The sequence below is a fragment of the Molothrus aeneus genome, chromosome Z, assembly GCF_037042795.1.
Source record: "Molothrus aeneus isolate 106 chromosome Z, BPBGC_Maene_1.0, whole genome shotgun sequence".
Taxonomy (NCBI): domain Eukaryota; kingdom Metazoa; phylum Chordata; class Aves; order Passeriformes; family Icteridae; genus Molothrus; species Molothrus aeneus.
The window spans coordinates 16,257,566-16,401,744 of NC_089680.1; the positions used below are offsets into that span (position 1 = coordinate 16,257,566).

Genomic DNA, 144,179 nt, shown 5'->3' on the forward strand with positions numbered 1-144,179 from the left:
CCTGTATATCTGATGTCACAATGAAGAATGCCCTGCTCCAAAATACAAAAATTATAATCTTAGGGAGTTTGCTTTTTTGCTGGTTTTTGGCAACACTCATAGAACTTGTGCTCCCTATCCTTTCCCAGATTTGATGACCTTCTTCAAATTTGCTCCAGCACCTTAAAATCTTTCTTGTAGTGAGGGGTCAAAAACTGAATACAGAATTCAAGATACACCACTGCCAAGTACAGGGAAAGGATCCCTTCCTAGTCATGCTTGACACACTATTCCTGATATTCGCATTAACAATGGCAACATAAAAAACACAACTCAGCTTCTATGCTAATTAAAAGCTGTAAATGTTTTTCTTATCTTGCTTTTCTAATTGCTGTAGATTTTGCACACCTTCTTAATAAGTACATGGCATCAGCAGCAGTACCAGGCTGCTGGACAAAAGGAAAGAGAAAACCTCCACAGCTCCAAAATTAGTAGAGCCTCCAGAGCTCCAAAATCAAGACCTTGACAGTAACATATGGCAAAGACTGTAAAAGTACTGTGAATAAACACTAAATGGTGATTTTAAATTTCACCTTGAAAGTTTTTTAGTTGAAAGAGCAAGCTAGTTTTTTACTTCCTGGTGACTCCTCCTGGATAAATTTTAAAAGACAGGCTAGATGTGTGGCTGAGGTTTACTGTGCTTAAACAAGCTTACATTATTCAAACAGGTGGTGTTATAAGGTGTATTAGGAACCCACAGTTTAGCAACAAATTTTCATTTTTCCTTTTTGGTCACAACTCCCAGCAAAATATTGATGCTGATCTTAATAAAACACTTGATTCTCTTGCTCCAAAATGCATTTCTGTAACAAACTGATAAATTTCTGAGAAGTGAAAGCGTCACTGTATGTGCTTTTTATTTTTAAGTATAAAAGGGGAAAAAAAAATCTAATATTCACATGACTAATCAAATTCACTCTGAAATGTAAAGAGTTCATAAAATTAATGTTTCCAATGATATTTGTATTTATCATTGTACTGGTTTTGTCCAGGATGAAATTTAATTTCTACACAGAGGCCTTTTGGGTGCTATGCTCTGGGTTCATGGCTAGAACACTGTTGGTAGCACACCTGTGTTTTGTTTATTGCTGAACATGCTTGTGCAGTAGGAAGGCTTTCTCTCCTCTCCCTTCTCCCCTGTGAGCAGCCTTAGCGTGGAGGGTACATAGCCAAAACAGCTGACCAGATCTGGCTAATACATTATCTCCTAACATTTCACATCTTGCTCAGCAATGAAAGTTCAGGGAGACAAGGAAGGAGGGATCTTTGTGGTTCTGGTATTTGTCTTCCCAAACAACCAGTATGCTTTTGTCCTGTTTCTCTGGGAGCAACATCTTCTGGAGAGTGGCAGACACTTCTCATTTTCCTTTCCATGATGCTTTTACTTTTCTTACTAAAATGTTGTTGCCTCTACCTATGAGTCTTCTCACATTCTTTCTTTTTTGTCCAGATTCTGCAAATGTGAGTGAAGAGCTAGGAGGTTGTTTGCTGGGACAACCCACTAAACTCTCTCTATGATTTTACATGATTTTTTGCACTATGCATTCACTTTAATATTTCCTCTCTACTGCTTACCTTCTCTGATTAATGTATTCACTGGAAAATCTTTGCTTTTTTGCCTTCTTTCACCCTTCCCCTTATATATTTCCCTGTAGAAAAATGTGTTTGATCATTTTAAAAATACAAGGATAATTCAATGAGACAAATGAAACAACTATGCGTGTCTCTGATGACACACAAATTTAAGATTCTTAAACAGAATTATAAGATGTTTCATTTTCATAGAACTATAGAATGTGCTGAGTTGCAAGACCCATCAGAATCATCGAGTACAAATCCTGGCCCTGCACAGGACCCCACAAAAGTCACACCATGTGACTGAGAGCATTGTCCAAATGCTCCTTGAACCCTGTCAAGCTTGGTGCTGTGACCACATCCCTGGGGAGCTTGTCCCAGTGCACAAACACCTTCTAGGTGACAAACCATCTCCTGATGTCCAACCTAAACTTCCACTGACTCAGTTTCAGGCACTTTCCTTGAGTCCTGCCCCTGATGAGTATTCTGAGGGTGGGAGAAGGCATATGTTTAAGGTCTGAGAAATATTTAAGAATATCCATATGGATATCCCTTCACAATCCTATAAAAAAGCACAAGGACTTACCTTTGAACCTAATTCAAAATTTCCAAAAATATCAGCTGATTTTAAGGTGGATTATTTCATGATGGCAACATAATAAAAATGAAGAATATTTTAAGAGACATTGCAGAAGTATCCCACAGGCTTTTACACAAAAATTTTCCTGTTGCAAAAAGAATTTCTTGAAAATGAAGCACATTCATTTTGTTTCATTGCAAATAAATGAATGAAGTACTTGTGGAAAACTGAAATCATAATACGGAGACCCCTAAAAGTTCTATGGACTAAGAAATTGATTAAAATTTAAACCATGTGACTTCCCCTTGAGCATTTCAATTATGATGAGAAGAATCGAGATTTTTCAGTAAGCAACATGATGAAAAATCACCAGTGTGGGCATCCATAGAAAACCAGCACATTTTCTGTACATGCTTGAGTATGTGACAAAACCCTCATATTGTTCCACACAGCAGTGCTGAAGCACACACAGCATGATGCATGCCCCTTTATTCACCAGTATATAAAATAAAAAAAGAAAGAAAGAACAAAATAAATTTTTTTAAAGGGGGTGGTGGGTGTTACTCAAAGCAGTAAGACAGAGTAGACATCCTAGAATCAATGCAAATACCATTGAGAGAGAACTGCAGATTTACAGAGTAAATGAGAATTAAGTAAGAATGAAAAATTTTGTTGATAGTATGCATAAGAGAATGATGTATGAGGACAGGGAAAAAATCTATTTAAGGGCAACCTTGGTACAGAACTAAACAAATATATATGTTTGCTGGGGCAATCCACTACACTCACTCTATCATTTTACATGATTTTTCACACTATCCATTCACTACACAAAAATAAAAAGGGAGAAGGAAGTTCCTAATTGTCAGAAAATGAGGCTTGACAGTAACATTTGAAAGCATTAATAACGTGAACTTGGGAAAAGGGAAAGGATGTCATGACATTTCCCTTTTTGCTTGGCAAGGAAAAAATGCATTAATAGATTTTGCAAAAAAGTTATATCAGAAGGCAGGTTGATGGAGCAATTTTTGCAATAAGATATATGAGTCTTCCCACAAGAACAAGAAATGTAATTTAAAAAATTATTCTTAGAGGTTAGTATAAAATGATTTTGTAATATAACACTATAAGGCTGGACAATTTTAAAATAATTGTGAATAGCCAATTTATTCAACATTCATAAGACCAGGCAGTCAAGTCAAGAAATACAGTGAAGAATGTGGTGAATCAATTACAAACTTCATTGGCACATTCTCTTAACTACCAAACTCGTAAGTTTGGTATGACATCTTTTTTTTAAGCATAAAAAGTCACTTGGCATGTGGCATTAACACCAATGCTGGTTTACAAAAATAATGAAAATTGAAATACTTCTAATAGCCAGTTAAAGAAGAAAACAGCATCTGCTGACTTCAGATAAACAGAGCACTTGCTCTGCTACTGTTTACCCAGCTACAGCAATCTAAATTCTATGGCTCCTTTCTTTTGATATCTTCTGAATTTTTCACCAGATATATTAGTAATATCAAATTATAACTTCTTTTATGAGAAAGAACTACATTTTCAATATAAAAAAAATAATTTTCTAAAACAGCTAAAAATGCATTGAAGATATCTGTAAACTTAGGGGAAAAAAAAGAAAGAAAATAGATATAGTCTAAAGAGCATGGTTGAAACAAGGAAAATATTAATGTAATTTTTTAAGTGTCAAGAAAAACAATAAAGTAACCTTGTGAAATTTATGCATCTATTACATAAGTCAGGCTACTTCCTATATGACATTAAAGCTGTGGTAATAATCTCATGGTACTCCTCTGTCTTTTTCCCATCACATGATAATTTCTGCAGATCTCTCCATGTAATTGGTGTGGAAGGGAGAAAGAGTAGGGGATAGCTCACATTTCTGAAAACAAATCTCACCTCTCAGGCTGAATCAACAAGTTTCAGAAACCTCACAGAAGAAAAGTTACTAAGAATGGTGTTTCAAGCATTCTAATGAAAGTTGTCTTCATTGAGACTGAGACACTACAGGAGTGAGAAAACACAGAGGACACCCATTTGTGGGACAGCGAGGTCTGTAAGATAATTTGGCCAGAAATCAGTCACAGAGTACTTACACTATGAGTTACAGTCACTACAAGCCCAAGTAGTACACGTAATCCACAGGATATTTACAGTTTATGAATCTGAAGACATTGCCCCATAGGAATGGAGGAGACAGTCATAGGAGATGTGCAAGCTGGAGGCAAAGTGAAACTATTCACTACAAAATGAGCAGCTTTTTGAACAGTGTAGAACTATTCAAAAAGTTGCATGCAGTATAATGATTACGATACTGTAAATTCACATTGACTTCATATTTTTGTCATTTTATATAAGGATTCTGGAAGTAGAAGAAAGATCTACAGTGCACTTGACAGTCTTTTCCACAGTGCTGGAAGTTTCATCTAGATACCTTAAACTTATTTATTATGCCAAATAATCCCTTTCAATCAATTTCATTGCTACAGTGCACTCACTGCTGCAGTCTCCTCCCTTCAATTCTACTCAAACACCTGATTAAAAAGAAGAATAATGTGAACATAAAATTCATGCTATTTTCTTTAACCAAACTGATCTGGACAGACACTAAAACGCTGGCAACTTTCTACCCTAAGGCTTGGTACTGCAAAAGAAATTAATGTATATGAGTGTATGTAATTTCCTGAAAATTTCTAGCATGACTTCAAAAGTCAAAGCAGATAATGGGAACACTTTTCACTTGGCAAAATGCCACTGATTTCTAAGGCAAGACTTATATGGAATCAATCACTCCAATGCTGCATATCTTCCCTTCTAATAAACCTTTCTACATCTAATGCATGACAAGGTTTTATATTAAAGTGCTAGATATTACAGTAATCTTCAGAAGGACTACAACTTGGGAGCAAAATCTTTGTATTCTAAAGTATACTTATGAAACACAATTCCTAATAATTTGATCAAAATCTCTCTAAAGTGGTTGTGAAATGGGACTAATAGAAAGGTATAACACATATTTTTGTTGGCCTCTAGGCCATAACACCAATCCCCAGAATAAGGCAAAGAGTGATACATGTAGCATTTGTGCTGGACAAACCGCTTTCAGCAGCTGCATGCCAATCCTGGGCGTGCACCTTTTCTCCAGCCAGGCAAGGAAAGGACATGAAATGTCAGTGAACCAAGGTGCTCTCCACAGCTTGCCCTACTAACGGTGCAGTTTGCAGAACCACAGCAAGCAGGGCTAAATAAAAGAATTTAAGATTACTGGAATGGGTGAGAGCTGTGCTTTGTGAATGTGGGAATTTGTGTGGGAACAGGTAGACAGCTTCTCCCAGGGTTTAGAATAAGATCAAGGTATACAGTAAGAGTAGGGAGAAGGGCCTGGAGGCTGCTACCTGTCTCCCACATTTGACAGCATCTGTCAGCTCCAGCTACTCCAGCCTCCTCTTTGTTCATACAACTTGTGCCAAAAATATGTCACATTAAGAATCTCAACCAGACCAGAAAGCAAGCCTCCCTTGCACTTAGCTGCCATTTCCTCAGCACCCTGCTGTCAGACAGAAGACCTATGAGTAGGTAGCTTGCTTGTCACCACAAAAACCTTCCAGATACACCACTTGTCTGACTATCTGCCCTTACAGACGGCCTCTATGGCCCCCATGCACCCTACAAACTAGGAGCAGTTTGCATCTGGCTGAGTTGGAAATGGCCTTGCACTCACCTTCAGACTCCTCACTCCATGTCTATATGTGTGACACGGCTACAATAGGTAATTTCCTACTCACATTACAAAAGACAGAAGAACAATACTAAGCCATGGCAGTTTCTACCAACAGGTGTAATTGCTGTGCTTTCTATGTACAAGTTCAGCCTCTCTAAAATGAAAATGAAAATTTCTTTCCCACAAACAGAGGACCACAGAAATTCAGAAAAAATTACCTTCCTGCTTCCCACGGTGTAGTACTTCTTTATATATTGATTTTTTGTGTCTTGAAGTGACACAAATGAGGAGCAGCTAAATCTCCTGGGCTAGAAATCTTTCTAAAACTTCAGAAAGCCAAGCTCATACAAGTTTGGAAGCATACTTTTTTTATAGACCACTGGTAAGTGATAAATTAATAAAAGTCTTTCATGCTGAACTTAGAGCTACATGGACTAGAGTAGACAGCATATGGTCTTTTTTACACTAAAAAGACAATCTCTATTGACTATGAAATGCTATACTTAGTTTACCATCCCTCTCAAACCAAAAAAGTCCTACAGTCTCTATTGTCCCTGCATTACAGAATTTCTGCAAGCCAGTCAGTCCTTGCTTTTTGCCAACAGATGCTGAAACTTTACCTACAGATAAAGCTAAATTCTAATTCATTGTCTGTACATTGCTTTTTGCCACAGTTGCTGTATCTGGATGTAGGCTTCCAGAATGCTCCTTTTGGTCAGAATGAAGGCAAAAAGTAGGTTCTTAAATACAAATGTATTTTAAAGCTGCATAATACATAAATAATAAAATATTAAGGGTGAAATGTAGAATGAGACATGATGAAAAGGTAAAACAAGGAAAAATCATACTTGATAAAGATGTTTTATAAGAAGTAACCTTGACTGCAATAGTAAACACAATTTCAAATTATACAATACTAGCCTAGTCTTCCTTAATCTGTTGATTTTGTTCTGTTATTGTTTGGTTTAGTTTCCATTAGGGAGGAAGAAGTGCATAACCCGCACAAAAATTCCAGTACCTTTGAAATAAAAAGCTTCTTGAGGTATTCTGATACCGTCTGAAAACCCTTCAGACGTCGAAGAATAGACCTGTTTATATACTGTAACATTAACAGAGAGGGAAGAGAAGTCACAATACTTTTTGAAATTAAAAGGTATTCCTGGCTGAAGACATACATTTCTGATACTTTTCAGAACTCCTCTCTCATGTAACATGCAACTATTCTCTCTCTAAATTTACAGTCACATACAACAACAACTGACCAAAAAAGAAGTGAAAACTTTGAAGCTTAAGATCCATGCAGCAATATAAATTAAAACCTTTCCAAAATTCTCAAGTCTACAATCATGCCTCTCAGACAAGAGAAGACTACTCATTTAATTTAGAAACACCTAGATAAATCTGTTGTGTAACATTTTGGACTTTGTCTTTCCTAAAGCCTCAAGCCTTTTTCTCCATTCACACCATTTATCCTGAAAATACCTTATATTGCCTCCTAGAAATTTAGAAAATTAAATAGAAGAAAAATGCCATGAAACTGGAAGGCCTTAAGAAAACCTGGGCCTTGCACTTTAGATTGTAGTAAGACATTGAACCATATTTCAAAGTGCATTTACATCAGTGTTTCCTTCCAATCAGTTGACCCTTGATACTGTACAAATAATTAAAGACTTAAATTTATTTTTTTAATGCTGAAAATACAATAATAATCACCATTGTCCTTTAAATAATCTATATGTTTTGATTAAATTAAAAATCCTAATGGAAAACTTGTCCAGAAATGTTTATCTCTCTCCAAAATAAGTAACGGAATGATCAATGAATTCTCAGTCAGTGTTTATGTCTTGGGTTTTCTTTGTTTCTGATATTTGTGTCTATATGGTTTTCAAATAAAATATAGAAATATATTATAAAGAATTCACTGGGAGCTTTTGAGGAAGCCAGATATGAAAGCTGTTGAAATTAGTAATTGCACAGAGCACAAGGAATGGACTGCAATTCCCAGAAGATTGCATGTAAAATGCAATACTTAAGTATTACAAACATGGCTGACAGGTTTTTTTCCAGAGTTCATTCCTATTCCAATATTACACAGGTGCCACTTACAACTGTTACTCTGATAGTTCACAGCAGCACTTCCCATGTGTATCTGCTACATTGATTTTAAATGGATCAGAAAATGTCAGGAGCCAACAACTGTAATCTACAATGGATAACCTGCAACTTCTCCACACCTGGTTGCTAATGAGGCAAGGCTGTAGTTTAGTGAACACTTATTTTGGAGGAAATGCTTTACTAAACCCCTTTGTGATAGTAGAAACAGTCAAACAGAGAATTTACCAGAATTAAAACACCCCAAAAAAATTTAATCCACATGAATTCCCTGAGGGAACCGAAAGCAATATGAAGAATAAATTATGCTAACACAACACTAGAAAAAGAAACTACTGTCAAACTCTGACAAAGATACCTTACTGGTGACTTCAGAGATTTCATCTGAAACTTTTCCTACCTTAACTTGCCATTCTATATTTAAAACTATTTTACTTATTAACCTGAGCTTCTCAGAGCTACTCTTATTTCTGATTTGATTTTAAACATAGTTTCTGAGGGGAGGGGAGGGGAAACAGAAATCTGGAACAGAATCCTGAAGTCTTTTCTCAATTATTCTGAAACTGAAAGTGCTAAGTATTTTGGCTTAATAAAATATATTCTTCAGCTAGTCCAAAGGGGGAAAGGAACCATGGGACATCTTCTGAGCAGAAACTTTTCTATAGGAAGACTATCTAATATATACAAAGTGTACTTATAGCATAAAAGCAGATATATATTTTTTATCCATATCAAGGTGTCATCAAAGATCACTTTAATGCAATTAAAATACTATTGCTTTCTTTATACTTTCATTCCTGAATCATGAGGTACCATGATATGCCAACGTGTTCTTTAACAGACAGCTTCCTTAGCTATAGACAAAGTAAAGCTGGCAATACAGACCTCTTTAAAATGTAAAAACAAAACCATACTTAATTTTTTTCTTTTCTTTTTTTAAATAACAGCTTAATCTCCTTGAGTTGCCTGTTTTTATCAAGTGTTGCCAGTAGTAGTTCCTGAAGTGGCCAGTATGTGACCACTGAACTCACCTTCTCTGAATGCCCTCAGAGCAAACAGATGACCTGGCATACTTCTCTGGGGCCAGGGCAGCACCACAGACCTGGGATCAACTTACTTGCAAATATTTATCTTGACAAAAAGTTGTTTAGATTCCACAGGTGAAATATTATTATTGAATATATTATTGAAATATATTATTGAAATCAACAAACATTGAATAAGAATGAAACACTGAATAATATTTTATTAATTTAGAGCCCTACAGTATAAGAAATTGGTTTTTGCAAATGAATTATTTTATGTCATTACCTAATACACAGGCTCAAAGGGTGACTGTGCTACAAATTGTCTGAACATATGTAACAAATGAAAAAAAATGCAATGTTGTATATGTAAATTTGAACTCAAATATTGCTCTTGTATAGACTAAAACTGATTTTCAGTTCTCTAAGATTATATTCTTCTTTATAGATCTATTCACCAGGATTTGACAGCTAATTTAATTATTTTATAAATGTCACTGTTGATTTTAGGAAAAGATTAGAAGTATTAATGAAAAATAGAAACTCTGAACATAGCCAAGGCAATATGTTTAAGACACAATTGCATTTTAGATACAAAAAGCATCTTTACTAAGATTTTGCTGAACCTTGAGTAGTTATGTTGCAGCTGCCAAGAAAACAGAAAGTTCCAGGGAGTAGCAAGAGACAGTAATGATCCTTTCATATTAATGACAGCCAGCAGATAATGAAAACACCATGCAAATGGCCTATTTACACTGAGCAGTACCAGAGCTGTTAATGGACCAGTGAAGTGAAGAAGAGAGCAAGCTGCAGTAGAGAATGTAGTCACAGCTGGAATCAGCCCAAGTAGCAGATTCAGCTATTGAAAAGAGAGGAGACTCTTCCTGAATTGCTCAATGTATAATAGTTACTCTAGAAGTACAGAACTGGAGTTATGCTGAGTTACAGTTCTATTTATGAGGACCAGTTCAATTGAGGTCTCAAAATCAGGAGAAAAACCCTTATTTCCCAACCTCCTCCCATCCATTATGAAGCAGGTGCTAATCTGTGCAGAAAGTGACACCAAAAAAGCATGAACATTGTTAGTAATTGCTGACTTCTCACTGAGAGTTGCTGAAGTACCCATTTGCCATCTGCTGTCTACTTGCTGTCTACTGGGGGCTCACATTCCCAAGGTCACAAAGAGGCTGCCACACCTGGTAAAACCAGAGGACTACCATGCACTCCTACTTTTCCACACAGGCCAAATTAGGTTGCAACAAGGAGTTTGCAAAGTATGAAAAGGGGCTTCACATCCTTCAGAAAGATGTTGAAGGGATCAGAATCATGGCTAGTGTTCTCCTCTACACCCCTAGCTGGAGACTGGGGACCTGGAAAGATGAATGGGTCAAGAGAATGGTTGACTGCATGGCTGGTGCCATGCTTGGGGTTTTGGCTTCTATGATCTGGGATGCACCCTCGAAAAACAGCTGACAGTCAATGCGGCTCACCTGACTGCCTGAGATGAGCATGTTCTAGGAAGGAAACTGGCTGGACTTCTTGGCAGAGCTTTAAACCATACTCAGCAAAGTATGATATTTCCAAGTGTCAGAGAAGAACAAGGAAACAACAGCACTTCCAGGAAACAGCAAGGAAATACCCATAAATCATCAGCAAGGAATTAGGGAAGGATTCTCCCAAAAAGTGAAGAGATCTCCAGCTCATAAAGGGCTATATGGATGTAGGTCAGAAAATAAATTCCAAGGAGAGTGTACTCCCGTCTCTGGTATATGAGAAGGGAAATCTGGAGAAGGATGTAATACTCAAAAAGCTCTTTGCTTCAAACTTCTCCCACCACCAGACATCCTATGTCTCTTAAGTCCCCAGATTCCCCATCTAGGTGGGATGGGGGAGTGAGTTCTCTCCTACTGTCAATGAAAAGCAGGCTTGAGATCACTTGAAGCTGAATAATCACAAGTTTACAGGACCTGATGACATGCATCTGGGGTCCTGAGTGGTGATGCTGTTGGCAAGCGCTTCTCCATCCTATTTGAAGAGTCGTAGTGACCAGGTGAAATCTCCAATACTTGGAAAAAAGGAAAAATCACTCCTATTTTTAAAAAGGGGAGAAAAGAAGACACAGAGAACTGCAGACTAGGGAGTCATACTTCTATGACTGGGGAGTCTCACTTCTGTGACTGGGAAGATCATGAGGCAAATCATCCAAGAAAATATTTTAAGGCACATAAAAGACAAGGAAGTGATCTGAGGCAGCCAGCACAGGGACTGCAGGTAGCAGAGAGGAGTTGGATGAGCTGGGCTGACCCTCCACACTCCACACCCGCTACCTGAAGTTAAGATGATAACCCTTCTACTTCTGGCCCCATCTGAACCAAGGCCCCACAGTAATGTGGGAGATATGGAATTAAACAGTCCCAGAAACTGCATCCCTTTTTTTCTATAACCACAACACTAAGGGCAAATTTGGCCTGACCAAATTGGTGGCCTTTTGTGATGAGCAACTGCAATGGTTGACAGGCAAAGGCTGATCAATGTCACCTATCTAGACTTCTGTATGACTTTTGACACTGTTCCACACAACATCCTTAACTCCAAAATGAAGACCAATTGTCTTCTAATTGGACATGGATTTGAAGGGTGGACTGCTTGGTAGGTAAGAATTTGCTGGACAGACACATCCAGGGAGTTGAAGTCAGTGTCTGGGTGGAGCTGATGACTAGCAATGTTCCTCCGGGCTCTGTGCTCTTCAATATCTGTCTCAATTACACAAACAGCGAGGTCAAGTTCTCCCTCAGCAAGTTTGCAGATGAAACAAAGCTGAGTGGAATTGTTGACACACCTGAAGAATGAGACACCATCCAGAAGGACCAGGACAATCCTGAGAAGTGTGCCAATAAGAACCTCATGAGATTCAACAGGGCCAAGTGCAAGGTGATGCACCTGCATTGTATTTGCAGGGAAGGCCGATGAAGGCAGGCATGATGCATCTGACTCCATGTTCTCTTCTAGAAGGCTAATTTGTTACCTTATAATACTATATTATACTAAAAAATACTATATTATACTATACTAAAGAATACAGAAAAGATACTTACGGAATGCTAAAAAGATAATAATGAAAACTTGTGACTCTTTCCAGAGTCTCAACACAGCTTGGACATAATTGGCCAATGAGTCAAAACAACTCACACCAGAGTCCAATGAGGCAATCACCTTTGGCTAAACAATCTCCAAACACATTCCACACAGGAGAAGCAAATGAGATAAAAATTGTTTTCCTTTTTCTCTGAGGCCTCTGAGCTTCCCAGAAGAAAAATCCTAGGCGAAGGAATTTTTTCAGAGAATGTGAATGCTGCACACCTGGGTCAGGGTAATCCCAGATGTGAGCACAGAAGGAGAAGTTGTTGAGAGCAATCCTGATGATGACTTGGGAGTTGTTGTGAATGAAATGCTGGACATGAGTAAATAGTGTGAACTCTGCCTAGAAAAAACATCTGTGTCTTGAGCTGCATCAAAACCATAATGTCCAACAAGTTGGAGGAGGTGATTTTCTCCCTCTGCCCTGTCCTTGTGAGACCCTACATGGAGTGCTCTGGGATTTTCAGCACAACAAAGATGTGGACCTGTTGGGAGAGCCATAAACACAAGCAAAGGGTCATCTTCTATGATGACAGGCTGAGACAGCTGGGTTTGTGCAGCCTGGAGAACAGAAGACTTTGGTGAGATCTTATCGCAAATTTACACTACCTTAACAGGACTTAAAAAAAGAGGGAAAGCTATTTTTTATGCAATCTGATGGTTTTAGGTCAAATGAGGACCCATTTTAAAATTTATATTAGAATTAAATTAAACATTAGAAGAAATTCTTTACTCAGAATGTGATCAGTCACTGGAACAGAGAAATTGTGGATGCCCATCCATGAAAGTGTCCAGTGCCAGGTTGGGTAGAGCTTTAAGTAACCAGGTCAAGTGGAAATTGTCACTACCCATGGCAGGGAGAAGTGGAACTAGGTGACCTACAAGGTCTTTTCCAACCCAAGCCATCTATGATTCTATTAAATCTTCCACAAAACAGGACCTAGAGCCTACCATGTCAATTGGAATGTCCCTTCCAATTCAAATCAATATGTGATTCCATCATAATTGGATTGAAAGGTGTCTAAAGTCAAGTTGGAGAATACTATTTGGAACCCCTGTGTTTGCATTTTCCATGACTTAATTGTTACAGTTTTTTTATTTTTAGGAACGTGTTAACCTGAACTTAAAGATTGCTGGTGATTGAGAATTTGTGGTTTTTAAGTAATCCCATGGTTACTTTTATGGAAAAACAGACCTTTTGTTTCTAGCTCAGATATGTGAATTCAAGTTTTAGTCTTCTGCCTTATGTTTGCCTGCTTCATTAGAAAACCCTGCTTCTAGACAGTGATCTTGCATTTGTAAATATTGACAAGCAAATGGACTTGTGAACAATGCTGTTCAATGAACTTAAAAATGTGTGGATTTTATTAATGCTAATTTTTTGTTTCTGCCTCCAAATTATTTTTAGCACTCTTATCTGTGAACAGCAAAAAATTTTTGAATACGATTAGCAGCAATGCTAAGGACTAATATGACTTCTCTATTAATGTAGTTTCTGTTATTTATCCAATACTGCTGATGGTAGAATTTGCACTGGCACTTTTGTTTTGTTAACTGTGTTTGCATCCCTAGTGTTTTGTAGTTGCATCTCCATTCTATAAACACAGCCTTTGTGATTTGCTTTCCTATAATTTTCAGTGGATCATATTAGACTATAAGAGAATTCTAGAAATAGAATTTCAACCAATATCAGAACAGATGTCTTACAGAAGTTTATTACATCAATATCAATAGTTAATGAAGTAAATTTATAATTTCAATAAAAGAAAGTTTGGTAAGATATTTTCACATAGCCTAATTTCTCTGAGACCATTTTGGCACTATTTTTTCCTATTTCAATTTCTTAATAATAATAAAAAAATGTGTTCTATTATTCTGCTTCAGATCAATGCCAATTTTTCTAAGTTTTTTAAACTTACCCCTGGATCAGAACTTGCTAAAAATCTGCATTAACACCTAGAGACCATTTTGAGTGGGTTACATTTTGATAGTAATATAACTGCAGAAGACTGTAAGTGGAAATAACACACCCACTAATTAAATTTTTTTTCTTTTAAAAGATTGAATGCTAGAATGTTGAAAAGAAAACATCTGAAGTTCTTTTTCTAAATGGAAGCCTGAGGAGCATACCCTTCATTGCTTTGTGTTTTAAATATAGCTACTTAAGTGACATTCTACTGCACAAAACTGAAAATAGATCACCCATAACAAAAAACAAAGATGTAAATATTGTCTCACCTAACTGCACTCATAAATTTAGGACCATTTAAAATCTATAATTTAAGTCTAATTTGAGTCTCCATTCTCAAAGTCACAAGTTTTTAGATTAAAAAGTTTGCTTTATTAAACAAAATACATGTAAAACTAGGTTTCTGAAACTCTACTCTATATACACTTAAATAATTGTATATAAACACATAATTAAATAGCAAGCAAAATAATGTTTTACCAGCAAACTCATTCTTACACTACTTGGAAAATTCCAACAAATGTCCACAAAATCCTGTGATCTGAAACCATTAACACAAGACCTGTATCATCATTTTGCTGATAGTATTAGCTTACACTGCTTAGTGCCTTAAAATCTTACTTAGTACACTACTATACTATAAGACTGCTTACCACAGAAATTTCAATCACATTGGTACTTGAATTTGCAAACAGGTTAGAACTTAATATGCTTGAATAAAAAGAGAAGTGCTACAGTTTCTGTATGTAAAGTTGTTGAAACTTATCTAAACTGAAAATTCCAAGAACAACTTTCTTGCAGAACAGAATATAAATGCAAACCAAGGGTGTGTTCTCATTTGAATATTAAAATACTTAAATGTGTATTTGGTCTTAAGAAAACAATAGATCACATTCATTTTCTAAATCAGTCTATCCCCTTTTATAAAAACAAATCTCTTCCTAAGATCACATTTTGTGTTTCACTGTTTCAGCTACAAGATACAATGTCTTCACTTTTCAGCTATGCCTGTGTATACTTAATTATAGTGAATATTTACTTTCAGCAGGTCTACATGCAAATTAGTGGCTGTTGTGGGAAAGTTGAAAACAAACATGTTGACTTAAAATGTGAAACAGCATCTTATGAAGGTTCTACTGCTCCTAGTTTTATCTGTAGTTACTTGAAAAGACTACAGAAACAAGTAAATAATTCAATATGATTTTGATGTCATTCTGGCCATCTATATTTTCATGTGTTTACTGTTCAGATGGATAAAAAGAGTTATTCAGATATTCAGTAGAGATCTAGGGATTTTTAATCTTCAGAGCTGGAGACTGAGCATTACTTTTGTAGTGTAGGAAGGAGTAGACTCTGCAAAAAGAGAAAAAAGAAATAAATATCAGACTTCAGCTATGTAATCCAGCACAAATAAATGAAGTCCTTAGCTAGAAACAGCTGGGTTTGGTCTTGTTTCAGAGGTACTCTACAAATGATCTCTGTGCTGGTTCATATTTTATGGAAGATATTCCTTCTACAGTCTGTTTTTCAGAAGAGCTGTTGGCATTATCTATAGCACAAAAGTTCTGAAGCAGGAAATACAAAAGTTATTAATGATCCAAACTCTTCATAAAAAGCAGGGAAGTAAGTTCTGTCTAGGAAGGAAGAAAACGGTATCCCTGAGCTTCTTCGCCCCAGAAGAACATAAACCTGGCCTGTGCTCAAGAGGGTCAAGGCAGGTTTCAGGCAGCCTGTCATATCTCCACGTTTCCTAAGACTGTAGATACAACTCCATCACTACATATTTTATGGCTGCCTCTAAAGCCAAATTATGACCAAAGTTTTTTCCTCCATTTTTTTCTTCTCTCCATTTTAACCATGTTGTTACTGTTATCAGAATCCAGCACTTTTATAGCAGACTTCAATTTAGAAATAGACAGAATGAATATTCATATGCATAACTTCTAGAAGTTAAGGAACAGAAGTCTGGAATGAGAACATGAAAAGTATTATGAAGTCACACCTTTTCTTTATATTTCTCTTTTAACAGGTTTTGTAGGATCACTATACAGACCACTTAAATTAAATGCAAGGAATGAAAATCTACTGTAAGATTCATTCCACAAAAAGTCCTTTCTACACACAAACTATTAATGGAATTAAAATGAGCCTATGGGGAAGTCTGTATCACAGGAAACTTTCCCCTTTTTCCCTAACAAATCTTATTAAAGAATGCTCAAGAGAACAAGGATTTCTCAATGATGGTAAATATAAAACAGAACAGCAACATGAAGAAATATGTACAGTTGCAGATGCAACTTTACATATCAGATGTAATAAAGATAAAAGCAGGTATTTTACTATAATTGTACAGTGGTTAAATAGATAGTATCTTGAAGTAGATAATATTGTCAAATAATATTCTACCAATACAATGAGGCTTTCATATATACTATCCTTTATGAGGAGAAGAAGCACTTCTTAAGGAATTCAAAATCACTAATATTAATCCCAAGAGAAGTAAGTAAATCTAGTGAATGAGAATATTCTTTGTGTACACCATAAATCAGTTGAGGTTAAGGAATATACTGATGCAATTAATTTTGTATACATTTGTTCAATATCAAGGGTCTTAATTAAGGTCCAAACTTTTAGAAAAGCAGATTTGGCATTTCACTATTAGTCTCATTTAATACCATAAAAGACAACTGGAGTTTAAGGGTGTATTGCTTGTCCTCTTAAAATGAATTGTCACAATATATGTCTGCATTTACATTCACATTATTAATACTGTAAAAGACCACTAGAGTTTAAGGGTGCATTGCTTGTCCTCTTAAAAATGAACGGTCACAATATATGTCTGCATTTGCAGAAAGCTTACTGCATATTTACACATACCCCTTTCCCTTAGGTCTTCAATGTATGCCTTCATAAACTCTTTCTCAACTTGCTCACGTTCACGTTCATTTTCTATAATTTCTTCGGTGTCTTCACATACAATTGTTTCAACCGGACTGTCCTTGAGACTTACAAATCTAGACAGAGATTAACACACAAATGTATGTACAGGCAGCTGAACGTCACTGGCCATCATGAATGACAGTTTAGAAATTGCTACCAGAGCCAGAAGCAGAAATGTAAAAAACATTACCTCAATTTTGCACTATGGCATAGTTAGGATACATCTACTATAGAAATACAGATTTCAAATGGAACTTTCTCTGCAATCCACTTTCCGTATAAAAACAATCAGATTTATCTTTTTTCCATCTATCTACATAAATCATTCTTTGTAATAACAGGTTTAGTTCTTTATTACGGAGGTTCTGACTGACTACACTGTAGTTTCCCCATCTATTAATGAACAATATGAATTTAATCCTAACAATATTGCCTAGCAATCTGGAATTTTGCCAGAATCTTTTAGCTGCAATATGCGGCTCCATTTCTTGGTTATTGCATTCCTCGTCTTTTACAATACATGACAGGACATGCATTACTTTGTAATTGAAAATATTGTAAAGGTACACTTTGCATGTGAAAAACTAAGTGGTTACATAAACAACTTATATCATGTGCAAATAAGTGCATATCATTCTGAAAATCTCTGATTTTTACTCCAAGAAGGAAAAAAAAACAAAGTTATTGCTTTCAGAAGAACACATGTTCCAACAAATTGTATGGCTTTCTAAAATTCTAATGAATTGCTGTAAATTTGTGATCAGCTGACTAGTTTGGCCCAGGTACTCACCAAACACCTCTCTCTGCCCCTCTCTTCAACTAGGCAGAATAGCAAATAAAGGGAGAATAGCAAATAAAAAATTTGTAGATAAGCTTAATGAGAAAAATAAAACCAATGCATAGAAGAAAAGGAAAGCAAATAAAAAAAAATAACTCTCTACTTTTCAATAGGTAATGTCTAGCCACTTCCTGGGAAGCAGAGACTCAGTATATCTAGCTGGTTTCTTTGGAAGACAAAAACTTCAACAACACATGATCCACCACCCCTCTCCTTTCCTTCAGCTTTATATGCTGAGCATGACACCATGTGGTATGAAACATCCCACTGGCCAATTGGAGTCAACTGTTCTGGCTGGTGTCCCCAGCTGTCCTGGCTGTGTCCCCTCCCAGCCTCCAGCTCACCTTCAGCCTACAGTGCTTCCTTAGGGGACAGTTGGAGAGACAGACTTGTGATGTGCCACCACTGTTCAGCAACTGCTAAAAACACTGATGTGTTTGTTATCAGCACCTTTCTAGCTACCAGTGCAGGGAATAGCTCTAAGAGAGGAAAGGTAATTCCATACACAGCTAACTCCACTCTGAGCCAGATCCAGTATACAGTCAGAAACGGTTCCATAATCAAAAACATAAACATTTCCTGCAGAAATGCAACTGCAGACTACAATTTAGGTCTTTTAGTCCTATCCTGCATGCACCAATAAGATGGTATTTTACAGCAAGGAACTACTAAACCCATGTGACCTTATCTAACATTTTCCTAGCCATATCTCCCTCTCCCAGCAAGATGCTTTTGTCACTTATCAGCAGCTAGATTCCAGGCTACTGGTCCCACTCTGATGCATGGTTTTGCAGCTCCAGAGTTAGAGCTGCTAGGAGCCAGTGTACCCAGGAATAGCTCTTTAGACACAGAGATGCACAATGTGGGTAACTGGTAGATGAAAGTCATGAAACTGCAGGTCCTCTGTAATTTTCAATCTTTTTAGTGCCTCCTTTACCACTCTGATATAAATTGGGTCAGAATTTGTAGAAACATGCTGCTGAAAGCATTTCTTCTGGGTGTATCTTACCTTCTCGTCTTAAGAATATTTTCTTTTCTTTCTCGCTTTTACTTACTTTAAACCTCTGGTTGACTCACAGATGGCTGTGGGTATCTCAACCAGGTCATCCCCACTGACAACTAGCAAACTGAGTTTTGGCATATTGACAAGAGCTCGTGGAAGATAAGTCAACTTGTTTTTCTGTAGGAGAAGTGTCTGCAATTCATCTAACCTGTAAAGATGTCAAAGACAGAGATGATGTAAAATATTTATTTCAAATAGGAACATCCAGCCAAGATAGTAATACTGACTTGATCTTGCGTATAATAGGAGCAATTGCATGCAACATCTTTTCTTAAAAAGTCATTCAGACACTACTTTCACAAAATTTCATCAACTTTAATGGAAATATCCAGTACTGGGTCAGCACTATAGCGTTAATAGCATACCTCTGACAAGTACTCAGAAGCATGCTTAGGATAAAAGGTTACAAAATTTACTGTGTTTTCATACAGAAAATGTGGACAGAACATGATATAAAGCCTCCCCATGTTCATCCTGCAACTAATGAAAAATACAGGCCAGCAGGTCACACTTTTGCCCAAATGCTGGTTTCTATGAATTAGGTATGTCTGTGGTAGGCAGTACATCTCCATGTACTGTTTTTCAGCAGTAATTAATACTGTGGGGAGCAGGAGAAAGACCAGCTCCTCGTCAAAAGACTCTTGCAAGTTGTCCCAATGAAATCAATTTAATGACAGTGTTTTGTGGAGGAACTTTTGTTTTATTTCCCCTGGCTTTTCCTAATGCAATAGAAATTTTGTGTCTGTGTCTTTATTCTTTATATTAGGTAGAAGACAAAGAGCATAGCAAATTGATGAAACAAATTTGTCTTATTTGACTGGAAGGGTCCATTCTTAAAACACTGTTGGCAGGCTATGCTTATCAGGCCCATGCGGTTTGTTTGAATTCAGGTAAAAATATTAAGTAAGGCTTCAGTTTACTGTCAACTCATCTTTATTAATCATAGATTGTTGTAATGGTATTGCAGACAATGATAATTCACAGAGGTTCTTTGACATCACAGGCATTGAAATCATGAGAGTATTAGTTTACTGATGCAGGGTTTGTCCTGACATTTTTTAGTCTTCTGAATGCACATGAGCCCAAAGTCAAGCAAAGAAGATCTCATTTTTTATTGACTGATTATGATATTTTAGCATCAAATCTGACAACTCAGTACAAAATGGAGAAGAAAAAATGTAGAAAGGGAATAATTTGAAGCTAAGGGAATATAGGTTACAGGGGAAAAAAAGGTCTATAAGTTGAGAGGGTATCCTTCCTTAAAAGAAAAATATCCTCTTAGGAACTCTTTGAAGTTAGTTAAATCTCTGCTCAGATCCCTTGGGAAAAAACAGCAAGCTTATGTTGTTTGTTGAGAATTACTAACACAAGTTAAGACCAGTGCTGCTGTCAGAATAATCTGTGATTACACCATGTCCCAGAAAAGTCTTTTTGCCCAGCAAAAAAGGTCTTGTGAAAGTTAGGAGTGAATGAGTTTTCTGTGAAGTTTATTCTGCCTTAGGAATTTCTTCTCCCAGATAAATAAATAATCTTGAATATTTTTTTAATAACTTTAGGTAATATGCCTGGGTTTTTTTCACTTAAGGCTAGGTAAAGTTTCATAAACCAAGTTGCTGCAGCATTCTAGAGTGAGTAGTTAAGCTCAGGGATAAGAAATGTGGTTTCTCAGCTAGCAAGTCCCATTAAAGGGATCAGAAGGATTTTTTAAAAACTAGTTCAAAGTGGTTATCTAAACTGGGAGAATGAGTATATGTGCATACATTTGTATTTCCTTCAGAGTAGAAGGGGAGGATTATCAATATGGTTTTTGAATTTTACCAATATTTTTCTTCTTTACTAACAGAGTTTATCAGGCTCTTTGAGTAACTTAAATACTTTAGTTCACCTTCTCCTCCCCATCTACCCTCCTGAGAGTTACTGCTGCCAATTCCATATGGTGAATTCCCTGTGCTGGAACTGGAGCAGAGTATATGTGGTGAACTTCCGAAAAAAACAATGTCTAGACAAAATGACAAATTATTATGAAAGCAGCAAAAAATATGTTTTGTTAACTGACTGTCATCAACGAGGTAGTAAAATTAGCTTTTGTTCTCAGACCCAGTCCATCAATAACAGAAATATTTGTATGCAAAAATACTTGATGTGTATTCCAAATGTGACTTTCTATCAACAGTGTCCCTTGGAAGCTTTTTACTTTCTAAATTCACTTAAGAATTCCTATACCTGTCATTGAATTAAAACATAAACTACCTGTCTATGTCTTCCGGGAGATCTTTCAGGCTGTTGCTGCTAATATCCAACCACTGCAAATTAGACATCCGGAGTACACAAATTGGAATAGAATGGAACTTGTTTGCCGACACATCCACGTATGTGAGCTGTTTCAGGTTACTTAGCTAGAAAGAAGTGGTGCTTTATTTTAGTTACTTTTTGCAAATACAAGAAGACATTTCATTCATCAACCATTTTTATTCCTCTAAAAGCACTTAGAAAGATAAGAATTCTTTTTTTTTTTACTCAGCCATTTTCCAGCCTTGTCTCCTAGTCATCATTTTATAAAAAAAGTAATTCAGAAATCCCTACTCTCCCAAATTGTTCATCAACTTTCCAACAGCATCAGAAGACTGGATGAAATTTTTATTCTTTAAAACCCTACAGGTTTAGATGACAGGTCTGGAACCAGAAAATTAGTTGGTTCTGAGGTAATAAAAGACAATTTTTATAACTAATAGGTTACCATTCTCAAAATCAAAGATGTGATAACCCCTATCAAAATGACAAAGATTTCCTTCACTATAACTCTACTGTGCACTGTGTATTACTTGCACATGATTAGAAAATGAAACTATCAATTTAAGCCAACAGATAATTAGGTCCAATATTTTTCAAAGATCTGTAAAAACACATCTTCCATACTGCAAACTAAATATATAACAAAGTACAATAGATATTTTATTGAAATAATTTTCAAAAGAATTCTATTTTTATGTAGTAAACACTAAATGCAATGAAGATTAAGTACAAATGTAAAATATACCTGTTAAAGAAATTAATATGTTGAATAGAGTTCTATGTGTAGTGAATCAATCATGCACTCTACCGATGTTCATAAAACCATGCAGCTAGCTAAAGTGAATGTCAAAGGAATATAAAAGTTAACAGAAAAAGTATTATAGAATAGAAATTGTATTTCTGAGGTTCTAATCATCAGTCACCATCACAATCAAACTCTACAGATCATGATACAGAAAAAAAAGTAGCAAAAAAATGCCCTTGGCCTTTACCTGAGAGTACCTTAAAATATAGAAAAAAACCCTCTAACCAAACACATTTATCACTTCCAAGGCAAGCAGAACACATGCAAAAGATAAAATATGAACAAATGATAAAGTAATAAAGTACATTATGAATCCTTGACTATTATTTTTTAATTATTAAGAATTAAGACCTGGAGGTTTTTTAATATTATCTATCCCAGCTCCTTGTTATTGCAATACTGCTAGACTTTTATCTTAATTTAACCCTTGCTATTTAAAATCTTCATATTCACAACATAGTGTTGTGACATAGCTAGTTTCTTTAGCGACTTTTTGATGGAGGCTTTTTGCGTTTTGTTTTTTTCTTTTGTAGGGTTGGGGTTTTTTGTTGTTGTTGGGGTTTTTTTGTGGGATGTAGGTTTCTTGTTTGGTTTGGGATTTTTTAGGTGTTATTTGCTTGCTGTTTTTTTTTTTCTAGTTATAGCCTCATAAGCGCTGAATCTTATCATCTTGAGAAATATTTTCAGGAAGGTTTACTGAAGCTATTCTATTACACAGGACTACACAATGAAGTTGATCTTTCAAAAACATAATAGAGGTTCAGAGTTCCTGAAGTAAAAGGCATAATTTCAAAATCTCCCCCCCTCACTGTCTTAAAACAGTCCTGGTGAGTCATTACCATGGATATGTCTCACCACAGATTCAGAGCAGGCAAACACATTTTATTGTGACACTTTTTACTTTCCAACCATTTTGTCATTTTGGGGACTGACTAAGAACAATGAACATTCCATCATATCCTGTAAATTTTCCAGATACTGAATCTATTTTCCAGAAAAACAGAAAGCACAACAACTCTTCTCAAATGTAGCAACAGGACAGCATGGAAAACAACTGGCACCATCTTTATACTGAAAAAACTTTGTGATTTTAAATTATTCCCACAATTTCAAATCCCAAGCAAATATTTAAAGTTTTTCTAAACTCAGAATAACTTACTAAAACTCCTGATACATGTATTTCAACAAACTCTCCTCCCAAAAATTTTGCAAGTACAGAACTAAAATAATATCCCACAAGCTTAAATACCACCCAAAATAGTCTCAAACCACCCCCAAAGAAGAAAAGCCACAACTTCTAAATACAGAGTAGCAGATCCATATTAAAATATACTTTCTTTACTGTTCACTCAAGTTCCTAAACACTTTACTTTTACATAGTCACCCATCACACTGGAACAACTTGGTAACATTAAGATTAGATGGTAAATTTATATTTCTTCAACAAGTCTTCCCTGAAATTTCTTTATTGAATTAAATATTACAAGCTATCTTAATATAGCAGTATTACTTTTTTAAGAAATATCGTTGTTTCTTTCATTTTTCAAATAATATGGTATATAGATTGGTTTAATACTTTAATACTTGGTTAGATTAAAATATGCATTTTCAGTGGTTTGTATTCCCATAAAAATGTACAAACAAAACACAAGGCCGTCTACTCAATCAATACAAATTTTAGCTCAGCATGCCACAGAACACTTGGAGCCAAGTTATATTGTGTATGCTGCAAGCCCTCAGTACTTGTACTTTTAGGGTAATATTTAACAAAGCTGTCCATTTTATAGAGTATGTTGAAACGTAATGGAGTTTTTAATTTAATATCTTCATGATATGTTACTAACAAATGCATTTGATAGATGATGCATTGGAAATTATGGTAGCTGTGTATTATATTTTCTGAAGAAAACACTCTGTATTTTATTTCTTCTTAAAGGAGTGATGGATTTTTGCACCTTTTGCAACATTTCATTTTCAAACAAGCGTGGGTTCTATATAATTTTTAAGTTATCATTCATTTCTGTTTGACATTGATTTTTACTATTTTCCTTTATGATGCAACTTTGAATCAATCACTATATAGACTTTATGCAAGTTCAATTTTTTAAAAATAGCCATATTTAATAGTCTAGCTACCTGGACAGACTTATTGTGGTACTTATGTTTAATCATTCCTGTTACTTTTCTTTGACAAACTGCAGCATTTATCTTCATTATTTTGCTCATAGAATTATTCCAGATAACATTGTAGAGGTCCACCGCTTCTTTTTCTCTCTGGCAGTTAAACCTCCAGTTGAAAGAAGAGGACAACATGTCCTGAACTGAACTATTATTTGATTAATGGGTGTGGTTTTATTTTTCTTCTGCTTTTTTGCTGTGAAAGGGATTTGCAAATAAGGTTGCATGCTTATTTACCATGAATTGCCTACTACTTAGCATTAACACATTAAAAGGCGCAACATTTTGTTAAAATACCATAATTTCCAGTGACATGTAAATAACAGAAACTGCAACCCATCAAAGTCAATACATGATAAGATATGCAAAGGAATGTCTATCCATGCATTACAAATGTGCTTTTGCCCAGAAATTTCAGAAGAGACATCAGATAAAATTTGTACCACTTCAGTAGTGTAGGCTATCGCATATATTGTTTCCCATAGATTGACACTCATTATTAACCTGCTGAACACAGTAGGATATATATGAAAAAGAAACACCCTAGGAGCAAACTGCATAGTCATCCACTTAGATATGGTGACTTCAAACCAAGTGCCTATCTTTTCTTTCATTGAGCTGTAAGTGTAAACTCTTCTCTAATCTCACTGGCATTCATGGATAAAAGCAGCAATTGCAGAAACTTAGTACAAGAATCTTTAGAGGCAGAATATATCTTTCAAGAAGATATAGTTGTATATTTATAGCCCAGTTCACCATCAGACTGCTAAACTGGACTCTTAAACCTGATAAGGCAAAGGCATTCAACAGTCAATCCAATGGCTTAGAAACAGAGTACTAATGTCATGTGTCCTGGGACAAAACCCTCTGAAGCCCAAAAATACATGAAATCAAACAGCACTTCATTTAGTTGTATCTTGTGCAATGCCTTAAAGATCACAGTTGTCTGTCTCGAACACTGTTAAGGAGAAGGACTTTGCCAGGGGATGAGATAAGCACAGAACAGAGTGACAGGATGACACTAACTCCAGGCCTGGTGGAGGTGAGATCAGTGACAGCATGGCGCTGACTCTAGGACTGGTGGAGGTGAGATTAGGGTACTACATCCTGGACAATGCATCCAGAAAAAATTCTCACTGCAGTAAACTCTGCAAAGAAGCAACTGCTCATATGCTTATCACCAGTCAGACAAAGCTCACCCCAAGCTGTGGTATGGATAGCATCCATAATCACCAAAGCCCCCCTGAAAAGACCTCTGTGGATACCTGGAATTTGGACAGTAAATTAAGCCACCACTTCAGGAGCTTGAGATAAGATTAAGGTGGTGCTATTGTCTTAGTGTTATCTCATGGGGTAGGTTAACAAAACTTGGGGTGAAGAATCTATCACTGATAATGACAAAAAAGAATGCAGAATTTATGGGCTCAAGGAAAGCCAACTCAGCAACTGTGCTGAAATTATGTCCATCTAGATAAAAGGTAATTCCTGCAGGGGAAGATCATGAGCACCAACTCACAGCCCACCGATCCAAGAAACACAACTCAAAAGAAGAGAAAAACTAAGGACATGGACTTTACTATCATTGCAAGTGAGGTAATCACATGACCAATAGAATAAGATAACAGTGTAGCCAATAAGCATTAATTCCTTTGTTTGCTAAATTGTATAAGTAGTGTATAAGAGTTTTGAAAGACATCAAGAACCACACTACCAAGAATCCCAGGGTGGTTAAGGACCAGTGGGATGCTGCTGGATTCATGGGTGGAAAATATCTTCTATTTTATATCTCTCCCCTCTGCCTTTTCTACTTTTTTCTTTCTACCTCACACTGATTCTTAAATAAAATCTGTGCTGTTAACTTCAGCATATGGTGTTGTTTGCACCTTAATTAGAGCAGAGGCATTTCTCACTGATTGGATCTTGGTAAGCTATACCCAAGAAATGTAAGTGAAAGACAACCTTCACTGTGATGGCATCATTCTGATTTTGCAGTGCTAAAATCCTAAACATTTTGTAGAGTTAATCCACCAACAGACACTGTTATCCTTATACCAAACAATTTACTTGGAAGCTTAACATTGTCCCCTTTCATTGTTCATCATTTGTCATCCAAACAGCTAAAGTTTAGTGTCTAATAACGTAAATATATAATATAATATTTTATATAGCTACAATAATCTCAGTATTAGAAGTTCATAGAAAGGGACTTTGCTTGTTATTAAAGCAGGTTTTTTGTATGTACAAATCTTTCATTAGCTCTACAAAAAAATGAGGAAATCATTTTTATTCAATATTTACAAAATACATGCAATACATGCAACACATAAAATGTTCACAAAAGTATCAGGTATCAATCATTCACAGGTGATTGAAGAATTACATACTAATAAGGACAGGAATATCATCATACAATTAAAATCCTTAAGAATGTGAATTATGTATTTAAGTCTAAATATAGGAGTTGTTCTAAGCCAACAGAAGAGTCACATGTATGAAATTAAGTACCCAATTAAGGATTTCCTGGGCTAAAGCCAAAATATGTCTTTTGTCCCAAAAAATAAAATTACATTGATTACTTATGTTAAATTTTCATAGCTTTGATGCTGCAGCTACACACTCTGCATATATTATTTGCTATCATAAGCTTTGCCATCATGAAGTCATGTCATATTCAAATTTCCAAAACTTGTAAATTAAGGACACACTTTATAAGGGAAAACTAGGCTCTACCAAAGGTCAATTAAAGATTTTACATTGACTTAAATAGGTCCAGTCGCTCGCTTTGGGAGTGTACTCTTCACATGTTTCAATTAAAAACCATTAAAAGAGGAAGAACAGCAATGTCAGTAGCATATAGACATTAAGTAACCTATCCAGCATATTTGGAGACAAAGTGCCTTTGAACCTATCAAAAGACTCTGTAAAGAGATATTCTGTTCCTTCACCAAGAAATTATCAATATTGTTTACTCTTACAACAGAATAGAGACAAAGCCAAAAACATTTTTTCATTTCTGCTTCAAGGTGCATAGCAATGGTATTCAAAAGAAATACTATTCAGACGGAACCATCTTATTTATGATTTAAGCATGTACAACGATTCTGGTTTGCCATGACAACACAATGCATCTTGTGAAGTTACCCTTCTCGTTCAAAAAACTGAGTATGCCCATTTGAGCTCATTCAAACTCATTCTAAAACCCAAAATAAATCACTATTTTCCAAAATGGGATGTAGGAAAAACATCCAAGATGTGGAAATTTTATTCTGAAGCAGCTTAAAAAATATATTATAAACAAAGATGACAGCTCAAAGAATTATAATACATCGACTATTTCATTTTACATTGGCAAAATAGTAACCATTCACTTCAAAAGAAAAGATTCTCAAGGATGTTTGAAGAGGTAATATCAGCACAAGAGAACCAAGTAATGATGCAATATTGACAGATGCAAAATAAATAATTAGGCAAACTGTGGGAGAAGACAATAGAAATAAAAGGATGTGGTTCTGTAGTTCTAATTTGTTACAATCACCCTATTTAGATGATTGATGATGAAATTATTTCACCATATATATACTGGGGCTGGGCAACGACAACAATCTGTGTTCTACACCAGATCAAGCAGAGATAGCCTGATAAGCTTGGAAAAAAGACTTTCATGAAATGTCAGGCAGAAATCAGCTTAGTAAATTGAGTGGAAGACATAATGTTATGGCCAAAAAGATACTTCTACCTCAGCAGCAGAGGTCAGAAGATTTACAATTTGTGAGCCACCTTTATGATACCAAGAATAAGCATCTCTGTGGTTTTTTTGCCTTGCAAACAGAAATGGTGGAAATTTTTTATGTCATGGCACAGAGTAACTTCACCAAAATGCACAAGATTCTTGCCATTTTTGGCGCTGAGAACTACAGCAGTTGTGAACAATTGCCTACCAGCAGGAGAACCCTGCAACTTGGACCTGGATTTGTCTTCTTGAAGCAGGAGTTTCATAAAGAATATCCCCATATTTGTGAAATTCACAATGGAGATAAGACTACTTTGCACACTGTGACATATCCCATCTGGAATTAGACCATGTCTAGTGCAGCATATTGTTGCAAAATATCCACTATAAAAGTTATTTTTCTTGTAACTTCACAGACTACGTGTGTATGACACTGATAGTATACAAACCTACAACTGAGGACACTGTCAACAATTCAACAAAACAGGCCACTGCTTTGTGGCTTGACAGGATTACAGCAAATTTTCTCTTCCTCTTCTTCCTTCCTTTCTTATAGCACTACTAGACACTCATGGGTTTTTTATTTACTTTCCTTCAGGTAGTGACAAAGCTAACAGGAAAAATTTTGACTATATCTCTTCCCAAAGGATTCTATTCTCCCTCTTTGAGAACAGTATTTCTAGGAAGTTTTATGTTGTGCTTTGACATAAAAATGCAAAACCAAACTGAAAATAAAGCTAATATTAGTAAAATAATCAGATATGCAAGAGGTCTTTTCCTGACTTGGATAAGAAAGCTAAGGAATGGCACATATGTTGTGTGTACAGTGAGCAAGATTTTGTACAAATAGATATCTGGCTACTTTCTAAGAACTTGTTGGTGCAATTAAGAGCATGAAGTTTTGAATTCTTACAGTTCTTGGTACTTCATTGCTATTTTGCACTACTCCATCCAGTCTGTGACTGAGTAGCCTTAGGGCATCCATTGAATTATGTTGTTCTTATTAGGTGTCTGATAAATATAAAAATGAATACTTATTCATATACATACCTTAGAAAGCTTGCAATGAAGCTGGACTTTCAAGATGCATTTTAGAGGTAGAATTCCCCTAATGTGAAATTTAGAGAGATGTGACACAGGTTCTGGAGAGCAGTACTCTAGCAATACTACTCAGCCATGTAATCTTTGGTAAGGATGGTTACATAGCAAGCCTACAAACATCAGCTGCTTTTCACTGGAAAGTCTGGAACTTATCTCTTTCTTGGGATTTTTGGTTGGTTGTTTGATTGGTTGATTGGGTTTTTTTTCTATTATACACTAATGAAGCATTTGCTGAAATGGTGTATAAGAAAAAATTGCACCTGCCTGCATAGAATATATCTGGCCAGGTCTTCAGTGTAGCCAAGATGCTCTTGTATTTCTGGAAGCTGCTAAGTCTAAATTATATCAAGACCTCTTCCACTGGCTCAGAGTACCTCAGGTAGGCATGAATGCAGCTGAAGGCTTGTTCCATAAGCCCCTTGGATTGCTAAATATTTTCCTGTGTCTCTTAAAAAACAAGAAATAAATGGCTAACAAAATCAGTCATCTGGCCTGTCCCAGCATAGCTGTTCAGAAGACAAATTGTGTAGAATCCAGTTTCATGGTACTGAAACAGTATAAGCTCAGATACATTTTATCCTTTTATTTCTATGCCCTATATCAATGTAAGCAGCTTACAAACAGATGTTTTACTACTCAATTCCCTCTAGATTGCATCCAAGCTACTTATCTTTGTTTAGCTACATATTGCTGCTAGAGGCATATACAGCCCCAGTAATTTTTTAATAATAAAACAAAAAACTTTGACATATTTGTATATATCATGTGCAATATCAGATAATATTTTCTGTGACCATGACATTTTACAAATACCTATATAATGCTTTGAGCATATAAAAACATGAATATAACAAAAAAAAAGGTATGACTGCTGAGCAAATACATAGGAGTAACATTTATTATTAACAGCATGCATCTGAAGCTGTCAAGATTTTCACAACTGCAAATAAAACCTAATACTGAGCTCAAGCTAATGCAAGAACATTTCTTAAACTGACTGAAACCTGGGAAAAGGTGGAAAAATGAAAAAAGTAACTCTATGAAACTCTTGCACTCACTATGCATTAGTGGTGAAAAGAGCAAATAAATCATTGGATATATATGTAATGTGATATACAATAATTCATCCCAAATTACTTCCCACTGATTAAAACAACACTACACAAAACCCACCGTAATTCCTAATTTTTCCTCTAGGTAAATTATGGGATTTTGAGATGAACAATAGATAATAACAGAATAAAAATATTTGTTATTTTCTTTAATTTTTTGGTTTGCAGTAGTTCTGAAAGACCTAAATCAAGATTAGGAAAAGCCATAAAGGTTAGAACAATTGAGTGAGAAATTGGTAATTCATGATGTATTTTTCTTTGACAATGTTCCTCACAAGAGCAACATAACCAAAAATCATTGCACCTCTCAATAAAATGAAACCTTTACACAATGTTGAAGATTGCAATGCAAGGTGTTTTCCATTACCATCTGTATGGCAGATTACCTTTGTCAAGTGGGCAGTTTGCTTTATCTCTCTCTCTGAATGACCACATTCACACCTCCCTGGGGAGGGGACATTGCTGATAACAGACTAGTGTATGTCACTGCATGACTGATAAGAACTATAACATCCCATTGTGAGATGCTCTGCCCAGAGGGAGGAGCCAAGCATTGCTGCCCAGATATAATCCAGAAGATTTTGACACACTGGCACGGCTTTCTCCATGGGATTCCCCAGAGGAACAGCAGCTGTCTCTTCTTCCAGAGGAAGAATACATCCTTCTCTGCAGATTCCCCTTGCTCCAACAGAACCACACCTGATACTTCAGGAGGACTGCAGCCACATTTCCAATTGGACTGCCATCAACACCCTGACCCACAGGGTGTCAGGTTGGGTTCTGACTCTGTCAGTGTTGCTCTAGTGTACTGCATTGTTTACTTTATTTTTTTTCTTTTTCCTATTAAAGAACTGTTATTTCCTGCTCCCATATTTTTGCCTGAGAGCCCCTTAATTTAAAATTTATACCAATTCAGAGGGGTGAGGAGGGTTTACATTCTCCATTTCAGGGGAGGCTCCTGCCTTCCTTAACAGACTCCTGTCTTTCCAAACCAAGACACACAATTAGATTCTAGAATTTGCAACAACACGTTTTTAAATTACTTTGCAGAATTCTGAGGAAAATGACATTTACACAAATAATGAAAATCTCTATTTCTATGTCACAGTTCAAAGAAGCACAGTTCAACCTCAGAATATAGCACAAACACCTCACCAGTATTCTTGTAAAATAATACTGCTTATTGAGATTTCAAATGTCATAACATCTAAGAGTTTAATTTTTTGTAAAGCAGATCTGCAATTTAGGGTTTATTACTCTACTAATATCATTATTACCAGAGCACAAAAAACTGGAAGTAAATCTCTGTGATGCAAAGCTCTAAAAAACACACAGTAAGAGTTCTCTGTTGTGCTGATTTGATACAATTAATAGTCACCACAAGCAAATGGAAATAATGGAACACAAACACAGTGGCAGGAAGTCACTTACCAAGGTGAAAAAGTACATTGCAGAAAGTATGACACAGGTTTCCTGATTTCTAGTCTTGAGATGCTGAGGACCACTCCAGGTATGTAATATAAATATATCAAGTATAGCAAGACTTTAATTATGGCAATGAAATTAATTGAGATTTAAGATTACCTATAATTTTAGAACCTTCTCATTTCTTCCCTTTTTTTGAAAAATGTAGTTAAACATTCTATAGTTCTGAAGCAGCAGATTAGGTCCTCTAATCTCAATTTTTTTTTTGTTGCCTCTAACCACTATTTCAAAGAGCATTTTATATCTAAGAATAAAAAATATTTCAGCTATATTAAAGACAGTTTGAAGTAGCCTGGCCTCTCCTTAAACCAACTCTCTTCAATGAAAGGAGTCTATTCAAAGAGAAACCATAAGGGCAGAAAAGAACAGTAAGTCATTAAATGGTGATGCCTACATGTGATCCAGAGACTTGTAGCCCCTCTGCTACCACTGTCAGACCCTTCAGATATAATTTTCAACTGATCAAGTCTGTATTTCAAGATAAAATGAAATAATAGCCTCAAGACTACATGGCAGCCAGCATATGACATAGCTGAAGCTAGGAGTCAGCAGCAGCTAGCCCTCAGCAGGAATCTGTGGTGCATACAGACCCAGTGATGTAGCCATATAATCGGGCATTGTGTAACCAGACACAGTCAAGGGAAGTCCTGTCACATAGTCATACACATTCTTCATACAAACTCTACACACAGGCAGGCACTGGTTACTTTTACCCCACATCCGCACTGCACGAGTAAACTGGCACTTGGAATCTCAAATTTTGAGTCACAGAATTTGGCAAACCAAGACTATCAGTATCACCTTGGATTAATCCAGAAAGAAACACTTTGATGTGGCTACAGAAATAACAGGTGATGGGGAATCCAGTAGAACACATATCAATTAAAATGGATAGGAAAAACATAGGTTGATTTTGCAAAGTAAAAGATAAGAGAAGTCTGGAAATTTTATTCTTACAAAGCTGTATTTTAACCTTTCCATGACCTCTATAACATTTGATTTTATCATTCATAAAATTTCACATCTCCTTCTAAACTCCATCAGTAGTAAATGGCTCTATGACAAGTAAAAATAATTAATTAGATGGATAGTCTAAAAAGCTAGTGAAGAAATGTCTCCATTTTTTGTATTTGTTACAAGTTTTCCAGTCTTTCATTTCTTAACCTGAGTTCATCCTGCTTTGTAATACAGTTAAGAATGACAGAAGTCCAGGCTTGTGAGTTGACATCTCAGGATGCCAAAAGCAGGAATCACTGGGACATATCCTTCTTTGAATTCACAAATTCAACATCTCTTCCACTTTATATTGAGTATAATTCTATGCTGCTCTTTTATCCAGGACTAGAAAGGCAGAGATCTTACCAAGTTTTATATGAGATAAAAAAATTGTGGCATGATGTCTACTTTCAAGTGATCAGGCTATCTCTGTCTTCATATCTTTCACATTGATCAATGATGATGAATAAAAATGACAGTCAGCCTTATCAGGTGCTTTTTACAGCTGTGAAGAGTTGATCAATCATATAACTACCAGTAATTAGTTAACAACTGATAGAAATATCTTCAGTAATAAATTAAATACATTAATTTCAATTATACTCTCCAACTTTATTCTTCTTAAGGAATAAATAATACCACTCATCATCTGTACTTTATGGAAAAAGCATGCTTTTCTCTCCCTCCAACTCTAACTCTGTTTTGATTCCCATCAATCCAGGTATGTTGGCACCAGAAACCTTTTTCTGCAAGACAAAACATGCAAGTCCGGTAGTGCTATGTATTTGTTCTGCTCTCTGCTTCTATTCAGTAGCTGTATAAAATCTGCCTCAGATTATCTCACAGACGAATGGAGGATATATTATTAGAATTTTGAAAGCCTATTTTGCTTTCAAAGAGATTTGGAGCTGTTTTGAGAGAAAGCAGGGCTGGAACAGTACCAAATACTCTTTCCTACCACTGAATTCTTTTACAGTTATATTCATGCTTTTTGTAATAATACAGCCATGTTTTAATGCTCACATTTTGCCCCTTTGGTCATTGTTAAGTCTTCCCTTATGCTGTAAAACTACTTGTCTGTCATTCCCTATTACAAAAACGTTTTAGACTGTGAAAGGTGATACTACTTTTACTGAACTAATGTGAAAGGTAAAGGAAAGGTCACTGGCACCACAGCATCGAGGTAAGCACGGGTCAGCTCTCCAGTGAAGTGGACTGTTATTATTAGCTGCTGACTTATTCTGATAGTGAAGTGGTTTTAAAATGATGCCATATAAATTAGAAGGCTTTGGAAGCACAGTGTCAAGAGGGGGATCAACTGGCACATTTTCCCATGCTTAACTTCATAATCCTATTTCCTAACATAGATCTGTGTCCTTCTTTAGCCCCTCAACTATTAAAACATTTATGACAACTCCTGCAGCAGTAAGGCCTCTGAGAATCTCTTCTGACACCTAACACCTTTGCACCTGCTTTTTTTGGGTTTCACACCCCTCCTGTTAATGTTTGATATTGCATCTTATACAAGTTCCATAACACAGCTGTTGTTTTGCACGGATTGACACTTTGACCACCTGCATTGGAAAACAACTCATCATGAGCTTTAAGCAAATTCAAAGAGAATATAAGCCCTGAGCAAAGAAGGACAAGATCAAATTCTGCCTAATGGAGATGCAACTAAGCCAAGCAATTGGAAAACGCCTTCTGATACTGAAAAGTGTATGTACAGAAATGATGGCCCCATTACAGTCAATTGGACTCTTCCTAGTGATTTAAAATGAAAAATTTACCAGAAGCTGGCTTCCCAGTTCCAAGTTAATCCCATAATTACAGTACTTCTCTCTGTTTTGTGGTCCTGAAAAACCTTCACAAATAAAATTTCATTTTTAGCAAAACTTACAACCATTTTTAACAAATATGATATGGGGCTCCTTTGCAACCTATAAAAAATCTTACAGACATAAAGATTCAACAAATTCTTTATAGTCCCATTTAATAAGACAGGAAGGACCTGTGGGTGAATTCTTCCAGTGCCTTACTGGATGCTGAAACCACTGGGAAGCTAATGTCCTGTACATTTGATTACATTTTTTATTTATAATTGTCACATGCATTAAAAAAAATAGCAATGAAACAAGACAGGTTTGGAAGCATATGGATTTGAAGAATAATGTACTGGTAAAGCAACCTAACATTTTACATTTCTATCGAGGTGGCTGGTCTCCCACCTACCAGGTAATGACTTTGAGATGTGTCAGTCACTGATCATAAAAACAGGTAATATGGAAATGCCCAGTGGGGACTTATTTTGAAGTGTCCACACATGCATAGAGCTTGTGCCTCTGTTTTTCCTGCTAAATGTATGGCTTTGATGAAGAGGACTGGGCAGACAACAAACAGAGGACAAAAGAGACTGAAAGTTTTCCAGTTATTGAACCACAGTTTTAAAATACCAATTGGAATTTTATTAATGTGTAAAAAGTTATTTATGTCTGTTCTGGATACCATTGTGTTTGAAAATCATAGGTGACTAATGTTAGAGCCTAATAAATCCCTGATGATGTCAAGGGGTTTTTTAGGGTCACACCTGTTAGCATTATTAAACGATTGAAGAGACAACTATTTATAATTATATTTTTCAGGTAAGCAAAGAAGAGAAATAGCACCAGTTATAACTCCTGTGACCATAGAAAGCCTTTCCAGAGGGAATGTATTCCTGGACCCATAGGTCATCAATGCAAGTAAACTAATTGGTGACCTAAAGATAAGAAGCAACCTGGGCTGCAGTTATCATACACTAATGGAATTCACAGTCCTGAGGGATATGAGTCAGTTGAAGAGCAAAGTCAGGACCCTGAGCTTTAGGAAAGCAAATTTCCAGCTCTTCAAGGGCTTAATAAATCGCAATCCCTTGGAAAACTTATGTCAGGGGCAAGGGTGAAAAACAGAGCTGGTAGATATTTAAGGATACTTCCATAGTGCACAAGATCTTTCTATGCCCAGGCGTAAATGATCAGACAAGGATGACAGGGGTCTAGAATGGCTAATCAGGGAACTGCTGGTAAAACTAAGGGAAAGAAGCAAATACATAGCAGAAGCAGGGAAGGTAGCCTGAGAAGACAATAGGAATATAGTCCATTTGTACAGGGATGGGGTGAGGAAGGCCAAGGTGAAGCTATAAGTGGATCTCTGCATCCACTTGGATGTGGAGCTCCATGAGCTGCAAAGGCACAGCTGCCTCCCCATGGTCTGCACCATGGGCTGCAGCAAAACCTCTCTTCTGGCACCTGGAGCACCTCCTCCCCTTTCTTCTGCACTGATCTTGGTGTCTGGAGAGTTTTCCTCTTGCATGTCCTTACCCCACTCTTCTCTGGTTACAACTACATCTGCACAATAACTTTTATTTCATTATTAAATATAACAGAAGCATTGTCACTATTTCTGACTGACCCAGCCTTGGCACTGGCTCTCCCGGATTTGGAGGAAGCTTCTAGCAGCTTCTGCTAGAAGCCACCCCTGTAGCACCACACTACCAAAACCTGACCATGCAAACCCAATACACTATGCTAAAGCATGCAGAAGACAGGGAGATGATTCAGGACAGCCAGCAGATCTTCACCAGGGAAATGTTCTGCCTGCTCAGCCTAGTGGCCTTCTACAGTGGAATGACTCCATTAACAGGTAAGGAAAGGGTCATCCGTATGGATTTCTGTAAAGCTTTTGACATGGTTCCCCACAACATACTTCTTGCTAAGATGGAGAAAGTGTGATTTGATGGCTGGAGAGGTCAGTGAATAGGGAACTGGCTGGGTGGTGTCATCCCCAGAATACTTGTCAATGTCTCAATATCTGGATGGGAGTTGGTGAGAAGTGGTGTGCCTCAGGGGTCTGTATTGGAACAGTGCTATTAAGTATCTTCCTCAATGATATAAGCCATGGGATCAAATGGACCCTCAACAAATTTGCAGATGACACCCAGCTGAGTGGTGCAGTTGACCTGTTTGGATGATTGATGTGATGTGATATGATGTGATGTGATGTGATGTGATGTCACCCAGAAATATGCAATGTCATCCAGAGGGACCTGGACTTGCTCAGGAACCAGGTCCACATGAGCAGCTTGAGATTTAATAAGATCTAGTACAAGGAGCTGCACCTGGGTTAGGACAATCCCAGCACCAGCACAGGCTGGGGAGCAGAGCAGCCCTGCCCAGAAGGACTTGGGGGTGCTGGTGGGTGAGAGGCTGGACATGACCCAGCCATGGGCACTCCCAGCCCAGAGAGCCAAACGTGTCCTGGGCTGCATCCAAAGCAGCGTGGGCAGCAGGGGAGGGAGGGGATTCTGCCCCTCTGCTCTGCTCTGGTGAGAGCCCACCTGGAACCCTGCATCCAGCTCTGGGGTCCCAGCACAGGGAGGACATGGAACTGTTGGGGTAGATCCAGAAGAAAACAAGAGAAATTATCAGAGTAATGGAAAACCTTCTCTGTGAGGACAGGCTGAGACAGCTGGCATTGTTTAACCTGGAAAAGAGAAGGTTTCAGGGAAGATCTCATTGTGACCTTTCAGTTCTTAAAGTGGGCTTCCAGTAAAGATTGAGACAGTTTTTAGTAGGAACTATTGTGATAGGACAAGGAGTAATGATTTTAAACTAAAAGAGTCTACAAATAGACGATATAAAGAGGCATTTTTAACAATGAGGGTGGTGAAACACTGGTAGAGCACCCCAGAGAGGTGGTAGGTATCCTATTCCTGGAAACATTCTAGGGCCCCAGATTGGATGGGGCCCTAGAAACATGTTCTAGTTAAAGATGTTCCTGACCTTGGCAGGGGGTTGCACCAGATGATCTTTACAGATCCTTTCAAACCCAAACTATTCTATGTGTCTATGTTCTATGATTTTGAAAGGTCTTCATGTCTGTGCTTGCTTATAATAGGACTGAACTGAAACTGTGCATCAGAAATACAAAACAAGATTTAATTTGATCTTTTGAAAACACAGTGTGTTAAAGCAACCATGAAGCATAGCATTTTAATTTCTCAGAATTTCAAAGATCAGTATATACAGGATTGACATGAAGATGTAGGTATTCATAGGTACTCACTCTGCTTGACAAATTATTCATATGCTTTAACAGTCTCTAATTTCTTCATTTTGTGCTACTCAGATGATACAGAAAAAATTCTGGTCTCTTACTGGGACTCCTCAGATGTAGTATTGAACACTGCTGAAGGCACAATGATGTTGAAAAAAAATTAAATTTGTTTTCTGTATCAGAACATCAGCACAAGCATTTCTGTCTTGCTCCTGGTACTGTGGAATGGCTTGCCTGTCCTGTGACTGACAGTATGTGCTGTACCAGATGGTACGGATGGAGGAAATTAGAACTTCTTAACATTCCCTCTCTTCTCATTGAAGTTCCTTTGGGTCACATAGCTGCTGTTGGCTGCAGCAACACTATTGGCAGGAAAAAAGGAATCCACAACAGAGCTGTCTTTTTGAAATATCCTGCACAGGAAACTCTAATTGTGTGGTTCAGTAAATAATTGTAGAAAGCAATACTTTCTGAAGAAAGCACACCTGAAAATAAGGTCAGAGCAGTTTTTCTACAAACTTTAATAATAAAATATATTATTTATAATACCGAGCTTTTTCCTGAAGAAGAATTTTATTGCATAACCTGTATGATGATAATAGTGTGAGGAACACTATCCAATAGTTAAAATACAAATACTATCATCATACTAATGATTAAATTCACATGCAAAATAGACAAGAAATTTGGAAATAAATCTATCCATCTCCTTCTCCCTGTAACTACTAATACATAGTTTATAGTATAATGACACTGTGGTGAGAGAGGGATTGGATAAGGTACTAGGCATGCCTCTCCTGAGCATCTTAGCTAGAAGAGCAAAGTCCTCTCCACCTAAGAATCTTATAAGGTATGTGTCATGTCAGGGAGGATTGTGCCTTAGGCCTCATAGTGTACCTTCCTCTGCTAAACTTGGCTACTGAGGTCTGTTTCTGTCGGGTTCGGCTGTCTGTCTCTGCCCCGACACGGGTAGTGTGGTTCTTGGGTGGCACGCGTTTTAAAGGATGAGTCTGGACTCTTCAGCTTTTCGGTCTTCAGGTTGTTTATTATTTCTTATCTACAAAATTTTCTGTCTGCCCAACAGAGGTCTGATCTGCAAGCAGTCACAGGCACTCTCTGACCACCCACGGGGCGGTCATGTCTTTTTATACTAATATCTACGTACATAATATTTACCTTTATTTCCCAATGCTTTTCACCCATGTTGGCAAGTGCACCTTCACCATAAACCAATCCCCAAATGCCAACATCACCACAGGAGATGGAGGACAAGAAGAAGGAAGAAGAAGGACAAGACACGCCCTGATCCCTCCATCTTGTCTCCATAACCCCCCTGTACCCAAAAACCTTAAAATCTATATTTCACTTTCTAAATGTGTCTATTTTACACCTTTTACTCTAAAGTGATTCTCTTGTCCTCAAACTCTTGTTATTTCTGTGGATGGATCAAAATCAAGCCACCAGACACTCTTGGCAACATTCCAGGATTTTCGAGACCCCCCAAGGGTTCTCCTGGCATCTCTGGACATTGGGAACAGTGTGCTGAGATCCCACATGTTTCAAGCTGACTACATAAACATAATGTCATGTAGGTTGACCTTTCTTATGTACACTTATATTTTATTTCAATTTATATTTTCACTCATGTCCGGAGGAAGATATTGCTTATTTGCAAGTGCAGCTAATATAGACTTGAACTCCACTGCAGATCCCTAAGCTTTCTCTGCCAAGTTTTACTTCTTGTTATACTAATCAAATATTGATTTTAACGAATATCTAAAATGTTAGACATAATATCTAAATATTTAATTAGATAATACCTAATAAATATCTAAATCTAAAAATGTTAGACATCCAACAACAGAACAAATTTTAAAAAATTGAAAGCTAGACATTGAAACAGATTGCTGTTCCTTGGACATAATATGGAATGGTATGAAGTCCTAATCCTTGAGAAAGTAAAAGATGAGAGTACACATCCCCAGTTTTTTTCATGTAGCATCAGATTACCTCATTTTAAGATTTAGTGAGATGACTTACAGAGTGTTGAAAGTGGCCTTTACAGGCAGAGAAAGAGCTTTTTGCTAGAAATGAACAGACAAATGAGCAATCTGCTTTCCTCCTGATACTGTTGCAGAAGGAATGTCCCTCAAGGAGCAGCTCCAAAGCACAGTTCCAAATAGAAATAGTCCAGGCACTTGGACATGTGTGTTTCTTATAGGCTGATACAGCCACTTCATGAGGTGCATTTGGACAAGAATAATGTCATGGTTTTGGATGGGATGTCTCTCTGGCCATTACTCTATGCAAAAAAAAAAAACCCTTAAATAATTTCTACTGGGCTGCAGTTGGCCTTAATTACTTCTCACTAAGTTTTACACTGAAGAATACTGATGCCATTCTCACACACTCCTTTAATCTTCCCAGAAGAAACTTTTAAGGACTTGAAAGTCAAATAAAAATTTAACTTCCTAAGAGAGGATAAACAGGAAACATATTTATCAACCTTCTATGTTATTTTTTCTATTGGTTGCCAAGTTTTCTCTTTCTTCCTAGTTTGTAAAGAGAAGTCATTCTCCTACTAAAACAGAGCTTGCACATATTTGCTTTATTATAATCTCCAATTCCTAGTACTGACTCCACATGAGAGACACAGCCAACCCTTATGAGCATTTCACTGGATTAATGGATGTTAGCAACAATTCTATTGGACAATAAATTATATAATCTAACTTGTGGTCATTAATACTTGTATTGCTTGTCCATGGCAATGTGCTGGCAGTGTGGGGAGTTCAGGGGAAGATGCTCTGCAGAAAGACACCAGAGGCTACCCTAAATGGATACCAACAATTCCAGATGGCTCCAATGGACTGAGCACAAGACACAGCAAAGCTCCTCAGCAAAGTGTGTGGTGGTGCCACTCTAAAAACTAATTTAAGAAAGAGGGAAAGATCCACCAGAGAAAGGGACAAAATAAAAAGAGTAAGAAAGAACAGAGGAAATACCAAGTCAAAGAAGGAGGAAGCGGAGGTGCTGCATGGTGGAGTAGATCCCCACACTACAGTTCATGGAAGACTCATCCTGCTGCAGATGGATATTCCTGAAAAAAGCTCAGCCCATGGGGACTCCCATGACATGGGGATCCCCATGACAAGGGGAGAACAAAAGTGTGAGGATGAAGGAGAAGCAGCTATAAACCACTCTGTTCTGGCTGTAACTTTCCTTGCCACCCTGCACTACTCAGGGACAGAATAGGAATCTGAAATTAAGTTGACCTTGGGAGAGAGGGGAAGATTTTTTTTTTATTGTCTTTGTGTCTTACTACTGAAATATATGTTGACAAATATTAAATGAATCTTCCCAAAGTACAGTCTGTTTTGCCTACAAAAGTAAATGAGAAACAATCTCCCTGTCTTATATCTTGAACCATGAGTTTTCTCAAAATATTTCCTCCCAATGTCATGCTGAAGAGGGGGATGAAGTGATCAGACAGGTAGGCATTTGGCTATTCAAAGCTAGCCCAGCACTATTTTTCTGTTTTCCCTTTTTAGACTGTTAAGACTAATTCAATATTTTAATTTATTAAACAGTTACTTGCTAATCACTGTTTGTCTGAGAGTCAACATTAGACACCTATTATGTCAGCAAGGATTCTAATGCATTTGTTCTGCATAATATGAGCCATAGTAAGTATGCTAAAGGCCAAACACTTAGCAGCACGTCACATCATTCAACAAAAGTGTTCCTTTAATTGTATGTTCAGCTTCCAAAGCTGCCCTTGAAATTTTGATTCTGAGAAACAGAGTTTATAATCTAAATCAGAAGAGCTTGTGTAGCCTACCTCCCAGATCACTACAAATATAAATTGAGTTTCGGCCTCCAGAGAAACACAATAAATAATGCCAATATTTTTCTTCTTGACCTTTTGTACCATACTAACATGATGTTGCTTGCAGTTTTTACTATTATATACGGTTATTTGCACAACTCCAACTTTTTTTCCCTGAGTTTTAAGTGAACGATTAGGCCATAACCTACACTCACTTTTGTGGCTTTCAATTTCATTGAATAGGAGACTTTATGAAAGAAACAATATTTTAGAGCTCTCCAAAAGAAACATCAGTCTCTCAGACTCAGCCCTGAAAAGACTTACATGCACAGGTAGGTTTCCATGCAAAGGCTACCCATAATGCATAAACATGGGTAAATCCTTCCACTACAAGACCTATGTAAGCAGCTGGGAAAATACTCAGTGGTTTTAAAACAGCAGTGACTGGGAGTAAATTTCCATCCACAGGTTTGAATATACTCACATATTCTCACAATATCTTATATTCCAAGATAATTTTGTTTAATTCATTTGCCTATTCAGGACATATGATTTCCTGATTCCATTATGATTCCTTTTTACTAGTTAAATTCTATCTGTTTCAGTCACTGACTTTGCTATCCAAAGGAGAAGAGGCAGGAGAAAGGACACCTGCGCTGGTTATTCTGTTGCTAGCATTTCTTTTTCATGTCCATTTATTGTGGGAAGGTTCACTCTTTGTTTCCATTTTGTTCACTCATTTTTTTTAGCAATTTTTTTAAATAAACTTCGTTACTATGAAAAGTCAGTGGAGAAAATTAATTACTATTACTTTCCTCAGAAGAGAACATAAGCAGGGCTAAATCAGATCTCACATAAATTTAATCCACTCCAACATTGCCAGTGAATTACCAGTAACAGATGTTTAGGGAAAAAGTAGGAATCAGTAAAGAAGAGGCTGACACTTTTCCCTGAAGGTTCCTCTACTCACCCCCCAGAAATCAGGATATTAAGAACCTGAGAAATACAGATGACAGCAAAAATTGTGGTTAGGTACCAGCCAATGATTTTATTTCCTCCTGACAATAAGTCTCAGAGCAGCTGTGGCAGAGAGCAGTTATGCAGCCAACAGAAAGAAAATAATGCTGGTGCATGCCTGGGACTTCTTTTCTCAGTCTATTATACATTCATGCTATTCCTCACATGTAATATCTTTTTCAGAGAGATATTTGTGCTCATAGCAAAATGCAGTGCTGTTTATAGAACTTTCCATACAGTTTTTAAACTAAAACAGACACTGGGAACAAAGTGTGTATGTGAATTTGACTATGAAGATATATTTTATTTTTACAGAAAACAGCTATTTGCAGCCTTCTGCTTATTACCACAGCCAAATCTCCTTTAGGATCCTGTCCTCCTTAATATATCAGAATATATACAAGTAAAATTTAGTTACTGGAAAACCAAAACAAAGTACTTTGGCCGTATTTAAGTGCTTTTAAGGCATTTTCAATGATATTACTAGTAAAACATTATTGTTAAAAACTTGAAGGAGTATAATTTAATCTGTTAAGAAAAGATTTGAACACTGTAATAAAATACCTTTTATGCCAAATAAGAAAGATGGAAACAAACATAGATTGTTATCTTACTTCAAATGGGAGCTCTGTTATTTCCATATTTCCAGACAAATCCAGTTTTTCTAGATTCTCACAATCACCCAGTTCTGGAGGAACTGACTTCAAATTATTGAAACTCACATTGAGCACTTTGAGGTTTTTTAAGCAGCCTGTGAGGGTAAGATAATTCAAATCAGTGTACTTAAAAAATAAAAGAAAGACAGAGAAAGCAAAAATAAAAGGTATACTCAGTTAAGCAAAGAAAAAGCTCCTTACTGTGATGATGAATAAGATTAATAAATATTTTCTGCAGTGATCACTAATATTTTGAGGGGCAATAGTGCCCTTAATCAGCAATGTTGTTAGAGAGAGTTTGAAAGGACACAGCAAAGACATTCAAAGATCTTGTTTCTTCTAACAATGAGATGCCTCTTGACCGCATTTGAAACTAGAGAAGTTGGCTTTTGGCTTGGCCAAAAGTTCTTTCTTGGCTGTAGAAAATTTATTTACCTGCCTATTTACCTACACATCTTTGCAACTTTTATACAACCTCCTTGTTGAGAACAATCACTCCTACTAAACTTACATCAAGAATTCTGTCTTTAGTATCCTGCATAGCACACTTTTGATTATATAATGGATCTGTGCATGTGTTTCATTATTTTCTTTTTTGTGATATATCATATCTACTGGCTTAATTTAAAGGCCATTATAATATTCTATGCTACATTTAGTAACAAAGTTTTTTGCTTCTTCAAATTATAACATTACATAATTGTGAACAAAAAGAGGAGGTTAGAAACACAATTAAAATTCAATATCCTGAAAAAAATGCAAGTTATTCTGTGATAAAATCAAACTGGAAGAAATTTGAAAGTATCAAACAGCTAATGTGGTAGCAAAGGAATCATTAAATACACAACAAAATGAGAACATTTTATGGAAAGCCTTGTTTTTGTATTACATGAATGATCACGGAATTGCAGAATCGCAAATGGTTTCATTTGGAAACAACTTTCAAAAATCATCTAGTACAAGGCCTTGTCCAATCTGTCTGAATACTTCCCATGATGAGTCATGCACAATTTCTCCAGGCATACTGTTCCAATGTCACATCACCTTCACCATAAATAATCTTTTAGGTCCGATCTACACCTACTCTCTTTCCATTTGAAACCATTGTCCCTTGTCCTGTCAGTACAGGCACTGATGAGAAGTCTCCTCCTACCTTGCTCATAAGTGCACTTTAAATGTTGAAAGGTGGCAATAAGGTGACAACAGAACCTTTTCTCCTTCAGTCTAAACCCTCCCAACTGTCTCAGCTTTCCTTCACAGAAGTGTTCTAGACCTCTGGCAATCTTCACAGCCCTTCACTGAAGCCATTCCAGCAGGCTCATGCCTTTCTTGTACTGGAAGCCCCAGGACTGGATTAAGTTTACCAGGTGGAGTCTCCCTTCAACATACTGGTCACACCCTTTTTGCTCAAGATACTGTTGGCTTTCTGGGCTGCAAATGCACATTGCCAGCTCACATCCAATTCTCATTCACCAGTATTCTCAAGTCCTTCTCTGTGGAGCTGTTCTCAATCCATTCACCCCTAGTCTGTACCAATATTAGAAATTGTCCCAGCACATGGGCAGGATCTTGTACTTTCCCCTGTTGACTTCAACGAAGTTCACATGAACCCACCTCTCAAATTTGTCAAGGTGGTCCTGGATGGCATCCCTTCCTGTAAGGATATTAACTGTATATACTCAGCTTGTTAACATCTACAATATTTCCCTCTATTGATTTATTTTCCTGTAGTATTCTCTTCTACCCAGCGACAGAATACAGCATTTAGAAGGAAATGCAGAAGTAAGAAACACAAATGCAATTCAACAGTTGGAAACTGGGAGAGAACAGTATTATTGTCAACAAGTTCTCAAAGCAGACTAGATATTTTTAATGCAAGAGGAGACACACAGCAACCAAAAACTTATATAAATCAGAATTCCAAGTCTGGCCAGGACAGGACTAATTTTTCCAGTAGCTGATAAAAGGCATGGCCAGGACCCAGACATTATTCTATACCACCTCACATCATTGTCAGGAGTGGGAGAAAGAGACTTTCTTCCAGCAAGAAGGGGTTCTGGTTTGGGCAAGTAACCATGGCGAAGGGAGCAGCCTGATTTATTAATTTTCTATTGTCAGGGTTTTTTCTGTGTGAATGAAGAGTTTTCTTGTAACTTCTGTCATTAGTGTTGTGGTTTTTACTGTACATTTCATTAACTTATTGCTGTTTCTGGTAAATTTTTTCTTCTGTCAGTGTGCAATTTTTACTTGTTTTTTGTTCCTCCCATTCTCCTCTCCAGACTGCTACAGAAAGAGGAGAAGGGGAAAGCCAGGAACAAGATGGAGTGGTGCATGGTTTGAAGAGTCTTGGGGAGCCACTGAATTGGGGGTACCACCTAAATCATAACAATCAGTCTTCTATTTATAACCAATTTTTTTTAAGAATCTGGTGTTTCATTAGATTTGGTTGACACTGCAGAGTATAAAGCGTCCTCAAGTCAGTGTCATAGTAGTGTTCTTATCCTTAAGACATTAACATTTAGTTAAACTTCTTCCAAAGCAAATGTTGGCTTAGAGTTGTTCACCTTTTGCAACCTATGGAAATCCTCACCTGAGGGTATTTAGTTCTTCCACAGAAAAGGACAGAGAAGAGACATAGGGAGTAGAAAGTCCTACATTTTTTTCCCTGAGAAGTTGCTGTTGCCAGAGCCAGAGACACGCAGTTTGATGACCAACACTAGCAGTTGCCAGATCACACAGCATTTTACATAAACCCCACAGTTTCCCTTGGACACAATATTGTCTTTAAATGATGACTGGACCACCCAAATCATCTCACATGTGGCAGACAAGGCATATGGTGTGATAACTATGTTACATCAATCTCAACAAGTTACAACAAAGAAAAACACAGGGTCTTCCACCCAGCTTCCTTCCAGTTCTAGCTCTGCCAGAAACTGAGGTTTATTTCAAAATTCAGTTTTCCTTTTAGGATAAGTGACCTTGTTTTCCTTTACTGTAAGCTGCTGGTTTAGTTAAAATAGAAGAAAAGATTTCTGTAAGACTACAACAGGCATTGTTTTGCCAGTATACTATTATCTGACAAGGGTCCTTTGGGGTAATAAAACAAATTTAATTGTGTCAACATGTGAACTACATTTTAAGCACCTAAAAATAATAGAAGTTTAGTCTACTGATCAGGAAACCTCACCAGGTTTGGTATCATAATGTAGATGAAGATATCATATCACATGCTAAGTGTCATAATCATGAATTTACCACTTCATTGCAACAAAATTATGACTGAGACAGAAATGCCTTAAAACTAGAGAATCAGAAAATCACAATTGACTTCTTCAACCAACTAATCCCTTGTTAAAGGAGAGCAAATCCCATTGGAATGAAAGAAGCACCATTTATTCAATAGTCCTGGAATGCTTTGCCTTTTCTTTCAGCACTGGAATATTGTACTGGTTCTATCTAGAATGGAGTTAGTGCTTCTCATAGCAACTCATATAGTGTTATACTTTGGATTTATAACCAAACAGTGCTAATAACTGAACAGTGCTAATACTGCAAAAAATTCTTTTTCTCACTGTGGTGCCCCAGTGAGTCAATTAGGAGTGGGCAAGAGGCTGAGAGGTGACAAGGCTGACACATTGGATCCAAACTGACCAAAGGAATATGCTATAGTCACATTCATCAGAAAAAGCTGGAGACAGAGGTGGAATGGGAGTTTTAAGGTCTCTATTGCTTAGAGACTGAATGTGGATCAATTTGCGATGAGTGCTTTTGCATCACTGATTTGTTTACTTCTTTTTAAACTCTCTTTGTCCTGATTGCGTGAGTTTTGTCACTTCTGCCCTCCCCTTTCTCTCCCCCTCCTCCTGTGGGAGACAGGACTTGAGGGGACTAAGCAAGCTGTATGAAGCTTAGCTGCCTACAAGTGCTAAACCACAACAGATGTTGCTAATTTTTCAGTCACTGAAAGTTCTACCTCTCAGTTCCATTAGTAATTGAAGAACTAAATACTAATGGACTACTAGGCAAGGCATCTGGTGTTACCAACATGATAGTCACTGTCTCATCTAACTCTGCTCAGGTGGTCATCTCTGATGTATTAGAGACATGGAGCAGAACCATTTATGAGAAAGAAATCACAAAAAATATAGCAGCCTTCTTGGGTAGTGGGATGGACTCAAGCACAGCTTCTCTGCCTGGTTTTCACAGCACCTAACATGTATGTCAATGTTCCCAGTATGGTTTGCAGGTATGAGAAAAAAGATAAGTAAAAAATGCATCACATTTTTTCTTGTCATATATAGTCTCTCTCTAACATGACAGAAGGGCACTAGATTCTACAGTCAATTTACAGTAATTGCTGTGACTAAGATTATGAAAATTACTGGGAAAAGGCATGAGTCATGCAATTGAATTTTATTTCCATAACAAATAGATGAATGGGATGAAGCTTGCCAAGATCTGCCTGCAGGGAGCAATCTCTTGGAATTCTATAGGGGCTATTTTTCACCTCTGGGCTCATCAGTTGATTAAGTTATGCCACCTGACAAGCGAGCAGTAGTCAAACAATAATATGTCCTCTAGGGCAATAAGAAATTTATAAGACTAACCAGGATATCCTGGATAAAATCCTTGCATGACCACTTCACATAATCACATTTTTTTCATTTCTCACATTTCATTTGAAAAGTAGTTTATTTTTTACATCTGCTGCTGTTATGGTATTATTGGAAGTTACTGAGTTTCTTAATTTTCTTTATTTGGAATAATCTTAGATTGTTAGCCTAAATTTATTTGTAGAAGTTTTATAGACATACATTCTTTTGTCTAGTTCATCTTTCAATCAGGTTTTTTTCCTTACCTGATGTTTACTTCTGATGTTTTCATAGTTAACAGACTATGTTAAATCTCAGAATTAATTTTACTAGTCTGAATAAGCCATTTTTCTAGTCTCTGCTGACAAAATAAAAATTCCCCTCCTTAAATAGTCCTAATAGACTTATTTTGCATCTGTTCTCATCTAAAATTACTGGATAGTCCTCCTGTGACTGTTCGATTTGGAATTTCATTTATTTCATTTTTTGCATTTAATGATCTCTGACATGCTGCATGAAAACTGAATACATGATCTTGACCTCTGCAACTGTGAATTTAATCTCTGTATTTTTTAGAAGCCTATCTGCTCATCAGCCTTACCATATTTCCACCTGTTTTGCAGTGACAACACACAGACACACTGTGTCAGAAAATTTCAGTAACCCTATTCCTGAAAATTGCTAAATGTCAAGACTGATCCTTGAGAAAATCCACAAATTACCTCCTTCATGACCAACACCTTTTCTTTCCAAGTAAACACATTTTTGCCTCTGGTTTAAGAAGTCTTTTGCTCATTTTTCAATTGTGGCATCAAAGTGCATTCTGTTAGAGTCAAACATTCATTTTCCATAGTTCTCTGTATCAAACTGGTCATGGAATACCAGGTAGACAAGATCTACTGCTTGAAGCTTAATCATATTTTCGAAAGATAGAAACCAAATGAGTGGGGAACAACTTGCTTCTCCTTTATAAAATTTTTATTTCAACCTGGTTTCCATTCAGCACCACATCTCTGATTCCTTCCTGTAAATAACTGTTTAAAATTTTTGTAACAAACAATGTAGATAAGGATAGAGTTAGGCTATATGAGCTGTCAGAAAGGTAATCCAGATTACAGAGTGAAACCTGCTAGGCAAACTTTTTCAGAGAGAGAGAGAGCACAAATGTGTGTCTATAAAAAACATGTATGAAAACTAAAGATTCTCAAATCCTGTGTCTTGACCTAAAGTACACAAAATTGTGGAGCCATGAATTCCAAAATATTCTTCAAATACCACAGACATTGCCATTTGGAGGAGGGGGAAAAAGAAGGGTGATAAGGCAGTATGGACTTTCACAACCCTGAAACCTGCATCTAGGGGCTTATTTATGTCTTCTTAATGCAGAAGTTATCCACCATCTTTGGTAGGGTGCCCAGTAAAATCAGGCTTAATGAGCATGTAATACAGCCCTTTAGGAAGGGAGGGAGGAGGTGACATCCCTTCCATGAGTGCACAAATGCAAAAACAGGATTTGACTCCCACACATGTTACTTATACATTCATATAATATTCAAGCACAGCTTCTTAATTAAAAGTAATAATAGTAAAATCATTGCTGTACAATACTCCTTTTAACTATGCTTCATGTTCCTGAATTTTCATTCTAAAAAATATGTAAATTCTGGAATTAAACAGATAACATTTCTGTGTTTTCCATGGAGAGGCAGTAAAGTCCAAAATTAAATCCATGGCTGCCCTAAAAGTTTCCCAATTAATATTTCTTTTTTAGATGGGAGAGCCGGTGTCATAGTTGTTGCATATATTCACAGCTTAAATTTTTAATTCATTTTTTAAAACCTGAATTGGTAATTAAATTCTGTAATTTCTTATGAGAAAAGCAGCATTCTAATAATGCTAATACAAATTCACCTTTTACACAAGCCTACATTAGTGGTTCTAACAAGGTGTCAGAGACAAAATACAGATGAGGTTACAGAATGCCTTTATTGTCTAAGGATCCTATTAAATGCAAATGTAGATCCACTTGGAAAATGCTTGAAAACTTTTTACATTAATCTGCAAGCATAGAATAATTGAAATGTGGAATGTCTTGGCTTGGAAGAGACCTTATAGATCATCTAGTTCCAGCCCCTCTGCCATGGGCAAGGCCACCTTTCACTAGACCACAGTTCTCAAAGCCCCATCCACTTCCAGGGATGGAGCATACACAGCTTATCTGGGCAAGCTGTTTAATTGCCTGATCACCCTCAGAGGAAAGAATATCTAATATCTAAACTAAACCTACCCTCTTTAAGTTTATGGCCATTACCCTTTGTCCTGTTACTACATGTGCTTGTAAACAGTTATCCAGGTATTTTTATAGGCCTCCTTCAGGTACTGAAAAGCCACAGAAAGGTCACCCTAGAGCCTTCTTTCCTACAGGCTGGACAAGCTAATTTCTCTCAGCCTGTCATCTTAGGAGAGGACCTTGATCCCTCTAATCACCTTTGTGTCTCTCCTCTGATATCACTCCCACAGTTCCATGTCCTCCCTGTGCTGGGACCCCAGAGCTGAATGCAGGGTTCCAGGTGGGCTCTCACCAGAGCAGAGCAGAGCAGAGGGGCAGAATCCCCTCCCTGGCCCTGCTGCCCACGCTGCTCTGGATGCAGCCCAGGGCACGTTTGGCTTTCTGGGCTGGGAGTGCCCATGGCTGGGTCATGTCCAGCGTCTCAGCCACCAAGCCCTTTTCAGCAGGGCTGCTCTGCATCCGTTCATCCCCCAGCCTGTGCTGATATCAGAGTATGCGTCAACCCAAGCACAGCACCTGATTCTTGGTGTTGTAAAACCTCATGAGATACATGGTTCCTTTCGTCCTTTCTAGTTCCTTCTAAAATGGGCACAACATTTTCCATCTTTCAGTCACCTGGGACTTTACCTGACTGCCATGACTTTCAGAGAGTGGCTTAGTGGCTACATCAGGCAGTTCCCTCAAGCTTCTGGGATGCATCTCATCAGTTTTCATTGACATTCAGGCTCCTCAGATGGTCATGAACCTGATCTTCGCTTATAGTACAAGTGACTTAACTCCCCCAGCTCCTGCCCTCAGTGCCATTTACTCAGGAGGTGTGAGAAGAGAGACTGCCATTGAAAGCTGGGTCCAAAATGTTCTCATAAAAACAGTCAACTTGCGACCAGTGTTTAATACTGCCTCTCCAAAGGGAGGATATAAACAAAATTTTCCTCTGTTTCATACAAGACTGAGCTGTTGGAAAAATCACACTGAATTCTTAATAAATGACAAACGTAATAGATGAGTTTGCAGTTACTCAGAATAGGCATTTAAGATGAGAATATGTATTTTCTTCTTGGAAAATCACAAAATACATTGGGAGTCTTATTAATAGAAAAAGCTATTTTAGGTATCAAGAAATCACTTAAAATTCTATTACTAATAGTTTTCCCTTCCGAGTTCTAGAAAATTGAATTAATGATATGAACAAAGGAAATTTAATACTTTGCCTAGAAAAGAGACAAAAATTTGCTGTGATTTCTTAATAAAGTATGCCTCAAAAGCAGTTATTTATAATCCTAAATATTTGGAAAATCAAAAATGGGAGAGGACACAGAACAAATGTTTTATTAACAGCTCTTTGAGAAGTATAATTTGTGGGACAAAAAAATCCCAGTATAACCTTATAGTTCCGTGCCAGCATAAAGGCTTTGGCAATATATGAAACTTCAGTTCACTACTTCCTATGCAAATATGAGAATATATTGTTGGATAGTTTCAGTTATAGCAATTACTAATGTACTAGCACTAGTTTACATGCAGGAATTGCACTGCAGCCACAGAGCCAAAGCCAAAGCTGTAATCTCACTCAGAAGACAAAGAAAATCCCCTGGCTACACCTCATTCATGATTTTTTCTCTGTTATTCCTAGGCAAACCATTTTAAGATAGACAACTCCATCTGCACTTTTCTTTTCTTTTCTTTTCTTTTCTTTTCTTTTCTTTTCTTTTCTTTTCTTTTCTTTTCTTTTCTTTTCTTTTCTTTTCTTTTCTTTTCTTTTCTTTTCTTTTCTTTTCTTTTCTTTTTTCTTATTCTGATTAAAATATTTACTATTACACAAAAACTATCAAATCAAAAGTATTCTCAGCTGTCTTCTGTTACAAATATGTTCTTGTTCATGTAAATATGTGACTATAAAAATGTGATAGGAAATATCTGATAATGGATTCAACTCTTTCTTCTCTCGGATTCAGAGTGTAGCATTATCTTCTAAATCTAGTAAAACAGGAATATGAACATCAATATTCCAGAAGTCCAGAAACTTCTACTGCAGCAATGATTCTTTTCATTGAAAATATTCTTATCACCTGATGTTCTCTTATACCTTTACCTCTAGTGAGAATCAAAAGTTGTCATAATATGCCTCACCAGGTTATCCTCTGCTGGATGATTTGTTGATCTAAAGTTGACTTCAATTCTGTCTGAAGATTAAAGACTCAACAAGATGTATGTCACTGCCAACATCAACTATCTGCCATTGCTCTCAAGTACATTTGAGCTGTGATATTTAACTAGTTATTGCTATTTTGTAAGCAGAAGACAAAATGATGAATAGCTTAGCACTTAACCTTTCCAGACACCTTACCTTCTGATTTAACACTCAGTCCTCACTCTTTGCTTAGAGCTCCCAAATGAAACCTACATCAATAATTTTCCTTGTGAAAATTTAGTAGATAAGTTGACTTATATATAAGTATACTTAAAATATTAAAGATTTAACTTAGAAGCAGTATTCAACAACTTCAAATCATCCAAGACCTTCCATAATATTGCATTATGAAAATAATTAACATTTCCAATACACATTAATACTTGTCTCTGTATGTACATATAGTACATGAAATAAAAGCACAGCTATTTGCAATTTGCAAGCATATCCCCTTACACATAAACAAAAAGAGCATTACAAAAATTAAGACAAATCTCCTCTGTAATTTATGCCATAACAAAAAGAGCAGTTCCAGTGCCTTACTAAAATGTGGCCTATCAACACACAACATTCAGTAAGACTGAAAAACATCAGGAAGTTTTGGCAAAAAAATGCTGAACAGTGGATTTTTGTATTGTTTAATTTTAGACTACATGAGTGATTATGCATTATTTTCTGGATAGGCTAGAATTACTACTGCAATATAGAATTATATATAAGTTACATATGTATATCTATAGATATATAGATATATATATTAGACATAGATATAGATATAGATGATATAGATATAGATATAGATGTAGATTAGATATATAATATATTTGTATGTATAAGTAATATCTATAGCTTAGCAAACCTCCTAATTTAGTTATGCAGCGTCTAATGTTCAAATCTGTGTTTCCACTGAGGAGTTATTAGATTTAATGAATCTTGAAAAATAAAATTTCTGAACAAAAGTTCCCGGGTGAGAGGAGGATGGTGAGTGCTTTAACACCATGTCTGAGGGAAGCCCTACAACAAAGCATCAAAGCATTTTCTAACATTCTCTGGCCCTTCCAGGCAAATATTTGCATAAAAAAACATCAACAAAAACATTGAAAGAAATAAATCATGGGTATAAAGTAGGGAGATAAACCTATTGGAGGGAAAGTGAATAAATAGGAATTACATAAAAGATACTGATGAGCAGAAATCCCATCATTTTAATGCAGCTGAAAGAGCAGTGATTCCTACTAGAAACAATGAGACTTTTTTCCTTGTTTCCCAAAAAAAGTCTGATAAAGGCTCTACATCACCTTCTACTAAAAGAACCTACTTGTCCCCTGGTCATCAATGGTGTTCCCCAGGACTCAGTTTTTGGGCCAGCCCTCTTTAGAGTCTTTATTACAGAATCACAGAATCACTGGGCTGGAAGAGACCTTCAAGATCATTAAGTCCAACCCAGATCATCAAGTCCAACCCAAAGATCATTGAGTCCAACCCAAAGTCACTATTGTTGATCTGGATGTGGAGATCAAGTGTCCCCTAAGCCACTTTGCCAACAACACTAAATTGGGTGGGAAAATTGATCTACTAGAGGGTAGGAAAGATATTCAGAGTCATCTGGACCAGCTGGACAATGGACCAAGAGCAATTATATGAGCCATGTTCTGTTCTTGGGTCACAATACCCCCAGACAGCACTACAGACTTGGGGAAAAGGAGCAGGAAAGCTGCCTGGCAGAAAAGGACCTGGGGATGCTGGTTGAAAGCCAGTCAAACATGGTCCAGCAGTGTGCCCAGGTGGCCAAGAAGGCCAAAGACATCCTGGCCTGTATCAAAAATAGTGTGGCCAGCAGAACCAAGCAAATTTTTGTCCTATTGTACTCAACATTGGTGAGACCACACCTCAAATCCTGTGTTCAGTTCTGGGCTCCTGTCCTGGTTTTGACCAGGAGAAGGTTAAATTTTGCAGCTGCCGGGAGGGGGCATTCCTAATACTCAGAGGTTATTCTATACCACCTCACAGACTCACAGTTTTTCAGGGGTAGGAGAAGGGGTCTCTTCTGATCAAGTAAGTGCAGTTGGGTATCACTGCTTTGCTCTGTAACTGACATTCCAGCTGTTTCTAGTAAATTGTTCATATCTTAACTCATGATCTTTACACTTTGTACCTCAAATTTTCCTCTCCACATGGCTGAAAGGGGAGGGGAGAGGGAGACAGGAATGAGTGAGTGACACATGGTTTGGAGTGCTTCTGTGGGAATATTAAATTAGGGAATACCATTTCTAATCCACAAACCCCAGACACTGAGGTGATGCAGGGTCCAGAGAAGGGCAACAGAGCTGGGGAGCACAAATTTTATGAGGAGCAGCTGAGGGAGCTGGTATTGTTTATCCTGGAGAAAAGCAAGATGACCTTATAACTCTCTACAACTGCCTGAAAAGTAGGGTGTAGCAAAGTGAGGGTCAGTCTATTCTCCCTCATGGGAGAAGTGAAAGGATGAGAGGCAATTACCTCAAGTTGCTCAAGGGGATGTCTAGATTGGATATTAGATGAAAAATTCTTCACTGAAAAGTTAGCCATGCATTGGAACAGGCCACCCAAATAACGGGTAAAATTACCATCCTCGAAAATGCTAAAAAAAATGTGTGCATGTGTCACTTAGGTACACAGTTTAGAGATGAACAGAGTGGGGATAGGTTTATGGTTGGCCACAATGATCTTAAAGGTCATTTTCAATCTTAACAATTCTGTGATTCTGAGATCTGTGTTCATGCCTTTATTGTAGAAAGAGATTTTAATAGCATTAGTGGTTTGGTTTTTTTAGGGATCATTTTCATTAACAGTGCATAACATTATAAGAAAAAAAGAAAAATTTTCCTGCTTCTACCTGCCTCGATGGTTAAGCAACAACCCCTTAAAACACTCTGTTTAATGGTTTAGGGTAGCATCTGGCAGGAAACTAGCAGCCTTTCCCCTTTCTTCCATGCTATTTCCACTTTCTTCCAAACTATGTCTTATAAGGCGTTTGTCCATTAAACTCACTGACCTGTATAAGTTCTGCAGTTGAAGTGCAGATAAAACAGTTAGTGTTCATCTTATGTTCCTTATGTCCTGCTTGTGTCTTGTTTACTATCTGTTAGTGTGTTTAGATGCCAGGCTGAAGCTATAAAATAGAACTCAATGTCTATGTAAAATTTTCTTTCTAAAATATAGTCCTAGTAAATAAATCAAAAGCATGAGTGTTACTTGACTGATAGAATACTAAAAGAGTAGAAAGTTCTAGCTCAGATTTCTGTGTTTCAGGATGCTCCTCCTCTTCCTGTTTTTTCTTAGTTAAACTTTTGATATCAAGAGACATGAAGTTTTTAGTCATTAAACTGTTCTCTCTTAATGTACATAAGGAATGGCACTCATGGGAAAAGCTTAGGACTGCTGTATTTCAAATTAAAGGCTGAGGTATCAGTACACCTGGGTGCATGAGCTTGACAGTGGTGAGCCCAAAATGGGCCCAGTTTCTTCAGCTCTCAAATATGCCACCTGTTACAGCTATATTTTTTCATTGTAAGAATAGTAAATCCCTCTCAATACCAATATAATCTGTCAAACAAGCTTTTCTATTGTAAGACCTAAAAACATAGGCGAGGCAAGCATTAAAATTATTGTTACGTAGCTTAAAATGGCAAGGGCCAAAGTATTTAAGCATTGAGAATTTGTTTCTCTAAAACTTATAACACCAGGTTGAGTAGATTTAGTTTAGATATCACAAAGAAATTTTTCACTGTAAGGGTGTTGAGGCACTGGCACAGGTTGCCTAGAAAAGTGGTGGAAGCAACATCCCTGGAAACATTCAAGACCAGGTTGGAAGGGGCTCTGACCAACCTGGTCTAATGAAAGGTGTCCCTGCCCACGGCAATGGGGTTGGAACTAGAAGACCTTTAAGGTCCCTTCCAATTCAAATTTTTCTATGAATCAATTACTCTATATGTCTTTAATAAATTAAGATCATTATTGAACTCTCAAAAAAAAATTAAAATGTATATTTTTTGCAGGATTCTAATTTTTTGTTCCTTTTTCCCGCAATCTTATGTTTCAATTCATCTTGTTTGAGGCTTAAAATTCTGTAATATTTCTATTTTTCTTAATCTGTAAGAAATACAAGACACCACCTGTTCCCAGAAATAACTCTCCATCTATTGAATACAAGCAATAACTGCCTTAGATAACAAAAGTGTCCTAACTTTTTCCCGTACCATAATCATAGCTTTCGGTGCAATTTTACAAGTATAATTAAAGCTAGAGAGATATAAAAATGTAGTGGGAACTGTTCAGTGTAAATGAGGAAGACAATTATCAGTAAATTAACAAGAATATCCATGGATGCTCATTTCCCTGCAATATAGTTAAATGGTATGAGTATAAAATACCTGAATATCTTGGACCAACTCACCAATTTCTGCTGGAAGATGGTTGATTTGATTTTTTGACAATTCCAGTACTCTCAGATGTTGAAATAGTGCAAGGTAGGTTGGAATGGTCTGTATCAATGTATTGTACACATGCCATTCTTTCAGATAGATCTGTTCTTTCAGAGAATCTGGGAGTTCCTGTAAATGAAATAAGAACTGGTAAACAGAAAGCATGAACTTAGAATTTTGTTACTCTGTTTCCAAACAAGGAGAAAAATGCACTTTGCCTTAATTATCTTGATGTAGAATAGTAGTTTGCCAAAGCCTTACAGAAGCTGTCTGCTATTAAGGAGCACTGCAGCTGTCTTCACATATTCATTTTTTTAACTCCTAATGCAATTATTTGCTCTAAAACAGAAACGTATCTGAAGAACTCAATCTGTTTGGTGTCTCACACATTATCTCCTTTTTCCAGATGGAGGATTTCTTTAAAACACATTTCAGTGCTTTAATTCACACATCAAGATGTAGTAAAATGCAGCACAGAACAGAAGAGTGCATAGAGAATATCTAAATAGGGTTGGCTAAAAAAAAAAAAAAAGGTGTGATTTTGTTCTGAAAGCCTGCCAATGCTTCAAAACTTGTTTTCCAAGAGGGAACAGAAACCATTTCAGATACTATACACAAATATCACCTGGTTTAACTTCCTAAGATGCTGTAGCAATGTTTAAAAAAATTTAGAGGATTTCCTTAGAAACAATGAAATTGATTTTAAAATTTAAAAACAAAATTGAATTTTAAATCAGTCCACATTTGCAAGTAATTTTTATTTAATCATGCAAAATCCTTTGCTTTCAAAATACAAAATAATTTTGAAATTTCCTGTAATTTCTGAGTTATTTTCAGATTATTCTATTTAACAAAAGTCTTCAATACATGAATGAAACCTAAATTTATAAAGCTTTACATTCTTACAAAATTGCTTTAATTAATTGGTAGTCACTTCAGATATACATGTCTTTGTTTGAATTGTCACCAAATTATTTGAGCTTGAAACAGACAAAAATCAATTCCAAAAGTTGAAGATCAGATCATTTAACCCTCACTTTCTTAAGCATTGCATAATTTACCAGTCTGTCCTAGCTTTTATAATACTGTGCACAAGTAACATGTGGAATAAATAATCTGGAAGAGGTTCTGCCACTAACTTTGCTCTGTATGAAGAGATGTGAGTGTTTCAGCCTTTGATTCTTTTATAAATTTCAGATTTGTTTCCTGTGCATGAAGAATATGGCACAGTAGGAATTACTGGTTTTTATAAAAATGATATTGCCCTCTTCTTTTTTTTTCTCTAGATTTCATAGTTTTCCCAAGACATTTGTAAGAATTATGCATTTGAAATTTTTAATAGTGCTGAACTTCTGTATTAGCAATAGTGCTACTTAACTCTTAGTTAAATTAAAACATCTAACTGTAATTATAGATATTCTGGACTGTTGATCAGAAGCCATTTTTTGGTTGTTATGGCCTCTCATTTCAGTTATTTTCAAATTTATGCAGGCAGACATAAAGCCTATGTTTTGTTGTTCTGGCTTGCTAACTTCCCTTCCATACTTGATAAGACAATTTCATTTCTTACTTCACTTTCTGATTAGGTGTATGTGTGTATTGCATTGTGATCCATCTTCTGTATTTATCAGTTTATGACAATTAAAAAATAAAATGCCTCAAATGCCTCAGGGCTGGTAGTGAGAAACCTCTCCTCCTTTGTGGAATTAGTTACTGTTTCTCATCTTCAGTGCTGCACATTTTTCTGCAGTAAAATAAAATAACAGAGGACCACAGCAAATGCAATTAGTATTCTCTTTCCTATCTCTAAAGAATGGAAAATTCAGCACAGAGGAGATAGTATTTAGCTGGAGTGTTATAGATATCTCTGTAGGGAAAAACCATGATTCAGAGAGAGAGATTCATAAACATATTGGAGAAGAAAAGATGTCTATATTAACAGACATTATTTTCCACTCTATTTCTCCACACTGCAGGTCAGTCTCTGCTTTTCTATTGACCTAAAGGGTTTTTTCACTTTATTGTCACAACACACCATCTCCAGCTCTTTGGTGGCAAATACAGCCCTTTGTCCTCGGAAGCCAACAGCCACACTCTTCTCCCACACTGAAGGGAGAAGAAATAAATTCTCCTTGATACATTGAAAACAGTGCAGCATACAAGGCTCTCTACCAGAGCAAGATCAAACTCATTCACCATTTTAGAAAAATTAAGCCAAAATATGAAAAATATTTATTACTAATGCATCACTTTTTTTTAACTCTTCATGTCTGCGTTAAAACTTGTTTAGAGCCCCAAGATATTCCTGTGCAGCAACAGAAATGCATTTAAACACAACTTCAAAAGAATGGAAGTAGATTCCATTCTTCTACCAACTGCCAACTTACTTTCCTTTTTTGTGAATATTTCTTTTTATCATGTGATCATATTTACAATTTGCAAATGCAAGAATGCAAATACTTTGCTACTGTGTATTTTTTCAATATTTTCCATTTTAAAATGTATTTATGTTTGTGTTGCTGAAACATAAATTGATGTGATATTTTGCTTCATTACAAATTAGATAGGCATGGGAACTGAAATTCCACAAGCTTTATGTTTGTTTTACTCTCTGATTCTCTTGTGTTCTTTTGTAATCTTCTGCTGCCATGCTAAAGCTGGCAGCCTGCTGATAAATTGCTGCGTGAAGACTGACACTTGGAGGATAGCCAGTCTTTTGCCTTTAACAGCAAAACAATACCTCAAACTTGTTTGATTTTTGGAGGAGAAAAAAAGTTTTAAAAGGAAATAAATAACAAACATACAACCGTTGCTGATTATAATATCTCTAATTAGAAGAGAATTCACCTGCTAGACCTGAGCCTGAACTAAAACTGTGATCAAAGCTCGAAGTTTAAATTTGGTTTCTTTTCCAGGTCTATACTTTTATCTGTAATGGGCCAAAATAAAATTTTGGATCCAAATCTCCCACTCTTCTAAATAAATGTGAAGCTAGTTCCAGGCACTCTCTGCTGCAGGTCCCCAGCACAACACTGGCACTGTCCCCATGTCCCCCCTGTTGTCCCAAAACAACTGTGTGTTCTCTTTCACCCAGTGTGTGAAAGGCCAATGCACACAAGCATTCTTTGATTAATTTACAGTTTTGCATAGAAAGGATTGCTGGGTGGTAAGCCATAAACCTTAACCGGGCAATTCTATCAACAACTAGTTTATCCTTCTGACATCTGGACATCACCCCTCAGTCACTGGCTGCCCAGGATGGTGCATTGCCATAGCAGCACATTCCTGGGCCCTTTGTGATGCAGGGGTCTCATGGTGCCTAGAGACCACTGTTACACAGGGCCACACCCTGACCCTGAGGTTACTTAAAGAGCACTAAGACCTGGAGTGTCCAATCCCAGGAGAACACTTCCTTCAGAAGGTAGCACCTCCCCTGGGTGCCCCAGTGGCAGAGATTGCCAAAGAGGCGCAGGGTGAACAGCTCGGGGGATGGGACGACCAACTCCTCTTCCTACTCCTCCTCCTCCTCCTCTTCATCTTTCTCCTCCTGCCCACAGGTGAGCCCCATGCAGCCATAGGCAGCACTGCAGGCAGACAACCACTGTGTGCCTCTCGCCACTGAAGCTCAAGAGATATCCAAGGCAGCAGCTTCTGACTTCATCAAGGCGGTGACAGCAGCAGAGTCAGAGAGCCAGGGCACTGCTGCACACAGCCCCTGCAGCTCCTCGCCAAGCCCTCTGGAAGCCCACATCCTCAGCAGGCGATGGGCAGGGGCAGCAGCAGGGGCAGTCCTGGAAGTACCAGAGACCAAGAAGATCTTGGTAGAGAAGAGGGAATGCTTGAAACTCTACAACCTCCAACACCTGTTTCAAGTGGAACACAATGAAAACCAAAGTTGGAGTGCTAGAAAAGGAGAAGCCTCCCCTGCCCCTCACACATCAGGCATGGTCAGAGTACTGGGGTTTTAACAATGGAGCATCCTACCTCAGCAGCCCAATTTTCTCTCAGAAATAGAGAAATGGGCCCAATTTGGACCCTGTTTTATGAGCCCCCCTAGAAGGCTGAAATGAGGGGTATGAGGATGACAGCACCATCCAGCGCAGCAGACAGAGAGAGACAGGAATCTGCAATTCACAGGCCCGACTGGTCACGTCCCAGCTCCTCCACATCAAGCCTGATGGAAGCCCATGTCCTCAGCAGGCAGCAAGGAGGACTGGCAACAGGGGCACTCCTGTCAGCAGCAACCAAGGCCTTGGCTAAGAGGGAGAAATACTGGGAAGATAGCAGAGGCCACGAGCTGTCCCAAGAAAAGGACAGGACAGACAAAAATTGGAGTACTAAGGAAGAGAGTTTTTCCATGCCCCTTCCACATGAGGCAAAGGAAGAGCACTGGGACAGTTAACTGCACGCACCTACAAGCACCAAATTGGATGTGCCAAGGTGGGTCCATTATAGGCCTTCTTATGACCTGGATCTTCTGTCTGACTTGGACGAAGACATGGATTGGGAGGAAGAATGTTTTTTCAACTTTGAAGGCGATGACATGTGGGATATGAGGGAAAGAATCCCTTCCAAAAAAACCACTTTCTGGCAGGAAGAGTTGTTGGCATGCAATAGGAAGTCATTTGAGTATGTCCCACGCACGTCTGCACCAACAGCTGTCCCCATGCAACAGGCCTCCCTCTTCAGGAGGGCACTCGGTGCTCTGTGCAAGTTGTTCCAGTGCCCTTGCATCACGAGACAGCCAGAGTTATAGCATCCCCCTGCCAGCATCAGGTGGACCTCTGGAGATGGCAGCTGGTCCTAAGCCTGTGCAGAATCCCTGTAAAATCCCAGATGATAAGGGGCTAATGTGTATGTCTCAAACAACAATATACAGATGGATAGCTGTGGATCCAGCCAAGTATTTTGGTAATAAAAGACAAGACTTGTTGATAATAACCAAGGATTTTTTGTAATAACATGTCATGGGAAAGAACAGGATGTTCTTCTTGAGAAGACAGCCACACAGTAGGCTGTGCTGGCCCAGGCAGAGCAGCACTTTTCCAGGACAAACCTGCTTGTTGTACCTAAGCACGTGAACAAGGCCAAGATGCAGCCTTTGACTGTAGGGGGATATTAAGGCCACCCAAAACCCCCAAAAGCTTCCAAGAAATGCATTTCCAGAAACGTCTGAAAGAATGGACTGTTCATGATGACAAATTTGCACAGCAAGTGAGATACCTGCCTTTAGGGCAGGAAAACCTCTTTATAAAAAGTACCTGCAGTCAAGTCCAGGGGGAATTTCTCATGTGATATTAGACTTGGGGATAAAGGAGATAATTGTTTCCACTCACTCTTCTTGTAACTATTGTGTTTGGCCAGTAAAAAAGCCAAACAGAAAATAGGGATTGACCATTAATTATTGAAAATTAAATGCTAATATTGCATCTTTAACAGCAGCAGTGCCTAATATTGCTGAGTTATTGTCATAATACAGGAAGGCCATAACACACTTTCACCAAATACCACAGGGAGACTAGGACTCCTCCATGCTAGCACATTTTAACCTAGCCCAAAAAAAATCTACAATTCCAGTAGATGAGGGGATAATAATATATTGATGATGTATTGATTAAGGGTCCAGACAGATAAAGTGGGAAATATTCAAAACTATATTATTGAGCGCCTTGAAGATGTAGTGTTAAAAGATCCCAGAGGATAAAATTCAGTGCCCTGTTTCAGAGAAAAAATCTTGGGAAGGGAGGTGCTGTTTGTGTCCCTGCTGAGACATTAACCTCGGTGTAGCATGTAACTGTGCCACAAATAAAAAAGGAGGAGGGCCACCTAAGAAGCTCTGCCCACAGCCTGTCATCTCTGCACTTCTATCCCAATATGGTACCCCTTGACAAAGCACTGAGGGATGTTACGACTCCCAAGCACATACCCCACAGGCCTAATTTGGGACTTTTTCACCCTGTGGCTTGACTTTGGGCCCAGTTCCTGGAAATCAAGATGCACTGGACCCATATCCAACAGGCAGTATTTGCGCAATTCCTCTTACCCACTGCCTGTTAAAGACTATTTTGCTCCCATAGTGTCCCTAAATATAATTTATGGACTATAATGACACCTGGATTTGCAAGATGAGGAACTGTCTTGAACCATTTGGATTAGCTCTGAGATTTAAGATACACCTTATATAGTTATCAGACTACATCAAAGGGCAATAGAAAACATAACATGGCAAATGCATACATCAAGCAATTGGACAAAGTATGCCTCTGGAGAACTAAAATTGCAAGTCCAACAAGTATCAAAAAAGGCTTTACAAGATCAATTTCTTAAAGAACAAGATGTATATGGAATTCTAAGTTTAGCCAACACAGAATGTTATATAACCATTCATTATGCCTCTACTTCCATCAAGGAAGCATGAACTAAGATGAAAGAGATAACTGGCTAAATTGCAGAATTGTTTCAACCTATGAAGCCTAAACCAGCTGGTTTAATGGCTGGAGCCCCATGTAGACATCCTGGTTGATGTCTACATTCTGATCATTAGAACTCCTTAGGGTGGGGCTCATGATTACTGCAATTTGGAATGACGGTGTTAACTGGATTTATTTTCTAAATTATTGGAATGGCAATTGTTTCATACATGATTTATTGAGTTGTCTCTTCTGCTTCATTCTTATTTTCTCCCTCTGTATGATATCTTCACATTACCACCATGGATGAAGAGTGTGATCAAAGACTATGACCACGATCAAAATTTAAGTTGCAAGGTGGTGTAAGGAAAGGCTTAATAACATTTGCAGCATATACTTTAAATATGCACTTACTGGTGGCTATCTTCTGCTTGTACTATCTCCTCTATGACTTTATCTCTCTCTGCCTCCTCCCCACCTCAGTCTTTTTTGCCCATTCTCTTAATAAGCTTGGTACAGAAAGTAAAATTGGTGTTATTGTACCAGTATTTGGTCTCATTTGCACCTTCATTTGGGCAGAGCAAGTTAATATCAAATTGTAACAGTAATTTACTGATAAAACTCTGTGAGCTTTTTTGGACCCTCTGGCTTTTGTCATTCCTTTCAACCATGAGCATTTACAAGTCTGTGGTGGGACATCACAGTCTCAAGGGAGCAATGTGGGGGGCTTTTTGTGGCCATGTCAATCAAACATGATGATTTGCCAACCCTCCTCACTTGTGCCTATTGCTTCTTGAGAGAAAGAGGAGAGCAGGCAAAGCCCACACTGACAGGCAGAGCAGGAGAACCCTCCTTCTCGTCTTCTGTGGGCCAAGCAGAGACCCTGCCCTTAGCCTCTCCCATGCCTCTTGCACTCCAGCTCCTGACTGGCTGGAGCCCAGCAGCAAAGAGGGATTACATCCCGGCAGTGCCACCAGGGTAAACATCCCCCAGGCATTTTGGGTCACTGGCTAGTTGGTGGACCTGGCAGTTAATGGATGGAATCAATGAACTTAAATGTCTTTTCAATCCTTACTGATTTTATGATTCTATGAAACATAGATGTCATGAGACCACCTTTAATAATAAATGTAGTCATGACTGAGTCAGGAATGTCTTTTTTCATTTGGTTGGGGTTTTTTTTTTTCCTAGGGGGAAATTTCTGGGGAAATCTCTGGAATTTGCATAAGTGAAAGCGAGATTTTCTCTGTCCATTCAATGCAGCAATGCTTTTTGACCCTTTGGAGGAAATAAATACATCAGTGTGAGAAACAGTTGGAAATAACAAATGGAAATTGTCTGTTCTCTGTTGTTCTCTGTGAAAATACATATTATGTTAGACAATAAAACTGTGAGAATAACTACAAATATAGTCATTTGCTGCCTTGTTTTGTGAGGAAATTAAATGCAAGAAAATCATGGTTGATGAGTAAAGAATTTTACCACCACTCACTTACTTGCACATCTGACATTAAAGTTTTTTAAAGTAAGTATGCATCCAAATCTTCTACTTAGGAAAAATAGCATAGCTGAGAGCAGTCCTACTCTATATTTAAGGAGCATCATCAGCTTTCCTCTGCCAGTATTGATATCACAGCATTTAAAAATTTGCTTATCCTGAATGTTTTGTGAAAAATATTTACTGATTCGCTGCTTCGCTAGAGAATAAACATTCATTAATTAATAGCAGAAAGCAAACACTCAGAGGGGAAAACCAGAGTTAAAGTGATTTAGTTTAAAAATTCATATGAATATTCATGGCATTCTTTTGCCTCAGTTTCTAGTTCTAAACCTGCTGTTTCTCTGAAGAACTCATTTAGTTGAGTAGATACATGTTTATGTGTACAGAGGTTCTCAAGTGTTGCATCAATTGTGCTTTTTTTTCCTAGGCATCCAATTCAAACACAAAATTCAAAGGTCCATCATCTATACATATATATATATATATATATTTCACAGTGTGTTTCCCTGTAAAACTCCCAAATAAGTAATTTTATTTTTCTGGAACATATCTAGGAAACCTGAAATTACTTGTGGCACAACATATCACTGTCATGCTTTCAAAGTTCCAAATGTTTTGCAAACAGAAGAAGAATTGGCAGACTCGCTGCTGGGGCAATACAACTGGATTCTGCCCCTTTTTTATTAAAAGAGAAAAAGAAGAGAAAACCCGTCCGATTTCATTCACAATATCAGGTTGTGATTCTGTGATTATGAGACCAGACAGTTTTTTATGGTATGCTTTTTCCTTACCTAACTGCAAATACTGATTCGTTACTGTTCCCAGCTGGCAGAAATGCACACCCATGGGAGGTAGACACTTGAGTCACAGAACCACAGAATCACAGAATTAACTAGCTGAAACTCCACTGACCTTTGAGATCATTGAGTCCAGCCTATGCCCTAACGCCACCTCGTCAAACCGTGGCACCAAGTGCCACCTCCATTCTTTTCTTAAACACCTTCAGGGACAGTGGTTCTACAAACTCTCTGGGCAACCCGTTCCAATGCCCAATCATTCCTTCTGTGAAGAACTTTTCCCTAGTGTCCAGCCTAAAATATTTGTCCAATATGTAAAAGGGAGACAAGGATCCCTCAACCTTAAGGTTGTTGTCAAACAGCCCCAGCCAGATGGAGCTTTGACAGGTAAGATTATGTCATAAATGTAGTCATCAACCACTGCCCATAGGCTGAAGCTAACTACATATACAGGCATGGTTAAACCACAACCCAAGTTACAAAATCTCTTTCAGATTCAGAGGGACTTGAATAAGGATCTGCATAAAGAGAAAACATATTTTTCAGAATTCATATACTGTAAAATTAAGTTCAAGGCTCTTTAGCTACTACTTTGTGCCTGCTTGTCTAACCTAGTATTTTTTGGTGTGAGCTTTTTACTTTCATGTGAGCTACACAGAACACTGTAGTGTGTCATTCGCTCTTGCAATCTAACATTTTCTCCTTTTGTTTTCCTGGAATCAAGGTTGTTTTCATTTCTATAGTTATCCCTTTCAAGGCATGACCAGTGCTAACTGTATCATGCTTAAGACTGTTATTCTTGCTTTTAAGGAAACCTGATTTGTACTTGATTCTTCTTATTTCCGGTCTCTTTTCACTGATCTCACTGTTACTCTACCTTTGTTAAAAGCACAAACTGCAATGCTCCCCTGTCTACTTTAACACTGTGTCATAATTTAAAGCCACACTTTGGCTTAAAATCCATAAATCACTCACTCTATTCATCTTCTTCACAGAAATACATGCCTTTAAGGAGGTTCATAGTCGTGAACACTAAAAGTAAAATATACCAGAAAGTGTTAAAGGCTAATCATTAGAAAATCATTACCCTTTTCTCCTTTACTATTTTGTTGATGTCAAAGAGCTTTATCTTTTCTCAGATGTGTTAAAATAATTACTTTACAAGGAACAATGGGTCTCCACCTAACGAAAATACATCATATAAACAATATTTGAGAAGTGGGGAAAAAAGTGGCACAAAGTCTCAAAGGAAGGAATTCCTATTAGGAATTCAAAAGATGTGATCTGCTCTGATTTTCACCTTTACTAAGGTTCTCAGAAGAGGGTCTGACATTATTTTCAAAAAGGCATGACCCAGATTATTTTCAAAATATTTACCCAGGCTATCCCAAACTCTTGTGACTGGGTGAATATAGTTATGTATCCACAAGTACTCGCTGTGCAGGGTATCCTCAGAGATAAGGAGAGACCATGTTCTCCAGGTGCCAGATAGCATCATGGGGCTTTTGCTGCAGCATAACCAAAGCCAATGACTACATCTCTCAACTGCTAGGCTAATAGTTTTCCTAAATGAACCTAAGGGTCTTCTCCAGCCTAAAAAATTTTATGATTCCATCATAGAATGTTTTACAAATTCCGTTTTTAGCCTCCTACTCAACAATGCAGTATCAGTAAGCCAGATGCTACATGAATATGGAGCACAAAGCAGCAGCTTCTTTCCAACCAGGCTGCATTTTTACCATCTAGACAGCCTGGGCACTCTGACACGGAGACCTATGAAAAGCATGTTAAAGCCACATCCCTCTGCTGGGGATTACTCCTCTGTGTGACTTAGCTTCCCAGCATCCATAAAAAGAAATGGTATAGCTCAGAAGCAAGCCTTGTTCTCAAAATTAAACCTCTAAGTCACACCAACAACCTACTCAGATTTAGCTATCAACTGTCCAGAGGATATATTACTGCTTCATTGATGGGAGAAAAGGGGAAACATAATAGAAATACTTATCAGGTAAAAGGAAGATAGAAGATTTAGCAGCTGGTCCCCAAATGGATACTTTACAGGACTGTGCTGTTTGCTGCTGCCAATGGTAAGTGGCCAGTCAACAGCAAATCCAGCTTGTTATGTGCCCATAAATCTGCACAGGTAATCCCAGCTCTGACTTCTCCAATTCCCTGAGTGCTTAATCACCGAAACTTTCAACTCATAGATGCATTTGTGCGCAAAACAAATTAAAAAAACCTAAACCACAATTGACACCACAGCTCCCAGCTACATAACATACAGACTTCTCTGAGAAAACTGTCATATGTCCACATATTTTATTCATGTGCAGATTGCCAGACCGTGCAGCATTGGTTTCATAGTCTGAAAATTCATTTTGCTTAAATGTGAATATTTTCTTTTTGTGAGAAAGTAATAGGAGAAAAGACCATAGTATCTGATTCTGTCTTTGGTTCAGAAACAACAGTTCAGATTTTAAAAAGCAAAATTAGTGGTATGATTTCTATAAGAGACAAAAGTTTCTGCATTAAGTGGATATACACTTCTTTCAGAACTTTGTCAAGTGAGTTTTCACAATTTTAAAATAATTGTCATCTGTTAGAAAGTGACATTTCAACTTTAAAAGAGCACTGGTCTAAATAAATCAGCTGTTACTGCATTTTTGTCTGGAGACATCTAAACTATGTAAGTTTGTTGTTGAAACAGGAAACCCACTTTAGCTAGGCTAGAGCTGGACAATGAGACTTGAGGGCTGTTTTATATGGACACACTGAGCATCTGATAAGAAGATATCAAAACCCATGGTATTTAGGAATGTACTGCTCAAGGTGGCATAATATACATAACAGTACATCAATTTCTCTTAAATGGAGTTTTTCAGAACATCAAATTAAAATTAAATATTCTGGAAAACAAAAGAACACATGCATGTTTGATTTTGCTTCGTAATGTAAAGCCTAGTTTATGATGCCAAAGCAAAATTTTAATGGTTTGACAAAAGGGAATAAACAACAGAGAAGTCTAATTATGCAACTCTCTATACCCTGATACATTAAGGATATTTGCAGGTTCTACTATATCAGTGTCTAAGTAGCTGTAATCTCTTTCTCTCGTTTTTTTTTTTTTCCTTTAAGTACCTCTAAACTAAAGTACCTGTAAACTAAGGTTTACAATGCCCAAAAGAATGCAGTATTTAACTACACATCTTAAACATCACATTCAAAATCCCAAGTTCTTGAATGAAGAGGTGTGGTAGCTCCCCAACAACCAGTCCTACCAGGTCAGTGATTGGTATCAGCTGAGGAAAGAGACTCCTTAGTAGAGCTGAATGGGAATCAGGGTTCTCTATAGCCCAGAAATTTCAAATATTGTATGTTTATTTAGAAGGAAATTAAACCAAGAAAGAAAAATGAAAACTGAAAAAGAAACCACCATGAGATTTAAGATCAACTCTAGGATAAAGTTACACTTCAGGTCAATCAAAAAATAATTCTAGCTTCTTTATCAATGTTTTGACTTCTATTTTTTGGAATGATAATACCACATGAAAAATTCAAAGTTTTAATTTCACTTTATCATTAATAACATTTCTCCAAATACAGTTCAATCAAAGCTTTTACAACTCCAGAAATCTTGAGACTAGCTGTAACCCATCACTTGCTAAATTTCAAACCAGCACTAATTCATATCTTACCTGCAAACTGCTATTTCACATCAAACATATCTGCAATTCAAATGTGGCATTTTTTCAGTAGGACCCTTGTGGATTGATGCTAATATTAGTTTTAAACTGAGCAGAGCTTGAGAAAGTATTATCACACCATTAGAGCAATAACACAGATCTCTGATTAGTAGAAGATGGCAATAAGCCAACAAATATTATTTTCATGTCTCTTCGTGCACTGGGGAATTTTAGAGAAAGAGAACTTATTGCAATATTATTGCCCATACCAAAATTTTTGAGGGGGATGAATTACATGTATCAGCAGAGAATTTAAAATACTCATACCTGAAAACTAAACCACTAGTTCAGGCTGAGGTAGAAAATACTTTTGGTCACTTCTAACACTGTGTAAAAGCATCAATTTCATATTTGCCATAAAAAGGGTGAGATTAAAATATAAGTCTAAGAAACTCAAACTCTTCAGCAACAGAAACATATTTTCCATTAGATTTACCGTCCACTGCTCTCCAGAAAGCTGAAAAATAAACTTGTTTTGTTCTTTATTTACTCCATCTGACAAGGCATGACTCTTCTTGAGCTGAGGATTCTTTCCATGGGTGTCCAGGTTCTTCTCATTGATGTCTACAAAGCCATTCTTGAGGTATTTTGATTGAGGAATACCTTTCTTACGGCACTCTAGTATAAAATTCCATTCCTGTTTTATCCTGAAATAGTGCCAAAAAATGCTCATGTAAAAAAAATATGGCAGGTAAGTTCTAAAGCTTAATCTGTGTTTGCAGAAGTACTTAATTAAATATAATTATTCATCTAATGTATTGGCTATTTTTTATATACATATACTAAGAAAATATGCATTTCCTGGAGTTACGCTAAGATTTTCTAGACTTATGTATAGATTTCAAGTGATTAGGATTTCATTCACTGACTATAAAACAGTGAGGCCCAGAGAATAACAGAAAAGTGGAGACTGAGCAAACTCTTACAGAAAAGAGCAAAAATTATACCCTTTATTTTGATAGGATAGGAAATATATTCTCACAGAACAAATTACATGCATAAACAAAATCAAGTTCCTGGTGATATAGGAAAACATTTTCTTTGGGGGAAAAAGATATGAAGTGCCTTTTTTCCCTGCCCTTTCTGGATCAAGTATAATGATATATTTTAATTTTTACACCATGATATATTTTAATTTTTACCTATCTTCTTAGAAGGTAAAGGTCAAAGTTATCACATGCCAACTGATTCCAGATTCAGTTTCAGTGTAGCTTCTACATCACCTCCATGGCAAACTTTTCTTCATAACTTCAGGTGCAAATTATACCAAATTCAATTTGGTATAATTAAGCATTGTCAAGAGTTCATGCTTTTAGTTAGGAGAGATTTATTTCAGTTTAGTCAATTAAAGAACTGGTTGATTAACAAAAACAAGCCTTTCTTACACCAAAACAAGACTCTGCAGGGTCCCTTGTATCATAAATCTGACCTCACATTTTGAATTCTATATCCTGTGGTACATAAGACTCATTTATGCCATCTCCATCCTCTGACAGAAACTTTAATCTAAAGGATTGAAGAAAACTGAGAGCTTAAGGAGGACACAAAGTTCAGGATAAAGTAGCCCTAGAGAAAGTAAATGCATTATGTCCCAGAAAGAGAAACACGTGCAAATTTATAAATTTCAAATAGGAAGTAACAAAATCTTTACACATATTACCACTTAATCATGGGGTTCTTCTCTACAATGCTAGGATGTAAAAAAAAAAAAAAAAAAAAAAAAAAAAAAAGTCACATGAAACAGAATCGTGAAATAATAGAATTATTTGGGTTGGAAGGGATGCTGAAGATCATCCAGTTTCAACCCCACTGTCACGGGCAGGGACACCTTCCACTAGACCAGGTTGCTCAAGTTCTCCCCTCTGCCCCAAACGAACCTTTAACACTTCCAGGGATGGGGCATCCATAGCTTCTCTGAGCAACTTGTTTCAGTGCCTCATCACCCTCTCAGTATAAGAATTTCTTCCTAATATCTAGTCTAAACCTACTCTCTTTCAGTTTGCAGGCATTCTCCCTTGTCTTGTCACTACAGTCCCTGACAGAGAGACTCTCTGGCTTCCTTGTAGCCCCTCTTCAGATAATAAAAGGTTGCTATGAGATCTCCAAGTAACTTTCTCTTCTCCAGGCTGAACCACCCAAACTTTCTCAGCCTGTCTTCACAAGGGAGGTGCTCCAGTCCTCTTATCAATTTCATGGCCTCCTCTGGACTTTCTCAAACAAGTCCATATTGTCTTTATTTTGGGGGCTCCAGAGCTGGATGTGGAGTCTCACAAGAGCAGAGCAGAGGAATGGAATCACCTCCCTTGACCTGCTTTTGATGCTCAGGAGGCAGTTGCTTTCTGGACTGTAAACACACATTGCTGGCTCATGTTTAGTTTTTTCTCAAATATCACCTGCAAGTCTTCTCAGGACTGCTCTCAATCAATTCCATGCTCAGCCTGTAATATGTCTGGGATCACCTCAACCCAGGTGTAGCACCTTGCATTTCACTTTCCTGAAATTCATGAGTTTTGCACAAATCCACCTTTCAAGCCTGTCAAGGTCCCTCTGGGTGGCATCCCTTCCCTCCAGCATGACTGCAGCGCACAGCTTGGTGTTGTCAGTGAATTTGCTCAGGGTGCCTTCAATCCCACTGTCCATGTTGCCAAAGCAGAGATACTGAGCAGCCTTGGCCCCACACTGACTCCTAAGGGACACCACTCATTACTGGTCTCCACTTGGTCATTGATCCACTGGCCACAACACTTTGCATGCGGCCATCCAGCCAGGACTTAATCCACCAGAGGGTCTATCCCTCAGATCCATGACCCCCTATTTGGAGTCAAACATGACATGCGAGACAGCATTGAACATTTTGCATAAGTCCAGGTAGATGATGTCAATTTCTTTGCCCCTATCCACCAATGCCATGGTTCCATCATAAAAGACTGCCAGATTTGTCAGGATTAAAACCAGAATGTCTGGTTTTAAGTCACATGCAAGAAACCCATTGCAAACTTAGGTGAAAGAAGCTTGTCCCAAAATCTTGTTGAAATAAATTATTTTTGGACACCCATAACAAGATATGAAGCCACAATGTAGAGCACTCTTATGGAAATATAGTAGCACAGATTAAAAGTCATAGATGACTTAATGCTTTCCAAAAGTCTTTAGAGAGCAAAACTGCATGCCTAGATAGAAAGGCATTGAGACAGTTGTATACATTGTGGCACTTACAGAAATCTCAGGGGATTTTAGAGAGACTTGGAAGCAGACAGCACAGCAATGGCAAAGACACAGAGCACAGGGACACACTGCAGGCACTTGCTACACTTTTGGAAAATACATATAACCATTTATCAGAGAAGCAATCCTGAGGGACCACCAGAGGAGAGTTTCAAGGAGCAGCACTCTACACATGGAACATAAGAGAACTGCAGAAAGCCCCTTCTGTAACAATGACTGCAATGCACATCTTTATAAAGGGAAAGCACAGAAAAGCACCTTCTACAAATATTTCAAGAGGTGAATTAACAGTGACGTTGGTTAAAAGGTAGCTCACTGGATAAAGTGTTGACAGACTATAGGAAGACAGGACAAACTCGGACTAAGCGCATTCTAATGAAAAGAGAGTAAGGCTCTCTTTGTCCCTTATTTCAAAAATTACAGAAATATTTTTTAAAAGATAAAATTGTATTTACCTTCAAATGAAAAAAATTAGAAAGAAACATGAGCTCTGATAAACACCAAAAAAGCAAATGAAGTTACCACAGGTATACAAATGAGTAGGAAAACGATTTGTAGCATATCAGATGAAGGAAGCTCCACAAAGATGATGGGAATAACTTCTCAAAATATGAAAGGAGCAATAAAGGAATAGTTATAGAAGTTATTGATAGCTGCAGAAATGTTATTCACTCTTGGCTTCAGTTTTCATTAGAGAGATCAAGATGTACTTCACAAGTCAACATCTGGAAGAACTCCTGGTGTTAAAAAGTATCAGTAGGGGAGGTGTGAGAATACTAAAATATATTTGAAATAAATCTCCTAGTTTCTCTGAGTGTCTACTGCATTGTGGAATGTTTCATACCACAGCAAGCTGTGATATATAAGTGAGTTAAGAAAAAATAGACTGGACAGACAGAAGAACATTCAGCCCAGGGAGTCCCTAGAGTGAACTAAAGGTGTTAGCACAGTCAAGATGTTAGCACAGTCAAGGTGTTAGCACAGTTCACCAACTATTCACAATATCTCGACAAATATTGTCTGAGTTTACTTAATACAACAAAAACAAGAAAATAGGTTAAAGCAGATACAGCTCCTTAGCCCACACTGTGATATGTCACCAAGTTGTGGCTAATATTTCTAAATTTTCTGAGGGAGAAAGATCCAAATATCTGGTATCACTAAGCAGCCCTACTAAGGGTACCCCCACCAGCTGCAGTCTGCAAGTGCTGAGATGATAGAGTTTTCCATACCAGCAGACATGATAGTTCAAAAACCTTTCAGACGCTTTGACACATGAGCAAATTCAATTTTTAGTGTTGATTTTAACAATCTGTCATTTGTACTGCAGAAACTATCAACACAACTGAGTCTGGATATTGTAATTGCAAGAGGTTGCTAGGAAAAGCTACCAAACAATAGTTCCATATACTATACGGAAAAATAAACAATCCCAAAACACCTACTCATATTTTGTTCCAAAACTTGTGTACCAGTGAGTATAGCTATATAGATATAAAAGCTCTGTACGGCTAGGAAGTGAAGTGGTATGGGGAAGGTGTTAACTGAATTTCAAGAAAGAAAGGAAAATTATCTGAACAAATAAGAGGCAGGAGCCATAAGGATCATAGGATCAAACAAGTAGAATTCTTTTTTTCTAAAATATTCCAGATTTTACTTACCACTGCTGTTCTGCTCTTTCTGACATTCTCCAATCTTCCAGACAGAGTTTTCTGTCCTTCTCTGAAGCTTAATTCTGCATTACTACCCTCTCATTTCCATGGAATTCCTTCATTTTCTACCAAAGCAATAAATATTTCACTCAGTGCATACTTTTGTGCACTGAAAAAAATTGCACAAAGTGCAATACAAAATGGGGGAGTTTGTGTTCACGCTTCTTTCAAGCCCAAAAAATGACTGACTCGTTCCTGACAGTATAAATTCTAAGAATGTTAGAAACCTAAACAACAGAAATAAGAGGTCAAAAAGTCTAACCGAATAAAAAGTAAGCTGCATCACTACACATAAGCACTGGCTCTGTCAGGTAGACCCCAGGAACACCAGAATAGAGGGCTCAGGTCTAAAATTTTACTCTCTCAAAACAAGGAATTTAAAAAATGGTAAGAAGGGAGTTACATTAAAGCAGAAAAAACAAACTGCCCTCTGACACTCTGCTGATAACCTGTATAAAACACAAAAGTCAGGAGGTCATTGCTAGTCAAAATACATACAACAAAAATAGTTGTTAAGCAAATCAGTCAGTGATTTACCTCAGAAGAAAGACAGGGGTTAAAAATTAAATCTACTAGGGAACTCATATGTATATTGCACACTGATATGGAAATCCTGTGTCAAATTTTCTCTTTACTCATACATTAAGTTATGGTAACATGCTCTGTTAGGCTTTTAAAGAATGCAGGTATCATATACAAGCACATTCAGAACAGATGGAAGGTGAATTAATAATGGAGCAACAAAAGTGCATAATTTTGTACAGTACATCTCAGAATGAAAACATTATATTTCCCATGGGCAAAGAGTCTAATAATTTACAACACCTGGCTTTACCCTCAAGTTACATACTACCCAAATTAATCACTATGAGCCTTACTGGCCTGGAGTTGCAAATTATATCAAGCCAGTGTGTATCATGAAGAAAAGATGACAAAGCTGTAAATTTGCAAGTTCAGTTGAGACCAAACCAAAGGGATCTATTTGGCTACATGGCTGTCATTCTGCTCTGTCATTGTCAAAAAATTGAGATGATGGTACTTTTAAAGGGATCATTATGAAAATAAAGACCTTTTAAAATCTTCATTTAGTGACAATCCTCAAATTATACAGAATTTTCACCATTTTTGTCATATCAGGAGGCTATTACATGAATCTTTAGGAAAGATATCTAAAAGAAAAGGCATCTAAACCATTGAGGCAAAAAGAAAAGAGGTATTCACATAAATAAAATAATCTTTCAATTACTAATATACATTTAAGAAGTAATATTTGGTCTTGGCACTTTAAAGACTCCTAATATTCCAGAAACACATTTCCACATATGACAAATAAGTTAAAAAACCTCAGCTCTCCTGAAGTTTATGTCCTTTTAATACTATTTAACAATAAAATATTTTCATCTTCCTCTAGGCCTTGATCAAACAGTTAAAGTCAGATTAAAAAAAAACACAATTATTTTCAATAGTAAGAAAAATAAAGGCAGTAAAGTCAAGCCTAATTTAGGTGGGATTATGAACATGAGAAATATTTTTCTTGGACAAAGGGCCCAGATGAGATGTAACGTTCCAACTCAGCTAACTATTATAGTATTTCCTCTTCAATCATACAAATAGTTCCCCTAATTTTAAAAAAGGCTGGTTTCATGCTGCTTATGTTTGTCAAAAAAAAAAAAAAAAAAAGAAAAGGAATATTAAGTTTCATACCTATATATCTGTAACACAAAAGCACACCTGTCACTAAGGCAGATGTATGTGGTATAGAGGAATTTTACTCTGGCAAGTTATTTTCCAATATATTGCCTTTTTACGGTAAGCTTTCAGGACAATACGTTACAGTTATGAAACAAGATCAACAGGGAAATAGAAGATTCAAGTATTTTCATTTTGGTTAGTGCTGTGTTCCTCTTCAGGTAATCATTTCCCAAATGCTACTTCACTATTGGAGTGTACCTTCAGAAGAAAGATTCATGGCATATATTTTTCATCATTATTATGCATATTTCTTTTCAAGGACATGGTAGTTCCCTTCTTGAAATTTTATTTTCTCCATCAAAATAATGAATCTAATCAACCTGATGCAAGGAATTACTCTACAATAAATCCAGTGATTGGACCCTTCAAAGGAGCAACCAGTTTGGAAAAGTGTGCGTGGGTAGGGATTTCAGAGCCATCAAAGCAAGTGAGGAACAACTGGGTTTCTTTCAATTGCTCTTCCTTCAGCAGGTATACTCTGCTCAAGGTCTGATTAGAAGCCCTTGGAGGAAAGCTGTGATTCCTAGGTAAGGAAAGGAAGTTTCGTTAGATGGCACTCTTTCCTCTAAGCCAGAGCACAAGAATTGACTGGGACACTACATGGTGACACCAGTTCAGAACTCCTGAGCAATGTTTAAATCAGAGTCACTAGCTGCACTGGATCATTAAATAATCCTATGGAATTTTTAGAAGACCATCACAGTAGAACTGGAGCTCAGCCCAGAATAATATTCCTGATGGATGAGAAACATTTGCTTCAAATTCAATTGGATTGATTCAATTTCAGTATCACTGCCAGGCTCTTCCATGCAATTTAAAAGATTGTGGCTGAACATCAGCTTTTGTCTTACAATGCACTGCTGTGCATTACTTTAGACACATGGTCTGTAAGCACAAGTGCCTACAAACAAAGGCAAATAACACAGTATTTTTATTAGTGCTGAAAATCGAAACCAAAACTGTTAACTGTAATTTGTGTTTGCGGCCAAGAGACTGCCAGCTCCAGTTTTAGACTAGCTTGGAAAAAGTTCTGCATTGGGTATTGAGTAGGAGAATAAAGATAAACATAACAAATGAAATCTTAGTTAAGGTGCAAATAGAGTTATAACACTGAAGTTTGGCAGAGTGATAGAGACAAATATTTTTAATTAAACTTGTAAACTCTCAGGGGGAAAAAAAGTCAGTCTGCCAGCAAAATGTAGTTTTCTTGTTGCTTTTTATTTTTAATATTCAAGAAGTATATAACTCAAAAAATAATACATGCACATTGACTTATATGCACATAGCCAGACTTTGAGAAGAAATTTTTGAAGAGACAGCGGAAGAGGTAGCTGAACAAACTTTTATTTTTGCTGCATGTTTGTTGGTGGACAGAGAAGGCTGTGCCATTTCACAGCAAAGATTTAGATAGCTAATCTGGGAAAAACAGCTCTGGCATTTCCTCACAGAGATGTTTAATTTGTTAGCGTTCAGATTTATCTTACCTACTTCTCACCAAATGACAAACATGTTGCCATCCCTCAAAAAAAAAAAAAAAAAACCTAACTGTAAACATTCATTCTTTTTCCCTAAAAAAAGAAAAAAGAAAAAATAAAAAAGAAAACAAGTAAAAAAGAAATCTCAATGAGGAAAATCATCATATCACATCAAGGTCATGTGACAGCATTCAGGATTTTGGGGAGCAATAAAAGATGGCTTTAACAAAAGATCACCACTACAAAAATCTAGAAGATTAAATATAAAACAGTGCTATAAATACATGCTTCTTTCTATAATATGCACTTTCATAAACATATAGGAAATCTCAGGACAGTGCACACTTTTTTATCAGTTTGTGGTTCATATCCTATGGGAGATTTCAAATGGACTTGTCTGACAGGATCAAGAAGATGAAATAAAATGAAAATAAGCCTACCCAAAACTGTTCCATTTCTTTTTCTTTTATATTCAGTCGTTGGTTTATGTGTGTTCTTTAAACTGCCACACTTTCACAGTCCCACAAAAACAAAGAGGAAACAGAGGACTGAATTAAATCCATAAAGAAAATTTACCTGATCCCAGTACCTCAGAAGGCCAGTATTCTCAGTAGTTGGTTGTCCAGAATTGGCTTTCACTGTCCAGTTGCTTAACATCTACCTTGCTAACAAATCTTTACAAGACCTCACTATTAATGCTCAGCTGAAGCTTTTCATTCATTTGTGGGATTTTCCTCTGAAGAAAATCTTCAGTCAGAAATTATCTTACAAGTTACAGTTTAATGAGGCTACATGAACTAAATTACCTTGCCCCAAGGCAAACAGAACTCCCTAGAGGCTGACTGGGAGTTTGTCCTCAATAATACATATTACATTTCACTGCATATTATCAGGTCATTTTACATAGTAACACAGCATATAAAGGAACTGCACAATCTCAAAGGCATTAGCAAATTATAATCTCTTTGAGGAAAAATGTTGAAAAAACAAACCACTAAAAAAACCACACCAGCCCCAAAGGCAAGATTCCAAACTCTGTTGCATTAGTGTATTTGCAGAGAAACTCTATTAATTTCAACACTACTTAAGAATTCACTCTGACTTCTGACAAAAGTTAATATCTAGAGCCTTAAATGCTAGAATGTAGTCTTCATTTCAGGAAAGTTCCCTCTCTAAATAGCTTTTGGGAATAATCATTTTGGATCAAAAATACTTTCTTACTGTGGCACAGTATAAACTTGCATTGATTTCAGTGGACCTACCTAACAGTAAAATTTTAATCCCTGGGTATGATACCTGAATTTAATCAATGTAGAACTCCATAAAATAATGAAATGTATTTATATATGGACACATTATTTGTATTATTTAATTAGAAATACAATTTTATCTATACTTTCAAGCTAAATATCAGCAAAGTGTTCTCATATTTTTGGTCCAACATTTGAGACCACTGAAAAGCACGAAAGAAATAACTTGTGAGCTGACATTTAGGACCTAAATGCCAATGGTCACTGCACACATCATAAAACTAAGAGGATTTTCTTTTAACTGAATTTGGCATATTATTACTAATATTCTTATTAATTTGACCATTATCCTATCAGCTTTGACCATTCTATAAGGCCTGCACCATGAGAATGAGCATGAACTTTGCCATTTGCTTCAGTGGATGAAATACTGATCATTCATACTTAGGAGACAAAGTCTAATGTATTTCCTCCTTTTTTTTTCCAGGAGCTCTACAAGTAGAACTAACTGGAAAGCAATCTGAGTACACGAAGACACACAACTAAACAAAGTACAATACACAAATTGCAATTATTTAAAGGAAGAAAAAGATCCTTTGCACATGCAGCAAGTGCACCTGGGAACTCATATTTCTGTGCATTATATCTCCAATTTCCTATCTTTGAGTGGTACGGGAAGATAAGAGAATTAATTTGGACTTCATTCATGGAAAAAATGCAGAAAAAGCGGTGAAGCCCCACTCTTTCAGATAGAAGTGTGTCTAAAATAATTAACCACAGGCAGAAAAAAACAGGGAGAATGCATTGGTTTCATGGAAAAGACAAGTCACTGTAAGAACTTATTCCTAACATATTCTTAACTGACAAAAGCCATGGGAGCTCAAATTAGCTACCTCAGAGGACATAAGGCTGCCCTTATTCCCTCTTACAGAGAAAATTTACCATGCATCATTTTCTTTTGTACTAGTGAACTCAAAAGTTATCTTCTGCACCACAGAAAACCAAAACCAAAAAAAGAAAGTGGCAGGGGAATGTTGACATGTTGTCCACATTAGGACAGACATAAGGTTTGATCAAGCTGAATCCCAAGTCCTTTCACTTGTGCTTTCTACCATAAGGGAAACAGCAAACATCCATCTCTCAGCTGTCATGGTTTAAGCCCAAATGGCAACCAAGTACCACACAGACATTTACTCCCCAGCCCCCCCAGCATCTGCATGGGCAGAAGAATCAGGATAAAAAAGTAACACTTCAGCATTGAGTTAAGAATAGTTTAATAATAGAAACAAAGTAAAATATGATAACAATATTAATATTCATCGCAATAATAATAATGAAAAGAGAGAAAGAAAACCCAAGATAAATAAATTATGTCAAATACAACTGCTCACGACCTGCTGACACACTCCTAGTTGATCTCTGAGAAACAAAATCACTCACTTCTGGCCAATTCCACCAATTTACATAGTAAGAATAAAGTTCTATGGTATGGAATATCACGTTCAGGTCAGCTGTCCTGGCTGTGCTCCCTGCCAGCTCTTTGTTCAGCCCTTCACTAGCAGAGAATGAAACACTAGAAAGTCCTTGGCTTAGCATAAGCACTACTTAGCAACAATCCAAACAGCAGTGTGTTATCAAAATTATTCTCATACTAAATCCAAAACACAGCACTGTAGCAGTTACTAAGAAGAAAACAAACTATCCTACTTGAAACCAGGACACAGCTCACACCAAAATGAATGCTTATCCTTGCTAGAGAATTCAACCTGAAGGAAGAACTTCTTTTTTTCTTTTTTTTTCTTCTGTTTTTGTTAGGATTACAGTTTTTATTGTAAGCTTTGGTAGAGGTGGCTGTGTTGAAGTGAAAGGTCCCACAGAAAGGATGGTCAGACTCTGTGTTATCCTGATCTCCTCCTAGACCAGCAGCTCTGTTGCCAGTGCAGCTGCCCTGGCAGTGAGAATCTACTAGTGAGGGTGTCCTGAGAGTGCTGAAACACCATGCAAAGGTTGAATGCTATTGTGTTCTTAAACAAGGGCACTGTCTTACCCTGTGCGTTTTATTTTTAAAACAGAACATGATTTCTATTTTTTTCTCTTCTCAGAGGGAGGAAATTGATAAATCCTATGTTTTCAAACTTTCTAATGCAGTTTAATATTTAACTGTGTCTTATGGGAAACAAAACATTGTTTAAAGAAAATATAAATTCAGTATAATAAAAGCAATAAAATTATCATTGGGTGTAAGCATTATAATCAAAGCCTTCTTTAATACCCCAAGAAAAAATAACTTAATAATTCTTATTCTCTTTGATATTACCTATTCAGAAGCAATTGAATATGTCCACTTCTTTAACTCCTTTTCTTTCTTCTCTCAACACAATAAAATACTTAAAGTATTTCTTAGTACTGAAACCTGTGAGCATATGTTCACTAATTCTATAATCCCTACTTTTATGCAGTATATTAAAAGAGAAAGGTACAAAAATATATGTTATTTTTCTCTTCAATTTATGTCTATGGTAAACAATAAAATGTATCATTAATATATCATGGTCTGCATAGGAAAGAGCAGAAACTAATGAAACATAAGTATTGTTTGTGCTGCATTTCTCTAACTATCATGTGAGGAAAGGAAGTAAGATGTCATTGAAATCAAACCCAAACCCCTAAATTTTAATAATCAACAATTATTTTTTAGTATATTTATCATATTTGTTACAAATCTTTCTATTTATTATATTTAGTATATGGCAATGTTAGTGGATAATAAGAACAGATTTGGTTAAAATTAATAACACAAAAGTTGTCTTACTTCTCCAATGCACTTTGTTCTAATCTTTCTTTCTCCTTCCTCTGACGTTCTTTGTTCTTCTTAACTCGAGTTTCCCACAGTCCTCTTATGACAGAAAAGTCAAATATTATCACCTGATGCCCCATATTGTTGACATTAAGCTTCTCCTGCAAAAACAAGCCAATTCTTCAGAAAAAGGAATAATGAGAAAGATAAAGCTCCAAACTATCAGGTTTCATTAAAATTGTCTGAGGAAAAGAACTGAAGTCATAAGAAATGTTAACATGGTATGATTTCCATCTTGTCCGAATTATCAAGGGTTTTGTGCTGGCAGTAATCAATGTAGCATACATCAATGTAGCATACAATATAGTATACAATTCATTTCTACATAAAATCCATGGCAACAGCTACACATTGAATTTTCCTTGCATTTTTTTCCTTTTCAAGATAAAGACAGAGTTGCAAAAAAAAAATACTGATTTGATTAAGCAACACTGATGAAAATAGCTTTAAAGGCTTTGCATTTTTAATAATTTCTGTGACTAATATTAAAATGAATGCTCATAAAGAATTTATTCATTTTAAATCATGCAAAAGCACTTCATCTGGAGTTGTTGTGTATTGATCTTTATGACCTCAAGCTATCCTGTTTTAATGGAATTTGTGAAATTCCTGCTTTCCCATAAGTATCTGCTTATCTGTGAAAGGCATCAAAAGACCAGCCCCACAACACACAAAAAAATTCACCTAAGGCGGGAGACATGGGGAAGGTTTGGTGAACACGTCATTGTCCCCACTTACTAACATGTCCTCATTCTGGCCAGTCAACAGAGTTGACTTTGCAGCAGCCAGGAGAGTCGTGGCCAGGACCCTGAGGTTCTTCACCTCAGCACATAGTAAGCTAGTCACACCTGCCTTTTTCACTTTACTGGAGTGCACAGTCAGATAACCCCAGGTCATAATGAGCAATCACATGTGAATCATTCACCTGTCCTGTACACTGTTATTAGTATTGTTGTTACTGGGGTTTTTTTTATTTTTTTCATTGCTTTTTCCATTAAATCATTCTTATCTCAACCTATGATCTTTACTTTTTTGTGCCTCCATTCTTCTCTTGATCCTGCTACAGGGGAAGGCAGGCACAGTGAGAGAGCAGCACATTGTCTGGTGTGTTTTGAGTAGGAACACTAAATTGGGGAATTAGGAATTCCTAAACCACAACACATATGGAAACACATTCCAATAGTCAGAGGCTTGGTATCAGTGTATCAGGTTCCACACAGTTAGGAACTGATGTCAGCCAGAAAGGGAAGCTCAAAGAATTATACCTCTTCTGATATAAAATGCTGTAAAACTGGTAACAATGGACAAAGACAAAGTTTAGTTACTCATTCTTTAATGGCAACCTCTTTTCCAACCCTTCTTGACTGGGTGGACTGCAGGATGTGGACTGGAAGAGAAAATTCCCTCCCACAAGATCAGTTTCATGATCATCTGAGGAACCTGAATATGCATAAGTCTTTGGGGCCTGATGAATACATATCAGAGTTCTGAGGGAATTGGCTGATGTAGTTGACAAGCCAATCTCCCTGATATCCAGAGAGTCATGGAAGTCCAGAGAAGTCCCTGGTGAGCGGAAAAGGGAAACACTGCATCCATCTTTTAAAAAGTTAGAAAGGAGGACCTTGGCCGTTACCAAACTGTCAGCTTCACCTCTGTGCCTGGAAAGGTCCTGGGACAGATCATCCTACTAGTTATGCTAAGGCACAGAGAGACAAGGAAGATGATTTGGGATAGCCAGCAGGGTTTCACTAAGGGCAACTCTTGCCTGACCAACCCAGTGGCCTTCTATGATGGAGGGATTACAGCAGTGGACAAGGGAAAGGCTACAAATATCATTTATCTGGACTTCTGTAAAGCCTCTGACACAGTCCCCCACAATGTCTTTCTCTCTAATTTGACATGGATTCAGGAGGTGGACTGTTGGATGGATAAGGAATTGGCCTGACAGTCACATCTAGAGGGTAGTGGTCAATAGCTTAGAGTCCTGATGGACATCAGTGACAAGTGGTGTCCCACAGGAGTCTGTATTGGCACTAGTACTAGTCAATATCTTCCTTTATGACATACACAAAAGGATTAAGTGCACTCTCAGCAAATTTGTAGAGGACACCAAGCTGAGTGTCGTTATTACACCTGAAAGATGGGATGTCATCCAGACGGACCTGGACAAGCTTGAGAAGTGGGCCTATGGGAATATCCCACTTATTTTTCCACTTTCCCACTTGGCACAAGTGCAACTTGCTGCACTAAGTGCAAGTGCAAGGAGACCAAGGGCAAGGTGCTGTACCTGGGTCAGGACAACCCCTTAAAACACAGGCTGGGGGATGAACAAATACAGAGCAGCCCTGCCAAGAAGAACTTGGGGGTGCTGGTGGATGAGAGGCTGGACATGACCCAGCCATGGGCACTCCCAGCCCAGAGAGCCAAACGTGTCATGGAGTGCATCAAAAGGAATGGTCAGCAGTTGAGGGAGAGGATTCTTCCCTTCTATTCCACTCTCATGAGGAGCCAGCCTGGAGTGCTGCATCTTCCTCTACGTTCCTCAGCACAGGAAAGACATGGACCTGTTGGAGCTAGTCCAGAGAAGGACCACCAGGAAGATTAAAGGGATGGAAAACCTCTCTTTTGAGAAAAGACTGGGAGAATTTGGATTATTCAGCCTGTAGGAGGGAAGGCTCTGGAGTAATTGTAACTGTCCAGTACCTGAAGGAAGCCTGTAAGAAAGATGGAGACAGCATATAATGATAAAACAAGGGGGAATGGATTCAAACTGAAAGAGATGGTTTAGATTAGATATTCTAAAGATACTCTTTCCTGTGAGTGTGGTGAGTCACTGGAACATGTTGCCCAGAGAAGCTGTGGATTTCCTATCCCTGCTCAAGAGCAGGCTAGATGGGGGTCTGAGAACCCAGCCTAGTGAAAGGCATCCCTGTCCTGGAACTGGATGATTTTTAAGGTCCTGTCCAACCTATCCATTCTCTGCGTGAAACACAGCATGACTTACAAGATGGTGTTCCTCACAGTGGTTCAGTACTAGCATAGGAAACTAATCACCCACTAAATCTCTAATGCAAGTACACAAACAAATCTTGATAAAAGAGGTGGAACTATACTTTCTTGCTGAGAGTCACTAGTGGGGATACAATCATCACAATATACTGGCTCTCATAAACTGTAGCTAGATTACCAACAGAGGAAAGTCAGTTATTTAAACTTTGTGTGAGGTTTTATTAGAGAGCACATTTATTGTACTGTTTATAAGCTTAGGGGAAAAAAAAAATAAACAGTAGAAGAAAACCCTTCTTGACCATCTACTTATCAGTTAAAGAGCAATCCTCCCCTTTCCTGTGCGTTTTCAAGCTCATGTCTATAATTTTTCCTCAGATGCTACTGTGATCATTTTTTCCAAGCATTGTGTCCTTCAGCTGGAGCTATTTATTATCTGTCCTTCTGTTATAATATTGAGGACAAAGGGGAAATTATTCTCCCCTTTGTATTTTTTCCCTTGTAACTTTGCAACTGTCCCTTTTCTTTTTCACCCCCTTTCACCCACGCATCCCTCTGTAGTACATAGCATACAAAGGTATTCTGAGCCAGGAAAACGCCCTCATGTCCTCTGGAAAATGCGCAGCAAGGACTAAAAAGAATATGCATAGGTACATTCAGAGCAAAGATACCTACCTTCTCACCTTATTAGTTATCTCAGTAAGAAAGGCCCTCTCAAATACCAACAAGTATTGGCTCAAAACTGGTCAGAGACCAGTATCATTCTATTTACATAGTCTTCTATATGTTAGGATGTTTATATAAAATGTTATATTTGTTGTTCATAAAGCTGCACCTATTGCTTGTTTATCTTTGCTAGCACTTAAAATGAGGCAAAAATAGTTCCTAACCTATCTGGAACTAACAGCTGATAGCAGCTGAGTCAAAACCCCATTAAAACAGTGTAATTAAAACAGCGACCTTATCCTCTGTGGAAAGGTTTGTCCTTCTAAAACATATTCACTACTAATTTACCGGAACTGTTTACCTCATAAAATAAAATGTTCACCTCTGCTTACAGGAGAAAGAAACCCAGTGACAAGGACTTCACCCCTCACAGTAACTGCAGACCAGCAGTCACTCTGCAGGGTCTAATTCATTTTAATAGACCAATTCATAGAAGTGTGTTTTGGTAGAAAGGCTGTTGCAGAAGCTGAATTGTTGTGAGACAGTGAAGTTGCAGCTGGACACTTGACCTCTGTTGGAACTAGATGGCCTTAATCAACAGAGAGTCTGAATAGACTGTGAAAGCACTCCTTTTCCTTGACTCATTTCTCACCTTCCTGTCTCACAGCTTAAGTCATCCGTTCTTTATTGAGACACTGATTTATTAAACACTAGGTTGGAAAAGTTCATTTTATCCACATATTGCTTTTATCCACATATAGCTTTTACCCACATGTTGCACTAAGCGGCAAGGTATTGTGGGGTTTTCTTCTGCGGTAAAACCAAGCAGAGGACAAACTTGGGTGGCAGATGAGAGCTGTCCATCATAATACCTCAGAATTAATCTCTTCAGAAGGAGCAAAGCCACAAATCCTGATCAGATTACAGGGTGACTAAGGCTTTAGAAATATGTATCAGGACAAATGTGAAATGCTTTTTGACATCTGCAGCTCTGAAAAGGTCACCTAGCAATCTTCACAGGTCTGTTGCTTTATCCTATATCCTTGTCTAAAAAATGGGCATAAAGTATCAAGCATGATGGCAGAATATGTATTTGCCAAAATTCAGACACCATCATTTTCCTAATGATGAGATATTGCCCAGGAAGGAAAACTGGCAAAAGCTATGCTTAACTGATACTAACTATAGGTTCTTCAGGCTACCGACTCATGCATGGCAAGAATTTATCACAGAAGAAGCAACTACTAATAATGATTTTGATTTCTAGAAATACATATTCAAATTCATACACAGTAGTTTCTTTCTTCCAAACATCAGATTAGGCCTGTAGAGGAAAACTTAAAACTATCATCTATTATTCACAGGTGGTAAACTACATTTGGATAGAGAAAAATCTCAATCATACCCTTCTTTCTAACTTCTTAGCTTCAACTAGGAACACAGCTATTTTTCCTCCCATACTTAGGCTATTCAAAGGGAATCACTGTTATCATTTTGTTCATTGTCAGAAACCAGAGCGAAGTTAGGCAGGACTTCTAGAGGTCACCTCATCTGACTGCTCTGCTCAAAGGAGTCATATGGTTCTGTACATCAGCAGCACCCCTTCTCTTCCAATTTGCCCATCATTTTGTAATTCAGCATTGCTTCTTTCTCATCCCATACTTACACATGATCATTAAGGACAGGCTTTTGTCATACTTGTGAAAATTACCTCACCCACTCATATGGCAGTAAGTGAAAGCAAAAAACTATTTCTTACCCAAGAAACAGGCACCCTTGCTTTCATTAAGGACAAGTCCTGTCCACAAAAGCAGTCATGACCTGCATTCACAAGATCTTACTTCATAACTACACTGAGTTTGCCACTTAAAGTCATTGACTTAAGTAACATCTACGTCTAAATTATGCTGCAGATCATCAGCCCACCTTTCTTAGATGATGCATGGTTATAATATTTATCAGTCTTTTGAGTTATTAGTGAGATAGGCCACAAAACAAGGCTATTCAGTTAGATATGATAATTAACGTACAGCCCTTTCCAGGGGAAAAGGGGTTCAGGAACACAAAAAGAAGGCAATGTCATTTACAAGAGAATTATATATGGAGAAACTAGTTCTCTGTGCGTATCTATGGAAACAAATAATCTTATCCCTAGCCATTTACACCTCCCAAGAAGTTATCTGCAAGACCTTAATCAATACCCTTAAAAGGCAACATACCAGGAAGTCAAACTGATCTTGTCTTCTTTGTAATGATTAGCTCAGAAACAGAGCTGGCCATTCAGGATTTTTTTTTTTTTTTTAGCTATTCTAAGATTTTCCCTTCAGAAGCAGCTACACGTTAATTTAAGGAAATACTTTTAGGTAATATAATAAATAAATAAATAAAATAATCTCAAAATTTTAAAAATAGCGCTTTTTTTTCTAATAAGCTTTGCAGTACTTGGCAAGGTGATATGAGAGTTCGTAACCAGAGAAACTCATATTAGTGTATTAGTGGCAGAGGAAAGAAATTTTTTTTTTGGCTTCACTCCTTCCTGCTCTTTAGGCTTTTTGTAGGAGGAGGGGGAATAAAAATGTCCCTTTGAACACCATGGCCTTTGCATCTCTTCCTCAACCAGCAGATTATGTCAACCTTGTCCCTGTTTTTATCAATAAGGAAATCACAGGAATATCTGTAACTAGAATTTTCCTTCTACATTACAAACCACAATTCTTTCTCTCGCCAGGGATGTACTATCAGTTCAAGATACAATAGCCTGCAAAATATTCTGAATGTCATCATTCCAGGGTTCTGTGCCTTCACTAGAACACATTACCAAGCGCCTCCCCAGAAAGGAATTCTCTCTGACTCTTCCTATTGCAGGCCCCATCTCAACACCAAGACCCATCTTCTTATCAAGTTAATTTAATAATCTGACACTTCTCCGGGCCAGCTGAGGTGAGAAGGAGCGCTTGTCTGTAAGAGCATTCTTTTGCTGCCAGCATTTGGGTTTGGGTGCCCTATTGCTGTGAGCTATCCCTACACACATAGAGCAGAAAAACTGCCTTTCCAGACACTTGTGTGCAATTTCTGTTCTTAGAAAAAAGAAAACACCTTTTGTTAATCTTGCAGAAACTTTATTCATTTAAATGTATTTATAAATAGGGCTATTAAAATCAAACACAGTCCTCATGTATATAATGATATTGAGTATTTGGAGCATTTGGATGCTCTTAAGCATTTGGAGGATTAACTGGCAAAACACCACAATATTAGGGATGATACTCATCATATGTTTTTATTTAAATGATATAATATTAGTGCCAAATATTATTGCTAGTAAAAGCATCTGCCTAAGTATCTGCATGGGTTTTTTTTATTTTATCATTTATATTATAATTTAATTTATTTTATTGTATAAATTCACCTAAAAGTAGGCAGACAGGTCTCTAGCATCTATTTCCAAGATTCTTTTTTTAAATAATAGGAGTACTCAGAAGCCATGAAACAGACTCTCTTCAGCAAGATGTTGAAAATATATAGGATGGAAAAGAAGATAACTACCTTGTAATGTCCATAGTCTTTATTATTTTTTATTTATTGTTATTCATGTTGTTGTTACAAATATACACATACTTCATATGTCAACTCTTCAGTAAAACTGGAGAGGTTTAGTGCTGTGCCTTAAATGCCCTTGCTCCCTTCAGCTATTGATATCTCCAACTATTGTTTACTGGTCTACCACAGATGCTACCACAGCCATCTTTGATAGCAGCAGTGATCTCGTGACCACTTGTGTTTGTTTCCACTTGACCTCTGAACCCTGAGAAGGCATTTGATGACTGGGTTTTTTCCTTTTTTTTCTTTTTTTCCCCCCCTTGGCTTAAGGGGGAAATAAAGGTGGAAATTTATGATTTTCAATACCTCTAAAAGTGTCACCAACCTGACTATGGAGGACCACTGAAGGCAAGTAAGTTTCAAAATTAGGATGCCTTTTGGGAGCTCCTGGTGTTTAATGCTGAAGGAGTTTCATCTCTATCACCTGCACTTGCACCACAAGGTGCCGCGGACTACCCAATCTTCAAAAAAGTGTTTAAGGATATATGAGCTAAAATCAACACTGAATTCTGGATGGAAGGCCTTCCACAGATAAAAAGTGCTTTTCAAATCAGCAACTTCATTGAAAGAACAGTTTTCAGCCTTTTTGCACTTATCTCAGCATCTGAGATAGATCAATCAATTCATAAATACCTTGAGAAGCATACTAAAAACAAAAACAAAACAAAACAAAAAAACCTAAAAAAAAAAACCATAAAGACAAGGCAAGGCCTTCTTTAAAAAAAAAAGTAGTGGAGCACAAGAGAAGTATTCTTAGATATGATGACTCTGTGGTCTGCCAAAATTAACTCTTCTACAAACATGTACCAAACTCTTCTACAGCTCCTCCCTGTTTACCAGTATTATTTGTCTTCTCTGCAGTGGGTAGAATACAGCCAGTGATAAGTCAAAATTGCATTGGCCTCACTATAGTAGAGTTTAAAGTTCTCTGAACTTTAGCTGGGATTAGTGTTCATGCTGGCCAACTTGTGTGTGCACAGTATTCTGTAGAACAAGACCTGAGTCTTGAGTCTGAAAGAGTCCAACATAGTTTTGAGACTACAGGTACAGCCAGTATTAGTCTCTGTTAACAGCTTTCCTGATTTCACATGGCACCTCGCTGTCCTAAAGCACAGCACTGTGTATACTTTCCTCTGCTGTTTTATGTGAGTTATTAAATTATTAATGTTTTGGTTCCTTCAGTTTGCTTAACAACCTGGCTCACTTGGGCCCTTTTTCTTTCTGATAATCACTGTGGGAGATCTGCTGCACTCTAATGAGTATTACTGGCAGGATTACATGGGGGAAAATATGAGTGAAATATTTCCTACCAATGCTGCAAATAATTTCTTAGGAAATAAGCTCACTCACACTGTGCTTTGGAATCATCAAGTCATTTATCTCTCAAGTTTTTTAATAATTCAGAGGAAACCTGACATTTGGATAGCAACTGAACACATTTTTTATGTTATCAGGAAAAGATTAAATTAGAGAAACATGCTGTGATTGAAAGAGCAACAGACATTGTGGCAATGTTCACCCTATACAACTATATTTTGCTAACTGAGCACAGTTTGTAAGTGGGGTAGTGCCTCTCTGTGATGCTTGAGGAGTGGGAGAGGACTGCAAAGTGGGAAGTTGCTCTTCCCTACCTTGTTTTGCTTCTAGTAACAATCTCTTATTGTTCTACACCAGCAGGGAATTATCCTTCCTGCTAATTTGGTTGGTTTAGCTGTCACTAGTCTCGCCAAAAGTGCAGATTTGACAGTGAGAATTTGAGGTCTGGGATCCAAGATAGATTGTGTTTCAGAGCACATATGCATGCATGCTTGTGATTGCTGGGTCCTGGGGAATATGTGGGCAGGGCAATGTGATGGATCACAGTGGGTGTCCCCCTGAAGGCCTGGGTCCCCAGAGATCCAATAAATGTAGCTACAGCACAGAATAAATGCAAGAGGAAAGGGACAATCTGCTCCAAGGCTGGAGAAGGCAGTCCTGACACCTGGACAGGAGCCCAGATGTTTTGGGAGTTTGAAATGTTCCTTCCTGCTCTCTCAAGAGTACAGTCTCAGCCAGCTGGCTCCTACATAAACAAACAGAGACAGTGACACTTTCAAGCTATTAATTAGTCCAACTTTCAGTGTAGTTAATTTCAGAAATTAGTGTCTTTCTGTATCATGGAGCTTAATCATGAATGCTTTGATGAATTAAGGTCTTTTATTAGTTTTCTTCTTTAGCTACTTTGTGGAAGAGACATTTATGAATAGAATCTGACATTAGCCTCTTTCATACACAAATAAATAACGTTTGCATTGTTTACATTCCCCAGCTAAGAGAAAACATATCTTTTTATTAACCTACTCATTATAACTCAGGTAAAAATAGCTATGAACACTATAAAAATTAAAAACAGATATGCAAGAGCTGAACTTGGTTTCCACACATTTTTATGTGCATATTTTTCTTTGTCTCGTGCTGCAGCATAATGCTTTACTGACAGTTTTCATTAATCAGTTCCTATTCTAGATGTAAATTAAAGTCTCACAAACAAGAGTCCTCTTTATCACTGCAGTCTTCACATCTTGATTTTTAGACAATTTTTCACAGGGTTATTCATTAATTAGGTCTTTAATTATGGATTAATTAGCAGCTGAATTACAATATTCCTTATACTTTCTCAACTCTTGTAACACTAATATGTTTGCCATCAAGCATGATAGATGTTACATATGCAAGGGGATTTATTACAGATGTATTCCCCTAGCACTTCAGTGAGCTGACTAATTATTCTTCCATTGACAATGAAGCTAATGAAACACTGGACTGATGTCTCTGACAAAAATCCATTCTTTTTCTTTTTTTTTTTCCCCTGGATATTGCTGAGGAGAGGTCTAATTCTCTTAAGACTGCGAGAGGGATGATATATTTGAAATGGGTATGAATTTGAGGTTGTTTCTTACCAAAGGAAGAACAGCTCAAAAGTGTATTACGTATTGGTGAAGGTGTTGAATCTATGCATGTAGCTGTAGTCAGCAGGTGTAAACAATTGTCTTGGGCTGTATACAACAGAGTCCTGGGAAACTAAAAGCATGTTTTAAGAACTGATTAGAGAGATCCCCCTTAACTTCTCATACATAGACCCATGGCTAATAAATTTGCATTCTTTGTCACTGAGCAAAACACTGAGGCTTTCATATACGATTAGATTATCTTAATTTAACCATAACATTACACTCTCAGGTTTCTAAAACTTGTTTCACGTCCATTGCGGTTTTTAACACAATGTTTCATTGACCTCTTATTTGTCTTAAGGTTCCTGAACAATTCCCAAGAATTGAGGCAACTCTTACTTACCTTTCATGTGCCCTTATAGGGTACAGCCTCAGATGCTATCTCTGTGAATGACAACATCATAAAAGTTATTTTAGACTCTCTGTCCTAACTGGCACTAATTAAAAACCCTCAAAATGTATAATTTTCTTTTTCTCCCTGGGGGGGGGCATTTTGAATGTATTGATCTAAGAACTCAGTCCTGTCACTTGCCTCTACTGCAGAAGGAGAACAAAAACCTATGTCTGACCTACAGCAGTCCTATTTCCAGTGTTAGAGACAAGATCATTACTGTATAATGAGTAAAATGGTCATAGCCAATTGCAAAGATGTTAAATTTCGTGATTTAAGATGGTAGATAATATAGATAAGCTAAAGATGATACTGCTTTCAACTATTCCAGCAGTCAACTTATTTTATCTCTAATGGCCCAAACCCCACCCCTTTAGTCATGAGGTGGCATCTGTATTTTATCAGTTCCCTCACCCCAGCTGTGTCTTTAGTCTTTCCCACAAAACTTTCCCGCATCTGTGGAGAGGAGACACAGGTGACATTGACAGCTGGACATCTTTGGAATAATTCTCCACTTTTACCTTCTGTCTGAGGAGAGCAAAGTGAGTGAAACTCTTTGGTATGATCTACCTCTTTGCTTAATGAGCGTTATCATCCACCCATGATCCTTGAAACTGTGCTCAATTAACTGCTGTTCAGAGGAAGAGAGCTGGTCAGTACCTCTTAACCTATAAAAGTAATATGTCAATGATAGCACATAAATGCTTGTGGTAGCAACAAAAGCAATAATGACAATATTTGACTTTAAATGATAGGCTGTGTTCTCAAAAGATGTAGCGGACTGTATTTCCTATGCCAGTTAGATTAACTGTAAATAGCCTTCAGAAACTGAAGTTCTATAACTCTTTTTAAATTCCACTGTAAATTCTGACAGACAGCAAAGATAAATGACTGACCTCTCAAATCATTTTTTTTCTTGACAATCATTCTCACACCAGCATATGTCCTTGAGATGAAATAGCAATGGTTTATTATAACTGAGTCACAGAGTAGAACTTGAAAGGTTTCCTAAATTATAAACTTTGGATTTGTCACAAGTGTAAATCTATTTACAGGAACAATGCAGGGGGTGAATCTCACTCTCTTTAAAGATACGCACCAAACTTACTGCCTTGAACTAAATGCTCTCTGTTTCAACTGCTTTTCCCATATGCATTAGTTTTTAAAGATCCACAGCAAAACCAGAGCTACCTGATAGCTACCTGATAGCTACTTCTCACTTTTCCTGCCATTTTCCACCTTGACCCCACACATCTGAAGAAACACAATAATCAGCAAAACTGTCACTTACCTACTACTAAAGAACACAAGTGTCCAGAGCTCCTAAGTGTGCTCTGCAGTTATTCAATGTGGGACACTGAGGTTGTTTATAGCATAGCACAGCTCATGGCCAGCCAGATCTGTCTGAACCCTGCAGCGTGACTAGCCTTCCAGATATACTAATATGCTATATTTGTAAAGTGATAACATGATCTGTGGTCTTACAGCAGAGACACGGGCAGGATAAAGTGTCTGCACTGCATGAGTCAACACAGGATGGAAACAACAGTGCTAGGACAGCATCTCATTTGCTTCAAGGGAAGTATGACAGAGCTAATATTACTCATGCTCATGTATATTTGTCGGAAAAGGGCAAGGAGAATAGAAGAAAAATGCATATACAGTCTGAATTCCTCTAGTAATTAATTCCTCTAACCTTTTCCTTATTCCTCTAGCTACCTTTTCCTTTCCGTGTCCATTCAATTCTCAAATAAATATACACATGGGTACACAGACTATTACCATGCAGTTTGCATGACTGATTGATTTACGGCAAATTCTGCTTTTTCTTGCTGATGGTGGCTCACCTTTTTTAGGACAACGCTTGTCACTTGTATTCCTGCTTATTGTTAGTGGATCAGAAGGGCAGGGCTGTGGGCAGCCAGAGATCATCTTGCTGCAGGATCAGCATTGCCAGGGCAGGGGCTGATAAGCTCAAGGAGCTGATATGAGCTATGGGCAAAAGGAATAGGTCCTGGGGATGCAAGAGAGAAGATGGACATGGACACAGAAGCCCATCAGGACCTTCATGGCCCTCCCTGACATTTCAGCATGAATGTTAGACATTTTCTGATTGTACCTTTAATGAAATAAGCACATTAATTTCTAATTAGAAAATGATGGGAGGGAGGGAGGGAGGGAGGAAGGAAGGAAGGAAGGAAGGAAGGAAGGAAGGAAGGAAGGAAGGAAGGAAGGAAGGAAGGAAGGAAGGAAGGAAGGAAGGAAGGAAGGAAGGAAGGAAGGAAGGAAGGAAGGAAGGAAGGAAGGAAGGAAGGCTATGTAAAAAAAATAAAGGTTTTCATCAGAAATATTTTCAAAACTGCTTTATTTTTTTTTTTAATTCAGCTTTTCAATTTAAATAGTTTCATATTTTAAAGGGTTTTTTTTTAAAAAAAACAAGCTTTTTTCAACAATTTCTGCTTATTTCTCATCCCTGCCAGTAACAATAGCCATTAATTACTGCATCTGGGTTTGGCTTAAGCTTCAGATACTAGTTTTACATTGCTGTGCTTTCAGTGACCTTGCTGAAATCACATCTGTTGGGATGGGAAAGTCATGATCTGTGAGTTTAAATGTTCAATTTTGTCTTCAAGTCTGAAGGAGATAGTATCAGGATTCACTTTGATCTTTTTCAATGCAGTGTGTTTCAAGGTATGGTGAAATGCCTGAAGGATCCTGCATCACATATCCTCACTCTTCAGTCATCTTAGTCTTCACAAATATCAGTAATAAATAGTGTGATCACCACATCCAATTTTTCTAATACATTTTTATTTTCTGATAAAACTACCCATAAATTTGCATGTTTTTTTGCCATATGTCTGTATGGATTTCCTGCAGTTGTGAGCGTTATCAGACTTCAGCTACAAGAGCTGATGAAGAAATCAGTGAGGGAGACAATGAGACAATACTTTGGAGCAGGAAAAGTGCATCCCTTCTATATTCAGTAGCATGGTGTGTAATTCTCCTTTGGTGCGCACTGTCTCAGAAAACATGGTGCTATATTTTGTTTAGAATGTGACAACATTAAACAATAATTAATTAGCAATTATATTAAGAAAATACTGACCTCTATCTCACTTTTTCAGGATCCATCCCTTGCTGTACAGGTGTTGATTTTGGCAAAAGAAGGTAAGAATGTTCTTTAAGTGTTTAAATACTGAAATGTGTTTCAGTAACAGAAAGCTGAGCTTGCAGTTAATTCCCTGGCCTTAGCCAAGGATTCATAGATCAGCTAACCTTCCAACTACAATCATAGCTTACCCATGACAGGGAGAGCCTTGAGATATTTGTGGAAAGAGAATGAGAAAAGAGATCAGTTCATGAAGTAGTCATCACCTACATTAAAAAAATAAAAGAATTAAAAAGAGGCTATCCTATTAAAGAAAATGCACTAAGGATGGAAAAACAACTGAGGAATGGTATGAAAGATTTAGAGGAGTATTGAAAAGTGACTGACTGGGAAGAGAGAGGTGGGGGGAGAGGGATAGAAACTATAATACTGTTTAGTTGTGGATCTCCGTGTACTTGACAAAAAATATGAAGGAAAAGGAAAACTGTAAGTTAGTACATAAATGCTGGCATAATATGAAAATAGCACAAGCAAGGGAGTAGTAGAGACATCTCACTGCTCAGCCAGTGAACAGACAGAAGGCTTGCTTGCTAACAACAAAACCCATTGGCAGGCTTGAATCTATTTTAAGGCATGCTAGAGTGACAGAAGCTAGTTTGTTCAAAGGTGTTTGCCTACTGCATCCTGCCTCCTGCTTCATCATCAGCAGTATTCATCTGTCAGAGACAAACTGACCTTGGCTCAAACAAAGCCTTGCATGCCTGCCACAGTGTTCCCACAGGAATTGCTCCTCATCTAGGTGATCCAGTAGAATGACCAGCATCTATGTACCCATATGACACTGCAGTCTAATGAATCATCCTCCTGGACGAGGACCATTGCCTGGGAAGTGGTACAAAAACAGTCATTTCATAAAGGGGCCTGGTCCATTTTGGCTGCTGGAGTTCATCAGTTTCATAAACTGGAGCTATTGTGAAATACAGAAGTAGCCAGCACTGGACTCCCTGACAACCAAGTCTTGTAAACAGCTTGCAAATCTGCCCAAGCTATGGTAGTTTGAAGCCAGCTGCTCCAGAAGAGCAGCTGTATTGCTTCCAGTGATAAATTCACTCTGAAATCAAAACAGCCCTGCTTATAAATCAGTGTACTATCCTAGGATAGCAGATCTTCTATCCATGAAACTGACAAATCCAACACTCAGATAATCCAACTGATGTAAATGAGAATTGACTATAAACAAACACACCAAGAGATATTCTCTTTTTCCACTTGTGCATTAGCTGTAGCAAAACTTCCCTACTTACTCAATCTCTTCTTTATAGAAAACCCACAATGTACAGGCAACAAAGATACTAGCAACATAATCTGCTGTATAAATAATTGCTGCATAAGCATATCTACACTCATTTTTCTGGTCTGTCTTCCCTGTTCATTCTAAGGATAACAATATGCAATCAAATTAAGGTCAGTAAAAAACTCTGAACGTTAAGGTCAGTGTCTGGGTAATGCAGCCTGCAACCAAGACTTAGCATCTCATGTAGACAAGGCACCTTCATACCAGCACTTCATACCTAAAAGACTGACAACAGAGTGGTTCTAGCATAGCTGTAATCGAAACGTCTACTAGAAGGAAACACTTGACAAGTAACAGCTTTTTAGGGACATACTTCCCATAAATATACAACAAAGTAAAATCCGTCCAAAGACTTAGACAAAGTCAGGCTGAATAAAGAATAGAACTTGCTACAGTAATTTATCATGTACTGAGCAAAACTGTTCAGCAAAACTAAAACATTTTGCCTGTTGCTTTGTTTTCGTATTATCCATATGGCTTTCAGTCTTGAGCTGTCAGAGCTGCTGAGTAAATGTAATAATACTGCAGAATCTGTAAGTCACATTTAGAAATCACTGGAGCAGGTCAGATTCTTATATCTGTAACCTTTCAGTATTAAGGGGTCAGTCCTTTCAGATGCAATCTCAGTATGGACCAAAGAAAGACCCAATTTATAGCTCCTGACAAAGCTACAGCCTAGAGATGACTGTTCTGAAATGTGCCTGGAGCATTAGTATGACGAGTTGAGACTCAGGCAACGTTCATAATTCTGGGCTCTGAGTTTTTTTCTCTATTTTGCTGTCCTACCTGTTATGTGAGACCTTTTGTGCCAATTTAACTCTGTTGTCACACAGATGCTTCAGCAGGCTTGGCTTGTGGTTCATGTTGTATTTTTTTGTTGAAATTGTACAGCTCTTCTGAAAACAAACCCTTCCTCTGCTGCTCTTTAGAGACTTCATTGGAGATTCTGTTGACTTAATACAGAAGTCCTCAAAATTGCAGCTCCCAAGTGATCTGGGAATCAGCAAATCTCACAGAACAACAAGACATCTGTACATCTGTCCCCAGAATTTCATAAATGCCTTAAAAATAATTTCAATTCATTAAGACTGTTTGTCCAGAGGTAAGTCAACCTCCAGTAAATGTGCAAGGACATTCAAATCATTACAGGAAGCATGTCTAAGAATTCATGAAGGATTGCGCAGGCACTGTGAGGAAGAAATGTAGCGCTTAAAATAGAGAGTTGTACAAGACACTGCAGACTTTGAGTAGACAACAAGGCTGTGACTGATTGAGATCCTCCCAGGAGGTTGTTAACAAGGTTATAAAAATTCCCAAGATAAAAACATATAAGAACTTACATTAAAATTAACATAAGATCAGCCCTCTGTGTGAGTGATGTACACATTTGTAAGTGGAAGCAGAGTTTACTCAAGCACAGATTCCTTTTAGAGCTACTTACACTTGTACCTGATTTGAACTGAATCACCTCATTTAAGAAACATTTTCTGAACTAAATAATGGGCATGTCATCTATTGATCTCTCTCATTACGTTTAATTGTGCAACAAATTAAAGATACAAGAGCCCACCAAGAGCCCACTGAATGGTGTGAATGAACAGAAATTAGATGTGTGTTACGTTTGATTGACCAGTAATTGTTGAGAGCAGGAGGTTTTGTGGTAGGAGCCAAGCTTAGGAGACAGCCTCATTAGATGTGTCGTTAAAGGGAGCCAACCATAGCTATCCCTCCACCCTGGCCGAGTCAGTGAAATAGCACATGCTCTTTTTGGGTGTGCATATCTTCATCAAGGTGCAACAGGGCACTATCAAGGGACAAGACTCCTAGTTTTCTAGGGACAATTAAACCTGGAAGAATGAGGGGAAATATAGGAAAATTCAGTTTGACCTTTTCTGGCCATGAGGTCAGGAGGAAACAGACCACTGGGCTACCAAATGAAGCACCCTGCCTTGGCAGCTCTAGTGTGTTAATCCTGTCTGGATTCCAGGCACACACCAAATCTTCTCTATCATTCCACCTTGCAAATGGACAGGGGAGAGAAAATAAAATAAAGGTTCCTGGGTTGAGATAAGGACAGGGAGAGACCACTCACAAACACCATCATGGGCAAAACAGGCATTAACTGGGGATATTAACTGAATTTATTAGTAACAAATTCAGAGCAGAATAATGAGAAGTAAAATAAATCTTAAAAACACCTTTCTCCTACCCCTCCTCCTTGCCAGCTCTACCTCCTCCACCCTGACAGCACAAGGAAATGGGAAACAGGGATTACAGCCAGTTCATCACAGTTGCTTCTCCCGCTGCTCAGGGAGAGTGGTCCTTCCCCTTTTCCGGTGTGGGGACCCTACCACAGAAGTTCTCCACAAACTTTTCCAATTTGAGTCCATCCCATGGGCAACAGTCCTCCACAAACTGCTCCATCATGGGTCCCTCTCCCTTCAAGGAGAGGGTTTTCTTGTGTGTGTTTCCCATGGATTTACAAGCCCTACCAGGAAGCCTGCTCCAGTCTGGGCTTCTCTTTCGATAAGTCTGCAGGTCCCTGCCAGGGGCCTGCTCCAGCACAGGCTCCCCATGGCTTCACAGCCTCCTCTCAAGCACCCACCTGCTAGAGCATGGGGCTCCTCCACCAGCTACAGGTCTGAATCCCTGTGGATCTCCGTGGGCTGCAGGGGCACAGCAGCCTTGCTGTAGCTTACACCATGAGCTGCAGGGGAACCTCGGCTCCAGTGCTTGCAGCACCTCCTTCCCCTCTTTCTCCAGTGACCTTGGATATCTGCAGAGTTGTTCCTCTCACATGTTCTCACTCTGCTCTTCTCTGGCTACAATTACACCAGTGCAATAACCTTTTTTTCTCATAATCTGTTATCCCAGAGGTGTTACCACCATTTCCCATTGGCCCAGCCTCGGCCAATGGCACATCTATCTTTGGAGCTGCCAGGGATTAGCTCTGCCGGACACAGAGGAAGCTTTTAGCAGCTTGTCACAGAAGCCACCCTTGTAACACCCCATACTACCAAAACCTGGCCACACAAACTCAATACAGCAGCCTATTTGTGTCTGAGAGGATGAAGCAACTCTCCACCTTGTGAGAGCCACAGCACACTGTGGATCAACACAGATTTATGGCTCTTGCCCCCTTGCTTTCCTCTGTGGTACAATAAAGAAAACAAAGAAAGGTTCCTATTCTGAGCTGGCTAGGAAGCAGTGCACACACTGTTGTCACACTCCTACTGCAGACTTGCTGCTTTACAAAACCACAGCAGAAGGTGGTGTTTTTAAGAAGAAACAAAGGGTGCCATCTATTGTCCAAATTAAAGGGACATCCACTTCCTTGCACTTGCAGCACTGAACCCTGAGGTTCTTCTGCCTTCAACTACACTGTTACTATGGAGAGATGAACATAAATACCTGCTTATTCCTTTATTTTCCTTTATTCCTGCATGCCAGATGGAGCCTCAGAGATAGACGGGAGTCTATTTTACGGAGTGGAGGTATGTGCAAGAATATGTTACTAGAACACAGAGTAACCCTCTAGCATGACTGCTTCATCCCAGCAGTCCCACTGTAGAGCCATTCATATACAATATGCAGTTCAAAGGGCTCCCCATGTCTATTACTAGGCTACAGAAAGAAATTTTCCTGGATGTAGCCATACCAGCTACAGATGGAAAAGACAGAGAGGAGAAGCTGTCTCTGTCTACTAATCCAGTTGTTTTTGTTTTTAATTCATTACCTACTGCTAATAAACTAAATGGTTCACCAATAAACAATACTATATTTACTTCTTTTTTTCTCTTTTTTCCTTTTTCTCCTTTTTTTATATTCTTTGCAGCCCACATGCCTTGTAGGTATTCCTTACCCATCTCATGCTTGGAAATAATTGTCACGAGCCAACACAAAAAGAAAATAATAAATAAATAAAATAGGACTGACCTTTTCAGAGCCCCTGATACAAAGGGAATGAGGTTAAATTGGATTAAATGTAGGAAAATAAGCACCAAAGAATTAAATAAAAAAGCAAGAAACAAACGATCAGTGAGAACTCATGAAGGTGCCATGAATCAGACTAGTGAGTGAGGAAAAACTGTGACATCAGACAACAAATTTGGCCTGCAGTGCCAGGTGCCTACTCCTGTCTTTACAGCGAAGAAGGTGTAATCTGACCTCATATCACCATTCTGACACATCAGACGACACTGGGATAAAGGCTCAGAGAGACTTTGGGATTCTGACTCATGACCGAGGATTGCTGGCCGTGATAATTAAACGCCCTTACATTGCCCACTGCCTGCTCCCTACCAGCTGCGTTGAGGTAGAAGCAGACTGTAAAGGCATGTTTGCCAACAGTATTTTAGGCTGGCAGCAGAAATGCCAGGTAGTTTTAATGTTTTGCTGACTCAGGAGACACTTCTTGGAGGGCACATGAGCCAGAAGAAAAGAGTTGACTACAATAAAGGTGCAACCCAGGCAACTCAAAGAAAAAATTTGCCTTGAGAGGTTTTAAAACTTGTTTCTCACTCATGTGCTGCCAGACACCTTTTCTGCCCCTTTCTCCACAATATTTTTGAGCTTTTTCAAAATTCTTATCATAACTTTGCAATGGAAGACAGAGCCATGAGGCAAAGGAGTTTTGGTCCATAGCTACACCTACTTCAAGCAGAGAAGGTATAAATATGAACATGATCTCCTTCAAGAGAAGCAACTTTCAGATAAACACAGCAAAAAAAAGTCACTAAGTGAGTTCTCAGCTCAGTGCCATGCTAGTGATTATCAGCTAAATTTAGATTGCACTGGAATGACCTAATAAGTATTAAAAGAGTTCAAGTGAATTTCTTACGCTTGGAGCCCATATGAGTAAAATAATTTCCAGTTTCAAAGTGACACATAAGAAGCTAGTTCAAACTAGAGCAATAAAGCTCAATCTAGGGCAGTAACAAAAAGTCTCTGTTCACTGCAGACCTTGTGCCATCAGAGTTAAGCTAATTTTGTAGTGCTTCTCTCTGTAATTTATTTCATTCTCTATATTATGAAAAGAGCTGAGAGAAATTACACTGAATGAACATTCACCCTCAAAACACACCATTATAATATTTCAGTTGTAAAGACTGTGGGAAGAATCCTGAAAGGAAGAGAAATAACTTAATTGTGCCAGTTTGATGGGTTGTTAATGGTTTTCATTTATATAGAATACAAGTTTTTTACTTAATAGAAGAGAAATACAAAGAATAAGACTAAGAATGGAGTATTGAAGGTGGATAAGGAGAAGTTTTAATTTTATGAACATTCTTAGCACACATTAATATTGATAAGGTAATTCACCTAGTAACAGTCAGACATCTCCTCTACACAGGGCTCATGGGGCTAGTTATCAGAATCAAATATTTAGCTGCAACAGAGTACAGGCTCTTTGCAAAATAACCTCTATGCTGCAGGGACAAGACATCAAGTTTGCTGACCCCACAACTTATAAAACTCCACATAGCCAAAAGCCACAAGACATATACACTCATGCCATGGAGAGCCTGAGGGTCTGGGAAGGTCTGTGAATAGTGCGTAGGGTGGATGTGGCACCCTGTTCCAGAAGTCCAACCCATCACCTACAGAAGAACCTGGGTTTGGCAGGTGCTTTGGTTCAGGGATGATTACTGACACTGATTTTACCAGCCCAGACACATTTGTTAATCATTCCTGTGATCACACTAACCCACCATCAGGTCTTGTGTGCAACAGTCTTCAAGTGGAAGACACACTCAAAGACCTTGCCAGCCTTTGCAGATGAAAGGCATCACACCAATTCACTAGTAGCAGCACAATTACAACAGCATTATTCATTATCAGTATAGCCTTACACAGTTGAGCTTTGTATTGTTGACAACAGCAAATATTAAAGGTGCTACAATCATTAAATATATATTAACTTTCAGTCTGTCAAGCAAATATTACAAGAGGGGGCAGTGGCAATTACAGAAGGTAATTACAAGTGGAGACAAAGCAGTTTATCACAGCAGAAGATTAATTCTAAGAAAGGATGAAGGACCCTTGTTCTCTCTGGGCAATTCATACAGATTAAACAATAGCTTTAAAGTAATTAATCTAGTAGAATGTAATGATTTTTTAAAACAGTTTAAATGGTGCTTAATTTCTTTAAATTAACTATCCCATTAAGACCCAAATTCATCATTTTGATTTGGAAGGAAAGTTTTAATAAACCCAACCTTTAGCAGAGCTTTAATAATTGTATTACAGGTTTATAGATTAATGTCTGAGGTGGAACAGATCTTAGTAGAGTGAACTCATCAGTAGTACTGATAATGATTTCTCAGAATGCTTAGAATCAGAGACACAGAGAATAATTTTAATGAAAATATTTGGTTATGTTTTCAACTATTTCCAGAAACAGACAAATGTACATTTATACTAAGACACAGGTTTCTAACACAGATTCAAAAAGTCATATGAAGTGCTTAGGTACTACAATGGATATAACAAAATATCCTAAAAAGAAGAGGTGTTACTGAAACAGCATTTTCTAGACATCACTGTGGTTAAAATATCTTCTAGGAAGGCCCTTTCAACTTCAGGATCTTCAGGAACTAAGTTTCCTACTACTGCAGGCACCAGTCAGAGTTTTTCACCAGCTGATCAAACTCCTCCAGTGCTACTGGAAAAGAGACTCCTGCATCCCATTTGTTTGGAGATGTGTAGCCCTCTCCCTGTGCTCTACCCTGAATATATAGGGTAGAACACAAGGAGATGTAATTACTCACAGCCAGTTTGTGCTGTTGTGCAAAGGCTAGTACAGCCTTGACCTGCAAAAGCACAGGAACTAAATAAAGGATACCTCAGTCAGATTTCTTGCCTCTGCAATATTTACAAAACATGCAGGATGCCAGGACCAAAAGAACTAATTAAAACACACACTGTGTGTTTCTCAGTAATGGAGAAGAAAAAAAAGTATTTAATCAGCACTTTGAGTATCCACAAACAATAGGTGCCAAAAAAAATGTTTTCTGTTATCTGTCATTGATTCCCAGATAGTTTGTGCCTTAAAAGGTTTTCCTTCAACCTAGTAAGGCTAAGTGGAAGACTGTATTTCAGAGATTTGAGATCTATATAATAAGCAAGTAAGGGAGGAGCACCACAATTAGATTTTTTTTAAAGATGAAAAGACACTTTGTGACTGATCAAAGTCTGTTTTTTATCTCTTGGAGAACTACATGAGGCCTCCGGTAGGAGGCAGAAGAAGCTGGGATAAAATCTGCCAGAAAAAAAAAAGCTACTAGACCTCCTGCAGTTATTTTAACTTTCTCTCTGCCCTGGACATATCCTTCTGCCCTTCTCTCTTTTAACACTGGTACCTGCATTGTTCCAGACACAGCAGGTTTCAGGAGCTAAAGCATAAGAGGAGAAACATCCCATCTCTTTTAGCAGCGCTAATTTCTGCCAGCTGAAATCCATGCCTGGCAGACCTCAGCAGGTGGGGAGACCGGCAGCAGAAGGGAGGAGTCCCACACTTCCACACCCCTAGGTAAGCAGGACCGTGGCAAAGCCAAATTAGCCCAGCACTTGGGAAACTGAAGTCTCACCCTCAGACAACCAAGCACAACATTTTTGGACTGGTGACCAGAGAGCTAATGACTCTACTGCTACTGAGCAGACTCTAGGAGACTTAAGAGTCTTCAGAAAAGTACCAGGGACCTCAAAGGTCTTTCTGTCTTCTATGAAAGGATTGTACATAGGTATTTAAAATCCTATATTTTTAATAGTGAATGTTGACTATAACTATTGATAGGGTTGACTAAAGTGTGGATGACAGTATCTTGAAAAATCTCCAGTAGAGTAAAAAGCACCTACTGTGCTGTGCTTGTCCTCTCCCATGATCATCAGCTAAAAGTCAATGAACACATCAGACTTTTGCATTGTTCTAAATGATTTCTCACCAGTGTAAGCAAGGCATCTCTTAGGAACTACTATTTCCCTGTTTGTGTCTGGTCCATACTGATAGCAGTCTGCTGGTGTAAGATTTTGGGAGTCAAATCCAAAATTTCCCAATGTCTTCAATAACCTGTTCTGGAAGTGAACAATAGCAGTTTCTGCCTTCAGACAAAAGTCTGAATAGCATATATAGGTGTATACAGGCCTTAGTTCTCTATGATGGTGTGTCGTCCAAGACTGAGTGCAGTGTTTGAGGCATGATTCCATGAGACAGAGTGAACTGAGCTCAATTTCATCAAAAGTTTTTTTTGTTCCTTCTTGCCTTACATGTTCAGGTCAAAAGCAAGGGATGAGGAGAGGCAAACCTCAGCCTGGGGATTCCTTGGCAGAAAAGCACACCTGGGTGTATGAAAATTCCTTGAAAGCCCTAGTTCCTTCTCTGCTCCTGGGTGAATACTTCCATCCTTTACCTTGTACCAACTCTGCCAGTAAACAGTTCTTCTTTGTGGCTTATAATTAACTCAGAGGAAAGAGTTCCAGCCAAATATATTAGCAGCTTTCTGAGAACACAATTAGTTTGTAACAGGATTTCTGAATCTAACACATACCAGCACAAGTGGGCTGCTCAGATGAGAGTAGAAAGAGAAATAAAGCAGAGAGGCAGAGGGAGATTTCATAGCATAGGATAGAATCACAGGCTATCCTCAGTTGGAAGGAGCCCACAAGGGTTATCAAAGTTGAACTCCTGGCCCTGTAGAGGACAACCCCAAGAATCACAGCATGTGATTTACCCCATCAGTGAAGAAAATTTTTTATGTTCTGTTCACCAGGATATGAAACCATTTTAAAATAACTGGGGGGGAGGGAAAAGGGGGGGTGGGGGAGAATGAGAGAGGGGGGTGGGCCCTCAGGGGTGGGGATTGGGAAGGAATGTCATATAGTATTTGTTCTAAGTCATAAATGCTTGAGACATTCTTGGAAGATAGGACATTCAGTTTCTCCTCTGGAGTCATGTTGTTTCAGTATCTAACTCAGGATCATTTAACACTCCATGTCCACATCATCCCCTAGGATTTACAGGTTCACAAGGGGAAAACTCACAGTACATTTACAGACACAGGCTTTTTTTTGTTTTGATTTATACCTTAGCAACTAGAAATACAAATGTGGGTAACAGAAGAAATAGATTTGCAGGATCTGTAAGTTGCTGCTCATGTTTGATACATTCACGGCAGCCTTCTTCCTGAAAACATGCAGAGAAAAACATAGTTTAATAAATTCCAGTTTACACAGCTGGGAACTTAACATAATGCAGTTGAAGCAACCACAGCACATATCTCTCCTATGTTGTCTAACCAGTTTGATGCAAAACGGGAATACATCTAGACAGATACAGTCCATAATAAAAACCTGCTTTGGCCTGCTGGCCAGTCCTTGTACCAGCATATTCACATTCCCATGGAGGTCTTAAAAACTCTGTACTCTCATCACATTGCAGATGAGAGAGGTTGTGGTGTTTCTGACCCAGTTTTTTTGATTCAACACATTTTGTCTTGTCTATTTTGTTAATTCTGTTCCCAAGGTTGATTTCAGTGGGATTGGTGAACAGGGTAAACTGACAGCAACAGAAGTCATGGCTCCCACTCCTTCTTTTCTAAATTCCTTTTCCACTTCTCCTACTTTTGACAGAGAAACACCCAATCTGATATCAAGTGAGCCAATTCAAGTCACAGACCGAAGATAAAACAACCACTTTGTGTTGTTATTCAATATGTTTCCTCTCTGAAGGAATGAGAAGGTGATCAGCCAATGGCAAGGAACAGCTCACTGGACAGGAGCAGCTCATATATTCCGTATTAAATTGCATGACCTCCACTCCCTAATCCAGAAAGCCCTGCATCACATCAATATTGATGAATACCATCAGAATTAAAAAAAACTCTGCCTCACTCAGACACCAGGAACCTTCTGTATTTTCAGCATGACATGAATAATGTCATAACCAACTCACTGGCTTCACTGTTGAAGCATAGCCTCTCCCAGCTCTGGCTCAACAGTGAAATGATGCAAACTGCTTGTAAAATTGTATGAGCATGTCTGATCAAAATTTTCACTGCTGCTTGAAGTCACAGCTCACCCTGGGAAAAGGAGTGCATTCACATGTTAATCTGCCTGAAGGGTGATAACTTATAACCCCACATAAAACGGTTCACATATTTAGTGTGTGTGTGTGTGTGTGTGTGTGTGTGTGTGTGTGTGCATGTGTGTATGTGTATAAAAGAAAATTAATCCCGTTTTAATCAAACTTGGAAAGGCTCGCACAGCTGGGAAACTCGGGACATTTGTGTGGAGAAGCTGATAACAGCTATCACTGGCTCCTCATTGACTCTTCATTGGCAGCTTCACACTTCTTGCTGTTCTGCAAGTATCAATTTAAAATGGCCTGCAACAGTGCCAGCTCAATTTAACGCCAAGAAGCTGAAGCTAGTAAAAAAGAAAGTATTGAAAAAACTATGCAAGTGTTGCAAGGGAGTCCATGAGTTTAAGGTAGTACAACTTGGAACACATGTTGCTCCTCCATTTCAGCAGATTTCTCTTTTTGTTTTATATGCATATATGTATTTTTATATACATATTTCTGTGTGTATATATGTGTGTGTGTGCTTATATGTGTAAGTGTAAGGAATGATGGTATCTCAGAGTTAAATTTTAGTTATCACCTATGTATATGTGGCCTTTAAAGTTCCATTCCCCCAAGCTGCCTAGCAAATCATTACACATTTTTCTCACAGCTTTGCACATGACAAAAAGAAGATGCTTTTGTTCCAAGGACTGCAGTATAGCCATTCTGCTGTGCACTCAGTAAACTGCACAAGTCCTGTGAGATCCATCCCAAGCAGCTGCAGATGATGGTGTACTCAAAGCACAAGCAGTGGTTACCCAAGGGGCCACCACTAATTTCAACAGTAGTGGAATTGACTGCTTATTAGACCCCATTTCAAATTTTCTTTAATGTAATGGAGATATGGCTTCTAGTCCTTTATTCTCTATTGCCTTGACCTTGTGTTTTGACCTTGTATTGCAAAATGAGTGCATAAATCCATATTGTCAAACTATTTCTCTCAAAGGGCTGGGCCCTTTGACATGGCAATTTATGTGTAATTTACAATGCCACAAAGCTTCGATTACTTGTGTTAGGCTTAAAGAGCATTGGCCAGCTGCCTGACATTCACCTGATGATTTGTTCAAATTTAAACTTTACAGGTGCAAATTTCCTTGAGGCAGGCACCATCTGCATACAAGGCAAGGTTAGCATACAAGGCATTCTGTTTTGTATTGTCTTGGCAGATCCTTAAGCCTGCCTAGAGATCCTGTGATTTCATGAAGCTTTGACAGTTCTAAAGGCTTCATTCCTTACAGCTTTCTGTTCCGTGCCCAAGTAATGGCCATGGCTCCAGTTTGGAAAGGAAGGAAATGGATTAAAGTTGTCTGCTACTGCATGACTCAACACTATTAGACATCCTAGACTTAATATAATTAGGATTCTTTCGAATATGAGAAAGCATTCAACTCATTGCTGCAGTTTCCAGTTTTTAATTAGGTATTTCTTTGAATGTGTTACAGATATAGGTTTTTTCATTCACAAAAATCTTTCTGCACTACCTGCTGGCTTTCCAAAATGTTCCTGGGGCAATTATGTTTGTATAGTTATAAATAAATCTTCATCCTAGGAATATCAGTGAAAATGCATCTGCCTCTGACACCTGCTGCAAAATGTGTGCACTACTGGGGCAGTATGTGCCAGAAACACTGGCAGCCTCTATCTGCTGTGACATATGTTCACTCGAGTGAGCTGTGGTGGAAATATCCATACTGGGAGTGGGAGGTAGACAGGTGATAATTGCCTTTCAATTGCTTATTGACTAGCTTGCTAGGCAGGAAAGCAGAGGTAGCAGCATTTAAACCTTACAGGACACAACTTGGAAAGCTGCTTCAGGTTCTCACAGCGAGTTGTTCTTGAAAACAGACGTTGGTAAGCAACGGCTAGAGAGACTTGACAACAGAATGCGCTGTTATTCCTTCCTTGCTTTTGAAAATATACAGAAGGATGATGAGTAAAGAGCCTCCCTACTAGGCTAGAAAGGTCAAGATCCTCTTTACAGCTCTTTTAGAGCTCTTGACTTATTTTTTTTAGCAACTGAAGGGGAAAGATTTCTCTGCTTTTCTAGTGGATTAGAATTTTGTTTTCATGAACTTTTGTTAAATTTTTTATCATATAGACAACTTTCAAGGAATTCCTCCACCTTTCTCACCTACGCTGCAACTTAGACTTGTCCTTCTTGCCTCTGCTGAACTCCTTTTTGTGTCATGGATTCATTTGTGTTCTACTTCTGTTCTCTGACACAATGAAGCTGAGACTGGTGAGACTGGTGTTTGATAAGGGCTTTTCCACTCAGTGTGCTACCGTCTTTTGGTCTTTTTTTTTTTTTTTTTTTTTTTTTTTTTTTTTTTTTTTGTAGTATATTTTTCAGTTTTTAAAGCACAGCAGAAGGCATCCACAGAAACGGACCAGGACACAAATTTTGGATTCTCCCTAGAGTATTAATGGGAAAAATATATTTTCAGATGTATAACCTAGCTACCTCTCCTTGGCCTCACAGACAGTCATTCCTGTGCCACCCTATAATTAAAGATTATGCACTGCAGCAACTTTCTGCCATAGAAATGGTGGCAACTTGCCTGAATAATACACACTAATTGCCTTAGTGACTTTTGCCTCTCCTTTGTCTTTTGCTAACTGTGAACAGATTTCTTCACTCTTCAACTAGTTATTAAAAAACTGAACTCTCCATCTCTATCTAATTTCTAAACTTTTATTTGACCTCCATAATACTCTGCATGTTTCTAGCCCTTAATTTAGATTATTTGTCTTATTTTAAGATAATTACAACAAAATATCTCAGCTGGGATCATTCTTGTAGGAAAGTATTTTTGTAGATAGTAAGCTTTCTCCCTTTGGAAAACTTAAAACAAATAAGAACTACCAGTTATGATAAATGTGTTACCTTGCTGTGTATCCAACAACCTCTGCTTCAAGCTATTAAAACTTTTGCATGCAGGAAGCCAGCCAAAGCTTGCTGTTTTCAAAGAGTCTATTTTCCAGCCACTTGAAGAAAATATTTTTTAAACCGGAAAAGTCATTTGGGAAATGAAATATACATGCTATGCCTGAAAAAGATAATTTTTATTCTAGAAGATACTTGGTCTTGATAGAAAAAAGCCACTAACAGGTGAGGGAAACAGCCTGTTATGATCATATTTTCAAACTTTGGTGATACCCAAAATTTCTTCACTTAAAATCGTTTTTTTAAGTTGCAAAGTTACTTGAAAATGACTCCCAAGTTTTCTCTGTGTCCTTTCCAAAGTGTTGCTGGCAATACATTAATTCAGCTCCCTGACCACAGAATAGAGGTGAATTTTTACTAAACATGGTGTTACAGAATCATTTCCTCCTGTCACCCTGACTTCAGTCTCTGTTAAGCAATAACATGAGGAAACTACGATACTGAAGGACAACCCTTTTTCTCTGTTTCTGCTGAAAGAATATCAAGCAATTACAGAGCTACAAAAAAGGGAAGGCAAGGCGTCAAGAGGTCATCTTACCGTTCTGCCCTGTGGTCCAGGACAGGATAAAAAAATATCCAAAAGAAATCTAATCCTTGTACAACAGAGCTTTCCAATATTTCTCTTTTTTAAAATATTTTTCCTTTATTTTTTCAATACAGTTGAAAGAAATTCACTATTTATAACTTTCAGGTGATCAAACACAAAAACATATATATGTGTGAAGGCAGGATTTAGGAGAAAAGCACTGTTTTTAACAGAACTTTACAAGCAAGTGGTAAAGTTGTTAAACTTTGCTGCAAAAATAAAGAACTTCTACGTTGGGGAGTTCATTTGGTTTGTGTTTTGGAGGGGTTAATGTCTTAATATTTCTGTGGCTGGTACTGTGGCTGATGGACATAGCCACAGTGAAAACATATAAACATTATGAAAAACATAATGGAAATTTTCCAAATAAGGTTTTATTCTACCGGTTTAGCTAGAGGCTCGTTTTAAAATAAACACTTTGTTTTCTCTGTGCTTAGCAAAGACTGTGATGCTGTTATCCATGGTAAAAAGGAATTGGTTCCTTCCCATACAAGTGTGTTTGTAGGACTCTGCATAACATAGCGCGTACTTCAAGATGACTGTGGTAAGTAAATTAGCTTTAGGGGCTGAGACAGCAGATATATAGTGTGCATTTTCTCACTAAGCAGGATCCTAAGCTGCTAGGTTGCAGAAGGCTGCTGACACCAATATTACAACTAGGACATCAAACATGCCAAAAAAGAATCTTGGAGAAACTTCACACTACAGGACAACTGTCTAATTTATTGATGGGTGGAAACGCTGAGTCGAAGATCTGTGTTGCTAAAACCATAAAACAGGGGAAATCTAGGTTTTAAAAAGATTATTTTAGAAAGCTACGTAGAAACCCAAAAACACGACTTTTTCCTACTAGGTAAGGAACAAACTCCTGCTCTAGCTTTTCTAGCTTCCTCTAATTTCTGTCTTCTGAATGTAACTGTTAACAGCTATTCACAGCTCCTTTGAAATTTCCTGTGCTCCTGAGTGCCCGCCAGAAATGCATTCCAATGGCTCAAAAAGGTTTTTGAATAGAAGGGGAAAATGTGCATGTTCACTGCAGAAAGAATTCCTCCTTTTGATTTCAGCTTCTCAAGTAAAGTAAGGATGAAGAGGAGATTCTCAAAATACTTTCCCAGTGTCTTACCAACAGAAAACATCTGTAGTTATTTTCACACTACTTGTACTCTGCTTTCCAGAATGGAATCAGAACAGAAAGTTTCCACTTTTCTTTGGGCTTGGAAGCATGATTTCAGAGTTGTTTTTTCTTCATTTAATAGAAACTAGTACCTAACTAGAAATATTGGCTTCTTTGATACGTTTTAACAGTCCTCAGAAATTAAATGAGAAATTTCTTCTAAAGCCATGTTTTCCTGTGCCTGCAGGGATCTACCTTTACTACCGTGGAAGGTGTAACAGAAAAATCAAGCTGATTGTCAGTATACCTCAACTCACTATCGGGGATCTTCACACTCTTTTGTGAAGGGGAAAAAACGGGTAGGGGGTGGGGAGATTGACAAATAGAGATTTCTACACAGGATGTAATTTTCTACAGTGTGTAGAGAACATAGTTGTTCCCTTAAATATCTATATTTTTTTCATGGACATCTGACAAGCCTGTTAGTATCTCTCTAATTCTCCAAAATTGACTTCCTTGAAAGGAATGGAATTTCCTAAGCCGCGTTTTTCCCTCACAAGAACTGAAACATATTTTCTTTAGGAAAGAATCTAGGCTTATAATGTATTTGTTTCAATGACTGATACAAAAGTTAAAATGGCAAATTAAATGGCTGTATCCATTTACATAGTTCAAACAACTATTTTTTAAACCTTTCTTTTCCTAGGCAACTACATTACTTTTCTTGGGACTCTTCATCAGATAACATCTTGAAAATTTTGTTTCTTCTTCCTCATCAAGAAATTTAATTTGAATGTCATGCTTACTTTAGGCATTTACATGTATACATATCTCCTTCTATGGTCAGAAATAGTTCCTGCCATGCATGTGCCAGTTCGGTGAAGATTTACAAATCTAATTGTGTAGCCAGCTCTTTTAGCTATCTCAAAGCCTGTATGTACTTCAATCATGGCAAAATAAACAAACAAAGCTCATAATACTGTTCCAGGGTCTCCCTTAAATCATTTACCTCTTATTAGAAGAAGGAAAAAAAAAAAGTTTTTTGGAGTGTTATGTTTCCCCTGTTACTCCTTGAATTTTTTTCCAGTTTTCAGATCTCACATTTGTCCACGGTTGATACCTACTTTGTGGTTTTAGGATAACTTTGTCCTTTAAGAACATCTTCTCTGTAAAAGTATTTTTATAGCATAACACTTGCTGGACTTTTTGCTGAGTGGCAGATTTTTAAATAAGGTTGATTTCGAGCTCAGTATGGCCATTCCCTGATTCGTATAGCCCAAGTGAATCAGAAGAATTTTCCATGTGTGTACACATGCAATCTTCTCTAAGAGTGGCTATAATGGGCAATAGCTTGTGCTCACAACTGCTAATAGGCTGAAGTTTTCCATGAAAAACAAATTGCCTCCTGCTGCAGGGCTGTAGAATGTTCAGCCTTTGTTTTAACCAAAGCAGTGGCAAAATATAGCTACAACCTATTGTGGAAAGCCTCTGATCCCCAGCTTCCAGTACGGTCCAAACTGCTGGCCTGAAGGGATTCCCTGAAAATTAGCAACTACAAGTGTTGCAAACCTGATTTACAATAACATCTCATTTGCTAACAACATCAAGATCTCACAAAGATGGGCCCAATACAAAGAGCAGGAGAAACAGATCCTACTGTTGTGAAGATGGCAACTTTTATTGGGCAATACAGATAAATTAGGAATTAATTAAAATTCACTACTGTTTTAAAGGTGTAAAACCTGGATCCAAGGACAGCATAACTCTGAGACAAAACCTCCTCTTGGAGAAAGTAGCACTTGATTGTCTGAAGTCTGGAATAGTTGCTCTGCTCTAGGACCATGACCGTCAAATTGGGAGTTTGATGAAAATTTAATTGCTGAAGCAAGTTTGCACTTAATGTCCTTAGTGAAAGTTTGGAAAGTACAGATTTGTAATCCAGAAAAACTAGTTTTATTGCAAACAGAGTGCTCCCAAGAGCTGCAGTTAGTCTGTGAGGAGATGCAGCCGGGGAGAAATGCATAACATCTAACAATTCTGTGTTATCTGGCATTAACCTGTTTCAGAATTATAGCTAGCACATGACTGTCTTTAAAGGATTACCTCATATCAACTAGATACACTCACTTGCAGGACAATTTGACCCTCATTTCTGGTACTTTCATAAAAACTACCAAAATTTTGAGTTTCTCGACTTCCCTCTCTCCTGGTTTCCTTTCTCGTTACTAATCTCATTACTACCTTAGATACCATCTAAATAGGTTAATAGACTGCTGCTGTGGAGCACTAAAAATCCATCTAGGCAATCAGTGGTCTGTTTAAAGCAGTCAAGTGAAGCTTTAAAGTAAAGATGAGGCCTGAATCAAAATGTTAGGTCTAAGCACCTTTACCCACTGGGACAAACTGAATATAGGATCATGGTTTGTGACTTTTTGCTGAGCTGCTCAATTATCTTGCCTCACATGCCACCGCCAATGGGAATTTCTATTTTTCTTTTTAAGTGTTTTGAACAGAAAAAAATCCAAATATTCAAATAGAGGTATATTAAACAGAAATAATCACTGCTGATTAAATAATGTCTGACCTAATCTTTTCAGTAGGTGAACTGAAAGGTCCAATGATCTATGCATCACATCGATAACTAGGTCTCGATTCTCCTTGGTCTCCTTTCAGTTCAGGAGAAAAAGCAAACCAAGTTCATGCCTTTGGGTGATCCCACAATTATGTTAAAGGATGCAGCAGGCCAAAAGTCTGAAAACAAGAAGGGCTTTGTTACTACTGTTGTTCCAAATTAGACTTCTTTTTTGTGGTAGACACCCCTGAAAAAGGAGCGGACAGACTGACACCAAGGCATTCAGTTATTACTGTAAGTTTAGATTTGGCTTCTAGATGTCCAATAGTAGCAGACGGAAGAGGAAAACAGCAACGCTATTATCTAAACAGCTTACACTGCTGAATATTGAGGTATGTGAGAGACTTGTCTTAAATGACCCGATAATTAACAGCACCGTGGTATAAACCAAAGCAAAGAAGCTTCCTCTGACAAGGTAAGCCTTCCTTTGGAGATTTCCTCCAGGACACGTAGCTTTAGCAGGAGATTCTGACTATAACGTACTTCAGAAGTGTCTTCATTACACTGTGATCAACTGGAGGAAAACCTCGAGGAGCACAAACACTTCACACCAAATCTACCTCTTTGTGAGGGTACAAACAAAACAGTACAAAAGAGTTTTAAAGCCAAAGTTCTGGCCAAACCTGAACAATTCTCTTTGTGCTTCTTCAAAAAGTATCACAGAGACATATAATATAAGCAAACACCTAGAACTAGCAAGAAATACAGTAATACTAGTAAGGAATGAATATCTGACTTCAAAGACCCTCAACAATAATACAAAGCTGGTTTTAGAGGGGTTTTTGTAGCACAGGTCTCACTGAAGAAACTCTTTCATACATTTCTCTTTCTGACCTATGAGTTCTGCTGCCTGACAAAATTACCTTCAGCAGTATCGATCAACTTTTTCACTGCAACTCTAGCCATGATTTGGATTCTCTATTGCTTTATCTTCCTCTGAGGTAGCTGAAAATACAAGTATGGATTCTGCTGATTCTTAGGGGGAAAAAGTATGTTCCTGGTGTAATTACACTAATGGTAGATTTTTCATAATTTCTACAGAAAATGTCTGTATCAGTAAAGGAAGGAAGGAAGTGGCGGAAGGAAGGAAGTGGCGGAAGGAAGTGGCGGAAGGAAGTGGCGGAAGGAAGTGGCGGAAGGAAGTGGCGGAAGGAAGGAAGGAAGGAAGGAAGGAAGGAAGGAAGGAAGGAAGGAAGGAAGGAAGGAAGGAAGGAAGGAAGGAAGGAAGGAAGGAAGGAAGGAAGGAAGGAAGGAAGGAAGGAAGGAAGGAAGGAAGGAAGGAAGGAAGGAAGGAAGGAAGGAAGGAAGTATTTTGAATGTTTTGATTGTCCTCACTTAAATTACTTGGGTGAATTTTTTTGCTAGCAAAACTCAGCATCTTTAATACTGAATCTATGTCTATCTTGTTGCGTATAAATACTTTTTTCAACCCCAATTCAGGATGGATCTATATCCTCTTGACAAAGCCAGAGGTAATATGTATTCCTCAAGGAGGATCAGGAGAAATTCTGATCCTCTTTAGTGTCTTGTAAGTATATGCTCTAGTTTGCAGGGGAAATTCCTGCTGTGCACAGCAGGAGCTGGTGCCAGGCTGCAATCTCACAGGATATTTCTTGACAAAGTCTGGGGGTTTTTTCCCATATGTTTAAAATTAACCCATTCTCTGCAAAATCTTGGCAACTGGCTTCATAATTTTGAGTTTTTCATTGTACAACTGCCTTCATAATTTTGAGTTTTTCATTGTAACTGAATAATATGCTGAGTTAATAATATGTTATCTTTCTTTCCACTGGGCAGTTACTTTTTATTTCGTTGGGGGGTTTTGTCTGTTCTTTTATTTTGTTAGTTTTTTTTTTTTTATTTTTTAGGTCTTGAGGATTTTGTTGATAAGTGGCACTTTTCCCAAAATCAATCTACAGATAATACATCCATCTCATGAGTTGATTGTCTTCGAGAAGACTGAGTGATCATCTTGAGCTGCTGATGCTGGTTTAAAGACTTAACATAAATTGTTTGCTTGACCTTTTTAGAATTGAAAATCAGGTTTTTTTTCTTTTTAGCTCATAGCAATGTATTTATTTTGTAAGTGGAGAGAAAGCTTTCCCTCCCATTCACCCTTTGCTTCAGAATGAGAAAAAATTTTATATGCTGAGATTTTGCAAGTTATATTACTCTTAATATCTCTTTATGGATTGGTTCAGGCTTTCTAAAACAGGAATCCTTCTTATGAAAGTCATTAGAATTTATTCTCCTGTTTTGAGAGAGGATCATATTACCTACATAGTTAAAATTGACGTGTTACCTAATCGGGTAGACTAAATCTGTACCAATAACTTAAAGTCGATTAAGTTTCTGCAGTAAAAAAAGTGTTTATAATTATTCCTGAACAGTTCCATAGTTTGAATATCTTAACTGCATTATAAGTGCAAGAGCACTTAAGGGTTAATATAAAGTGATCACTCTCTTCACTGAAATTATTGCAACAAGAATATACTTTAAAGTTTTGGTCAGTTAGATTATCTCTCTCAGATATCTCATACCTTTCTTTTCTGTAGCAAGGTTTTCTCAAGGACTGCAGCCCTCTACTGGGTAGTTATCTATATAAAGGAATTAGGATTCACCAGGTATTATCCCGTGCAGTGGAAACCCCAGTGTGAAGATGCTACGCCCCTCTCATTGAGCCTGGTACAAGCTGCATTGTTTTTTTCCTAAGGTCATTCACACAGCTTAGGCCTGGGGGAAGGGTAAGGTGGATGCACCTATTGTCTGCCTCAACAGCAAAACTTGTACAGAATTAAAGTGCAATACATTTTATGTTGTTTTACTAGGCCCAGAGCGCATGTCACAATTCAATTCAGAGAGAATATTACAGATTTACGATAATACCTGATCTGTTCTTAGACTTTCTAAAAATGTTGTGTAAGGCCAAATTAAAGTCTTATTGCAGAATTTTATTTCATTTGGCCACTAATGAAGTTTAAAAGTTTGAATAGGAACAGATTGAAGTCCAAAGTCTCCTCTTTAAAAAATGAAAAATCCACTATTAAATACTTGCTTCTACTGGTACTGTTATGTCAGTATGTCTCAGCCAGTATCTTTAGGGAGCACAAAAAAAAAATTCATTCTATATTTCCATCCATTTTGATCATTAGGATAAAAATATTTTTGTACCAGCTAGGTTTCGTCAGGTGCATGGGTAACCTAAGAGTCATTCCACATATTTCCCTCTGCTTGAAACTTCTTCAAAGTTAGTCAGGTGAGCTGAACCCACGGGAGGCTTTAGTTAAAAAGTGCTAGCCTCTCCAGCTGAAGACAGTCTCCTCTCTACAAAGATTTATCTACAATGGAATTATCGATAAATCCATCCAGGGTATTAGATAGGGATTGTGAAAAATTGAACAGGTGTAAAGAAGAGCTATAATTCAAAATGTAGGCTACCTGTTCTTGACTTCTTTGTCATTATTCATGGGCAAACATTGCCCGGATCAGTTTCAAAATTGGGTTGTCCCCCTCCTTCTAATATATTGGTGTGCACAGCTAACAAAAACGCACAATATTCTTTAGGGAATCAAGTCACTCTTCAGCTGAGTGCATTTAAATAATTTTATGATTCTGATACCCATCTTTATATAAACAACTGCTCATTTAGAAATGGAAAATCTGTTTCTTAGCAGAGCAACTCACTTTCATCTCTCTCACTCACAAGCTGAGGGCTGTAAGCACCATGTTAGAGGTTATCAGTAGGGGCATCCTTTACTGCAGCTGCTGAAGCTGTGCCAGCACAGAAGCTCACTGGAGGAGCAAGAAACTACAGTCATACTTTTTGATTTACTCTGGTGCACTCATTTTCAAAGCAGAGGTCTGGGCTGCCTGCATCCATTTACAGATTTCTTTATGATTTCCATAGAGACAATTGTGATAAAAAATATATATATTTGTCAGCACACAAGGACACAAGGACTACAGACTAATCTTTCCTAGTTCTGTATATATCATAGGGCTTTTTGATATATGGACACATAGCTTCAAAGAGTTGGTTAGAAGTATAATCCACTCTGCTATGAGTCTAATTAGGCGTTACCTGATCTAGGGGACATGAGTTTAAATTGCCTTGGGCTGGAATACATATTTCCAGCCACCTACTGTCCAAAATTCTGGTATAACTCTTATCAATAAAATGTCATGGAAGTGGAGCATAAAAGTCCCACAGATTATATATGTTGAAGCCAATAGCTCATGAGACACTAGCAGAGTCAAGATAGGAAAGCACTCTGAACACTCAAGCTGTGTCACTTAAAAGAGCAAATTAAGGTAAGGAGTATGAGAAGTCCTTCATCACACTCTACTGTTTAAAACAGACAGTTATTTGCCCTTTGGTCTCATCATTGTTCAATGTCTCATCCTATTCCTATAGAAATAAAAAGAACATAATCATGGCCTAACACAGGCCAGAAAGAAAATTTGAAAACAGACATTTTGCTTTTTTGTGGCTTTAAATAGTGTAACTACAGCTGCTGCTTCTTCCAGCCCTGGCATATCTTAAACCCAGTGATTTTTTTTCGCTGTTAGCTCAGAATTTTATTTACATAAGCACTTAACAGAAATCCATTCAAGTCTTCTATGCACTAAGGAAATTCTAAAGGTGCCACTAGCCAGGGCAGCAGCCTGGGCTCTGGCAGGAGCTACCTTGGTAGCCCCAGCAGGTAAGCTGCTGAGGGGATATTGGCTACCAGAGACATTCAAGCAGAACCTTTGCCTGTGAAGGGATAAATTGATATCACAGTCATTGTGCTTTTTGTTGAGTACTTATTAATCGCCCCAGCTGGAAAAGTAGTCAGGACTGACAGGATTCCATGAGGTACGGAAACCTGGGTATACATACCCTCAAAACCATTTCCTTTTATCTGTGTGTGATATAGGGAATTTCTATTCCCTATACTTTTCACTCCTCACACAGATTGATCAGCATGTCCCACAAAATTTATGCTCGCAGTGGTTACATTTTGGGCAGTAATTTCCCACACCAAGATGTCAGAGTCCTGGAAGCCAAAATAAGTATTCACATGGTAGCACTTTCACAGCAATTGAACGGATACTTGTTCTGGTTATGTAGTGAATATGAAGTCCACTGCCCTCTGATGAAAAAAAAGGAGACATTTTCAATTCCATAAGCTAATATTTTCATGTGACCCAGCCTGTGGCCCACAAAATATACTACGATATCCAAGACAATGTCCATTTTATATCTATTTAATTTGAACTCATTCAGGGAAAGAAGAAACTATTAATCAACTCTGAAGTTTTTGTGTTCCCACTTTCAGGGAAACTATTGTTTAGAGCAAAATGCTTTATAAATCATTGTCTGTATTGAGCTTCATGGGTAGAAAAACAGACAAACTGCCTTTAAACATGACAGACAACCTGGTTTTAAACATGAGTATGAAGATTATTTCTAAAAAAGACAAGTTCTATGGACAAAGTTTGGCAGGACAGACCAAGCTCAAAATATCCCTGGTCACGTCCAAGTAATCTATATTCTGTGAAAGTAAAGTTGCATGACTGTGCTCAAACCTAACCTTTTCAAATTTCTAAGATATTTAAATTTTCTACTTACCCCTCTCCTCATTATATTTGTCATGTTTTGGTTTGTCCAAACAACAATTTCAAAAGGAAAAAACTATAAAACTAAAATTGCTAATCTCAAGAAAACCCTTTTTGTTCTCCTACTCTTTTCCAAATATCTAAATGCAAAAGTGACCTGAATCTGGATTTCAAAACTTTCTTTTTACTGCCCATAATGACAAAGCTAAGACAATATATGTGCAAGAACACCAAACAGTACAACTTACAAATCTCTCATGATGGGAGCGAAGAATGGTGGTTGCAAAAGAAACAATTAACAAGAGTTAATTTTAAAATTCCATCCTTGGAAAGTAATGTGACATTAACAGAGATTACAGTCTAGTCCAGAGGTCCTGCAGAGAAGCAAACAGATTAAGTTTCATTTCATTGCCTGTATGCTTTAGTTTTAACCTTTTTTTATTCCTAAACTTCCAACCAAAAATAGTCCCTTATTTCCTCTGAAGGCTTCAGCTGGTTTTCATTATTATTTTACCTTCTATTTTGTCACATGGTCTCAGAAAAAACACATTTCTGAGCTACAAAAGTTCAGAGCCCTTTTTGGGTTTTTACAATCTGTCCTGTCCTGCCTGGTACAGTGAGTAAAAGACCTGACCTGTACTGGCTACAGACCCCCACTGGAGCTGTGGCCTGTGACTGTCCCAACACCCACCGCTGAGGCATCATTCCTGGCTTTCCTCAAAAACACCACCCAAGACAACTCCAAGGCCAGGTGCAGAGGACACAGTCCTGGCCATCCTCATGCACACCAAGTACATGACAGAGCTGCATATCCTTTAACTGCCATGTCGCACTACAGTTTTGCCTCCCTCCAGGTTCCCACATCTACACATGGGAATCAGAAGAAAGTACCAGCAGAGCAACAAAAGCTCAGAGCAAGAGAAAAAGACCCCTTCTGACGAATTGTCCCTGGATTTGTTTCATTCATTTGCAATTGCAACACACTGCTTGTATCAAAGCCATTCACTCCCATCATGAAAACAAGCAGGTTGACTTGTTAGTTAAGAGATAATTCCTTTTGCATGCATAAGGTAATTCTACTAGAATAAAATGAGTGAAAATAATCCTGCTCAAAACCAACAGTTTAGTTACAGTTAGCTTTTGTGGGAAGAGCTGGCTTTGACTACCTCAAAAAAAAAAAAGCTGTACATTTCTGCCAAACAAATGTCTGACTGCGTACACGGGTATCAAAATTTTTTTCTCATGTTGACCATGCAGGAGAAGCAACCTGCCAAGTTGCTTGACAAAGGCAAGCTACCCTTCACCCATTTAATTATGCACAAACATACTTAAACAGACAGGATCCAAGGACTGTGGTGTATATGCCTTGGATGCCAGACGTGCTCTGACATCTGAAATGAAAAAGCTCAGAAATGGCCCAGATGCAGCCAGCCAAGAATTTATATCATGCATAAACTCACAAGCAGAGTGAGGGTATCCTATCTCCTTTCCATCCCTGATTTCTGCAACCATTAAGCAAAACAGTTAATTCTGTTGTAATATATGAAAAACAAACCCAAACTCACTATGGAAATCATTGCAGTCAGTGCAGTGTCCTTTACTCGTTTTTTTTTTCCTATATTATGACTTCAAAATGGACATAGAACTTTTATTTTTGTTTTATGATGACCCCAGTTAGCATTCTTTAGGCCATGACAGATTTTTTTAGGCACCAGTGTGAATCTGAGAGTAGAGTTAGAACATACTTGCAATTAAGAAAGGGTATGATTACACTGGGGACTTACGATTACACTGAAGAGAATGGGAAAGGTTTGGACTTTCACTGAAAAAACATTCTTTCCTTCCCCATTCAGAAAAATTCTAAAAAACTAATTGATGCCACCTGGTAACTGTTATTTTTTACCTGTTTCTTTGCCAGTATTTACACAGTAACAAGAAGACACAGGTCAATAACAGGATCAATAAAAAGAATTAAAGCTGAGGATATTAAAATTACCATAATTATATTCCAGACAGAGCTGGGCAGAAAATTGATTCCCTGTCCTGCAAATGTTGAGATGTAAAATGTATTCCTGTCTTGCATCAGGACAAAGCCAAGGATTTACTTTCTTTTTTTTACTATTATTATTTAAAAACTGAAAAAATAATCTGAAAAAAACAAAAAGAGAAAGACAGAAACAGATGAGCACAGACAAGTTTTGAAATAGCTGATAGTCTTTTAGATAGGTAACTAAAAGTAGATTTTAGAAAAATCTGAGTTCATTCTTTAGGCTAAATCGGAAAAAGTAGGAATTGAAACCTAGGTCTCAAAAATCCCAGCTGAGAGCTTCAACTGTCAACTTATTTTCCTTTTTTTGAAGGTGAGTCCTTCTTCCTGAACAATACTCTGTCAAAACAATACATTACCACAGGACGTCATTTAGAAAACAGGCCCTCTCCAATTTGTCACATTTCCAAAAAACCATAGTTACAGACTGCATGCTTATTGTCAGACTAGTGGAATGGCTGCCTGAAGGTACCTCTATGCAAGCACAGAAATTCTCTGTCATAAACATAGAGCATTTTATTTTTTACCTTTCCCTCCAAAGATGAATCTTCTTTTTGCTAAATGGACACTTAGGAATGGATATAACTTCTGACAGAATGAAATTTTTGCACAGAATAAACTAAATTGATGGTAGGACCCTGTTTTTTAAAAACCAAAACAAACCCTTTATTTGAATTTTTGGCAATGGACTGTTTTCAATTTAGTTGTGATTTTTCTGTCTTTTACTCCCTACTAGACATTCATTTGCCCTTTCTGGAGCAATAAAAACTATCAATATTCCTACTTCCTCTACTTCGCCTTCCTCTCAGGCTACTCAAGTGTTTGGCAAGCTGTGTTGTAAACCAGATGGGACTAAATTATCAAACTGGAAAATAAATGATGGCAAAATCTTTTGTCAATCTACCTCCCTCTTTTTGGTTAAAAAATTCACTGGCAAGTTGCTATCTAAGAGACGTAAAGTTGAGTAGAAACCAGGAAATTCTTGTTCACAGTTTCACTGATCTCTGGCCTGAAGTCCTTTTTTTTTGCTCAGGCTGATCACACACAGGCAACTTAAAACTCACATCCAGTCCTTCCTGTTCCTTGGTAGCATCATACCAGCAAACCTAGCTTCTCAGAAATGCATTGAAGCATGCTGGAATCCTGTGGCAAAAGCAAGCCCACAGAATTAATGCCACACCCACTGTCATTGCCTTATGTGGTCTGAGCATCAAGCATCACTCACGTAAAACAGATAAATTAACTATATCTAGTATATGTAGTAGCATAGTTTACAGACTACAGGTTTTGTCACCTTGTATACGTATTATTTGCCCTGTTCTTTCTGAGCAGTAGTCCCTGTGATTTGTCTTTTTTTTCTTTTTAAGTGCAATTTCTTCATTAGACAACACTTTTTGTTTAGTATTGCTACCCAGTTTAGGAGTTGCAAGACTGAGACCTCCTGAGGTGGCAATTTATGGACAGGGAGTCTTTTCACAGCTGGAGCAAGATATTCAAAGTCTGTAAAGGGGAACCCCATAAAACCAAATTTCCCAAATACTCTCTCAATGCTTTTTGAGTATGCTTGGCATTCTGCCTTGTTGGTGTAAATATATATTTATAAATATATATAAATAATCTCTTGCTATCAGGAATGTGGCCAAGTGGACATAAGGGAACAGAAGTGACATGGCTCATTGAAAGAGCTGTTTCATACAAAATGAGATAATTGTCTGGTCTTTTGATCTGCAGAAGGTTATAGATGCTTCCCCAAAGCTCCTAATGTTGCATAAGTCCCAGTCACTAATGAACAGCTGGACTCACTTTGTACAGAGTAACTCTGTACACTTCTGAGACCTTCTGCTGATCCCTGCTTGGCCGTGCTGCTCTGCCCAGTCTGAACAACAGCAAGCACAGACACTCAGCAACATCTGCACTCCTGTGCACAGGCCTGCGAGGGTGTTAAAATGTTAACACTGGGGCAAGCCTGGGAGAGAGAGAATAGAGAGAATTCAGTCCAAGAGAAAGAAAAACAACCAGACTGAACATCAAGAAGTAGGATCAGCAGGTAGATCATTGTTTTGAAAAGTAGCTTTTTATTTCCCCTATTCTCCCTTGTTAACTTAAAACCATGATGCTAGGTGTTGCTCTGGGAACCTAGTGATCTATAAGCTTTATAGAGCAGAGATTTTTTCTCTTGTTGGCTGCATCTATTTCAACAGGGTCCTAGATAATTACAAGGCCCTGGCTGATAGCAGCCAAGCTGGGAAGCGGTAATGCCCAGCAGAAACATAAAATGCAAACTATATTGCCTGGTGAGAGGTTGGCCTTGGGACATCCTGGTGAATCTTCAGCCACTGTGATAAATACTGACCAACCTGCCAGCACAGTCAGTGTAGGAAGGGGTTAAAAAAACCAAAACACTCACTTTGATCCTTACTGTGTGCAGGAAGGCACACATTAGCCTCCAATCCCAACACAGCCCTGAAAAACTCCAGCCAGAGCCTAAATAGTTAACATAGCAATGTGTTCTCAGAAGACATCTATGTACTCAGCTGTGGCAATTTTAGGGAAAACACAAGCTTAACTGGAGAGAGCTCGCTCGGAATAAAATGACAGTAAAGACAAGACACATAAAAATTATCATGATGTAATCACTTGAGGTCAGGCATGCATATTGGCATTGGATCCGATCATTATGTGGGTGCTCACATGACCCAGAAAAGAGTGCTAGACTAAATATTCACTAATGTAGCTCTGCATCTAACTTGCTAATTCTTTTGCCAGATGTTTTGCAGTAGTTTATAGAAGGCAGCCATAATTTTGACAACAGCACATAAGATAAATGTATGCAAGTACAGATTTATCACTGTGGGGTTGGTGGGCAGGGGTGCTTCAGTGAGATTAGCTCCAGCTAATGCAACACTTCCATATATCAGAGGGTGTATCATGATGATGAGATTCCTTTACCTACATCAGGAATTGTGTTTCTCTCCCACAAATATTTGTGGCTTTATTCTTGTGAGCAGAATCTGTTCCACTGAATAGATTTCATCTATTACAAATATACACATAAACAGAGAAAAGACCAAGGAAGAGATTTTATATCACTAGATAAACAGCAGCACAATTTACTAAGAAAAGAAAGCATTTTTGTCTTGTCAATTTTTATGTGTAGAAATGAAGAGCAGTTTTCTAAATGATGAACTGCCACAGCCCCCTGGAAATCTTCCTGTGTCCCTGTAAACACAGGAAGATTTAACAGAGAAAACTGTAGATTTTCACTTAAAAAGGAAATTTATAACTGTTCCCAAAGCAACCATTGTGCACCAGTGGAAATTAATTAAGCAAAGCCAAGTTCCACCATAAATGTCAAACACACACTCAAACTGTAAAGTCATCCCAAATTTGCAGATATTTTCTTGCTGCCATTGCCTGAGATAAAGTTTATTGCTCACTAGAATTCCCCAGCTATTACTTTTCATTTTTAGGCACACAAAACTACATAATCAAAATGCACACACACTGAGTTCTCATTTCAGGATTCTATGTCTCTTGGAGACTCAGAACACTGTGGTAATCTATTAAACTTGCTCAATATATATTTTTTTTAAACCCTAAAGGTGGTTAAGGTAAACACTACTGAAAAATCACCATATTTTCAATAGTTCTGTTTCCTTCTTCAGTCATTCAGGTTTTCATATTCAAACAAGCTGAGCACATGGATGAAAATTTTCTTTAAATATGGTCATGTCAATTCAAATTTTTTGTCCTCTATGCTTGTTCTGTTAAAGGACCAAATTTAAATTAAGTTATTGGAAACTTTAATCTTTACTCTGCAGTGAAGGATGACCATATTGATCTGGAAGCACAGCTCAGGAGACAGGGCTTATGAGAGGAGAAGTAAGTCAGAGGGCTCATAAAAATCAGCTTTTCTGACAGAAAAAACTTTGCACTACTATACATGTGTATATCACAATGTGAAACTGAAGCTGGCATCCTGTCTTGTGCCCTTCATAGCCCTCATTATCAAGAGCAATTGTGTTCCAGAAAAAAACCTTCTTTTAATTTACCATTCCTGGATTAAAGAAATACCTCTTCAGAGTGTTATAGCAATCATATCATTAACATAACTGCTCACAATATACCAGTGTTAGGTGACTCAGACTTTTTCTACCCTACAGTCTTCATGAATTCATATTAAAAATGTTCATGCCAAAAACACTGGTTTCTGTGGTTGAGTGACTGCCTACCACACCAATGTTACATTCCTAACCTGAAGAATACCTAGAAAATTGGGTTTTCTCAATCCATCTATCCATTCTCAACTAACAAATGCCATCAGGCAGAGTTTGTCATAATTAATTATGTTACTCATAGCTGTTTCCTCTCACCATATAGCTTGAAAAACAGGAGTAACATTTACTATTTGCATTTAGTAACAGATTATAGAACTACAACATTCACTTTTCTTTAAATCTGTACATAAACCAAAAGGGAAAAGTGATGCCAGAAGGCCAATCCTCAAGCCAACAGTATGGTGCTCAGACTCCATCTGAGCAGATCCCACCTTAGCATTTGCTTTCTCCCACATTGATCCCACTGCCAACATAGAGCTGGAGCTCCAGCATGCTGAAGTCCAGCATTGCTGAAAGAGAGAGAGCTTGTTTCCTTCTGGAGCTTCATGTGTAATCTAATTCCTTAAAATAACCCTTGTATTCCAGATTTCACTCATGGGGTGAGTGAAATATAGCTTGTTGTTTATCATAGGATTTTTTTGTTCTCAGAAGCAGCTCACAGGCTGTGGCTAACACCCAGAGCCTAGAAACTTTCAAAATTGCACTTTGAGGCAGCGACCTGTTCTGAATGACTGGATGAAGATGTTAAAATTTAGTTTTGCAGCTTTTCCCAAGCATATTACATCTGTAGTGCCTCTGCTCCATAAAAATGGTTTTTAGAGATGTTGACATGCAGAGTTACAGTTCAATTCCTGCAGTTCCCCGGCTAGTATGGAGCAGAAATGAAGCCATTGTAGTGGCAGAAGTTCGGCTTCAACACACACCTCTCACTTTGAGCACTAGCCATCTGCACTGTCACATGGAGCACATTTTAGATTGTTGGGCCAAGGCCCAGCTGGAGCCCCAGCTTGGCACAAAGGACAGGATCCCTCAAGTGTAGCAATAGTCCAGAGACAAAAGGAAGGGCTGGCCTGCTGACATCACTACAGATTATGATATAGTGGTTTGTTTCTATTGAAATTGACACCAATGTTTAGGTGTTATTACCATTGATTAAAATAACTGCTGAATCTCTCATTTTTGCCTGCTAGCCCTGCTGCCTAAAAGGCTAAGTCCAAGAAGGATGAAGCAAGGTACTGAAGAATTTTGAGGATAATCTGATAGCTCACAACACCTGAAAAGGTGTCCTGCCTACCTCCTTCTATCTCTCAGACAGAAATTCCCTCACTCCCCCTTTTCCCACAAGACTTCTTGTTTATATGCTTCAATTCATAAGCCAGAAAACTAGCTCCAGAAAAAAAAAAATAAAGAAGACAGATAGGTTTATTCAAGGTAAACAAATTGATCCATCTCCATAAGAGGTTAAATGCCACCATTGCCAATGCAAATCTCTATGTATGCTTGACTTGGGAATTTGCTATCTAACGTTGTTTCAGCTTTCGTGTGTAGTTTCATCTTAAAGAAATGCCAGCATATTTGGCTAGCTTAAAGATCAAATGCAAGATCTATGCAGGGATTTCCATTCATGGCTGCCTGGGATATGCATCTCCATCCTTGAATTAGGCTGTGGGATCATCACTTCCTCAGGGATTCTTTCAAGGCTGCTATGAAATTCATAGTTTGTATCTTGCTATATAAAACCAGAAAGCTTTCTGGTGGCATATCCTACTGCAGGACTGTTAACAGCAGGCTAAACCACATCAAAATACTAACAAATGAAAACAGTGGGGGAAACAAACAACTGTCAGATATTCAACCTTCAAATTGTTTCTGTTTTTACTGCTAGGATGAATCACTTCACTGGGCAAAACTTTCACTCTAGTTTCACCTGACAGCACCAAACAAGACTGGAGAGCCAGGTCAAATATGCCATTAAACTCAAGCAATTGTATTTTGTCTATGGTAAAGACAGATTTTTCAAGTAATTTTGCAAGCAAAATATAGCTTAAGTGCACTAAGATTGTATCCCCACATGGACCCATAACAAGACACCACAAGACTTGTAAGTTTTATGCAGACAGAAAGAGACCATTCTTAAACTGAAATGTTGAAACAACTTCCTGAATGGTTGACAAGACAGATACCAGACAGTATACGGAAGAGAAGTGTACTCAGCCAGAAATTGGAGCACAATTCTACTAATTCAAAAATTAATTTTTTTCAGAAAAAACTTTTTGTCTCTCTGCAGGGCCTGTGGTGCTTAAAAGCATCATCTTATAAAACTTCAAAATAAATATTTATGCAAAATTTCTTTTCCCTCAATACTTAGTTTTTCTTCAATAAAATACTAAAAGCTTTTACTTGAAATAGAAGAAGAAGCAAAAAAGTCTCAGTCTTCCAGTATCTTGCTGTTAGTGTTGATTTATTTGCCAAAGAACCTTTCCCTCAGAGGAGGATGACTGGGATCTTCTTAATCACTTTCCATGTGTACTGACAAATTCTCTTTTTTATTTTTTTTTTTCCTCTACACAAAAGACATGAACTACATTCATTTTCATTACAAAATCTTCATAAAATCATATTGTATCTTGTTAATGACCAACCATTAGACTAAAAGGAGGGAAAAGCTACATAATGCTCTGAGACTTGTTTTATTCTATGAATTTGTGTTGGTCTGTGACAGTGCGTTACATCTTTGTATGACATCTGCATAAGGCTCCCTTTCCAAGCAAGAGTTGTAGATGTTTCTTTCATTTGGTAATATTGATCCCATCCCATTTGTAGTAAACTTCATCCATATGTTGTCAGAGAGATGTGGGATGATTGCTCTACTTCTCTGTATATAATGGTAATAGGGTGAGAGCACTGAAGGCAGCATCATATCAGTGGCTACGTTACTTATGGTTTATTTCCATAAGGGAAGGGAAGAACAATTTAAATATAGGAACTGAAATCTATTTACACATCCCATAGTCAATTTAATCTGTTATAAATCAGCTCGGCTACAGAAAGGAGCTGCTTGTCACACAGCCTCCCTGCCTTCTGCTTCTGGCAAATCACACCAGGGAACAAATCCAGCAGAACACTGGGTTGTTTTGGTTTTTTTTTTTTCCCAAAGCTGAGTTTTCATTCAGATAAACTCTCTACTTCAGCTCATTCATGGCTGAGCAAACAGCAGTGCCAGCATAAGGGAGGGAGGCAGTACAAACAACCCATGGTGTAAGACAAAGTGGGACTCACTCTTTTAGCAGCAGCAGCCATTTATCCTACCTAAGTTTATCATGGACCTGTAGCACTAGTTAAGTGGTGCCAGTCACAATATGGATTATCTAACTTTCCTGCATATTACTTTCTCAAGTCAATTAGTGGCCAATTCCAACTAAGCCAATGTAAGCCAGCCGTTCTTCACACGGAATGAAAAAAAGCTGTTTGGGTAATGTATACTGCTCCTTCACACGGTGCATGCATACACAGAAATGCAGAGGCAACAACAGTAACATCTACATGATCCTATAGGAAATTCCTGACAGTAATAAGAGCCAGTCTGACCAGCCTCTGTTGAGAAAGTTCTGTGATACTGTAAAAATCATTCGGCTAAACTGTGTCAAAGTCTTACCTAGCCTTTAGAAAGAAAAAAACACTTGGGGAGATGTCAAAAGCCTTAGTAGTAAGCCAAAGAGCATAAAAAAAAGAAACAACTCTCAGGCTGGCTAGTTCTTTCTCTCCACTCTGATCAAAATATAATGAGTTAAACACACTCTGAGACATCCCAGTCTAGATTGCCCACGGTCTGCCCTTTCCTCAGAGAAATGTAAGTCACCCTGACTGAGAGTTTTCCTTCACAGAAGTCTATAATTCCAATATTTGAATAAATGTTCACGGAGGGTCAGTGTTTTTTTGTTATTTTCCATTATATTCCGCATAGCTGATTTAACATTGCCCAGTGTGGTTAGAGATCTAGTGCTAACCCAAAGCTGGAATTTTGGAATCCAAAGATTTCTAGTCAGCAGATGTTTTGGCTGCACTGACCAGAGCTGAGCAGACCCTGAGCAGGTTTTCAAAGTACTACCAGGAGCATTCACATTTTCTTCATTCTTGCTTCTGACTGCTCCAATGCTACTTCCAGTCTTTAGGCATCTATTTATCCTGAAGTTTACAGAAATACAGAGTATCTACAGAGCAATACAGTCAGAATGAAACACTAATACCAAAACCCAGCATTTACTATCCACACTCCAGCTCTCAGTGTAGTGGTTCACTTGCATTTTGGTAGAGTGCCAGAAGAAACAGGCCACTGACCTACAGTTCCTGGCTTGAGTACAAGAGGAATTTTGGGCATCAATAAAGTAGCACCATATTTTCCTATCACACTTAGCCACACAGGCTACCTGATCTGTTGTCAGAACTAACTGTGCTGAACACCCCTAATTAATGGTTACCCATCTCCTGTGTATGCAGGGCTTGATTGAAATGCTCAGGAGCAACAGCACTTTGGTTGGCTCCACTCTTATCTTACTTGAAGCTGATAAAAGGAGTGCGTCTACCCTTACTGCCGCTCCTCACAAATCCCTGGGCAGAAGCAATCACTCTCTGGCAGATTCTGTCAACAACAAACAGCAGCACTTTCCTGCAGTGTCACACCATTCTCACCTCTGGTGCAGTCAGGCAACAGCAGCATCTGAGCAGTTTTCTCTGACCCCATTCCTGTGCCTGCCTTGATGGTGAGGCTGTGGGGAGAAGGAAGAAACAAGGTATAAAAAGCAAGCAATGTTTAGACTGCTTTACAGTTCTAGGTTGTTGGCTCCTGCAGTTACAGGAATGGCTTTTGATCTTAAACAAATAGCACAGGGTGGGAAAATTGATCAATATTTCTTCACTGGCAGCTGCATCTTGAATGTTACCACTAATATAGGGCTGGGAATTTGGTACCTAAAAATCTCTCAAAGAGAACTACATTGACACTCATTTTAGTGAAAAAAACCACTATGTGATGTTCCTCTATTTACATATCTCTGTTTATGTTTTTTCTGTCTTCCATCTGTGGAATGGGGAAACAAGAATTTAAATAGTAAGTGACAGCATTTATGTATCTGAATATTGTAACTTAAAGTGATACTACCAGTTAGCCCTAACTGAAAATAATATTTTTTTCCTAATGCACTAGCAAATAAACCCTAGAATAAATGTAACTACAGCTCTTCTTTTTAAAGTCAAAATACTAGCCCCATTATACAGTTAGAGAACTCAAATGAAAACAAGAGTTGTTCAAATTGTATTTTCCAAAAGTAAACATTTTCAAGTGTGGATAATACATACATGTTTTCTGAATACATGCAAAAATTACATCTCTTCTATATGTGTGAAACATTTTATAGTCCTAATTCAGAACAGTATCTGTTGTTATGACAGTACTTTAAAATATGATATGTTTTAAGCAAACATCTAAACTTTTACATGTTTAGAAGTTCTTGTCAATCACAGCAGGCAGGGGCAGGCAGCATAATGGTGAGAGTAATCTGTCTCTTCAAAGCTGCTGCTATTTAAGACAGGAAAACCAAAATCCCTTCTTAAATTAACATGTTGTGATTTCATCATAACATGCTTTCTGTGAAACATCTTACCCACAAATGTTAGGATAAAAGTTCTGGTGCTGATTTAGCTGAATTGCACACAAATGTACATCACAGACTCTCAATTCTAAAAGGCATGGTGCTTCAATACAAGTCTGGAACAAGAATATAGCTTCATCTAAATCTGTTTAAGTTAGTAACATAAAGCACACCTTGAAACAAGATGCCATGAAGCCAAAAGGTTAGCCTGTATCTGCAAGAAAATGGTTGAGCTTAGAAAAATTGGAGCCAATTATTGCAGCAGCACGGGGAATGCCTTATCCCCTAAGACGGGTGTAGCCCTGCAGAGCACTCCCTGCAGGCATTCCCTGAGGAAAGAGCCATTTTAAATCTTCAGCAATGCTCTTCTGTCCTGTTGTTGAAGACCAGCGTACCCCCAGGAGACAGGAAAGATCATGTGATCATAGAATCATAGAATGTGCTGGGGCTGGAAGGCACCCCCAAAGATTAGTAAGTTCCAACATCCCTGTCATAGTCAAAGATACCTTTCACTAGACCAGTTTGCTAAGGGCATCATCCAGCCTATCCTTGAGCACCACCAGGGATAGGTAATCCACAACTTCTCTGGGCAATCTGCACCAGGGCCTCCACACCTTCACAGTAAAGAATATCTTCCTAATAGCAACTCTAAACCTGCCTCTTTTCAGTTTAAAACCATTATCCTTTGTCCTGTCACTATCTCACCATATAAAAAGGTCCTCACTCGCCTTTTTTCAAGTTCCCTTAAGGTACTGGAAGATCATAATGAGGGCTTTTCAGAGCCTTCTCCAGGCAGAACTTCCCCAAATCTCTCCACCTCTCTTCACAGGAGAGGTGCTCGATCCCTCGGGACACCTCGTGGCTTCCTCTGGACCTACTCTAACAGGTCCATATCCCTCCTGTGCTGGAGACCCCAGAGTTGGATGCAGTGTTCCAGGTGGGGTCTCAGCAGGGCAGAGCAGAGGAACAGAATCCCCTCCTTCAACCTGTAGTGCATACATTTGATGCAGCCCAGGACGTTTTTGGCTTTCTGGTATGCAAGCACTTGATGTTGGATCATATCCAGCTTTTATCTTCTAGAATATCCAACCCCACAAGTATGCTCTCAGTAAGTTCTTCTCCTCATTTGTTGTCAGGTCTGGGATTGCCCCAGCTCACGTGCAGCACTTTGCAGTTGGACTTGTTGAACTTCATAGGCCCAACTCTCAAGCTTGTCCAGGTCCCTTTGGACGCACCCTTCTGTTGTGTCAACTGCACTGCTCAGATTTGTGTCATTTGCAAACTTGCTGAGATTGCACTTGATCCCACTGTCTGTGTCATTGAGGAAAACATTGCAGAGCAGTGTTCTCAAAACAGAGCCTGAGGACATCACTCATCACCAGCTTCCACCTCAACACAAAGGCACTGACCACAAGTCCCTGGCTACAGCCAGCCAGCCAGCCAACTCTTTATCCATTGAACTGTCCATCCATCAAATCCAGGCATCTCCAATTTGGAGATAAAGAGCTTCTGAATAGCTTGTAGCTCTTGATTGCAGTGTTCCAGTTGTATGACTTTCCCCAGTGTTTCCATGATAGCAATTACAGCACAGTTTTCTAATTTCACAATAGTTTCCAACTTCTCTTGCTTGTTACCCATGCAGTGTGCAGCTGTGTAAGAGAACATGTCTTAAAAACACTCTCCATCTGCTTTAGTGCCTCTTTAGTGCCAAGAGGGTTAACTTTAATTAGGGCAGCTATCTTTGTAAATCAAGCCAGTCTTTGTACCAAATTGGATGAGAAGTTATCACAGCTTCCAAACCATTCATTCAGATGGGGCAAAACTGACAAGTGAGAGCCACAGGGACTTGCAAACAAGGGATGATGTCTTTAGTCAGTGCAGCCATTTCTTCAGTGAGGTCTGACCCATACTTCTGATGTGATCTTGGATCTAGCCAAGGTGAAACTTGTACTACCTTGGTTTGCAGTGACACGGTGAAAACATCCCTCTTCTAATGCCCCTCCAAAACAAAACAAGTTGTATTGCTTCAGTTTCCTGCCACAACTTAAGCAAAGGCCATGTGCACTTGGTAGTACAAAATGTGGAAATGTGATGAGAACAGCCTGCCCAGAGCTGTTTTCTTAGCAATCCCAGCGGCAGGTCTTTTTGCTCACTATACTGAGCCATGGCAAAGCCATGTGAGTGGTTTAGCCCATTTCAGTACACACAGTAAATTATATCTAGGTATCTGCTGCTACTGCATAAACTCAGAGTAGGAATACCCACTAACAGGCCTGATTTTACTAACAGTAAAAATTTTCAGAAAATGTTTCAAATGGTTATTAACAGCTCTGGTGAGACAACAATCCTCCCTCAAGGACCTAATACTGCTTTTTCTAGTATATTTAGTAGAAATCTCAAAAGCATGTTTTAAGGATCTCTGCTGCAAAGTAGTACAATCTTATAAAGCAGATCCCTGGTGGAAAACCCTGGCAGAGACAAGGCATGTAGGTAGAGCTGAGGCTTTTTAACCTTCCTCATATATACCTATTCCCGTTTATGATATACCTGTTGTAGTTCTGGTTAATGTTTATTTGATTGTTTTTCCTATGCACTACATAGTGGTACAAAGTTTTCTGTCTTGAGAAATACACTGGGCCTGAGATCTTCCAACCTTGGGCTTTTGGCTGTGCTCCTGGGCTCTTAAGTCTCCCCCCAGCAGTAGGTGTCCCCACCTTGCTCCACCCTTCAGCAGCGCATGTAAATCGGGGGCTGGCCAGGGAGTCCCAGCCCCGAGGGATGTTCCCGGCGCCCGGGCAGGGCTCAGCCAGCGGTACGGCTGGAGATTAAGCCTTACTGCAAGCTGGACAGTGGGAGGGAAATTTCGCCAGTCCCGCTTTCCCTGTCCATCGGTGTCTGCGGTGTGAGGACTGCTGCATGCAACAGCCTGAAGTAGAGGGCTCTGGACATCTTCCTTCTGCTCAAGCTCTCCCGGAGGACCTCACGGCTATTTCTGGCTGCAGGAAAATGTACTGGGGAAATCATGTTAGGTAAGTTTGCTTGAGATGTTGGGGGCCCTCTCTAGCCAGGGATGCTCATTCCTTTTAAAAGTTCACACACTCACCATTCGTTTTAGTGTTTGTGTCTTATTAGCACAAATTTACTTATCGTTTGATTTTTTTTTTCCTTGTTTTTTTATTTTTTTACAGAATTCTTTTCACTGTGACTCTGGTCTGGCAGGCTGTTCATTTAGAAAAAAGTAAGTGAACTTCACATTTCTCCCCGCTATGCTGTGTTTTTCTTCTACATTTACAGTACGCATTTCTTCATCACAAACTACCTTTCCCTTACATATTTGCACTTCTTGTCTAGGCCCTGTAAAAGAAGAACGGAAAGAAGTTGTGAAAGGTCTCAATGCTACAGCACAAAAGCAGCAGCCCAAGTACGAAGGGACATTTACAAATGCGCTCAGTGATATGAATCAGAGTTACGAAAGTAGAAAGCAACAGAGTTCCAGGTCTTTAGTACCTTTCACTGGAATTACAGAGAGTAAGTAACATTATTTTTGTAAACAATGACATAAAATTATTTTTAAAAATTTTAATATAGTATTGCTTTAACTGTTGTCCTGGACGATTCCAGCCTGTTGGTTTTCTGTGACCACCCACTTCAATTATACCCATGGCCACTTAGTAAGTGGTGGTAAAAATTTAAGGTAGAACTGAAGATCTCTCACTTGCAAAATTTTTAAGGAAAAACAAGGAAGAATACTAAGAATGAAGAAGTGCTTGGCACTTCGTGTTTAGAAGAGCATCTGTAAAATTTTGTAACATTCTGTTCATTTTTTAGAATTCACGATATTTAATGGCCATAAAAATGTTAATTTTATAAAGAAGGTTTGAGCTACCTGAAAGCAACAGTACTAAGAGGAAAAAAAAATATATTCTGTTTCCTCCCATATATAAAGTTTTAGATTGGTGCTCAACCCCGGGACTCTGAGAAAGGCTTAAGGGAGCATTTCCTCCACCTCAAAACCAATTAACTTCCCAGTTTTTATTCAAAAATAAGTATCACTTCCCAATAAAAATGCCTCATATCTTAGTGTGATTGAAACCTGCATCTGTCAAAGTGAAATATTTCACTTGAACACATCCTGCTGCTACAGGATTTGCCAGGCGTTGCTTCTTCACCGTCCTGTAATCCCTAGTAGCTTGTTTCTAATCCTTAACTAAACAAACTGGGTTTAGTTGAACAAACACTCCTAACAGGCATATAATTTTATTGTCTCTAAAGACAATAAAACTAGATATCCTTAAGAGACTTTGGGAACTGGAGAGACCTGAGAGAACAAGTGAGGAAAAGGTGAGGTTCAGAGCCCCTGAGATGCTTGTTAACCTCTGTAATATTGTCTTGCAGGTAAAAAACTGAACAGACGCTGCTGCCAGAATGGAGGGACTTGTATCCTGGGGACCTTCTGTGCCTGTCTGAAGCACTTCACCGGCAGATACTGTGAATATGATGAGCGGCTAGGGTAAAAAAAAAAAACAAACAGTCCAAAATCAGAGGAGATGAGTGTGGTGCTCTGAAGGGTTGTCTTCTGTGGTGGGATCAGGGATGTACCAAATGTCTCCGTTGTCGTTGGCAGAAACTGCGGCAGCATTCCCCACGGCATCTGGGTACTGAAGGACTGCTGGCTTTGTCGGTGTGGCTATGGTACACTGCACTGTCTCTCAGAAATAAGGCAGAGTAACTGCGGTAAGAAATGGCATTAAATCCAACATTTTAAATTCCTGGTTGACAGAATTGCCTTCTGCAGTGGTGGGGTACTTGGAGGATACAGTATGTGCACTAGTCGGACTTCTACAGTGCGTTGCTTTGCTTTAGAGAAGGAATTAGTGAGACAGTAAAAAGCACTGTTCTTTGACTATATAGTACAGCACAAAAAACACTTTCAGATATTCATAATTCTGTACAGTAGGAAACTTCCCACCGTTCTAATTGAAGATTACAGAGGTTAAACACTTCTCTGTTCTGCAAAACCTGTATGTCTATGACTTCCACTTAACCAGGACAATTTGTACAACTAGACTAAATCCAAGCACAAAACATGTTTCTAAGGCAAAGAGAAAAAACAGTAGTGTATACTGGTGTGGAGGAAGTAGAAACTGGGATTTCACTAGAGAAAAAAGTTGTGTCTACTAAATACACAGAATCATCAATCATCATCCTTAAATGACTCAAAACTAATCTGAATATTTTTTTCTGTATCTCAATCTTCTGAATATTCTTGTATGAGTTTTAAGTCTGAACACACGCTTCACTAAAAAATGTGCAACCATTATTCTGATCAGTGTAAAGTAGTGCCACCTAGTCTCCTAAAAAGCATTCTATCATTTTAAATGAAGTCTTGTTACATCAGCCTGTGAAATTCCCTGAATAAATGGTTGAATATTTTTAAAAACAGTCTATCAACTAGCATAAGGATTTAAAGAATTGCTATACTGGTATTATTTTCCATGGAGAACTGACTGATCCAGACTGTTCTCAATACTCTTGAGATCACTAATAAGGATTTAACAATATTTTCTCTTCTGTGGAAAATCAATGCAAAATATTCTTGCCCTTTCCACCCATAATATCTCAATCATATCTTGCACTTTCCTTCAGTTGTGCCAACATCACTCCTTAGCAGGGTAAGAAAACAACAGACTTAAAGGGTTTCAAGACTCATTTGCACCCCAAGAAGTCTCTTGTTTCCTGACCAGATTCCTACCTGAGTATCAATGCCTTGAAGCTGGGACTTCTGAGTTGTAGCACCAACTCAGATGTAAATCAAAACATTAAAAAGGTGACATTCCTACCTTTGTAACCCTAGACAGAAAAAAAAAAAAACAAAAAAACACCAGAACAGCTTTTTCCTTGAAGTCTTCTGTATTGAGCAGTTATATGTATCATACAACATGCTCATTAAACTTTTTACATGTTTAGCATTGAATCAGCCCTATTGCTCCTCATTACTGGAGCAAAAGACATAATGGGTCTCCCTATGCTCTGAAAAAGCAGTCAGCTACTTGCTGTTCTTAAACTCAGTTTAAGAAGGACAATAAAGGTCTCAGTTGAGAATCCTCTGAGCAGGGACTCCGTGGCTTTCGCATACAAGAGGGTATGGCTCCTCTGCTTTTGCTAAAAGCTAAGTCCCTTGTTAGTCCCTTGTTAAAGGAAGGGTTAAAAGCCGACATTCAGGCTTGGGTGCTTACCTCTTGTGAAGTTCTTCCTCTTGCTTTTGCTTGGTATTTACTTTTGATTATTCTGAGATTAATGCCTGCAAGAGCTGATAAGTGCTATCAGTTGCTCCTCAAACGATCATTGATGGGACATCTATTTACATCTCTCCCCTGAGAATAGTCCCTTTGATTGGCTTTAACAGCTGATACCTTTAACTTAAGTACCTGTGAGATGTCAGAGAACTTTTCAAGTATGTTGAAAAACCTTATGTTTTCAAATTTACATACTTACTCATTAACCATTTTATTTTCTTGATTTTATTTCTTTTAAGAACTGACATCGGAAACAGAGGAAATTATCAGACTGTATTCTAATGGTTTAAGATTACAGCAAACAGTGTTTTCAGTCACTTGCCTGCTCGCCATCCTCTGGAGTTCTGCTAGCTGGCAGCTGTGAAACTGGACAAGGGGAAATACTCAGGGTTGATGGAACCCTCACCATGAATCATACATTTCTTCTATGAGCTACAGAAGACTCTTCTACCTGCATGTTGGAGGCAGATTAAGATGTATTAGTTAATGCTGAAATACCTGGGTTATTATAAATTGAGATTATATGAATATGAAGTATTTATTATTATATTATTATATTAATACTGCTATCAATGTCTGATTCTAACGATTCTTTATTTTCAAAATACTGCTCTTCCAGTGGAAGCAACCCCCCCAATATTCTATGCCTGAAGAATTGTAAGTTATAGTAATTTCTTTTGTACACAGTACAACTCTTATAACAAATAAAACTTATTTCATTTCTGAAAACTTTTTGTTTAATTTTATTTAAACTTGAAAATTCTTATCTACCATTTGTCATTATATTTTATCTTGTAAGAAAAGCACAGGGTAGAATGAGCAAACAGTAATTTGACACCATAAGGAGGGGTTTAAGAGTAGATGTCTTTCAAGCTCTAATATAAAGAATTGTAAAAGTTACATAGCCTTTCTTCTTCCTCTTTCTTTCTTCTTCTTATTTATTACAGTAAAATTGAATATATGCATAATCTGCATGGAAGGAATCGTATGTCTATTAAGAACACATAAGTGATGGTTATTTTTCTTTTGGGGGTTTACCTTATATCCTAGAAATATGAATGTCTCCTTTTTTAAAGTGACAGCAAAGGGCAACTTTGTGTAACTTTTTCTACAGCAATAACCAATTATATATTGATTTATATATAATTTAAAAATTAGTATATCTAGGCTGTATAATACAAAATGTTTGTAAGTGCACTTTAATGCAAGTTTACGAAGCAGGAACAGGTTTGTTTAGAAAAAAAAATGCAAAGATAAACCTAAAATGTATCTTCATATTTTGGAGTGGAGGTACCACATTAGAACAATCAGATTCATAATTTCATTGACTAAAAAGACACTACTGATAAAGAAAATTCTTAATGTCTTTTAAAAATTCAATATATTTAATCCTTAAAATTTTAATCATTTCTTATTTATTTGGTGCTGCTAATCGAGACAATCCAGTTCTTAAGGAGAAAAGGATGCAATACCAACAAATGACATAATGTAGTGCCTGCCTTTAAATATATGACTACCCAGAATCAGACTTTTATAGAGAGTCATTGTGTAACAACATATTCATGTTCAATACTGTAAGTATTCAGACTACTCCTTCCCAACTCCAGACTTGTGCTGAGAGACAAGGCTTCTCACACTCCACATAAAATACAATAAACTAGAAATTGTCCTTTTGCCATTATTTCATACAAATTGGTCTGTACCCATCAGCCCGTGTTTCCACCGACCATCTTAGGATATAAATATATATCAAAGAGAACAGCTGGAGGAAAATAGCCGTGCCTTTATTTAACAGATGCTGAAATTTCAGGAATGCCATTGTGAAATCATCTTGGTTTGCCATATCATTCAGGTATGCCATAAAGCATACCTGAGAAGTCTGTAAGCAAGACAGCTGGTAATGTCTTCAAATAGTCTTTACTTTTTAAAGGAAAATACATAGCACAGTAAAAAATACATCTGATGTAATATTTATTTTTTATCCCTGTAGAAAATATACAGACCCATTAAAGATTGCAATTAACAAAAGAAAAATGTTTTAATACAGGTTTTACAACAGAACAGCTATTTCTGTTTCAATAACACAGCAGATTTAATCATGAAAAGCTGAACTGGAATAACTATGTAGATGAGCCTATGTGCATGCAAGAGTCACCTGATGAGGCTATTCATTATTGGGTTGGTCTGATTTGCAGAATTAGACCAACTGAAATGTCTAACAAAAAAAGTATTTTTCTGCCATACCAAAAGATTAATTCAGGGCGTCACATTAGATGCATGGTCCTTTTTCTACTGTCTCAAAGCATTGCATGGGGAACTTAGATGCATAAGCAGTTTTAATCAAGTCAGTGTAATTTATTACTGACTCTGAATGCCAGAATTTGAAAATTATCTCTGGATGAAAAAAACAGTTTTTGTTTGATTTTAAGATAACAGTTTCCTTTCTCTCTCTCTTATCTCATTGCATTCTTTTACTGGAAAATCTGAAAATTCTGCTTCAGGATGGTTTTATATCAACCATACTCTGGCAAAACTACTCCCTCAGTGTCAGTTGCGGATGATGTTCATCTCGTCTTTTTGTCAGAGCTCTGGAATTGGTGAGGCGTAGGTAGAAGTTCAGTCTGTGTTACATGCTTCTGAAGCAGAGGCAGCCACAGGAGTCAAATTAGAAGAAAAACCTATCTCCTTAAGTTAAAGAAAAAGAAGAAGAGTGGAAAATGAAAAAGCATGCAGAAGTTGTCCCATGAATAGCCTCATTTGCAAATAAAAATGTAACTTAGAGGGAGGAAAACAGAAAGCACTGAGGAACAAAGGAAAGCATACAGTCACAATCTTTGCTTAGGTTAAAACTGTCTCTGCTTTTATCTGTCTCCAGCTGTCTGCAAGAGCAGATAAAAGAAAACATTATTTTCCTCCCCTGTTACCATCTAGGCCTGGCCTCCCTTCTAACAGCGCAATTACAGGCACTTTGCTAAGGTTTGTTTATAGCAAACAGCAATGCTTACTCTTCAGCTTCGTGCTAACTCACAGACCACTCTGTCAGACATGGCACATCCCAGCAAAATAGGCATCTGTCGCTGCAAGTTCATGCATGTGCCTTCTCTATACACAGCCACATTTGGGCAGCGGGAAGGCCCTCAAAGAGAAGTATTTATCGGATGATCCACAGGGCCCCAGAGCCCAAGATCTTTTCCTCCTTGCAGCTGACTCCAGAACTAAAACAAATGGTGCTGCCTGCAGCTAGCCTCAGTGTCTTCGCCCTTGCAATTTCTCCAGCCTCCATCACTCCTAGGGGCATGCCACAGCTGATAAGAGCCCAAACCGGGTAAGAACGTGGTGGAGAGACTGCTTCCTCTGCGGCCAAGAGCCCTGGAGCTCGAGCTCTGCTGCAAGGCACAGACCTGCAGGGGATGCTGCCATCTGCCCTTAACACACTGCCCATTTTAAAAAGAAGGGATTCGTTTTGCATAAGGCCATGTAGTGCGCCAAGGTGCACACTCAAACCTGTAAAAGCTAACTTCCAGGTACCAGATTCTGAGGAAGTGTCACTTATGTGTCTGAGTATCTGATGGTTATCTCTTGAGATGACTTTATTCCCATCAAGGAGATACGGTTTCTGTTCCCCCTGAGAAGTGTTAATGGTACCTATAGGTGCCAATAGCCTTCTCTCACCTAGAGAGAAACCAGCCAAAACAGAATTAGAAGCAATTTCCCACACTTGTTGATCCAGAGTTATTTGGGTGTCCTTTTTTAATCGGCATATTTGAGATTGCTAAGGTTGTATTTTGCTATTCGTCTTTCATTAACTCTCATAGTGTCAGGTCATTACACCCACAAATTTCATACAGCTGAGCAAATATACAGCAACTTTATATTTTGTCTTCCATCAGTTGGAAGGGTAATATAATACAGCAGGCAGGCTCATATATTGAGTAACCCTGTGAATTAGAATCACATAATAATAGAATATTCTCAGTTGGAAGGTATCCACAAGGATCATCAAGTCCAACTCCTGTATCCACACAGGAGAAGCTAAAAGTTAAAGCATATATTTAGGAGCATTTTCCAAAGTTATAGGTGTATATCTTATGGAGACCTATCTAGCTACCCTGCAATCATCATCTGTAATTCACTGTCTGCCTCATCTTTTACAGCACAGTCATGTACAAGCATGGGAGACTTAATGACAACCCAGCAGCTGTATACTTGCCCTCTGCAAAACTACCCAGCTTTGTGAGTACTCCTTGTGATTGTAAAGCACCTTCTTGGTCAGAGAAGATATTAAAACCTGTAATTCCCTCCGCATTTGGCTGATTGACCTTGCCCTTGGCTTATGCTGCTGTGAGGGTGACTTCTTGATAAGGTCGTGAAGCTGCCATATGTCACTGGAATAAAACCAGATGCCTTATGCATGTTGGGTCTAGCATTTGTCTTCAGGTACACATGGGTACAGAAATAGCCTTCATTAGCAGCTGTCTTCATCTGCTGCAACCCAACCATATCTTTACAAAACTACAATTTATAATCACACTGAAGTGAGGCTTCAGTTCAGGTACTATTTGTTTGATAACATTTGGATGAAATGCTGGGAATGTACTATGAGGGCAGAAGCTCTGGTAAAGTCTCAAAAGCAAACAGCCAGAAAGGCACTGACATTACAGTTAAAGGAAGCACATTGTCCAGCTGAGCCTCCAGCAGCTGGTCCCAAGGACTCAGATCTCTTTCTCTGACAGCTGAGATACCTCTCAGAGCTTCACACTTTGTCTGGGGCATAGCTTGTCACCTTTCACTGGCTTTCTGTGAGCAGAAATAGACATTCAACCTGTGAGGCTCCAAATCAAAGAATTAGGTCTGGCAGGACTATGACAGTCATTTTCAACCCATCCTCACAGAGTTTTCTGTCACTGGACAGCAAACAGTGCTGATCATTAAATTCCTTTGTAGGCATGGCACATAACATCCTGCATCTCTTACCAGCAATGTGTCTTTCTGCCTGTTCTCCACAATACAATGTTTGTATCTTCCCAATAAACAGAAAGATTCCTGTGATCCATCCTACTTGTAAATCATTACAAAGTGTAATAAACAAGAATAAATCTCATATATGCATATATACAAGAAAGAAACAAAAGAGCAAAGAAACCTTTTTCTCACCAAAGAAACAAATAGCTTTATCTCCTGTGCTGACATAAAAGCTCTTGTCAAATTCTAGGAAGTTTTGTGGGAAAAATTGTGTTACATGTTTTTGAATCACCAAGATTAAGTCCTTTCAAAAATATGAAAAGGAGTATCAGGAAAAAAATTAATTAAAGATAAAGAAGTGGTACAATGCTGAAAAGACACTATTTGCAAAAGCATCTTTATGTACCACAAGCAGAGAGTCAGGATCAAAAATAAAAATTGGTGTCAAAGAACCTCCCCACCTGACTCTGTACGTGAGTTCTTTTAAAGAGTGTTTCTTGGACAAAAACCTTTCCAAAAAAAAAACAAAATATTATCAGACTTGTCAAGTCCTATGCTTACATGTCAGTCTGGTTCTTCCAAATCCCACATTATTTTTCCTCACCTCAAATTTGTTTAATATAGCACCAGTACTGAAGATACTTCTTGCACAAGAAGGAAATCTCCTGGAAAACAATGTGCCTGTACACCTAATTAGCTTTGAAGGTGTGTTATGGAGGCCATGTGATGTTAAAATGGGTTGAGTTTGGTTTTCCTCTCTGTTAGGCTGGTGCTGGTTTGCTAAACCATGTCAATAATATTTATGATGCATTTTGGTAACAGAGATAGAAATTTCTTATTGCTTTTAACATCAGTCCTTAGTGGAAATAAGAAATATTGCAGCATGCTCTTTGCTCTGAGTCTCTGCCCTCCACTGTTCTTCACAGAGGCTATACCCCAGCACCCTCTGTGTGGACACTCTCTGTGTGGAAAAAGACTTGTGCAGATGTCCTGTGCAGTATGTCTCCAGCAGTGCAATAACCTGAAACAAAAGCCAATTAAGTTCATTCTCATGTGTGTTCTTCTTTTATCTGAGCACACATGCTTATCACTAGCTATGCTAACCAGAAACAACTGCAAAAGTTCAACAGTGCTAAAATATATGGAGGCCAAACTCCAGTCCAGCAACTCAGGGAATCACAGAACAGGAAATCACCCATGCAGGTAAAACGAAGTAGTAAATACGAATTCAAGAAGCCAAGTATATATACCCAATGTTGCAACTTTCTCAAGTAGTTTGAGTAGACAACAGGACCACAGAGGCATATGTCCACTGTCCTCTTTGTTGTTGTGTCATCCACAGTCAGACAGGTCCTTTCACTTACTCATCCTAAATGTTCTTTTCTCATTCTATTGGCTTAATTCCCAGACCTTTG

General features: G+C 38.0%; 2 protein-coding genes across 2 annotated transcripts; one reads left to right on the forward strand and one right to left on the reverse strand.

The window, feature by feature from the left end:
- Positions 1-15,382: 15,382 nt before the first annotated feature.
- Positions 15,383-81,657, reverse strand: LRRC2 (leucine rich repeat containing 2). The gene is made up of 8 exons (XM_066569612.1): positions 81,533-81,657; positions 69,743-69,953; positions 56,828-56,984; positions 43,275-43,411; positions 21,272-21,417; positions 19,014-19,169; positions 17,058-17,194; positions 15,383-15,533 (listed from the first exon to the last, which is right to left on the reverse strand). The coding sequence occupies exons 1-8, from the start codon at positions 81,655-81,657 to the stop codon at positions 15,484-15,486; spliced, it is 1,119 nt and encodes a 372-aa protein (XP_066425709.1). The 3' UTR covers positions 15,383-15,483.
- Positions 81,658-134,422: 52,765 nt separating this feature from the next.
- On the forward strand, positions 134,423-138,166 carry LOC136569025 (cryptic protein-like). Its single transcript, XM_066569296.1, has 6 exons — positions 134,423-134,535; positions 134,695-134,744; positions 134,858-135,034; positions 135,902-136,016; positions 136,131-136,240; positions 138,042-138,166. Exons 1-6 carry the CDS (start codon positions 134,423-134,425, stop codon positions 138,164-138,166), a joined length of 690 nt encoding a protein of 229 aa, XP_066425393.1.
- Positions 138,167-144,179: the final 6,013 nt, after the last annotated feature.

Excerpts from the sequence above, each read along its gene's own strand:
- LRRC2 (XM_066569612.1), bottom strand. The coding sequence starts at position 81,657 with ATGGGGCATCAGGTGATAATATTTGACTTTTCTGTCATAAGAGGACTG. Across the intron at positions 56,985-69,742 it reads TTTCTGGAGAGCAGTGGACG|GAACTCCCAGATTCTCTGAA; the intron begins GTAAATCTAATG and ends TTTCATTTACAG. Across the intron at positions 19,170-21,271 it reads CTCCCGGAAGACATAGACAG|GTTAGATGAATTGCAGACAC; the intron begins GTAGTTTATGTT and ends ACATCTTTACAG.
- LOC136569025 (XM_066569296.1), top strand. The coding sequence starts at position 134,423 with ATGCAACAGCCTGAAGTAGAGGGCTCTGGACATCTTCCTTCTGCTCAA. Across the intron at positions 135,035-135,901 it reads TTTCACTGGAATTACAGAGA|GTAAAAAACTGAACAGACGC; the intron begins GTAAGTAACATT and ends ATTGTCTTGCAG. Across the intron at positions 136,017-136,130 it reads GAATATGATGAGCGGCTAGG|AAACTGCGGCAGCATTCCCC; the intron begins GTAAAAAAAAAA and ends TGTCGTTGGCAG.